Source organism: Haliotis rubra, unplaced genomic scaffold (genome assembly GCF_003918875.1).
Source record: "Haliotis rubra isolate DU_JTF1 unplaced genomic scaffold, ASM391887v1 Scf12, whole genome shotgun sequence".
Taxonomy (NCBI): domain Eukaryota; kingdom Metazoa; phylum Mollusca; class Gastropoda; order Lepetellida; family Haliotidae; genus Haliotis; species Haliotis rubra.
Window position 1 is genome coordinate 701222 of NW_025765114.1, and position 144179 is coordinate 845400.

The following is a 144179-nucleotide window of genomic DNA, read 5'->3' on the forward strand; positions in this document are numbered from 1 at the left end:
GTTGTCACTTTGGGTACTCACATTCAATCTGCTCATTTCCACCTTTCACGGTCCCCTTTGATGTCGGCAATGTAAACAAATAAAACAATGGCGACCGGATCACGTCCACGCGAGACTACCTAAATCATTATAAAAACACACAGCTGACATTTTATGTGTATAGTGTATGTTTATTTTGTTGTATAACGCGGAAAGATATTGTCAAACTGTAATGTTAGATTTAGATTAAAAAACAACAACAAAGTGTTTTCCCGTGAGTCTTTGCGAGACGCCATTTTCATAGCCGCCCCAGTTTCCCTCAAAGCACTGGAAGAGAGAATTCGTTACCTGGAAAAGAAAGATGGAAATGGCTGCGAAAACTGGCAGTACCACGACCCTGTCAGGTAAGACCAATTTATTTTGTTGTCAAATAACGTTTAATGAATTATTATTTACTTTACGTACAGAAATCCGGATTGGTAAACAGCTAATCTGTCGAATTACAGCCACTGTCCATAGGTATTCGTCACTATGCATGATTCGACTTACATGTTAATTTGGTGCAGCTAGACATATGTCTTGAATTTATTTAATATCCGTTTGATATTGTTCGTATCTCAGCTACAAAGACATAATTTCCGCTTTATTTTCAATTCAGTGCGTGTCATGGTTATGGCAATTTTTAACATGGCGGTCTATGGGGAAAGAATACGCAATGTTGTATATATGTCGCTCATGTAACTACAATGCGGAAAATTATGTATCTGTGACCAAGATGATTTCCTAACAACCTGCAAAATTTGACAACCAAATATGGAAAACTGAATTAATGAAAATTACACAGCTACACTAAAATAGCATGCAAGTCTAATGAGAATTTTGCCGTCTGACGTATATTTAAGTCCCATGACTGTATAAACAGTTTTGCTCGAACTATTTTCAAATGTAAAATAAATATTTTCAAAAGTAAAATAAGTCTATCTAAAAATATACTACAATTTTGAAAAATATAGCAAATAGATTATATATTAATGGATTTGTTATATTCATTTAGGCTGTTGTGAGGAAACATGTGTCACGACTACTCCTGGAGGAAGAGATCACTCTTTCTTACTGAAGGTATGTGTTTATGGTACTACGAAACATAGACATAATTTCACTTTGAACATTTTATTATTATGCTTCCCTAGATACATTTTCACAAAATGAACCATACTAAAGTTACATTTGCAAATGGATTTGAATAACCGGTAACTTAATCATGATTTCAAATTGGACCAAATAAATCTTAACTTCACACCTGTGTGAAATGGCAGTCAAAACATCTTATTTGTCATTATTTGTCATTAGATAATCTGAATACAGAATTTTGGAAGCCGTCTACTCTGCCGACAGTGATTGGAAAGTTTGTGTTAGCTGATAATCGGATTCCAGTATGTTGAGATAATGAATGAGTCTGACTGATAATCGGCTTGTAGAATGTTTCGATAGTCAAAACATCTACTGTGCCGAGAGTGATTGGAAAAGCCTGTAAATTTAGCGTGAAAACATCACAACCGTTGATGTTTTAAGTACATTTACTCAACTCAGACTTATACAGGAAGGAAGGCTGAAGGCATACATCCGAAAATCCTCAACAGCTAGGCAGGAGGAGGTTTTCGAATTGTGGAGTTAATTCAAGGATGGAGACCTGTCTCTGTCGCAGCTACTGTCAAGATGTGCGATGATCCATGGACCAATCGTTCAAGCATCCGGCCAAATATGGACGTGTGAACATGTGTTATGTTGACGGTTTGTTATCGTCTTTATTATAATCTTGTTATTTTAATGTAATGGTTGATTGAGTGAGTTATGATTTTACGCCGCTTTTAGCAATATTCCAGCTATATCGCGTGTTATAATCTTGCTGAAATAAAAACCATAAGTCAACGTCATACTGTGTTTTTTATATGTTGATTCTAATGTTATAATTAAACGAACTACAACATAAAAGTCAACATCATACTGTGTTTTGTATATGGTGCCGTTTTAGCTCAGAAATCAGTAGCCGTTTTCGCCAATACGGTGCCGTTTTCGCCGCACGATTTTGGTGCCGTTCTGCTGTGGTTCCGTTTTAGCTATAACCCAACTGACCCCTTGATTTTACAATACCGTAATTACTCCAAGGTTATGTCACATGAGATAACTAAACTCCATTCATCAGGATGTTTATGTCAGGCCAGTCACTTACTGATTGCATAACTTAAAGCGATAAATCTGTAGTTTGCTTGTTGGTATAAATGTCGCTGCAGTTTTTTTTTGTTTTTTTTAAAACTCGAATGAATGAATGGGAAAATGCAAAGAAAAGTAACGTGTTATTGTTTATATTTTTTCAGCAAAGCTGATGATGAGTCTGGAGACTGTATAATGAATGACCAAGGATGGTCAGCAGGGACATGTGAAGTTAATTTTGACCTATCTGTAGTGACTTTCATTATAAATATACAGTATAGTAAATAATTTCAAATTAATAGTGTAGAGACAAGGTTTATGGATGTCAACTCCTTTATTATGTGAAAACATGTTTCAGAGTGAATGATTACCCCTTCGTCAGGTGTAAGCATTCACTCCGAAACATTGTGTTTTCACACAATAAAGACGTTGACATCCGTAAACATTCATGTCTTGTATTATTCACTTCTAAATACACCTCAAAGACTTAATGGTGTAAACATACAGTCACTACTGGGTGAATATACTTGTGCCTTCAATACGACTGACTGGCTGAGTTTGGTTTTACGCCGCTTTTAGCAATATTCCAGCAACATCACGGCGGGGGACACCAGAAATGGGCTCAATACGAACTGTAAGAGATTAAATATAGCAATTTGATGAAAATCCATTACTAGTACCATTATTACTATATCGAAAATGCAATAAATGTTCAGATATATATAACGTATTACTACTTCTGGTCTGGGAAGCATGTAACTCAATAGCAAATTTTTTATAGATTGTGTGTCCTCTTTAGAAAATAAGATATTTCATTCGGTCAATGAAGTGTGATGAATTTGCATAATTTGAGTTTTGAGAAAACTAGTGCAAAATCGTGATTGTTCAATTTAGTTCTCTTTTATTCAAACTTCCTTTTGGATTACTCATTTTAAATCATCCTTGGCATTTTCAGTTTCTTGTTGATTGATGTTTGTGTAATTTATCAAAATAACCTAGTAATTCGTTATTACCTGCCATTTTCAGAAACTTGCACAACGCCTAAACAGACTTGCATCTATCGATTGGCCAGATAGACGAAAGAAAAGGCAGCGACAACACTCACCATAGACATGACATCACCAGTCGTGAGTGACGAAGATGACGTCAATTAGTTGCATTCCGTCTCCTTTGTCTGGGAGTCCAGCAAGCTTAGGGCATACACGACGACACTGAACTTGGAAAAATCTACACCTCCACTGCTCTCGTCATGGCCAACGTGAGGACGAGGATGAGGCATCCAACCAACCGGAGGGATCTCCGCCCAGGGATGCCCCTTATTGGGCTAACTGACCAACTCTTGCAATATAATTGAATTTATTTTCAATTTCATAATGTAATTTTTATTTTATTTTATTTTTGTATTGTAAGCTGTATGTTGTGTTATTGTATGATGTATATCATAGTGGATGTTTGGCGATAGTTGTGACATAGAGTGTGTGGCTGAATGCCAAGGCGTGCAAATAAATGTCCGATGCAGCTATGTTATATTACTGTGTTAAGTTGTATGTTATTGTTATTTTTCACCATTAGCATGATTTTTGAAATAAATTTCATATCTAACATGCTATTTCAACATGAGTGAATGAAGTTTAACTGATGAAAAATTACTACTTTGTTAAATATGAAATATGATTTCTTAAACTGGATTGAGTTATGCCAAAATGTTTTGCTCTGTATTTTAGTGCCATATTACTAGTTATATGTATGATCTGTATTTGCCTTAAATGCTAATTCATATTCATAATGTTGAGAAAATAAAACAATGAATCTTATTATATATTCTGTTTTTCTTTAAGTAAATGTCATGATAATAACAAATTGCTTATATTGTTTTTTAACAAGAGTTTATGATATGAATAAAGAAGAATGGTTAAATTTGGCTCTTTGAAGCGCATATGAAAACCTGTGAACCTGAAATTGAAACCGGTTACTGAAACTATGCGGAAACTGTGTCGGATTGTTGGTAACTGAAACCATGCGGAAACTATGTCGGATTGTTGGTAACTGAAACTCTGCGGAAACCTGGTGGAGTCTTACTAATAACTGAAACCTTGCGGAAACCTGATTGATTCAAAGTTAACTGAAACTCAACGGAAACTTGTCGGAGTGTGGGTAACGGATACCTTGTGGAAACCTGTTGGAGTGTCGGTAACGGAAACCTTGCGGAAACCCTTAGAAAGTGGGTAATTGTAAGTTTCCGTTATTGCGGAAACTCAATGTAAAAGAACGGAAACTCACTGGATTCTATAGTTTGGCATGAAATGCATGTGGACCCGGTTTTTTGTAAATATCTCTTCATCCAATGACCTAATCGATCTCAAACTGTGCAAGTGGATGTTTTGTCAGACAACCTAATCACATTGTAAATCACCGATTTTATGCATTTTTATTAAAGAATCTGTCTATGTAACTGTCAACAAAATAAACAGCAGAACGCAGAAGGCTTGCAGAGGGAGGGAGCCAATGACCTGTAACAGCGGTAGTGTTGGGTCATAAAGGTCAACGTTCGTCAATGTAGGTCAGCTATGCTGATGACCCTGATGTAGCCCGCGGATTCGAACGCATATACAGACGCAGTCCGCTGACATGGCCCACAGAGCTTTAAGTCGACCCCGGGCGGGAGTTCATGGGTGCCGTGTCACAACTGCTAGCCAAACACGACACCAAGGTCAGGCATGGCGTGGCCAGAGCCCATCGCAGCCAAACCATAGTCGAGAGATTCAATCGGACTTTGGCTGAGCGGTTATTTGGGCACCAGTATATATGCGAGAGAGATGGTCAACCCAGAAAAACGATCGACGGAATGGGTACCACGGCTACCTCATGTGGTGTCGGCTATCAACCACGAAACCACCCGTCTCACCGGCAAGAAACCAGCCGACGCTATCAAACTGAAATCAGTGGTGGCTGTGTCGGCTGCACCATCACGTGGGAAGGAGAAACAGATACCCGATAGGGCCCTCGTGAGGTACCTCTACCAGCCGGGGGAATACAAAGGGGACACTCGGAAACGAGCCACCGATCCGATATGGTCAGTCAAAACTTACAACATAGATAAAGTGGACATCAAAGCCGACGAGTCAAACTTGTAATACTTGAAAGATTGGCCAGGGAGAGGTTTCGTCAGAGAGGAATTATTGGTCATACCATACGGCACAATATTGCCACCCGAGCAAAATATTTAACACTTACCTTGTCGAGTAATCTTAATGGTATCCTGTCAACACGACATAGAGCTATCACATGATCAGGAAAGTGCTAGTTCGCGGTCATAGTGACCAGGAAGTTAACTGGGGATTCAAAAGTAGAAAATACAATGGCGGCGAGATCTAAGGGCCTGACAAAAGCTTTATTTATGAAATAAAGTTTTACAGCGACCTTTCTTGAAAGTGATCTCGTACCCCCAGTATATATACTACTGCCTGAAGACAAGAAAGAGAATCGGAAAAGATGATGTATTGTTCATATTTACGGTGTTTATTGATATATTTAAGAGCTGTTAATATGGCGTTAGCTTCTGCTGTGAAAATAGAGCTGTTATTTGGTAGTCGAGAAGATATTGTTCGGGATCCAATGACAGTGGCAAATGCCACCGCACCACCATCCTTGGACCCATCTGTAAATAAGGATTTGTATGTATTATATTTATTTTTTAATTGATTATATTCTTGTTTATATTGTAATTCATTAGTTACAGATTTCTTAAACTTTGTCAGAGTTAGGTCAACTTCAGGCCTCACCAGTTGCCAAGGCGGAGAAGAAAGAAGATGGGAAGGAGCTGTATTTTCCAGCTCAATGCCTGCAGCAGAAATAAAGGGCTTAATTCTGTGCCCAAGAGGCGGAACAAGAGAAGGTTTTTTGTTGTATAAATCCTCATAGAGGGGATTAAAGACACAGTTAAATGCAGGGTTAGACTCGCTAGAATATAGTTTAGTAATGTATTGTAGAGATAATTTTATATGGCGTTGTGTAAGAGAAGGCTCATCTGCTTCAACATAGAGACTATCAATAGGAGAGGTTCTCAAGGACCCAAGACAAAGTCTTAGGCCTTGGTGGTGGACAGAATCAAGTAGTTTTAGGTTGCTTTTGCAGGCTCCACCATATACGATAGAGCCATAATCAAGTTTCGAGCGGACTAATGATCGATATAGGTGGAGGAGGGTAGCTTGATCCCCTCCCCACTTTGAGTTGGAAACGACTTTCAACAAATCGAGTGCCTTCAGGCATTTAGCTTTAAGGGATTTAATATGCGGCAAAAAAGTTAAATGGGAGTCGAAAATTAGACCCAAGAACTTGGCCTCCTTGACAACTTTGATCGGAGTGCCATTTAAAGATAGTTCTGGGTCTTTATGCGGCTTATATTTTCTACAAAAGTGTAGACAATTAGTTTTGGACTTGGAAAATTTAAAGCCGTTTTCAAGACACCATTTATTTATTTTATTTAAACACAACTGCAATTGCCGTTCAATAGTATGCATATTTTTACCACGACAAGAAATATTAAAATCATCCACAAAAAGTGATCCATCAATTGAATCATTTCAAATCTTTGATAAACTGTTGATCTTAATACTAAACAGTGTGACAGACAAAATACTGCCTTGTGGAACACCCTGATCCTGATTGTAATGATCAGACAGGGTAGAACCCACTCGGACTTGAAATTGTCTGTCATTTAAAAAGTTGGATATAAATTGAGGCAAACGGCCTCGTAATCCAAAGTCATGTAAATCTTTTAAAATCCCATGTTTCCATGTCGTGTCGTATGCCTTTTCCAAATCGAAAAAGATAGACACTGCATGTTGTCTATTAATTATGGCATTCTTCACAAAAGATTCTAAACACACTAAATGATTGATTGTACTTCTGTTTTTACGGAAACCACATTGCATATCGGTTATGAGGTTATTGGTTTCCAAGTACCAAACAAGTCGATAATTTATCATGCAAACACAGCTAGTTAGTGAAATTGGTCTATAATTAGAGGGATCAGTATGATCACATCCAGGTTTATGGACGGGCACAATTATGGCATCGCGCCGCGAGGAAGGAAAATTTCCAGATGTCCAAATGTCATCCAAAATATGTAAAAGTGTCTCTAAACATGAATCCGGTAAGTGCTTTAGTAGTTGATAATGTATACCATCAGCTCCTGAAGCAGTATCGTGAGCCTGGTCAAGAGCAGTGTGAAGTTCATGTATCGAAAAGGTTTCGTTATAATCTTCCCCATTATCTGAAGTAAAATTAATAGATTTCTTTTCTTGCTGTTTTTGATATTTTTGGAATGCAGGTACATAATTAGATGAGGGAGAATGTTTGGCCAAAGTCTCAACAAGTTTGTTAGCAATATCTGATTTATTAGTCAATAATTGATTCCCATCTTTCAGATGGTGAATGCTAGATTTAGAACCCTTACCTTTGATTTTCTGGATCATGTTCCATACCTTTGACATTGGCGTATGTGGATTTATTTTTGAAACATAATTTTGCCAAGACTGGCGTTTGTTTTGTTTAAAAGTACGCCTTGCTTTAGCATTTAAAATTTTGAACTTATTTAAATTGTGGACCATAGGATGGCGACGGAAATACTGTTCAGCTTTCTTCAGGGCCTTTCTAGATTGTTTGCAATCAGCGGTAAACCATGGTTTACATATGTGTGGATTGGAAGAGGACTTCTGAACACATTCATCAGCTATTTTAAGAAGTTCGTTAGAGAAGAGTGTTACAGGGTCGGGAACATCAAGAAAAGCACCAGGTGTTAGTTTAGTAGAACAACGAATTTCATACAAATCCCAGTTAGCTTTAGCAAAGTTCCATTGTGATGATGGAGGAACATCAGACGGTGTCACAGATTTCAATATGGTGGGAAAATGGTCACTTCCACAGAGGTCATCGTGAACTGACCATTCAAATTCACTCAGTAAATTAGAGTCAACAATGGATAAATCCAGACAAGAGTAAGTTCCAGTTCCTTGATGTAGATATGTATGAGAACCATCATTAAATATGCATAAATCGTTGTTTGAGAAAAACTCCTCTAAGATTTTACCCTTTGTATTGATGTTATTACTACCCCAAAGCGGGTTATGGCCATTTAAATCTCCCATGATGACACAGGGCTTTGATAGCTGGTCATATAATGCTTGAAGATCAACCTGTCGGAGACAAAACGAAGGTGGAATATATAAAGAACACAGGGTAAAAACGATATTTAGGGTTACTCGTACAGCGACAGCCTGGAGAGGGGTATTTAGAGGAACAGGACTGTGAATGATGCCCTGCCTCACCATAAAGAAGATCCTCCAGAAGCTTTATCACCTGGAGGAGAGAAGTGATGGTATGAGTTATAATATCTCAAGTCAAAATTATCTGTAACTTTAAGGAAAGTTTCCTGTAAGCAAAAGGCTGATGGTTTTAGATCTTGTATAAATAGCTGAAGATCATTAAAGTTATTACGAAGTCCTCTACAATTCCATTGAATTAAATTAGTGAAGGAAGTCATGGTGGTTCAATGGGAGATCGAGCATGGGGAGAAGGTCCTCTTCGCTGATCTGGCAGCGATGGAGTGACCTCCATGTCCAGAGGTTCAAAGGTGGTGTGAACCTCTATAGGGACGGATAAAGGAGGAGCCACTTCTAAGTGTTTAAGTGCCCTAATTTCTTTCTTTTTGAGTTGTTTCCGTTCTTTGTTCGTGAGACGTTTAGGTTTGGTTACCGGTGCTGTCTGGGTTTCAGGGTCTGAAAGAATTTGAGGTGCTGGCAAATTCTTGGAGTCGGATGGAGTGTCAGACAATGCTGGAAGCGGATGGTCTGCTTCAATATCAGTATCTGTCTGAGTGGCAGCACTATTTCTGGTACCAGAAACACTGTACAAAACAGTTTGGTCGTCTGAGACCAAGGTGATTGCAGTTTGACAGCCCTGATCAACCTTCGGGCAAGGAGTAGAAACAGCTGCTGCGTACGCTTTTGTAGAAGACATGCGACTATTAACTGGTAATAATTTCTTTGCTTCATTGAAGGATATATTGTTAGTGTGCTTCAATTTCAAAATTTGTGTTTGCCTTTCATATGCTGGACATAATTTGGAAAATGACATATGGTCACCGTTGCAGTTTGCACATTTGATTTCATTTGTGCAGTTGACGTTTTCATGTGTCCCACCACAACGGGAACAAACTAGGGAGCTGCGACATGACTTAGCTCCGCGTCCAAACTCTTGACATTTGAAACATCGAAGCGGATTTGGGATATACACTTCCACATCGATGTTAAAATATCCAGCTTTTATTGATTTTGGTAGTGACGTGAGACAGAAGGTAAACAGGTAGGTATTGGTCTTAATGATATCATCACCGTTTTTCCTAGTGAATCTCCTTACAGAGGTGACACCTTGGGCCTTCAGTTCAGAAGCAATTTCTTCCTCTGACATGTCAGCGAGACATTTAGCTCGATCACGGATTATGCCTCTGCAGGAATTAAGTGTTTTATGTATTGAGACAGTAATCCCAATATTCGCAAATTGACGAGCTTCGAGCAAATTGATAGATTGCTGTCTCTTTGCACATTCAACTAACAGAGAACCTGTCCTGAGACGTGTGACATTTTTCACTTCACCACATATTCCAGCAATGGCTTTTGATATGGCAAAGGGGTTAAGCTTCAAAGGTTGTCCATCAATTCCCTCCACAACAAGAAAGCGTGGCCAGGAATCAATACTGACTGGTAGAATCATCAGAAGAAGATGATGAAGCATCTGTTTCAACATGTCGCTTTTAGTTTTTGATCGAGAACCAGTTAGAATTTGGGTAGCCATAAGGAAAAACGGATATTCGACAACCCTGCTCCCCACCCACCAAGGAGCATCAACAAGAACGGTGTCGAAGTGGAAACCGACTCCAAAACACCAGGGCTACAGGGTTGTTATACTCGAGCAATACAGACACAGGTAGCTAAAATTGTCAAACAGAATAAAGGTCAGGCTGGTTCCGCCCATGGCTATTATCTGAAGACACTTAGAACCCGGAGGTCCGTAATGCCAGATTGGCCCATGGGCCACCGCCTTCTGGCATAGGACTCCAGGCAGAGTAACAATTTTCCAACATGAGAGTATCACAACATTAGTTCGAGGAAAAGATACAGAGATATACATAATGTGAAGTTGACCATGCACAGGGCATGACATGACCAGCCGATTGGTAGAACTGGGCCCGCGTTTTTGTTGGGCCTGTTGCTTTCCTTGTTCTATGAAAAAAAAATTCTCGTCTTTGCAAATGATGGCATTTTTACGAGACTTGGTCCGAATCTCTTGTTTCATTCTGTGATATTTTGCGATTTCTGATAGCACCAAACGAAACTTTTCCTCAGAGATGTTAGAGTTGGTGAGCGCGGTGGAAATATGATCGTCTATCATGTTTAACTTCGCTTCCGCTAGAATTCTAATTTCATTGTGTTTCAGTGCTTTACGTTGCAGTCTGCGAGACACGTACTTAAGGGTAAAGCCCATCAACCCTACCACTCCGGCTGTTATTTCGATGCCTAGCACCATGGTTGCGTCCATGATGGTGGATAATAACCCGATACCTGCTATGCCTAAACCTTTGCTGACTGAAACCAGAGCGCTGTCAACACCGTCCACGGAATTGACAGCCCTGTGATATTTTTTTCTGTAATGCCGACCGCGTATAGCATTCACGTTCTAGTTGTTTGATCTCGGATATCTATCGCAAACGAAACCCGCCTATGGTTTCCAGTGTTTTTGCTACTTCATCCATGACTGGGTACAGTCCCATCCTGTGTGTGTATATATATATTTTTTTAAGATAATATTTAAATGGTTTTCATTAATATCCGTTCGATGTATTTGAGGCTGATAAGGTTTAGATTATCGTACACGTAAATATTCGAGTAATGAATCGAATTTTTTTCTATAACACGCACTCCATCGATCCTTATTAAGGGTGTTGATCCCGGTCTTATGATGATACGACATGGTTGGTGATTGTGTCTGGTGAACCATCGTATTATCAACCCAGTCAAAAGTGTTGGTTCTGACCCACGAGCGTCAGCGAGATACACATCTACTATGAGCGTGGTTTGTGATTTGATAGGCAAATTTGAATCGAAAAAATCCCATTGGTAATCGGGTACGCCAAACCATAAATATGAAGCCACGTTGTTTGAAGCTAACATGTTGCCCGTGTGACCTGGCATTGGTAAAACTGTGCATCAAACTCTGGAGTGAAAGACGTGAGAAGGATCCCGTTGTTCATAATTTTGGAGACGTAACCATTGTTTTCAAAAGATATGTGGGGTGAGGTTAGGGTCATGTTGATCAACCTGTCTGGCTGTTTGAAGTCTGCTAGTGACACCCACTCGCATACGTTGTCTTTTAAGTGCAGGACGTACAAGGTGTTTTCCTCGCTGGGCAGATCGAATCCCCGCGTGTTCCCGAGATTGGCTAGCGTTACGTTGGGATGATGGTTGTTCATCAGTTGTTTTATACAAAATTACGAAATGGTTTTCAATTGGTTATCGGAGAATTCCTCGGACGTGCACTTCAAACCAATAAGATGTATGTTGTCGAGTAGGACAATTTTGGTGAGCGATATCATGTCTTCCATGGTCACGGTGACTCCCTGCACATTGGTGTAGGTGTTAACGTTCACCCGCATGTAAACAGAGCAAACTTGGTATTGTTGTTGTTTGGCCCAGTGGAGCTTGATCCCTTTCATGATTTCGACGACGTCATGTGCAGACGGCGGTTCGCCGAGGATTTCACTGGCAGATTTTCCAGGAAGTTTATCACGCTGTCCAATTCTGACATCATCTGCAATCCCATGTTTTGCGTCCCGTGTTTGCTCGACAGCATGTGGGCTACTCTTTGCCTCAACGTGCTGACGATCACGCTGCATCTTTGCGTAGGGACGTAAGGCACGAGCAGCGTTACACTGTTCAAGACTTTTGTCGGGTAGTGATTTTTGTTGTCCGTGAAAACTTGGGGAGAGTCGAGCGTGATGTTGAGATTCCAGTCGATTTGGGATGGCACTAAAACCCATTTGCTTTCGTCCTTGAAGATGAGAGTGTACTGCGTGTTTCTGGAAACGCCCGTGGTCTCAACGTCATCCAGGTTGAACAGCCTGCCGTGGAACGCTAGGGTTATTGTCCATTCGTCCTCGTCGTTGTGGATCAGGTTGTACCGAGTGTTGTTGACCGCTCCTTCGGTATCGACGAAATCACCTAAGTCGTTGCCACCACCACCAGCGACAGTAGAGGGCGTCAGTTCGACGCGTTTGTAAATGCCGTTTTTCAGTTTCAAGATGTACAGCTTGCCATCGACTCCGGGTTCGTCGAATCTGTGGGTGTCCCTGAGGTCGGAGATCACTATGTTGGCGCATTTTCTAACGTGTGTTCCTGGACCATGAGACTCCGTCATTGCCACTCGTCGTTTTTTCCGTTGTTGGCTAAAATGACCGTGCCGTTCGAGTCGTTCATTTTGAGTTCGGCTCCCACGGGTTTGAAGATTTCTACACGCTGTAGTAGCCGTCCGTTATTTGGTTGCGGACGTTATTGACGAACAGCCTGTTGTTTTTGCCGTAGATGTTGGTCCTCGTGGGTAGTAGGTGATATCGCAGAGCGCAACTTTGAGCTGACCAGACGTGTTATTGACTACGTGCAGCAAGTGAACGGACTTGCCGCTCGTTATGTACATATTGAAAAGTAGATATGTATACTAAAATGTAACAATTCAAATATGTACAAACCGGGAGTGTTTTATTCTAAAAGTGATAATATAAGTGCTACCTATCTCACGCAACCGAGTATTGTGGTCGATGCATGGTTTACATTCATGGTTCGGTTCATCAACGGGTTTAAAAATAAGGGTTTTCGGTCACAAATGTGAAAACTGTACACCCTTGGTTCCACAACCCGATGCAGTTCTGGCAGAATCAATTCAATATCACTGTGTGGTGCGTGAAGACTGGGTGAGGCGTGACGTTGAACGACATTCGTGTGATGTGCTGAGTCGGTCCGTGTTCTATTTTCACATGTACTACCAGATCAGATATATCCTGAAAGAAATCAGCGCCCTGATTTCGCAGGACAAGGCGTGGAATGCCATAAACAATCCATACGATCGACGTGCGTACGAACACGTTTGCGGTGAATTCGAACTGGATCCGAAGAGGGTCGATTGGCGTTTGCCGGGTCCGAACCACGGTTTGGGCATTCCCATTGTTCACAACAGCAAACAGCTGGTGAAAGATTGGGGTTACAAGTCGTATCATTACATCACAACGAACGAGTGGAACGACGATTACATGGCTTTCGCATTACCGTGTTTCGAGGTTTGAGCACGGACCCGCGGATGATTGGAAAATGTTCATGCTGGACACTTCGAAAAGGTTTACTCCTGCCGGTGTTGTCAGATTGAACGATTCGATTCACACTTACATGTGGGCCATGCTGGGCGCAAACGCGTTCCAGCATCGTGGGTCATTAAGGGACGGCTTACGATGTGCAGAAACAGTTCGTGGCTAACGTCGAGGATGCCATTGCTAGACCGGTCGATCTACCGAGTGCCATCGAACGCTATCAAACGGCGCTAGAGTACGTCCGGTCGAAAGTCGACTACGTGTTCGGCGCGAGACTGTACGTGGCTCCAAGCGGCATGCGACTGAGGGTGAACAGAGTGATACGTCCTACAACAATGAAATTGTCATCGCGACCGCTGATCAAAAGTTGGGTTTGAGTCGAGTCCCGTCACAGTACGAAACGGGCATCATGGCACTGACACCGTAAAAAGAAAAAAAAAAAACACCACGACAACAACATCAGCAGCAGCTGCCCCCGCACGTGCAGGCAAACAATCAGCATCAAGTCGATCGCAAAACGTTGCTGGTGGTCGGCGGGATTGCAGTTGGACTGTGCCTCATTTGGTTAAACATTCCTTAGCCGCGACATACACCAGACCCGCCACGGCGATGACAAAAGCCCACAGGTTTTGACCAAGCCACTTGACCATTTTCGACAAGAAGCCTACAACCAGGAAACGATGCTGCCCAAGATGCCAGGCAGCGCTTTGGCAGCTTTGCTGGCCAGTTTAGCCAAGGCTTTGCCGAGAGATTTCAAATGTGTTTTGATCCAGTCTCTGACGTCGTTGCCTGATAATGATGGGCTTGTTGGTGTTGGTGTTGGTGGTGTACCACCACCGCCCATCAGCAATACGACCAGGGTCGATATGATGAAGCCCACAGCCGTGAGAACGCTGGCGATGGTTATTCCTTGTTCCCGGAACAGAATTCGTATCCTGTCGGCCAACGTGATGTCCTCGTTCAAGACTTCGTCACTGGTTTCACGCACATGGCTGATTTGCGATCGGATGGCTTCCTGGTTGGTCCGTCTCTCGTCTTCCAGGTAGCGCACTCTTTTCTCGATGATGTTTTTCGTGGGTTCGTCGTTGTGCACGACCCTGAGTGAGCGATGTGCATGTCAATTTCGTTCAGTTTACCCATGTTGTTCACGAGTTCTCCGCGTACACATTTTTCAAGGCTTCATCTAGACCCCGATGTTCCCTAAGACGAAATTCAAAACCAGGCAAGGGTTCGTTTGAGTACGTGACCAATATATTTTCGATTTCGTTTGACGCTTCTTTGGCGCACTGGGGCATTTCTCTCGGATCAGCAGCGCTAGCATCACCGAGTTCGGTCCTCACGTCTTGCAGATCTCGGACGACCTTCGGCGGAAATTGTTTGGATGGGTGCGCCGCCGTAATCTTGCAGGTTTAGTTCATCGCGGATCAGTTGACTACCACCACGGCGACTGGCTAGCGTTGACAGGGCGAGCGGTTTCTCGTGTGTTTGTTCAATGAGCTTTCAATCGCAGTGTCGCTTCGCTGTCGATTTTGAACTTCGGATAGTCGTGACCCAATGGTTCAACGTAAGTTTTATCACACTTTAAAGCATCATAATATTCGTCCACGGCCTGCTTTAAAAGCTTGTTGCCCATGGTGTCCCCTATGAACGAGGTGTCCATGGCTGCTTCATCATTGTCGTTCAGCTGGTGTACGTCGAAATCGTCCATGGGAATATCGTCAGCCATTTTATTTTTTTATATTAAACTTATAATATACATAGTTTCAATAAAAAACAATGTCGCATTACGGACGAAAGCTAGATCCTTTCTGAAGATCGAGAGTGCCGCTTGGTGTCAAAGCCGTCGTCAGTTGGTGACGATCACCAACAATCTGAGCACGATCGATCAAAACCAAATGCTGGTGGTTCGATTCCCCAACCTGGGCGCGAACGACGTCATCGTCCAGCCACGACTCGACTGGCTTTTCAGATCACGTTGGAGCGCACGAGGTGGAACGAGCTGCTGAGCATCGACGACAGCGACGTGTTTTACTGTTACACGGACCTCTGGAGCACCTCGAATGAACGAGATGACATTGCATATCAAGGACTACGGCAAAGTCATCTTCACGCAAGACGGCACCGAGGCCAGCTATGTCATCCACAACATCTCGTTGGTGTTTGACATGGTCCCGAGCACAGAACTGGCCCGGCAGATTTGCCATCAGTACTCGGGAAAGCTGTCCATCCTGTACGATCGCATGTTGCAGCCACGGACGATCGTCAAGGACAAGAGCAACACGCTGTGGAACATCAACCTGAACGTGCCGGCTCGATCGACGAAAGGCATCTTGATCATTCCCGTGGCGGAATACGAGCCATTTCGAAGAGATAGCGAACTCACTTGGAATCACAAAAGTCGAAGTGACCGTCAAGGGTGTGCCTAACCAACTGTTCAGCCAAGGCATGCGAGCTCATCAGCAGTGGAACGAGATAAAAAAAAAACTACCGGCCATCAAGCGACCGGTACGTGTCGCTTGGTCACTACCTGGTTAAACATCACGCGCTGTGGCTGGACATGCGATCCACGGACGACGACAGACTACCCTTCAGCGGATGTTGCATCGAAAATGGCAGCGAGGGGATCACCATCCAAATCACAAGAAAAGCTCAAAATCCGGCCGGCAAGTTAAATTTCTATTTGTACGTGATTATGGACGCGCACCTCAATATAGACAATAGAAGATTCGTGCATGCCATTTATTGATTTACCTCGCGATCCCCGATGTGCCATCATGTGCGGTCAGAAGGGGTGCGGCAAGACGACATTCGTGCTTGACATGCTGGAAGGTTACTATCGCGACGTGTTCAACCACATCATCATTCGACTTTACGGGTGAACAAGACGTACATGGAGAGACCTAGGTGATGATGGACCCGGACGTGCACAAAATCGATCCTGGAATTCGTCTGCAGGACTGTTTGCATGCTTGCCACATCAAAACTGAAAGGAGAATCGAACCTGTTTATCCTGGACGACTGCAGCGCCAACAAGGAGATGTTTAAAAAACGAGACGCGCTGTCATACCTGGCCTTCTGGGGCCGACACACGAAGCACAGCGTTTGGTTTTTGACGCCGAAATTCAACTCGGTGCTGAAAGATTTACGGGAACAGACCTGTTTCACTGCAAATACAGAGATTCGTTCGATGACTGCTTGCAAGAAAACGATGTGATTCCAACCAAACAAGAACAAGAACAAGTGAAGCAACAGCTCGCCGAAACGAAACACACCAAACTCTTGTTGAAAAACGACCAACCCGTGGCGTATAAAGTCTGCTAGCTTAAAAGTAAAATTCTAGCAAAATTCAAGCAAATTCTAGCATAACTCAAGCAAAAACCATGTTCAAAACTATCGTTGTGTGCAACTTGACTTTCATTTCACTGTGTTTCATGTGCAGAGACTTAAAAATCGATTGTTACATTATAAGATGGACTGTGATGAACTGCTCAAACAAATGTTGGATGACGATGATAATTATAATAAAACGACAAGCGAGAGACTGGTGGCGCTCGCGGTCAGTGGCAAAGCCAAACAATACTTGGGTGGTGGGGGCGACCACACTCCCGATAAAATTCACAAAATTCCAGCCTAAGAAATCGACAAGCTGTAAGCGAGATACGAAGCCAGACTCGTCGCCGAAATGACGAAAACCATAGGGTCTGTCATAACGCAAGTCTACGCTGACATAGTTTCGTACTTCCTTCCCATTCCACCGGAATGTTGACTTTACCTGTGGGAAGATCTCAAGAAAGATCCATTCCTCGACCACGCTTTGAGTGCCGTCAGCTGCACGCTGTACCACAGATACGGCATGTTTTAGCTCCGATGACCGTGGCGATCATCACGGCTAAGCATTGTCAATTTAAAGAAGAAAAAAATAATAATGATAATAATATACAACATGGATGCGCAACAGGAGGAGGAAACACCGACGGAGGAAGCAACGACGACACCGATATGACTAGTCACCACCACCAAGAATCCTAAAAAAGTCACCGCCGGTAGAAAAGGTGGTTTAGCCAAGTGCAACAAAAATAATAATACTCCGTGAAATGCTGCCGCCATGGCAGCAACTGGATTAAGAGTGGTCGTGGTCGTTATGCTGCTGTATAACAAGCAACCACCACCACCAACACAACACAACATATCGATGCATATCATGATGCTGTAGTCACCGGACTAACCATAGGTTAGAACGAAAATGGTTCTCAAACAGCCTACGATCAAACTCGATTTCAACGATTTCAAGGGCATTCTCGTGAAGCATGGAATTATACCGGAAAATATTTTGAAGTAATATTAAAATATTTTAAAAAAGAAATGGCTACGATCGCCATGATGGTCGGTGGTGAATTAGTCAACGCCCTCGCATTTTCAGGCAGCAATTATCTCTTCTCCAAATTACGAACGTTGAACGGGGCCGAAATGGAAGCGGATCGTAAACATCACGATTTGGCCTTGGAGAAACTGCAAGCCAAGTACGCCAAAAAACGCGTGCAGAGAATACAGTTCATCGACGACCAACTCTCGCTCGAAAACCACGCCATTCAATTGTTCAAGAATGTCAATAACGCCATGCAAGAAGACTACCTGCTCACCGGCAAGCGACTCGAACTTCTCGGCAATGAACCCACCCTCTTACAGTTTTACATACCTTCCATGGAACAGAAAGACTGGGAACTGATTTTCGTGGCGCTGGGTCTAGCGCCGACCATGTTGATTGCCAAGCAATTACACTAAAATATATTTATGTGTATATATATAAAGATGGGAAGACGCACACAGTATAACTGCAAGTACGTGCTGCTAGGAAAAAACGAAAACCGCGGCAAGAAATGCACCACCGAATATTGCGGCATACACATGATGTCCATACGAAAGGGTTTCATGAATTACACGTGTGAAGTGTGCGGCGTGGGTGTGAAATGCTATTATCATCGTTGCAAAGCCCACGGAGCAGACGTGGTACGAGGACATCTCATCTACTTGACAAAAAGAGACTATCTCAACGAACGCAACCGACTCCTCAGAATATAAATCTAACATGCATCACGAAAATCGCTTCTTTCTTTTTAAAGTCGGTTGAAAGTTTTACTATCCAACGTATTGACGGGGTTGCTAACATTTAACAGCAAGACATACTTTGCACACCAACAAACTACTAGAGATTTTGACTCGCAGCCGAACATAGTGATGAGAATCCTATTAGAGATTTTACTTCACACCTGACTATAGCGAACAACCTATTAGAGATTTGACTTCGCATCTGAATATAATTATTTTCATTTAGAAAAAGGTTTTCACACATTGATATAGCAACGATGATTACCGTTCGAGAACTGAAAAGGATTGCCAAAAAATGCGGAGTGATAGGTTACTCACTTTTGAGGAAACCTCTGCTGCTGAGATTGCTCAGCATTGTCAACGAACATCCTCAACCCAAGGGAATAAACCGATCGTGCACAGGATCAACTCCCTCACAACCGAACACCGCAAAACGATCAATATATTCATGTTCAAGCAAGGCGAGAAGTATCACTACACGTGGATAAAATATTTCAACAGACTGTTGCACGATCAATCAAAGCATAAGGAAAAGAAACACTTCCAGAAAGGTGCCTGCACGGCTTCACTCGAGCCGACCTGCTGGAATCCCATCGGTCAGATTGCCGAGGCGTGGGAGAGACAGCCATCTGAATAGACATGCCCGACGAAAAGAAAAACACGCTAAAATTCTTCAACCACAAACATCAAATGCCCGTGCCCTACGTCATCTACGCCGACTTCGAAGCCCTCATCAAAACCGTCGACACTGTCGCGCCGTCGTCCCCGGAAAAAAGTTTCATGCATAAAACACAAGAACACAAAGCCTGCGGGTTCGGTTACGTGGTCGTTTGATCTGATGGGGAAACGAATGCTCCCGTGGTCTACCGAGGTCACGACGTGGCCAAACGATTTCTCACGTGTTTGCAAAACGAAGAGAAAATCATCAGGAAACAGTAGTACACAATCATATGACCCAAAACGACTGGTGAACTTATAAGAAATCTAAGAATTGCCACATGTGTGACGAACCCCTGAACGGGGATGTGGTGAGAGATCACTGCCACGTCACCGGCAAGTACAGAGGTGCCGCTCACAACGCGTGCAACTTGAAGCTCAAAATCGATCCCAAGACCATCAAAATCCCCGTCGTGTTTCACAATCTTCGCGGTTGCTGTTCTCACCTGATCATGCAGGCCATCGTGAAGGTCGACGGCAACATAATGTGCATCCCCAACAACATGGAAAAATACATCTCATTCTCGTTAGAGATTTATCGATAGCGTTCAGTCCCTGCTGTCGTCACTAGACAGTCTGGTGAACGCCAACGACACGGACGACTTCGACATCACCAATCAAGACACCGACGCCGAGACTTGATCCCTGCTGCTGAGGAAGGGCGTCTACCCCTACGAGTACATGGACGATTGGTCTAAGTTCGACAAGACGCGATAACCTCCTATCGACCAATTTTACAGCAACTTGACCGATTCCAAGACGATAACGCGCACGCGATTAACGTGTGGGACAAACTGGGCTGCAAGAATTTGGGCGATTACCACGACCTGTACTTGAAAACGGATGTGCTGCTGCTGGCCGACGTGTTCGAGATACTCAGAAAAACGTGCTCGAAACAGTACGGCCTGGACCCCGCATGGTATTTCTCATCCCCCGGTCTCTCTTGGGATGCCTTGTTAAAAAAACCGGCGTGGAGCTGAAACTACTGACGGATTACCAAATGTACCTGTTCGTGGAAAAAGGCTTGCGAGGTGGGATTTCCATGACCTCCAAACTATACGCCAAAGCCAACAACAAGTACGTTCCAGGTGACAACCCCGGCAAACCGACCAATCACATATTCTATCTTGACACCAACAACCTGTATGGCTGGGCCATGAGTCAGTATCTCCCCACCGGGGGATTCGAATGGGTCACCCGAGATGATTGCCGTGAATAGCATTGCGCCAGATTCGAACAAAGGCTACATGCTCGAATTGGACTTGGACTAGCCCGCAGAACTACACGAATCACACAACAGCTATCCACTAGCTTCCGAACGATTGAAGGTGAACACTGACTGGATGTCAGAATATCAACGAAATTTGCTGGGAAACAACAAGCTGGCTATCGTCAAAAAAACTTGTGCCGAACTTGATGAACAAGTCAAAATACGTCGTTCACTATCACAATCTGCAGCTGTACTTGTTGCTGGGAATGAAACTCACGAAAATACACAGGGCGCTCCACTTCGATCAAAATCCATGGATGGAACCTTACATTCGGTTGAACACGAATATGCGAAAACAAGGCACGAGCGACTTCAAAAAAAACTTGTACAAGCTCATGAACAACTTGGTGTTCGGCAAGACGATGGAGAATTTGAAAAAACGCATTAACGTGAAATTAGTCAGATCCAGCGAGGAACAAAAACTCAGGACACTCATAGCCAGCCCAGTGTTCAACCGAAGCAAGATATTCGACGATGACTTGGCAGCGCTGCAAATGAACAAAAGCCACATCAAATTGAACCGGGATGAGCATCCTAGACTTATCCAAACATTTGACGTATGATTTCTACTATAACAAGCTGAAAATGCAGTACGGTGACAGGTGCGCAGTGCTGTACACGGACACAGATTTCCTGCTGATGGAACTTCACACTGAGAACGTGTATGAGGACATGGAGAAACACATGCACCTATACGACACCAGGGACTACCCCAAAGATCACCCTAGGCACAGCCAAGTCAACAAAAATGTGCTCGGCAAGATGAAGGACGAATGCGTGGGCAAGTCGATCGCCGAGTACGTTGGCTTGAGACCCAAGATGTATTCCATCAAGAAAGCCGACAACAATGAAATCCGAAAGGTGAAAGGCGTGAAAAGACACGTGGTGAAAAAACACATCAAGCACGCCAGATTCAAGGAAGCCCTGTTCAAGAATAAAACGTTCAAACACCAGATGAACATGCTGAGAAGCGATGGACTGAGAATCAACAAGACCTCGCTGTCTCCTATGGACACGAATTGATGGATCGCCATCGACAGAGTCACCACTTACGCGTACGGGCACAAACGCGTATGGAATAAGTGAATGCTTACGCACACATGCATTCATACATCATGGAGAAAATTTATTACAGCCCGCGAGGGTACTGGAAAGGCGCGGACACCATCCCGAAACTCGCCAAAGCCGCTCGAGTCTCGGAAGAGAAAGCTAAAGCCTGGTTTAAAAAACAAGCCATCTGGCAAGTCTACCTGCCGGCGCCTCGATACATCCTGAGAATAAAATTCGACATTTCAATGCCGAATCGCGGCCACCAAGATGACCTCCTGTTTCTCCCTCACGACAGCGTGAGGCACAAAACCTACAAGTACGCCCTGACCATCATCGACATCGCCAGTTGCTACAAGGAAGCCGAACCGTTGACAACGAAAGATTCGAACGAAGTCGCCAAAGCCTTTGAACGCATATACAAATGCAGTCGCTTGACATGGCCTACCGTATTGCAAATCGATCCCGAACGCGAGTTCATGGGAGCCGTGTCACAGCTGCTGGCCAAGCACAATGTCTTAGTGAGACGAGGTATAGCTGGAGCTCACCGTAGCCAAGCCATCTTTGAGAGATTCAATCGCACCCTAGCCGAACGCCTGTTCTCGTACCAATATTTGCATGATTTAATGGTTCCCGGAAACAGAAACACGGAATGGGTCGTACGCTTACCGAAAGTGGTGGATGTCATCAACAACGAAGTCACCAGGCTCATGGGCAAGAGACCCGTCGAAGCCATCAAAATGAAATCTGTTGAGTTGTCGTCGGCAGCAGCACGTCGTGATAAAACAGAGAAAACATTACCGGACCGGAGCAGCGTTAGGTACTTGTACCAGCCGGGAGAATACGGGGGAGACATCAGAAAATGCGCCACCAATCCGATATGGTCCATGAAAACGTACAACGTAGACCTTGTCGACATCAAAGACGGTGAACCGAACTTGAATGACGGACCGCCAAGAGCATTCGTCAGTGAGGAGATGATGATCGTACCTCACGACACAGTCCTTTACACATCACCCACCGTGTGATGATAGTTTCTCGTCATGATTTTTTATCAGTCTTGCATGCCTATTTTTCTGCTTAATGTAGACAGCCACCCGTACACAAAGCCGAGAGAGACACACGCACACGCACTGCGACTCGTCCGCTCACAGCGCTCGGAGGAGCAACCACCCCCGAGGCGATCCGAGCCTTATTCCCAACCGACCCCATGCTCACTTAAAAGTCAATATTTCAGAAATTATTCGACCGATTTTCATCAAATTTTGCATGCACCTCAGTAGTAGTATACACAATTGGGCTACGTGGTTAGGGACTCCTCAAGGGCACATTTTTTTAAATTGAGCCCTTGAGGGGGACCTGGCCCCGTATCCCCATTTTGTGTATACTACTAGATCACGTCAACACAGTGGACAGACTATTTTACAAGTGTATGTTATATAACTGATATAGCTGTCGACGATGAGATGATTGATGATGCTAAAACATTGTTTGACATTATTGATGGATTGGATTCCGTCGACTGTGATATCGATATTGACATCGATAATGATGTTGACTGTATTTTAAACGGTGATATCTCTCCAGAGAAGATTGAAGCAGCAGTAAAAGATTTGAAGTGTGGGAAAGCTGCTGGGCCAGATGGCATTAAGACTGAAATGATCATTTGCTGTATCCATTTGTTATCGCCTTATTTGGTGTTGATTTATAATCATGTTCTCAGCTCCGGTGTATATCCACAGGGATGGGCGAAAAGAATTATAATGCCCCTACATAAGAAGGGTAATGTAAATATAGTTGATAATTTTTGTGGTATTTCGCTCATGGATGTTGGGTAAATTATTTTGCGCTGTCATTAATAATCGTCTTCACATTTTTGCAGACTGTTATGATAAGATTCCAGAGGCCAAAGCTGGATTTCGTAAAGGTTATAGTACGACAGATAATATTTTTACCTTACAGTGTCTTGTTCAGAAATATCTTTCGAAACCTGGAGGTAATTTTTATTGCTTATTTGTTGATTTTCGAAAGGCCTTCGATTCAGTCAATAGAACGTTATTGTGGTATTCGCTTTTTAAACAAGGTATTCGGGGTAGATTATTTTCAGTTTAAGAAATATGTATTCTAAGATTTTGGTTTCTGTTCATCTCAGTCATTCGTCGATTGGTGATTACTTCGAATCAGTGAGTGTTGTACGGCAAGGTTGTGTCCATTTCTTTTTGCGATGTTTATAACGGAATTTCAAGGTATGTTACAAAATTCAGGTCTAAGGGGTATCTTTATTGGTTCAGATTATATGGATTTGTTGTTATTGTTGTATGCAGATGATCTAAGTTTATTTGATGACACTGTTATAGGTTTGCAGGGGAAGATTGATATATTACATACGTATTGCAGCTCTTGGGTTTTAGGGGTAAATATGGATAAGACGGAGGTGGTAGTATTTCGTAATAGTGGTTTTCTTCGTTCATATGAGAATTGGTTTTATAACGGTATTCCAGTTAAGACGTCAACATATTACAGTTATCTTGGCGTTCTATTTTCTACTAGATTGTCTTGGACAAAGTGTACTCATACCCTTGTTAGTAAAGCTAGTAAGGCCCCCTTTTGCTTTGAAGTCTTTGTTTATACAATATCCAAGTATACCTGTAAGGATAATGTTCAAGTTGTTTGATAGTAAGGTTAAACCTGTGTTATTATATGGGTCTGAAATCTGGGGGTTCGAGGAGAGGAAATCGGTTGAAATCTTTCACACTAACTTTTGCAAATATGTTCTTGGTGTAGGTAAGCAGGTTTCTAGTAATGGAGTTTTAGCAGATTGCGGTAGGTTAAATATGTATGTTAATTATCATGTCAAATGTATAAGGTATCGGTGTAAATTATTGAGGGTGTGAGAGGATCGTTATCGAAAACAGTCTCATTTACTCATGAGGAAATTAGATTTAGCTGGTAGAGTAAGGTGGACTACTTCTGTTAAATATTTTTAAGTTCCTATGGGTTTTGTTTTGTTTGGTACAGTCAGGATGTTGGTAATATTTCCCAGTTTATATATATTTTTTTAAGAACAGCCTAATTGATTGTGATAAACAGCATATTTTTGGTAATATAAATCAATCTTCTCATTTGATGCACTTTTAAATGTTGAATATTATGTAAATTTCATCAACCAAGTAACTGTTAGAAGAAATATTTGCCTTCTCAGATTAAATTCCCTCCCTTTACGGTGTAATATAAGAGGTGCGAATGTCGATACGGATTGTAGAATGTGTGAAGATGGGGTGAATGAAAATGTTATTCATTTTTTGTTTGAGTGTACTGCTTACAATGCAATTAGAGATAGATATATTCCTGTAAATAGTCAGTCAATTTCGTCGTCAATTATCATAATATATTAACTAGTAATTGTAGATTTACCCTTGTAAATTGTTCTTATACATGTAACATCAAATAAGCTCTTGCTTATAGAAAAGTGTTACAACATTAGCCATTTAATTGAGTTACTTTGTACAGTTGCTCCTATTCCACGAAATTGTACTCTTTTTTTGCATGTATTGTACATGGGCCGATGGCGTACAAACCGAAATAAAAGAACATGAGTCTACAGTCTGTTTTTATATTGTATTCTGTAGTTAAAATATTTTAGATTTGCATTCACGTTTTATATTCACAACTGTAATATTCTAGTAATTTTTACTAGCTTTCGTTCACAGGCGCTTTATAATTTACATGTATTTATGGTGAATTTAAAACTTGTATTAGCCCCTGATGTGATGTGACTGTACATCTTAGCTCACTCACTCACTCTCCGAGTATTGACAAAAACATCTAACTCTTATTCCTGACCGAAATCATCTGTCATATACACGCGAATTTCACCACATTCGCGTTTTTCTTCCTGAACTCTCCGAGTGCAGATTGTTTGTTTGTATCTTACAAACTGATCACGTTGGTCTTGGGGTGCCGTTGTTCCTTATTTCTTTAATATATCTGTTGATTATTTATCTAATACATAACATATGAAAACCACTTTTGCTTTTCTCACTTTCTCTCTCTTTTTTTGTGAGTTTGGGTTAAAGCAGACTTCAGACGTAAAAAGAGTTGCTAACGGCTGACTGTGCTGATGGCGATAAAACCATGAAAAGGACGACGATTTTGGTAAAAATAGATCGGTCGTAATATGATCTTTCATTTGTACCCAATTGAACCAACAACCATCACTGTGGATTTTATGCGTAAGCTACCGCGAGAAGTTTAATCTTTCATAATTATTGTAGAAACATCGCTTCTCCATAATAAAGATCGAAGTCTCATTTCTCATTTGAGATAATAATTCCATGTTTCCGAGCTGGCTGATGCCATAGGCGCAGGTGCGATTCGTTCCTGTCAGAGCTAATGAGGAAGTATCACCAGGATATTCCGTGACGCTTCAGAATGGTGAAACGGATGGTGACAGACTCTTAACCACCTGCCGCATTAATACAACTATTAAGCTAATAATAATCTAAGTGATTGACAAAGTGTTGGATATAGCAGCAGAAATGAGATAGTTTTATTCGCATTCCGACAGGTGGAATAAGTGAGGATTTTTTAACAAACAGATCCTCATAGAATATTTGAAATGAGATTATTAGTTTCTAGAAACCATATTAGTCTATTATTTTAGCCCCGTTTACGTAGTATGGGGGGAATAATGCGGTCATTCCGTCCGTCCCTCCTTCCGTCCTGAAGCTTTGTCCGGAACATATCTCTTAAAGTTTACATGATAGGTTCACCAAACTTCACACACATGTTAATCATTACCCGTAGATGTGCCTTTATTTTGAAGTTTATCAGAATTATATTTTTTCTGTTTCTATGGAAACACGACTTAGTGCAAAATGCATTTGATGGTTATCTTGTCCGGAGGATGTCTCTGAAACTATACATGCTAGGTTCACCAAACTTAATACACGAGGTCATCATGAGAGTAAGTGACGTTCTTCGCCAACGTCCACTTCATTGTGTGCAACATGAGACAGTCAAGTTCAATGGTATGTCAGGTTTCCACAGATAACACACACACACAATAATATTTCCATATATTATTAATGTAATCAGTAAATGACAAAACTATTATCTAACATGTATATAAAGTTTGGTGGAGTCAAGGAGAAAGTCTTGTAAGCTGCTCATTGTTGTCACATCATATATATCAATATATTTCTGAAACTTTAGATTATAATTTGATGAAGAAGAATGTGCAGCTTAAGTTTCACCCAGTTTGTTTGCGATGTCAATTTTATCGATTAACATATCTGACTTGGGCCCATGGACAGCATAAACCGTGTGTGGGTTCAAATTTCTAATCGGTAAACACTTTATGATAAATCCTTTCAAACAACAGCAAGCAATAATATATATTTCATGATCGGTAATTAGTAATTTAATATATCTAAATCATTTTAGCTATATATGACAAGGCAACATAAAGACAGGCTATAGATTGCCAACATCTGAAGGCAGATCACCATCCTATGGACCATGGGGACTTACAGTACTTTTGCAACCTGCATGGACCTTAGCTGGATTTACACAATCCCCAGCTGCTAGCAATTTAGACAAATCTTGCCATGCATTAAAAGGGAATATATTCTACGATTAAAAATGTGCTGGGATTAAAATGGCAAAAATACTCCATTTAAAACATCTGGTAGATTTAAATTTTCTTTGAATGTTTCGGGACTTTTGTACACTCTCAGGACAATAATTTTCCACTACTTTAACCCCCTTTGAGGATACAGCCACTAACAATCTCATTTACGAAATTAATCTACCAATTTTAAATACTGTTATCTATTTACAAAACATATAATCAGAATTTATCTAATAATTCTATTTCTCTAAAAAACAACAATTATTAAATGATAATTTACATTATAAAGAAATATCCTTAATTGTTTTGACACTGACATTTTTGTCCCTTGTGATGGAAAAATAAATACAGTAACGCAGGACATGCTTGACAGTGATTCTCCCATCACAAGGGATGCAAAACGGAGGATCTTCACCTTCAAGCAAATATTCAAGTGCATACCGTGTATGTCCAATGCGACATTCTTCAAATCTGGACAACCCAAGTAGGTGTTACCGATAGTTGCTTTTATTTGATGTAATTTATTGATAGCGGCTCGGATGTCCCACTTCTTCTGCATCAGATAACGGATACAATGAGTATGACCTTAGCAGCAAAATCGGCCATTGTGTTACCAGAAATTCCAACATGACTGTGTAACCAACGGTGGACGATGTCGTATTGGCCAGTAGCAAGATCATTATATAATTCAATTATCATCATCCTTATCATAGGATATTTATATAGCGCACATATCCAGGCAACTAGTGCATGCCTAAGGCGCTGGTATTTGTCCCCTCGATCATTGGATGTCAATCTCAACGTCACATCAATTATGTTTCGATTAAATATATAGATGTTTACAAAATAGGTTTTTAATAGCCTGAAGATTATGTATTGTTTCTATTTAGGGTATTTTTAAATATTTTTAAGAGCCGTTAATATAGTGTTGGCTTCTGCTGTAAACATAGAGCTGTTATCCGGTAATCAAGAAGGTATTGTTCTGGATCCAATGACGGTGGCACTGGCCACTGCGCCACCATCCTTTGACCCATCTGTAAAATTAAGGATTGGTATGTATTATATATACTTTTTAATTGATTACATTCTTGTTTATATTGTGATTCATCAATTTCAGATTTTTAAAATGTGGTTAATGTTAGGTCGACTTGGGGCCTAACTAACTGCCAAGGAGGAGACGAAAGAAGTCGGGAAGGACATATATTTTCCAGCTCAATGCCGGCAGCAGAAATGAATGGTTTAATTCTTAGCCCAAGGGGCGGAACAAGAGAAGATTTCTTGATGTATTAATCCTCATAGGGGATTGAGGACACAGTTATATGCAAGGTTAGATTCGTTAGAATATAGTTTACACTTACTACCATTTTCAATTGAAGCATATTTAAATACATAGATAAATGGCTGAAAATTGCGCACAAGTGCTATCAGCCGAAGGGATGATATAAATCCTGCTGGGGAATGAATGAATGAATGAATATTGCTTTACGCCGCATCCGCAACGTTCCAGCGACGAGGGCCAGTAACAATGAATTCCAACATAAAAACAGTACTAAAAAGGAGAGGGTGAGTGAGTGAGTTTAGTTTGACACCGCACTAAGCAATATTTCAGCTTTATGGCGGAGGTCTGTAAATAATCGAGTCTGGACCAGACAATCCAGTGATCAACAGCATGAGCATCGATCAACGCAATTGGAATACGATGACATGTGTCAACTAAGTCAGCGAGCCTGACCACCCGATCCCGTTAGTCGCCTCTTACGACAAGCCTGGGTTAGTGAAGATCAATATTCTAACCCGGACCTTCACCGGTATCATATTAACAGCTCTTATATATCCAAAACATCCTAAATGTAAACAGTATATCATATTTTCAGACTCACTTTCGTGCCTTCAGGCTATACAAAATCTCTCTTGCAAACATCGATTTTAATCGATATAATTGAATTATAGAATGAACTTGCTACTGACCAATACGACATCGTATTCTGTTGGTAACTCAGCCATATTGGAATCTCTGGTAACACAATGGCCGATTTTGCAGCAAAGGCAGCACTCAACAAATCTGTGACACCACTTCTGATTCCATACTCTGATTACAAAGCTCTGATTAGATCGTACACCCATGATCAGATGCAAAAGAAGTGGGACAACCAAGCAGGTATCAATAAATTACATGCAATTAAACCAACTATAGGTTACACCTACTTGGGTTGTCAGTCCAGATTTGAAGAGGTCATCATGCGACGATGTCGCATTGGCCACAGCAGGTATACTCTGAATATTTGTTGAAAGGCGAAGATCCTCCATTTTGCATCCCTTGTGATGAAGGAATCACGGTCAAGGATGTCCTGCTTTACTGGATTGATTTTTCAATCACAAGGGATAAATATTTCAGTGTCAAAACAATGAAGGATCTTTGTAATACTGTAAATTGCCATTTAATAGAAATAGAATTTTTACATAAATTTTGAAATATGTTTTGTAAATAGATAAATGTGATCTTATCAATGGTAGTATAAATTAGCAACTGCGATTGTTAGTGGCTGTATCCTCAAAGTGTTGTAAAATTATTGTCCTCTTGAGAGCGTACGTAAGTCCCAAAACTTTCAAGGTCAATTCAGCGCTACCAAACTTTAGATCGTAGTATATTCGTTGTTTTAACTAATAGCTAATACTAGTACAATAGCCAGCAGCTGAAGGGATGGTGTAAATCCATCCAGGGTCCATGCAGGTAGCAAAAGCACCGTAGGTCCCCATGGTCATGGTGATCAACGTTCAGTTGCTGGCGATAATCAGCCCGTATTTTATATTGTATTGTCCTGATTGATATGCCATTTCAGAGATCGCGTTGTCAGTGGTGGTTGACTGTGACGTAGACGGCGTCAAAGGATATCCTAGACTCTTTTTATGTGTGACAAATCTGGACAGATTGTTGACCATAGATTTTGTAAGGTGATTGACCAAAGCACCCTTTTGTCAGTGAACTCATTAAATCCAATCAGTTCCAGGACTGTACGTAGGGAGCACAACATCCGGCCCCGACGGCCTGCAATACGTCCACCTTTGCTCCAACGTACCAGGTACATCTTGCCTGCTACAGACAGCAACTACGATACAGGAGACGAGTCGAGTTTTCATCTGATCAGTTCAGATGGAGGGCAAGGGTGTACAGACGGCCAGGTGAACGGTTTGCTGACGCGTGTGTTGTTCAACGTCGAGAGTTTGGTGGAGACAGCGCTATGGTGTGGGGACATCACATCTCATGGTCGGACACAACGTGTCATTGTCAATGGCAATCTGACAGGTCTGCGGTACAGGGATGAGATCATTGAGCCTCAGCTGTGCAGCGGTTCATTTAAGGACAGGGACGTAACTTCACGCGTCATCAACATAATGCCCGTCCACATGTCGCTCGTGTTGTGACAGATTTTCTGAGACAGCAAAACATGGTATTCTCCTGGCCACCTGTTTCTCCGGACCTGCCCCCTATCGAGCAAGCGTGGGGTGAAATGGAAATGACGATTACGTCAAGCCCAGAATTAGACATTGGCATTTGGCGTTAGCTGAATTGGGACGGTGTCCTCTCATTCTGCCTACAGCTAAAAACAACACACGTCATGGTCTGCTGGTCACAACTGTGTAGGCAGAATGAGAAAGCGATAGATAATACTTGACCCTACCTTCCCACAAGAAAAAATGGAAGAGCTTGAGTTTTTTGGTGTCTTGGTTTTGTTTGTGTGCGTTGGTTCAGACATTTCCCAAGCTTTCTTCAATAGCTTGGTGTCGTCTGTGCCTCGTCGTTGCCAAGCCTTCATCAACGCCAAAGGTTGACACACTGGATACAGAATTTGTGAACTGACTTTTAACACCACATCTCTTCAGATGCGTGTCACGATGCCCAGTGTGAAATCATACAGATTTTGAAATTATCCTGTCAACAGTTAAGCAGTAATTAAGGAAAACATCACAACACACATTATGATATTATCTGTTAGCATTTAAAATGGCATATGATCAAATAATGCACATAGGTGCTGGTAGGAGTGAGTGAGTTAAATTTTACGCCGCTTTTAGCAATATTCCAGCAAAATCACGGCAGGGGACCAGAAATGGGCTTAACAAATTGTGCCCATGTGGGGAATCGAACCGGGGTCTTTGGCGTAATGAGCGAACGCCTTACCCAATAGGCTACCCCACCGCCCCACTGGTAAGAGTGTCCAAATTGACTTACCGGCAATGATGAAGAAACGTCGAGCAGTCGACAAGCCAACGAAATACGCAGTAAAGAAAAGCTTGTGATTGGTATTGAAATTATTCTTCCATCTTCAGTGTGGAGAAAATATGAACAGAATTTATTCTATACCGATATTCTTGCTGTTTTGATTTTCCATACTGATCTATACTAAGAGTGAAACTGTTTTCCTTAAGTTAGGTTAGTGGACCCTCTAAGATCAAGTTTCCATACGCAGTGTGCATTTGATGATAAAAGCACCAAAATTCGTCATCATATAAAAGAACATGTCGGAAATAATTTCAGATATGGAGGCACCTAACATTTTGTACTTGTGCGCATGCGCAGTACATAAACTATGACATATGATTATCAGCGTTTCCCCTTAAATATTTAGCATAGTCAATCATTACACACCTATAATTTCCATGTAAAGACAAGAAATACACAATTTTAGAATAACGCAAAACATTTTACTAATGATCACTCCCTATTCCCAAAATGGCGGATGGTAGACTATTGAATTCTCTGACAAAATCTGTGTATGCTTGGGAACTGCAGCACATTGCATAAAAGTCTTGGATATGTTTTAACAATCAAAATCTAAGTAATTATTCTCCAAATTTGTAGCTCAAGAGCAAGCAAGGGAGATACTCAAGATTAGTCTTTAGTCTTTTACAAGGGAGCAATCATTTTGTCCGGTGAAAATCACTTTTCTCAGTAGGTGTTTTTGTTTATCGCTAAAATCTAACTAATTTAGTGCAAAAAAACATGCAATTTTTGCCTTATCCTGACTAAAACTAATTGCTTGTCTCGTCTCATTTTCGAATGGTAGTGGAAACTCCAGTTCTTGTGTTCTCCTCGAACAGCAAAAACCCATCTAATCCCAACACACTCCCAGCTGCGCATGTGCACCTGATGCACGTGACCAAACCTGTGAGTCATCATTCTCTCATACTTTCAGTAACATGGTTAGACTCACATCATGAGGGGCCAACGCCAATGTATGATGATCAAGAACGGCAAACATAGATTGCAGACAGGTTAGTCATAGCTTCCCCATCGAAGGATCGTCCTCCTTCACCTTTCAACCAACACTTCAAAGATCGACAGTCTGACAAAGATCATACGCGTTTGTCCACCATGGCCAACCAGCTGAAGTATCACGAGTCTATCTTCGAGCAGATCAGCTCAGTATCGGCGGGACTCGCCTTACTACGTAGACAAGGAAATATTGGCCAAACTGAGACCTTCTGGAAGACTTATTCATCATAAAAATCTTAAGGAATAGATATATATTCTGATGCGACACCATCGCTCACACTCAACCCTCCGCAGATACACTGCGCAGAAACTCTGCAACCCAAGCTGACTGAAGTGATAGTTTCGCTTCCATTCAAAGAAGCAACAGAGATTATACGTCAAGAGGCAGTCGACCCGGAGGTTTTACTCCCCAATTTTCTTGGTTCCCAAGACAAAAGTATCAAAAAAGATTACTTAACGAAGTTCAGAATGGTCCACCTTCCACAACTGTAGCAGATAAGACAGAACAACTTCTGTGGCCAATATGTATTTAAGGGATGCATATCTGCATATACCAATACACCCAGGGTCCAGGAAGTATCAATGATTCCTATTCAACAATCATCATTACCAGTGGGGGGTGCTACCGTTTGGCATTTCTCCAATGGTTGACCTTCTGAGCGAGCCAAGCTTCAACCTGCATCTATACGTATATGCTTCTCTACAGGGTTGGGGAGCACGCAATGACACAGATGCGGTGGTCTCCAGAGGAGAAGCTACTTCACATCAATCACTGAGGTGAAACGGTCATCCGAGTCATGAACCACTGGGCCCCTCAATGTCCAATCAGTCATTAATGACCAGGGCAGCCAACACGGCAGTAGCCTTTTACGTCAACCTACAAGGCACAACAAAGTCAGCTACCCTATTGAAGCTAGCGTTTCAATTATATCGTCTCACAGACAGCCCAAATCTAAAGATACACATTCCAGAAGCCACAAACGTATTAGCAGACGCCATGTCCGTCAACAACAGAATGGAGGCTTCATCCAGAAGTATTCCAACTAGCGATAAAACAACAAGGTAGCCCACCAGTAGACCTGTTTCTCAACCCAATTTGACAACCAGATAAACATCTTTGCCTCTCCAGTTCCAGACCCATTAGCATGGATAAACGACGCTCTGGTAATGTCACTGGAAGGGCTTCTTTCTCATGTGTTCTTTCGCCAGCAATGCCACCAATAGTCAGTCCTGCAGAAGATCACACAGACCTGTCACCTGTTACTCTTTCTGGTCGTTCCTCATTGGCTGGCAAGGACGTGGTTTCCAGACCTCATCTTGCTAGCAGGCAATCCGGTTCTAAAGGTCAAACCTTCTCACTTATCCTTACATGAAGCAGAATCACCGAAACCCGAGGGTCTTCCATCTGCACGTATGGAGGACATCAAGAGGAACTTGACCAGAGGCTATTCCAGCAGTGCAGCAGCCTCCCTAGCTCAAGACAGATCTACCAGAAGCCTGTATGATGATAAGTGGAAAAGTCTTGACCAATTTGCAAGAAGAAAGGGGTTTCCATCAGACGAATTTCAAAAGCCCCGGTCCGTCCAGATTCACGAATTAAAGTTTTTCTGGAAGCCTATTTAAATGGAGAACTCTCTACCATTAAAAAACAAGGTCATCTATACCAAAGAAAGATAAATCCCGAGAACACATTAAAAACTATCGACCTATCTCCCTTTTGAACACATTTTGCAAAATAGCATCAGCAGCAATCGCCTCTCGAATTAAAAAAAGTTCTTCAAAGAATTATAAGCGAAGATCAAAAAGAATTTATGAAGGGTAGATATATTGGTGGTTGTACCAGACTTGTATCCGATATAATGGACTACACTGAACCTATGAATATACCTGGCATTTTTATACTCATTGACTTTGAAAAAGCTTTCGACCCTGTTGAATGGAAATTTATCGATGCATGTTTAGAATGTTTTAACTTTGGACCCACAATTACAAAATGGATAAAGACTTTCTATAAGGACATTAAATCAAGAGTTCTTGTTACTAGTTTCTGCGCAGACATCTTTAACTTAACAAGTGGATGTATACAGGGTGACCCACTTTCGCCTTACATATTTCTTATAGATGCAGATATTCTAGCTCACATGTTGAGAGAAAATAAAAATATCGAGGTATATGGAATTTGCAGATGATACAATAATAATACTTGATGGATCAGAAAAAGGTTATCAGGCAACAATTGATATACTTATAGAATATGCTTCCTTTTCTGGACTCAAAATAAACATAGCAAAAACAAAAACAATATGAACCTTTGGCATTACTCGTAAACACAACCACATTGACTTATTGAAATTGACTTTGAAAGTGTTGGGTCTTACTCACCCTCTCAGGAGGACAATCATTTTACAGTACTTTAACCCCCTTCGATGATACAGCCACTAACTATCTTAGTTGCTAATTTATTCTACCAATTATAATATTTACAAAACATATTGTTCAAAATTTATCAATCAACTCCATTTCTTTTAAAAATTCAATGATTAAATCATAATTAATTGTACTAAAAAGATCCTTTGCAGATTTGACATATAAAATATCCCTACATACATCAAAATTTATGAATCAAATCAATTTCTTTGAAAAAACAAATAATTAATGAGAACTGATATTATTAAAAAGATCCTTCATAGTAAGTGATTTCAAATAGCTGTCCCTTGTGATGGAAAATTCAATACAGTCAAGCGAGACATGCTTGACCGTGATTCTTTCATCACAAGGGATGCAAAACGGAGGATCTTCACCTTTTAACAGGTATTCATGAGTATATCGCGTATGGCCAATGCGACATCGTCGCATAATGACCTCTTCAAATCTGGACTGACAACCCAAGTAGGTGTAACCAATACAGGGTTTTATTTCATGTAATTTATTGATACCTATTTGGGTGTCCCTCTTCTTCTGCATTAGATCTCGGATATATGATCTAATTACGGCTTTACAATCAGAGTATGGAATAAGAAGTGGTGTCACAGATTTGTTGAGTGCTGCCGTAGCAGCAAGATCGGCCATTGTATTACCAGAAATGCCAGCGTGACTGGGTAACCAACAAAAGACGATGCCGCATTGGCCAGTAGCAAGATCATTATATAATTCCAAGATTTCTACTTAAAAAAGGATGTTTACAACAACAAAATTTAATAGCCTGAAGGCACGAACGAGAGACAGAAAATATGATATACTGTGTGTATTTCGGGTGTTATTTTATTATAGTTTAAGGCTGTTCATATGACATTTGCTTCTGCTGTAAAGATAGAGCTGTTATGTGGCAATCGATAAGATATTGTTCTGGTTCCAATGACAGTGGCACAAGCCACTGCGCCACCATCCTTGGGTCCATCAGTAAATAAGGATTTGTATGTATTATATTTACTTTTTAATTGATTAAATTCTTGTTTACATTGTAATTCATTAGTTTCTGTGCTTTTTTAAATGTGGTTAACGTTAGGTCAACTCGTGGTCTCACTAACTGCCAAGGTGGAGAAGAAAGAAGACGGGAAGGAGATATATTTTCAAGCTCATTGCCGGCATTAGAAATGAATGGTTTAATTCTGAGTCCAAGAGGTGGAACAAGTGAAAATGTGTTATTATACAGATCCTCATAAAGAGAATTAAACACACAGCTATAAGCAGAGTTGGATGCATTAGAATAAAGTTTAGTGACATACTGCAAAGATAATTTGATACGGCGATATTTCAGGGATGGTTCATCGGCTTCGACATAAAGACTGTCAATTGGAGAAAGGATCCAAGACATAGTCGCAGACCTTGATGGTTGGGTGAAATATTTACCAAATGAATGTGTCTGTTTACATCCGAGCCATTTGGGTGACGTCACAAGTAGCTCACCTTTGATCAGCGGAGCATACCGAGGCAGTGTTCACATTGAGAATGCAACTGATGTCTTCTATGTGACCAGCAGTTTTGTGCGGGATAAACTTACGACATTGACATTGAAAGCAACGCAGGCCCTCTTACCATGAAGGATTTAAATGATGTAAAGTCAGCAATACTGGATGAATTAAAAGACTTCAGAAGTTCCATGAAAACTGAAGTAGATTCAATTAAAATTCAGCTAACTGAGGTGCACACAAAATTTGATCAGTTGGACAGTGCTGTGAAAATTATTGGTGATGATGTGAACAGAATTGAGCACTAGCAGGAAATTGTTTACAGTGACATTGATGCAATCACATCCATACTGGAATCAGTATCATGCAAGTTAGAAAAGCAGGCCGAGGACCTAGACAAGCTTGAGGCACACAGCCGTAGAGATAATGTGGTGTTTTATAATATAAAGGAAAGTGAGCATGAATCTTATGATTCTTGTAAAGATCTTGTTATAGATACGTTAAACAAGCACACTCAAGACCGCACTTGGCGTCGAACAGACATTATGAAGGCGCATCGCATAGGAAGACACGATAGCACTCGTCGGCCACGGCCACTGATCGCGAGGTTCACGTTGACAGAGGACAAAGTGTCAGTGCTAAATCAGATGTCTAGATTCCAGAGTTCACAGATAGGACTATCAAATGACATGACTAAACGTCAACGTAATATTCTGACTGAGCAAAGGGATAAGGGGCTTATTGCATACTTTAAGAACGGGCGTCTCATCACTAAACCCAGAGTACCACACTCTGAAGTAGCCAGTGCGGAATCAGATAATGCTGTTCAGCTGAACAGGACTGTTACTACGGGCTCTTCGGCACCCAACGCAAACGTACGATCACGTAAGGGACGTAATTCATCGCAATAGGAATGCGGCCGGGCTTCATCGCGAATTTCGAGCTGTGAGAATGTGAATGTTCCATTTGACTCTGATTTAGCCAGTCAACTTTCTTCTCATCAATCCGCGACGTTCTCGATTCTTACTTGGAATATTGACGGCCTGTTAAATAAACTTGTTGACAGTGACTTTATGCATTATCTACTCCAGTTTGATTTTATATGCCTGCACGCGACATTTGCTGATAAGTGTATTGACATACCTGAACTCTGTGACTTTGAAGTTTATTTTTGTACTGCCATAAAACTAGCTAAATATGGCAGACTTTCGGGAGGTATTTATGTATCTATATGAAAAACATTTCTGAAATTATGTTCGAGGGTTCCTATAGATATTGATAACGCAGTTTGTATCCGATTAGATAAGCGACTTATAGACACAGATCGTGATGTTTTACTTCTTGTAGCATACGCTCCCCCAGAGGGATCTTCTTACTATAAAGTCACAGAAAACGTTCGAGAAGTTAGAACAGTGGTTGTTAGATAATTCAAATTATCTTACGGATTGCTATATACTTCTTTGTGGAGATTTAAATGCTCGGGTTGGGACTGGAAATCAGCCTCCAGATATCCAGAGTGAAAACTTTGATGACTACTGTCCCGAGGATGAAGCGGTCCCTGTAAATGCTAGATTTACAAATGACACTTGTGTAAATAGATTTGGGAAATTTCTGTTAAATTTGTGTTAAGTTTTTAACTTGTATATCTTAAACGGCCGGTCGGAAGGGGATACTGGAGGAATGTTTACTTATATTTCCGAACAGGGTTGTAGTCTAATTGATTACGTTATATCATCTCCTGGACTATTTAAGTATTTCTCGAACTTCGATGTAGGAGATAGAATAGAGAGTAAACACATGCCTTTGATCCTTAGATTCACTGGTCCAGGTGAAACACTGGTAACTAAAGACGTGAGTGCAAGTACATTCAAGTATAGATGGTATAATGATCACGCTAGCACTTTCATTGAATATGTATCAGATATAGATTTCCATTTCGACAATTTCATAAATGTCTTAGAGAAGGATGTAGATTTAGCCATTGACTCACTTGTAAGAATTTTACTTGATGCTGCAGACTGTATCATACTCTCATGCAGACACTCATCATACGTCGTAAACAGTAAAATGTTACAAGCTCTTATGAGCATATATAACATAGTGAAATCGTGTGTCAGAGTACAATCCGAGCTAACGGAACATTTTAATTCTCCATTTGGTTTGCGGCAGGGCTGTATGTTGAGTCCAATGTTATTCTCATTGTTTATAAATGAAATTTCTGTAGAAATCACAAATTATGGTAAGCATGGGATCAAATTGTTTCCAGATGTACTTGAAATTCTAATGTTGTTGTTTGCGGATGATGTAATTCTTGTGTCAGATACTATTGGTGGTCTTCAATGCCAGCTAGACACTTTATAATCGTATGCAGATAAGTGGGGATTAGCTGTAAATTTTTGATAAATCTAAAGTTCTTGTTTTTAGGAGAGGTGGGAAATTAGCGGTTAAGGAAAACTGGCTTTATAATGGGAGAAACATTGAAACGGTAAACAGCTACAAATATCTAGGTTTTGTGTTCACGTGTAATTGTAGTCTCAGGCAAGCTGTCTCAGAACTTGCAGCTCGTAGTAAGAAGGCTTTAATGGAATTAACTATAAATTTAAGGAAATTAGGATCAATACCTTTGGAAGTATTTTTAAAAACATTTGACAGCCAAATTCAGCCAATATACTTGTATGGGTCAGAAGTTTGGGGGGTTAAAAGACAGGATAGCATTGAAAAAGTTCACTTACAAGCATGTAAGATATTTTTAAATGTCGGTCCACAGACACCAAATGCAATAGTATATGGAGAGTGTGGACGGTTTCCAGTTTATATTAATTCCTACGTTCGAACGATGAAATATTGGCTTAAGTTAATGACAATGCATGATGGACGAATTCCGAAAAAGGCATATAATATGTTATACTACCTAGATACTGCTAGGTAGCACACATGGGCGTCTGAGATCCGCCATATACTTTGCTCACACGGCTTTGGATTTGTCTGGTTTTCACAAGCTGTCGGTGATCCGTGCGCTTTTATTCACATTTTTAAAGAACGCTTGATCAATATGTTTTACCAAAATTGGACATCTACTCTTGAAAACAGTTCACGTTATACGTTATATGCAAAATATAAGAGTCTTCTTGAGCCTGAGGGGTATCTGTCTTCAAATTTGGAATATAAATTCCGTAAAGTATTGGTCAAATTCAGAGCTGGTGTCTTACGTTTAAAGAATAACGTAGGTAGGTGGCAGAATATTGATGTATCTCAAACAAATTGTCCTGCATGTAAAGTAGATTTAGTATTTGAATATCACTTTTTGTTGAAATGTCCAGCTTATAAAGATCTTCGGGATAGATGTTTGCCTAAGAATTTGCAAGTACATATGATATCGTTTAGAAATATCTTTAAACAAAACAAAACTGAAGACATAAATAATCCAGCTCGTTTTATCTAGTATGCATACAAAATAAGAGAAAAGTTAGAAAAATAGAAATAGGTATTAAAATTATTAAACAAAATCCATTACAGCTATACATGTATATATACTCTCCAAAAAAGAAACGCATCATGAAAATAGCAATTTCATGTAGCAATGAATTAAAACGTGATTCATTTTACAAAAGGTGTTGCTCAGTTTATGAGTCATATGGTGTTTATGTTTTGAAACATCACAACAAAACGCACCATCCGTAAAATACCCGTATCTAACAGCATGATTTTCAATTCCGGCGTGTAGTGTCACAGAATACACAATTCACATGCAATGCACGTGAAAGTTGGGGATCAGATAGTCTCAATGATGGGTATAAAAGGTTGATCGCTGTCTGTCGATTATTCACTGTATTCAGAATATTGTTGACGAACGCAAAATGCAACAACTAAGTGAAGCCAACCGTCATATCGCCATTGGTTTGCTTGAAGCTGGCCAGTCTCAACGTGCAGTTGCCCGACGCATGAATGTTCACCAAAGCACCATTTCACGGCTCTGGGAGAGATTTCGCCGACAGAATCCCGTAGCAGATGCCCCTCGTAGTGGGCGACCTCGAGCGACCACTGCGACCCAGGATCGCTACATCCGGGTACATCACCTGCGTCATCGAACAGCTACGGTGACCAGTACCGCTCGACAAATACCCGGATTGAGGAGGCTTTCTTCACAGACCGTCAGGAACAGGTTAAGAGAGGCTGGTTTACGTGCCAGAAGACCTTATTTTGGTCCTGTGCTTCGACAACAACATCGTCGACATCGAGTTCAATGGTGCACCAACGTTCAGGCCTGGAACCTACCGAATTGGCGTAGAATCTGGTTCAGTGATGAATCACGATTTCTATTGGAACGACGCGATGGAAGAATGCGGGTGTACAGACGCTTGCGTTCGCCAGGTGGACAGATTCGGTCGAGGAAGTGTTTCGATGTGGGGAGCGATCACCTGCCGTAGGAGAAGTGATTTGGTGATTATCCAGGGCAACCTGACAGCTCAACGGTACTGTGACAAAATCCTACGCCCACACCTGAGACTTATTCGTTCGATGTCGAGACGATGTCGTGCAGTTCTGGATGCCCACGGTGGTCACACGAGGCATTGACTTCAGCGCCACAATACGTCTCCATGTGACACTCAAACTGACTTTCCTCTAGTTGGTGCCAAAGACGGATAAGTCTGCATTCCCAGTGTGCAATTTCGCTATATTCCATTGACTCATAAAGCCTACAAGATGCTTCAAAATAAACATAAAAATACAGTTGAAATTCCTATATGCGTTTCTTTATTGGGAGAGTATATATATGTTACTGATATTTTTCACTGGGGGTGTAAGACCGGTAAATGCTAAATCTTTTAAGAAATTCTTTCCTGTTTTCAACCTGTTTAGAATATGTATATTAATATGTATACGGGCCTGTGGCCTTCATACGTAATAAAGATTTTGATGATGATAATGATGATGGTGGACAGAATCGAGAAGTTTAAAGTTGCTTTTACAGGCTCCTCTGTAGACGATGGAGCCATAATCCAGTTTTGAACGCATACATGCTCGGTACAGTTGGAGGAGGGTTTTCTGATCCCCTCCCCACTTAGTATTAGAGACAACTTTCAGCAAATCAAGGGCCTTCAGACATTTATGTTTTAAATATTTAATATGAAGTCGAAAGGTCAAGTGCTCATCAAAAATTAAACCCAGGAATTTGGCTTCTTTTACAGCTTTAATAGGTGTGTTATCTAAGAATAAGTCAGGATCTTTATGAGGTTTATATTTGCGACAAAAATAGATACAATTAGTTTTTGATTTTGAAAATTTAAATCCATTTTCCAAACACTATCTATTAATCTTGTTTAAACAAAGCTGGAGTTGCCGTTCAATAGTATGCATATTCTTCCCACGACAAGAAATATTAAAATCATCCACGAAAAGTGATCCATCTATTTAATCATTCAAAACCTTTAATAAACTGTTAATCTTGATGCTAAACAATGTGACAGACAAAATACTTCCTTGTGGTACACCCTGATCCTGACTATAATGATCAGACAGGGTTGAACCTTCGCGGCCTTGAAATTACCTGTCATTTAAAAAGTTTGATATAAATTGAGGCAAACGGCCTCGCAATCCAAAATCATGTAAATCTTTTAAAATACCATATTTCCATGTTGTGTCATATGCTTTTTCTAGATCGAAAAAGATAGACACTGCATGTTGTTTATTAATTAAGGCATTTTTTACAAAAGATTCCAAACGCACTAAATGATCAGTGGTACTACTGTTTTTACGGAAACCGCATTGTATGTCAGTAAGTAAATTATTGGTTTCCAAGTACCAGACTAATCGATTATTGATCAAGCTTTCCATGCTTTTGCAAACACAGCTTGTAAGTGAAATGGGTCTATAATTTGAAGGATCAGTATGATCACGTCCAGATTTAGGAATTGGAACAATTATAGCATCACGCCATAAAGAGGGAAATTCTCCAGATGTCCAAATATTATCAAATATATTTCAAAGGGTTTCTAAACACGATTCCGGTAAGTGCTTCAGAAGTTGAATGTTATCAGCTCCTGTAGCAGTATCATGAGCTTGGTCTGAAGCAGTATGGAGCTCATGAATAGAAAATATTTCGTTATAATCTTCCCTGTTATCTGAATTGAAAGTAATATTGTTCTTTTCCTGTTGACTTTGGTATTTTTGAAATTTAGGATCATAGTTATTTGAGGAAGAATGTTTTGCAAGTGTTTCACCTAGTTTATTTGCAATATCCAGTTTTTCAGTTACTAATTGATCACCAAATTTGAGATGGTGTATGTTTGATTTAGAACCCTTCCCTTTAACTTTCTTGATCATGTTCCATACCTTTGACATCGGCGTTCGAGAACTTATTTTGGAAACATAATTCTGCCAAGACTGGCGTTTGGTTTGTTTAAAAGTACGTCGGGCTTTAAACTTATTTAAATTATGGACCATTGGATGGCGACGGAAATACCGTTCAGCTTTCTTCCGTGCCTTCCTAGCTTGTTTGCAGTCTGCAGTAAACCATGGTTTACGTATGTGTGGATTTGAAGAGGACTTTGGAACACATTCATAAGCTATTTTGTGAAGTTCGTCAGAAAAAAAGTTTTATAGGGTCAGGAACATCAAGAAAAACATCAGGTGTTAGTTTATTAGAACAAAGAATTTCATACAAAACCCAGTTAGCTTTAGCAAAGTTCCATCGTGATGACGGAGGAACATCAGACGGTGTCAACAGATTTTAATAAGGTGGGAAAATGGTCACTTCCACAGAGGTTATCGTGAGCTGACCATTCAAACTCACTCAGCAAATTAGAATCAACAATGGATAAATCCAGACAAGAATAAGTTCCAGTTCCTGGATGCAGATATGTATGAGAACCATCATTAAATACTAGTATACATAAATCATTGTTTAAGAGAAAATCCTCCAGAACTTTACCTTTTGTATTGCTGTCAGTGCTACCCCAAAGTGGGCTATGAACATTTAAATCTCCCATGCCTGAAGATCAGACTTTTGAAGACAATACGACGGTGGAATGTATAAAGAACATAAAGTGAAAAGAACAGTTAATGTCACACGAACTGCAACAGCCTGGAGAGGGGTGTTGAGAGGACTATGAATGACGCTGTTCCTCACCAAAACAGACGGTCCTCCAGTTGCTTTATCACCTGGGGGAGAAAAGTGGTGGTATGAGTCATACTGTCTTAAATCAAATTTATCTGTGGTTTTGAGGAATGTTTCTTGTAAACAAATAGCTGATGGTTTTAAATCTTGAATTAATAGCTGAAGATCAGTAAAATTATTCCGAAGACCTCTACAATTTCATTGTATTATATTTGGCAAGAAGCTCATGGAGCTTCAATCGGATATCGTGAACGAGAAGAAGTTCCTTTACGCTATATGGCAGCGATGGAGTGACCTCCATATCCAGAGGTTCAAAGACATTATGAACCTCCAGGGGAACAGTCAATGGTAAAGGCACCTCAACATGTTTGAGGCCCTTTGATTCTTTTTTCTTTAGTTTTTGTTTTTCCTTTTTTGAAAATGATGTATTTCTTTTCACATCAATAATGGGTTCAGATTCATTTTCAAGCTCAGGCATAGATGTTTCGGGTATTGCTTCAGAAGATGTGGAAGAAGAAGGAGAAGACGTGACTCCAGCCTCAATATCGTATAGAATATTCTACACATCAGTGACCCAGTTAATTGCTGTTTGGCATCCCTGATCAACCTTTGCAGGTAAAGAGGAAACAGCAGCAGAGTATGACAGTGCAGAAGTGGAAGTGGACACCTTCTCTACCGATTTCTTAGCTTCTATAAACGAAATGTCTTTAGAGTACTTGATTGTTAGGATTTGGTTTTGTTTCACATAACACGGGCATGATTTTTAAAATGACACGTTGTCGCCGCTGCCGCTGCAGTTGGCACATTTGATGATATCTGTGCAGTCTGTGCTGTCATGTTTCTTACTGCAGTTGGAGCAGTTGGATTTTGCTCCATGTCCAAACTGTTGACATTTGAAACACCTGAGTGGATTTGGTATGTACACATCCACTCCGATGTTGAAATACCCGGCTTTGACAGAAGAAGGGATTTTTGAAAGTGCAAATGTGAAAAGGTAGGTGTTTGTTTTTTATAATTCTGTCACCATCTTTCCTTGTGAACCTTTTCACTGATGTTACACCTTGATTCTTCAACTCTGCTGAAATCTCCTCCTCAGACATGTCTGAGAGACACTTCGCTCGGTCACGCACAATGCCTCTACATGAATTTAAGGTTTAGTGCACTGAGACAACAATCTCAGTATTTCCAAAATGATGTGCTATGAGCAGATTTAGAGACTGTTGTATCCGTGCACATTCCACTAGCAAGGAACCAGAGCGGAGACGGGTAACATTCTTAACGTTGCCACAAATGCCTTCAATTGATTTTGAGATTACATAAGGGTTGATTTTGAGGGATTCACAATCAACACCTTCTACAACTAGAAAACGGGGCCAAATCAGAACTGTGTACGGATTCATCATCCGAGGAATTAGCAGTATCACTATCGACATGCCTTCTCTTAGTTTTGGATCTAGAACCAGTTAATAGTGCGGTAGCCATGATGAGGGAAAATATTCGACATCCCTGCTCCCCACCCACCATGGAGTGTCAACAAGAACGGTGTCGTAGTGGCAGCCAATTACAAACACTAGGGTTACAGGGTTGTTATACCCCAGCAAAATGGACACAGGTAGCTATTTTTGCCAAACAGGGTTTAAGTCAGGCTGGTTCTGCCCTAGACAGATCCCTGACGACATACAGAACCCGGAGGTCAAAATCGCCAGATTGGCCCACGAGCCACCGCCCTCCGGCAAAAGACTTTATGCAACATATAATATCATAAATAACCGGAAAAAAAGCCAAGACCAAACAACATATCAAACATGTGCAATGCTACTCACCATGCACAGGGCCTAAGTTGACCAGCCGACTGATAGAACCGGGCCCACTCCACCAACCGTCTAGGTGAAGTAAGGGTCGAAGTGGTGTGTTGGGCAAAGGAACACTGTTCCTGGAACCAGCGCCCTCAACCACCAGACTCCCGTCCTCCACCGACACAGAGGCGCAACCCACGGCAAACAGGTTGGTGGACCAAACATACCCCCGGGTCCACACGGGGGTTGAAGAGCGCTTAGCGTTACCCAGCACCCACCACGAGGAGGTGGCTCTTCACGGGTGTCCTCTTGGTTAAGAAGAACATATACAAGCGATACAAAAATAAAAGCACTGATAGATATTAACACTCCGACAGAAAAAACTATCTGCGCAATTATTTTGTTCCCAAAATGCCTGATCTTTTTGGCGTGATGTCTGTGACGTATGGGCAAAATTACAATAACTACGAGACCGCGATATGACAGATACACCAAAACAATTTATATGGGCAAATGACAGTATATCTATTGTTAAACTCTATCTAAAAGCAAATGTTAAATTCATCAATGCTTTACTCAAGAGTGACGGTACGTTTTTAAAGTTTGACGAATTTACAACTGAATACAACGTTAAGTCAAACTTTTTAGAATATGCAGGACTTATCAATGCAATTAAATAGTTCACCCATTGCAAATAAAATTAAATAAGGTAGAACAATCATTTATTCCATGTAATTTGTATATCTCGTAGAAGGAAAACAAGGAATGTAAAGTATTCTATACCACACAGTCTAAACTTGATACTTCTGAAGGAAAACTACGCAATCAAGTAAAAGGGGAACGAGACATACACGAAATTATACCAGAAGACCAGTGGAAAATTACATATCCATGAGAGCAACACTTAATATGCAACTTTGAAAGCTTCAGTTAAACCTATCCAGAGAATTCTGATAACAAATAAAGTTCTATCAAACTATAATATCATATCACATTCCTTGTATTCTTTTTGCGATAAGGAATATGACACCATTATTCATATTTTTTGACTGCAAACATATTTAAACGTTGTGCATGCAATTAACAAACTGGATAGACACTGTAACTGGCACAAGATTAGAATTGAATGTAAAACACATTCTTTTTGGATATAAAGTGAGTGAGTTAATATTTAGCGTCACATCGGCAATAATGCAGCCATATCGTGACGAGAACAATTTAATTTACATGTATATCAATAGTAAAATCAATAAATTTAGAACGTAAAAAACCTGTCATCGAAGGACTAAAAATACTAGATTATCACAGCTCTTAATTTAAAACTAGTACGCTATCATAAAAATAAATCACTAGAGACAACAGTACAATATAAAAAACGGGCTACAGATCACCAGCAACTGAAGGCTGGGGCCCTTGCAGTACTTTGGCTACCTTCATGGTCTCTAGCTGGAATTATATTAACTCTTCAGCAGCTGGCGATTGTAGTCAAATTTAGACAAAATTAAAATGACAAAAATACTACATTTAAAACAGCTGGAAATATACTTTTCCTTTGAATGTTTCGGGACTTACGTACCCTCTCAGGAGGACAATAAATTTACAATACTTTAACCCCCCTCGAGGATACAGCCACTAACAATCTAAGTTGCTAATGTTAGACATAAAGAAAGACAAAATCACGTGATCAATCTAATTTTAACCTCCAAAAACAATTCATCTATGGAAACAGATGTTTAAAATCTATCCCTACCATAAACGGATTAAAGCGCCATAAAATATCTCATATCAGGTATATAAAATGGGCAGCATACTCAAGAGAAAATAGACGAGGTTTTGGTCTTTTTGGCCTTCATGTCATAACCTCTTCATGTGATATTTAGTTTTTCTTATTCTTCGTCGCCATGCAAAAACTTCTTCACATAAAAAGGAAATTAACCAAGTGTTTTTTCATTCGATGTTCGCTCAATGTAGAACTGAAAGTATGATATATATAATATACAATATTGTCAAATATACATGTACATGCAACTCAAATTATTCACATGATTGCGTCTATAATCATGTAATACCCGTGAAAGTCCGGGCTAGAATATTGATCTTCAGTAACCCATGCTTGTCGTAAGAGGCGACTAACGGGATCGGATGGTCAGGCTCGCTGACTTGGTTGACACACGTCATCGGTTCCCAATTGCGCAGATGGATGCTCATGCTTTTGATCACTGGATGGCCTGCTCATTTGAGCAAACAAACCGAACTTGAAATACAAAATGTCGTAGATAACTCAGGATGTTCACGGAAACATAAATGGAACAAAATAGTTGTAACAACTATGTAACTAATATTTGGCAAATTGTCACAAGAATGATTATCATGATTTTGATAAATGTTCAGAATTGTATTTAACGTCTTTACGAATTCAATATTGTTTTCATCATTTTAACAGTACGTTTGACACTGGTAAATCCTTGTGAGTGTAATTCTGACACGATGTCATATCTGAAAGGAAGGCAACGTCCCATTTCAGGAAAATGCCTTTGCTGCTATTCAATGACGGATAAAACCTCAACAGGACGATATGCTGATGATTTGGTTGAGTTTAGAGTGAATCTGTTTCCTACATTTCATCAATAGAGAACGAGATCGCAGCGTTTACCTTTCTTTACTTCACCGGTAAAACCTCAATTTAAAAGGGCCACAAACCAATTATCAGGGTTGGTGAAAAATAATCATCAGATTCGTGGGAGAGTGGGTTATTTTAAGTAGGAGTGACATGGTAGAAACGAATAGGATTCAACCTCCTAGCCCCCCATCTAGCATAGGGCGTTTACAAGGACACTAAGGAAAATATACTCAATCAGGAAAATATATTCAGACACCACCTTCTGGCATATGACGTTTGACAAATCAGTAGTTTGTGCTTTCCGCAAACATTAATGGCTGAGACAAAACAATAGATTTCTGAAATACAAAATATGTGCAAAGTATATGGTTTGTCAATACCATAAAATCAGCCATGAGCTCAATGACGACAGATGTTTTTCTTTGTGGATTTACATGTGCCTATTTCATAATCCCAGTGCACAAAGCATATAGAAAATTTATGAGGATTTATTGCTTGACCAAAACGTTTAAGGTGCCTTTTGCATAATTACTCAAGCAAAGTCACACTATATCGGGATATATTGATGATCGTCCAAGGTGACACCAAATCTCTGTGTATCTCCAGTGTAAAAGCTACGACTAAGCGTATCGAAACAGCTGAGAAAATCAAACGTCATTGTTTAGATATTTGGAAAAAATAACAGTTGTAACTGTTAGCTTCTCTTATTGGCATTTTAGTTGCTTCTGAACCAGGTATGAAATTTGCAGAGTTGCTTTTTAAGCATCTTGAAAGTGAAAACAACAGACTGTTGGCTATGTGTAAGGGCATTTTGGTGCCAGTGTGGAATTTTCTATTTATTATTTATAACCTGTATACACCCACGAGCCAGATATTCAGTTGACTTCTGATGCGTCTCTCACAGGTTGAGAGGAAAATCTTTGGATTTCAGCAGCTTATCTGCCGGGTGCCGATCACAGGACGTGGACTGGCAATATAAAGAATAGGCTCTAGCTGACATTATGATAACAAGAGACAATTTACAGCGTGATTTGTGTACCTCAAGCTTAAATTATATACTAGATAATACACATAGAGGGCAGATACTGTAACATCTGCAGTTGATTGTCTTACTGTTAACTGGTCAACTCACAACAATTATCGTTCTCAAACTTTCAGCATCATCCTGTTAGTACAGTTGAAGTTTGGTTTGTGAGTGAGCGAGTTAAAGTTATAGTCATACCGGCAAATTTCAGGTGAGGTGAAATTGGGTTTAACGTCGTACTTGAGAATATTTCGCTCATATGACGACGTGCATGCGTGTGTATGTATATGTGCGGCTGCTTGTACAAGCCCAGACTGAAGCTGGTTTTATAGTGCTAACCCGATAAGATACCATGCCGCAGTGAAGCATGAATACCCCACTCAGACACAATATACTGACTCCGAGCCGATCAGTCCTTGTTGTACCCATTAATGCCGAGCGCCAGACAGGGACCAGCAAGTACCATATTTTAATGGCTTTTGGTATGACGCGGTAGATCGATACAGCATGTTGTTTAGGTATTATAGCATTTTTAACAAAGGATTCTAAACGTACCAAATGATCAATGGTACTTTGATTTTTTCTGAAACCACATTGAATATGTGTAAGAAGGTGATTGGTTTCAAGATACCAAGTTAATCTATTATTTACCATTCGTTCCATGGTTTTACAGACACAACTCGTTAAAGAGATTGGTCTGTAATTAGACAGATCAGTATGATCCCGGCCAGGTTTTGGAATCGGGACTACAATGGCATTACGGCAAGAAGTTGGAAAATTCCCTGAAGTCCATATTGTATCAAAAATATTTATAAGCGATTCCAAACATGATTCCGGTAAATGCTTCAAAAGCTGATAGTGTAGATTATCAGCCCCTGTTGCTGTATCATGAGCTTTCTCAAGGGCGGTATGGAGCTCATGTAACGAAAATAATTCGTTATAGTCTTCACCATTGTCTTAGTTAAAATATATTGTTTTCTTCACCTGTTGTTTCTGGTATTTCTGAAACTCAGGGACGTAATTTGATGAAGACGAATGCTTGGCGAGAGTTTCATAAAGGTTATTGGCAATGTCAGCCTTATCGGTCAATAAATTGTCACCATCCTGCAGATGCTGGACAGTAGATTTGGAACCTTTGCCCTTTATTCTTTGGATGATGATTCACACCTTTGACATCGTAGTGCGGGAATGTATCTTGGAAACATAATTTCGCTAAGACTGACGCTTATTTTGCTTAAGTGCACGTCGAGCATTGGCATTTAAAAGTTTTACTTTATCCAAATTATGTACTGTAGGACGTCGTCGAAAATACTTTTCAGCTTTCTTCCTACTCTTCCTGGCCTGTTTACATTTGTTATTGAACCATGGTTTACGAATATGTGGAATTGCAGAGGACTTTGGAATTGTTGTGTCAGCAATGTCATTAAGGATATTAGAAAACAACTGGATAGGATCTGGGACATCAATCAATAAATAGATCAGATTTCAATTTGTCAGTACAAAGTGACTGAAATAATGGCCAGTTAGCCTCTGTAAAATTCCAGCTCGTTGCCGGTGGTTATCAGTCGGATTTATAGCGGAGAGAATTGTGAGGAAATGGTCACTACCACAAAGTCCATCATGGACCGACCATTCAAACTCATTATAAATAGTTGGATCTGACAGTGACAAATCAAGTTCAGAATACGTTCCTGTACCAGGATGTAAATATATGGCTGATCCATCATTAAATATACATAAATTATTATCTGCAACAAAGTCTGCCAGGATTTTCCCCCTAGCATTGACATTATTACTTCCCCATAGAAGTTTATGCTCATTTAGATCACCCATGATGATACAGGGTCTAGGGAGCTGGTCAAACAGATTCTGAAGATTGGACTGTTGCAAGGGAGAAGATGGAGAGATGTGTAAAGAGCAAAGGGTGAAAGTTATGTGTAAGGAAAGACGAACTGCCACAGCTTGAAGGTTGCATTTTAGAGGCACAGGGCTACGGATGACACCCTGTCTTACCAAAATAGAAGCACCACCTGTAGCTCTATTGCCCGGAGGTGAAAACGAGTGATATGAGTTGTACTGACGTACATCCAATTTATCCTCATCTTTTAGATATGTCTCTTGTAAAGAAAAAGCTGATGGTTTGAAATCTTGTGATAGTAATTGAAGTTCATTAAAATTGTTCCTAAGACCTCTGCAATTCCATTGTAATAAGTTCATACAATTGTTTTTGGAGTTTGAACAGGGGAAAGTGAGCGCGTGGAAGCGCCATTACTACACCCTGTGTGTGAAGGAGTGATCTCCACGGTTCAAATGCAATTTGAACCACCACTGGTTTTGCCAAAGAAGAAGGCTTTCCAAATGTTGAAGAGACCTGGTCTTTTTCTTCGACTTTTTCTTTTCTTTACTCGTTAATTGAGCAACACTCTAAGTAGCTTGAATTGACTCAGTGTCAGGTATTTTATCTGACTGTGTCCCCTCAGTCTGGGATGCTGACGAGCGCTGACAAGTTTGTAATGTCTGAGTTGTGTCATCGAACGTTATCTGAGCTTCACTGACCCAAAATATCACAGTCTGTGAAGAAACAGATTGAAGAAGTTTGTACAACAGAAGTTGGCGCAGGACAAGAAACTATGGCCGAATACGCTAGACTGGTAGTTGGTCTTGTTTGAGCAGGAGCTAATTCTTTTTGCTTCGAAGTATGAAATATTATGTGTACATTTCAGTTTGAGGAGTTTGCTTTCATACTCGAATTTTGGGCAGGACTTAGAGGACGTCAGATGCTCACCACTGCAATTGGCAGACTTTATGACATTGGTACATTCAATACTCTCATGAATACTACTACAGCGCGAGCACAGTGACTTGCCAGTGCAGAACCTCGCACCATGTCCAAACTTCTGGCATCTGTACCGGATTTGGTACATATACCTCCACTCTGATATTACAGTAACCGGCTTTAATGAAGTTTGGAAGAGTTGTCAGACCAAAAGTGAAAAGATAGATGTTAGTTTTTATAACGTTTGATTCCTGTTTCCTGATAAAACGTTTTACGGAAGTAACTCCTTGTTCTTTCAATTCAGCCACAATTTCTTCTTCAGCCATATCTGAGAGACAGCGGGCCCTGTCTCTAACAATACCTCTGCAAGAGTTCAGGGTTTTATGTACCGAGACAACAAGCTGATTGTTTACAAACTGCTGTAGTCCCAGCAGACTACACATTCTATCAAGAGAGAACCATTCTGGAGACGTGTGATATTTGTAACCTCCCCGCAGACACCTTGGATGCCCTTGGAGACGGCAAAAGGGTTGATGTTTAAAGGACTCCCATCAGCACTTTCTATCACCAAAAACCTTGGCCAGGAATGTTTGGTGAAAGGAGATAACTATTCATCGGACGAAAAAGATAGATGTCGACGTTTGCTTGTTTTGACGGAACCAGATTGAGTGTTTGTAGCCACGGTAGATAAATGTTATTCAGCAACCCTGCCACCCACCCGCCATCGTGTGTCAACAAGGACGGTAATGCGGTGGAAACCAGACTGCAGTACCAGAGCTACAGGGTTGTTATACTCCAGAAAATACAGACTTGAAAAGCCATGAGGTCTTAAAGATGTGCCAAGCTGGTTCTGCCTGTGACACTTTTCTAAAGAACACGGAATTCAGAGGTCTATATAAGCAGATTGACCCGTGACTCACCGCCTTCTGGCATAGGACTCTAGGCAAGTAATTTATCAACAATTTGTATACTAGACATCAAAATTACCAATACCCAATAATAGAAGTGTGCAAAAAAATAGGAGCTAGGAGGGTGTATCATATATATTTCTACCTTGGCACCCTAACTAATAAAACGTTCTCACGAGTCTGATGATTCGTTCTCGTCGGAGGATAAGGCTCCCGTAGCTCTCATCAACAATGAACATTGGCCACGTTTCGTTGTCATGACAGCACCTGATGGTGGTCCTCTAAGACTAAACCCCTTTGCTGTAGCTAAGGACATTGAAGGTTTGGCCGGTGAGGTAAAAGAAATTAAGTTACTGCGATCTGGCTCTCTGCTTATTGAGTGTAGGAAACAGATCCAATCACAAATCCTGCTCTCAACAAAATCAACTAAGCAAGTAAATGTATCAACAATTTGTATACTAAACATCAAAATTACCAATACCCAATAATAGAAGTGTGCAAAAAATAATTTCTATGCACAGGGCATGGCGTGACCAGCCGATTGATTGAATCGGACCCATTCAACCACCCGTCTAGGTGAAGTAAGGGGCAAAGTGGTATGTTGGGCAAAGGAACACTGTTCCTGGAACCAGTGCCTTCAACCACCAGACTCCCGTCCTCCACCGACACAGGGGCGCAACCCACGGCAAACAGGTTGCCCAATTCGGTCTAACGACCAGCAATGGGGTGCTGTGGAGCAAATATACCCCCGGGTCCACACGGTGTGTGTGTGTGTGTGTGTGTGTGTGTGTGTGTGTGTGTGTGTGTGTGTGTGTGTGTGTGTGTGTGTGTGTGTGTGAAGAGCTCTTAGCGTTACCCAGCACCCACCACGAGGAGGTTGCTCTTCACGGGTGCCAGATCGCCCATGATGAGACATGACTTCTGACTGACGAAAAATAGAAGAGAGAGGGATATACAAGCTGTACAGTGTTATTGCAATGCGCCATACAGTCAGACATACAGCAACAGTTTGACGATCCGTGTTTAGAGAGACAGGGCTAGGAATGATGATCTAATGTACCAGAATAGAAGCACCTCCAATTGCTTTTTCTCGTGGAGGAGAGAAAGAGTGATAATCACTGTACTGTCGAAAATTAAAGGCATGTGTAGTTTTTAGATATGTCTCTTTGAGCCATAATGCTGACGGTTGAAATCCAGTATCAGTGATTATATGCCATTGAAGTCCTCGGCGTTATATGGGACAACTGGCTGTCAACACAACGATGGCATATCACATAGTTATGACAAGAGTTGGACCTATGACCGAACTTCTGACATTTATAACATCGAAGAGGCCAAGGGACACACGCGTCCATTCCGATATTAAAATATCCTGAGAGACAAAAGATTGAGAGATTGCTATCTCAACGCACATTCAACCAAAAGCGAAGTACTATGACGTTGTTTACTTCACCACAAATCCCCGAGGCAGCGTTAGAAATGGCAAAAGGATTAAATATAATGGGGAGATGGTCAATTGCCTCAATGACTAAGAAACGAGCGCATGCACCAGCACTGGAAGAAATGTTCGTTGTTGGGTGCTCGACATTTTCAAAATGTCTCTTTGTTTTCGTTACGCAATGCAGATCGTTGTGCATTCATAATGGTAGGGAAACGATTCAGCACCCCTGCTCCCTACCCACCGTGGAGGGTCAACAAGGACAGTATGAAAGAGCACCGGAAATCCAAGATGCCGACACCAGGGATACAGGGGTGTTATACTCATACTACAATGTATATTTATCTACCAGTTCAATGCCAGTTCGGCCCATGACAAAATTTGGAGAAATATATCATTCGGAGATCAACATCACCAGATTGGCCCATGAACCACTGCCTTCTGGCATACGACGTTAGGGTGAATTTAATAGATCAGAGTAATTCGTGTTTCAATCTCAAACTGAAAATAAAAAGAAATCACCAAGAACCCAATAATTAAGTTAATAGATCGATAATTTGTAATCTTGAAAATAAAAAAACACCAAGACCCAATAATAAGTTACATGTGCAAAAATAGTCACCAGGCACAGGGTTTGGCGTGACCACCCGATTGATAGAACCGGGCCAATTCTACCACCCGTTTAGGTAAAGTAAGGGTCCAAGTATGTTTGGCACGGTTCCTGGCTCATTTGCCCTCAACCACCACAATTCCGTCCTCCACCCACACGGGTTCGCAACCCACGGCAAACATTTGCCCAATTTGGTTGCCTATTACGACCAGCACTGAGGTGATGAGGGCCTTATTCTACCCCGGGTCCACACGGGGAAGAGCTATTAGCGTTACCCAGCACTCACCACGAGGAGGTTGCTCTTCAACAGTGCCTGTGGTTCATAGAATTAGACGATCTCTTACATCTACCAACATAGCCTACTATATTGCACCCTCTGAGGACAAATATTTAGTTTATCAGGAAATCCTTTGAGACACTGTCAGAGAGAGTGATGTGAAGAAACGGAGTTTTGCATCAGGGGGCAGATGTGTTTGAATGTCTTGGAGAGCTCTATCACAGTTGATTTGATTTGTTTAAGACAGATTTCTGCTATTATTATTGTAGATATTAGGCCACTGGGATTACATAGTTTAGTTAAAATATTCATGAAAGGGGTCTTTCATTTCAAGGAAGTACTTCAGTCACTTAAAGGCACCCGTGAAGAGCCACCTCCTCCCGGTGGGTGCTAGGTAACGCTAAGAGCTCTTCACCCCCCCCCCCCCCCCCGCGTGGGCCCGGGGGCATATTTGGTCCACAGCATCCCATTGCTGGTCGTTAGACCGAATTGTTGGTAGAGGACGAGAGTCTGGTGGTTGAGGGCACTGGTTCCAGGAATAGCGTTTCTTTGCCCAACACACCACTTCGGCCCTTACTTCACCTAGACGGGTGGCTGCCCCTGTGTCGGTAGAGGACGGGAGTCTGGTGGTTGAGGGCACTGGTTCCAGGAATAGTGTTTTTTGGCCCAACACACCGCTTCGGCCCTTACTGCACCTAGACGGGTGGTTGCCCCTGTGTCGGTAGAGGACGGGAGTCTGGTGGTTGAGGGCACTGGTTCCAGGAATAGCGTTTCTTTGCCCAACACACAACTTCGGCCCTTACTTCACCTAGACGGGTGGTTGAATGGGACCGGTTCAATCAATCGGCTGCTCACGCCAAGCCCTGTGCATGTTAAGCATTTTGTATGACCGTTCCGATGAAGAAAACTCCACAATGCAGAATGGAATCGTCCACGGGTACGTTTCTGTATTCTGATTTTGGCTAGGGTACATTTCTGTATACAGAAACGTACCTAGGGTACACATCTGTAGTACCCGTGCCGACAACGACCACTTCAGCCTAAGCAAGTCTAGCTATGTATGGCGTTAAGTCACTGCTTGAAGAAAGACTCCTTTAGAATTTTATTTGGTAAATACATGTATTAGTATTTCCATCATATTGGAAAATACATAGACTAACGCTTAGTGTCTGAATATATATAATTTTGATAGTAACAAACAAACCTATTTAAAATGAAAAGGAGCCCCAGGGAGACGCGAGATTCAGTCCGGCCAGCCATGGCAGTTAGATATGTTTACTTTGTAACCCGACCCCCAAATTGAGTTAGGTTTCTTGCAGATGTTAACAGACCCTGGACCTGAGGAGATCTAGACTTGCTTCATTTAAGGCTTTAGCATTACAGACTAAGCAGTAAGGAAAATAATGTGGTTCAGGGACTGTGAGACAGACTAGAAAATGCATGGCAACCCACACTTCATTGTGACTATAATTAAGGCATCATTTTAAAACACAAGGGTTATTTCCTTTGCGTTAACTGACAGGCTTTCTGTGTCATATTATTTGGAACTCCGGCCAAAGGTGATGTTATGCTGTCTTGAAATATGGCCTTTTTGTAATGCTTTGGTTGCACATAATGATAAGTGATTGTTGTACATATGATATTTTTGAAGGATAATCTCAGCTGACTAATACTTCGCACGTGTTTCCCCCCACTCTTTCCATACCCGTAAAAGGTTAATTTTCCATATATATGTCTGTAAGAAAATACTTTAAAGTAATGGGATGTCTGTTTTGGCCACCTGAGGTAGTGACCACAGCACTCTGGTTATACTGCATTGAGAGAGGACAGAGCTTAGCAAGATACCAATAAATATGCTTGTCATTTAAACCTTTATCTGATGTTTGTGGAATGTGATTTTATAATTGAAGATGCGTCCTGCACCTGTAGCCCCAATATAGATGTTGTTGGTCTGTGAATCTTCCAAATTACTTCGTCTCTTTTATTCAATTGAAATTAAGATCTTTGCCTTTTATCAAAATAATATATTTTGAGTCTTAATGTGCCTATTTCGGGAATCAAACACCGGTTTATGACCTGACAGGCGAACGCTTTAACCACGAGCGTACCCCATCATTCCTGGATATTGTTAAAGAATATACATTGGTACATTTATTATACATTCAAGATTGAACCCAGTTTTGTCACCATATATCCTTCAGTTTTTATGTTAGTGACATGATCTGCACACTGATAATTTAAAAAGAGGAATATAAATAATGATTGTTTGCGATCTTTATCCAATTTAGTTTTCTATTTATCTAGTAATTTTCAGTTTCTATTTCCTGGAAATTCTGTACGAAGGTACTTTTAACAGTTTCACCCAATAACAGTAAAGCATACAGATAATACGTTTCGGTACTTTGAAAGATTAATAAGTACACATTATATTCCATGATATTGAGATACCAAAATGATTAACATAATTATATAATGTATAACAAATTAGACAGCGAAAAGCAAAAGCAAAAACGAAAACGCATGAGCAACATAAATGCTGTCAGGTTGTAAGCTTTCAATAATTATCGAAACTGCTTAGTCATGAGCTAATTGCAATCACTACAATTTTCTATAGTCTACCCAAGAGATGGAAACAAAATAGTTCTATTATGAAAATTATGAGCTAATTGCAATAAATACAATTTGCTATAGTCTACCCAAGAGATGGAAACAAAATATGTCTACAGTATATTCCGTCGGGTAACTGAAATTTGAGAAAACGTCCATATGGGATAATACCTGTATTCCAAATCAAAAAGAAGTCATACCAAGTATGTGCATGTTCACACATTTACAACAGTAATTTACACCGGGAATCATTAATACATTGTAATCATCTTTTATGAAAGTATAGATAAGGAAATTTGTTCAGTTATGATCAGTCGGATAACTCATACAAGTGAGCACTAAAATTAGGGACCTACCGGTTCATGTCTGTGTGAACACATCTGTCTGTGTTTTATTGTAAGTAGCAGTGTCTCCTTGTATAGCATATATAAGAAGTGTACCGAAGGTCAGTTATTTAAACTGTTATGTAATTTCCATTACAAAAAGTATAAACGATATTACCTACTGGTCAGAAAGACTTATCAGTACCCCAACACCGACCCACCGTCACCACCCCACCCTAGGCCTACCCCATGCCACACCCTCTCCGTCGCACACACACACACACTCCCTAACATACATATCGCTCTGGCCCATAGACCCGATATTTGAACCTTTTAAACAGACACCATGTGTATGTCAAGAAAGACACGCACGTTATTAGTGGTGCTCAGTTATGGGTATCACTTCACCTTGTGTTTCTAATTATCTCAGTACATTATGGCGTGGTCGGACGCGCTAACGAACCCTATGTGACAGTTACATTACAGAACCATTGAAATACATGTTAAAGTAGTGCTAATCGTGTAACACTATATTTACCCATTTCCAACCATTTACGCATGTACTAAATATATGACAAACTTAACCCTGGTCATACGAGATTTCAAGGGTATTGAAATGCATGTCCTACAATCACAGCATTTACATATGTTACACATGTTAGGAAACACATGAAAACAATGGCCAGATTTACACACCTGTGAAATACATGTAAATGCAGAGTTGAATGTTGGTTTATTTTAAAACCCCTTTAAACGTGTGTAAATCTGACGGCCAGATGATACGTAGATTTCAAACGTTGTTTATATGGCCGCCGGATGAAACGAGTATTTCCTGACGTTAGTAAATTTTGGTAATACAGTCATTTCGTGTGGTGTAAATGTCCATTAGAGATCTTATCGTGAATTATTTCACTTCTGTGTATTTACGGAAGGCTATAAAGTTAGTAAGGTAGACTCGCTCAGGGTCTGAAATGCCATTGGCATATCTAGGTAACAATTTAAAAATATCTTCTCTTGCGTTAGATTTGTTATAGCATGCCTCATTATGAAGGATAGACCATATTTTATCGTTGTAAAAGGACTTATCCATAATGACAATTGCGCCTCCTTTATCCTCCACCTTAATAACTATATCACTATCACTTCTTAAGTCATAAAAAGCTTTGGTAACACCTGTCCTTAAGTAGAGTTTAGGTTGTTTTACACGTATGGGCACATTTTCAATCAAGTCACAATATTACTCTCATTTTATATTGAATAGTGTAATCACAGAAAAAGAGTTACTTGACAGTATTCGGGACTTAAAACCAGGTAAAGACCCTGGTGATGACGGTATAGCACCTGAATTTCTAAAGCTTAGTAGTTCATACTTCTTACCTTTTCTTGTTTTATTGTTTAATAAAATCTTGGATAGTGGCGTATTTCCCGATAGCTGGAACGTTGGTATGATATTCCCGTTATTTAAATCAGGGTCAAGAAATAACCCAAACAACTACAGAGGCATATCTCTCTTGAACTGCTGTGGTAAGATTTTTACATCAATTATAGAAAAACGTTTAAGAATCTGGTTAGATATTAATGAACTAATTGCTGAATCTCAAGCTGGGTTTCGCCCAGGGTATTCCACTGTAGACCAAGTATTTACTTTACAGGCCTTATGTACAAAATATCTGAGTAAGCACAAAGGTAGATTTTACTGTGCATTTATAGATTTTAAAAAGGCCTTTGACCTCGTTGACAGAAGAAAATTGTTATATCTCCTTGTAAAAAATGGATGTCATGGTAAAATCTATAATCTCTTAAAAACATGTATTCCTCCGTAAAAGCAACTGTTAAAGTTTGTAATCATAAGACAACTTCTTTCAGTACATCAGCTGGAGTTAAACAAGGGTGTATTTTAAGCCCTGTACTATTTATATTCTTTATCAATGAACTTGTACAGGAAATTTATAAAGCCTGCAATTACGGTATATTTGTTAGCCAGAGTATTGACGACTTAACGTTGTTGTTATTTGCAGATGATGTGGGTTTTTTTTCGTTTACCATTATTGGCCTACAAAGGCAATTAGATGTCTTATCAGAGTATTGTTCGAAATGGGGACTGGGTGTAAACATAGACAAATAAAAAATCATTGTTTTCAGAAATGGAGGTATACTTTCCAAACATGAAAAATGGACTTATAATAACATAAATCTTGAAACTGTAACTTATTACAAGTACTTGGGTATTGTGTTTTCCTCAAGATTGATATGGACAAAGGCCTGTGAAACTTTGGCTATGCAAGCACGTAAAGCAATGGAACCAGTGTTGATTTTATTGAATAACAATAGACATATTGATTTTCAAACTGCCTGTAAAATATTTGATTCCAAAATATCTCCTATTCTCACATATGGGTCAGAAATCTGGGGGATAAAATACCACGAAGTTATAGAAAAAGTACAAACAAGCTTCCTCAAAAGATTTCTGGGGGTGGGTAAATATGCTGCAAACTAAAGCTATTCTTGGAGAAACCGGACGATACTGTTTATTCATAAAAACGCAGACAAAAGTTATAGAATATTGGATTAAGTTACTAAGAATGAATGTTTCACGTCATCCGTTACATTGTTATGAAATGCTTAAATTACATGACGAACATGGTAAAATTAACTGGGTTTCTCACGTTCGTGAGATGTTATTTACAAGCGGTTTTAGCTATGTATGGATTATGCAAGATGTTGGTGATGCCACTATTTTTATATCTACTTTCAGATATGTACATTCAATCCTGGCAGCAAAGTATTGAATCATCATCATATTTGTCACACTATTCTAGTATAAAGAACAGATTCCAATGCGAAACATATATCCATAAACTTGAAAATAGAAACTTAGTTAGATCGATGTGTAAATTTCGTATATCTCTTCATGATTTCAGGGTAAATCAACAACGTAAAAAGAAAGTCAATGATAATTCTGATATAGAATCTATTTGTTTGCACTGTGATATGAATGTTGTAGAAAATGAATACCATGTTTTCTTTTTCTGTAATAGATATTTTTTACTCCGTAATGAATACTTTTTGTCAATCAAAAAATATTGTAAAATTAGATTAACTTTGCAAAAATATTAAACACATATGATGTAAATATATTACGTTTAACATCTATATATCTGCTAAAAATATTTAGCTTAAGATCTTCTTAATGTAATTTTGGTCATGTGACAACGATTGGATATCTTACAACACAATTGTACTATGGGCCATGTGGCCTAAAATACGGAATAAATGAAATTCTGATGTATCTAATTTTATAAATAAACTAGCGGGCAAAAGAAAGTATAAGTGCTCTTTCAGTATCGCTAAAAGACAAACGAAAGACGATATCCTGGCGAAGTGAATTTTATTTTATCCAGTCATCAAAAGACAATAATCAAAACAAAGAAACACCATTGGATTGTTTCAACATCAGTCATAACTTTGAATGAAACATACCGGGGATAGAATTTGATTATAAACTCTATAGTCACTGTTGGTAACACTGCATACGACCATGAAGTTCTACCATTGTCAGTAACGCGTGTGACCTCCTGCCACGTCAATACAGGCCCGGACACGTGACCTCATCGACGTGGTCAAACGTCGAATGACGTCAGCAGGTATGCGGTTGCATTCCTCTCTGAGGGCGCGTCCCAGTTCTTGACGGTCATGTGGAATGGGTATACGGCGCCTGATTTGCCTGCTCAATTGATCCCATAAGTGCTCAATGGGATTCATGCCCGGAGAACAGGCAGGCCACGGAAGAACATGAACGTTGTTGCTATGTGAGGCCTCGCGTTATGATGCTGGAATATGACACCCTGTGGCTTAGTTTGCAAGAAAGGCAAGAGAATTTGCTGCAGAACTTGCTGAATGTACTGATGTCTATCTATCAGCACCAATGGAGTTTTTTACGTCACCACAAATACCGCCCCATACCATCACACCACCGTAAGGTTGAACTTCCTGGATGCATGGACGCGCTAAACGTTCACCACGATGTCGGTACACACGCTGTCTGCCATTTACGGTACAGGCTGAAGCAACTTTCGTCTATCAATAGAACTCGTCGCCAGTTCCGCACTTGCAACCTGTAAACTTGTCGTGCCCACTGCAGTCGATTACCCCCTTGTTGAGGGGTCAAGGCCATGCCACGGAAGGGCGGGTAGGCCCGAATTCATGCTGCACACAATCTTCTCGACACTGTACATCGACTGAAACCATGACCCAGTGCCGTTTCCGCTGTTGCTGTTGCTGTCACAAAACGGTTGCGCAGACGAATCGTCCGGATTTAGCGGTCTTCTTGCGGCGCTGTGACACGTGGTTTTCCACTCCGGGGTCTGTACTCGGTCGAACCAGTCTGCCTGTTTCGTCGTAAAAGCCTGGACACTGTCAATGGTGTGCAGCGGAACGTTCGGGCAATATGAGCTTGCAGGCCTAACAAAGAAAACTTTCCCTCTGTGCAGAAAAACGCAGAAAAGCCCACATTAATCATGGAAATAGCAACATGAACATAATAGCTCGCTACTGAAACAGTAAAAACGGCAACTTTAAATCGCTAAAACTGCACAAAAAACGAAGAGCCTGCAACTTCGATTTTGCGCATGTGCACATGGAACAGGAAGTCTCGACCAACATGTTGGCATTTTCCAGCTTGGACAAAAGTTACATTCCCTTTTTAAAGATCACATATACTCTAGGGGATACAAATACATAAAGCACTAATTGGCTTAAAATATATTAAAAAACACCCTAAATATCAACAATATATCATCTTTTCTGACTCACTTTCTTGCCTTCAGGCTATTAAAAATCTTTCTTGCAAACATCCACTTTTATTAGAAATTATTGAATTGCACAATGAACTTGCTACTGGCCAATGCGACATCATCTTTTGTTGGTTACCCAGCCACGTTGGCATTTCTGGGAACACCATGGCTGATCTTGCTGCTATGGCATCACTCAACAAGTCTGTGACACCACTTCTTATCCCATATTCTGATTACAAGGCTAGCATTAGAACTTACATCCGTGATCTGATGCAGAAGAAGTGGGACACCCAAGTAGGTATTGATAAATTACATGCAATAAAACCCTACATTGGTTACAACCTACTTGGGTTGTCAGTCCAGATTTGAAGAGGTCATTATGCGGCGATGTCGCATTGGCCATACTAGATATACTCATGAATATTTATTGAAAGGCGAAGATCCTCCGTTTTGCATCCCTTGTGATGAAAGAATCACAGTCACCCATGTCTTGCTTGACTGCATTAAATATTCAATCAAAAGGGCTAACTATTTCAAAGTAAACACTATGAAGGATCTTTTTTAATAATGTCAGTTCTCATTTAATTATTGCATTTTTAAAAGAATTAGATTTGTTAAGTGATTTGTAAATAGATATATATTTTATTATTGGTAGTTTAAATTATTAACTGAGATTGTTAGTGGCTGTACCCTGTAGGGGGGTTGAAGTAGCGTAGAATTATTGTCCTCCTGAGAGGGTACGTAAGTCCCAAAACATTTCAAGTCAGTTTAAGTGTACCAGGCTTTTAATCGTAGTATTTTTGTCATTTTAATGTATGACTAAATCTCAGCATCAACGCCAATGGCTGAAGGGATGGTGTAAATCCAGCTAGGGTCCATGCAGGTAGCAAAAAGTAATGTAAGTCCCCATGGGCCTTAGTATGGTGATCTACCTTCTGTTGTTGGCGATCTATAGCCCGTATTTTATATTGTATTGTCTTCTTTAATTGGAATATGTTAACTTTGCTCTAGTTTTATATTTATAACTGTGATTCTCTAGTCTTTTTACTGTCCATCGTCGACAGGTTTTAATCTTCAAAATGTTTCTACTTTTTATTGAATGGCTTGTTTTCGTCACGATACGGCTGCAATATTGCCGATGTGACGTTAACTATTAACTCACTCACTCACTCACTAATTGGCATCATTATAAATTAAACTCGGTCATTAAAACTACTCATTTCGATCTTTAGTTAACTTAAATCGACCTTTTTGACAACAGTGCACAATTCTCATCCGCGAACGAAATTTCAACCAGTCAGAAGGGCGCGTCTCCGTGAGGTAATGTGAGGAATAGATATGAGGGCCAATGTAGAACTCATGTACATTTTCGGGGGTAAATTATCTTGTTTACAGGTTTGTATAAACCTGAAATCCTGACAATTGTTGTGAACAATGAAAGCTATATGTTCTCACAATCTACTGTCATTTAATTTTGTCACCTGCTTTGCCTAGCTTCCGAGTTACAACCTGTTCTCTGTCTTAATCGCTTGGTGTCGCTAGGCCATATTTGTTCGAGCCAGACGCTAGTGATAGTAAAAACAATGATCAGCCTTGCTCATCACGGTTACGGTTAATTTCTTCAACCTAAACAGCACGACATTAGGAAGGGTGGATGTCCATTAGATGCACTTATTTGAAAATATCCCCGGTAGTTCTTGTCCGATTGTAATAACGTATCAAAGCAGTGTGGGCTTTTTCAGGTTTTCTAATGCCTGGATGGTATAATGACTAATCCAAATTGATCCCATTTCTGTGGGTTTTTTACCTCGATATTCAACCATGTCCTGTAAAAATATGACGTCTATTACGTATGATATTAAAAATTGACATTTTATTTATTTGAATCCGTAAACTAAACAACCCCACTTTGCCATTGCTAGAAGAATCTGAAAATTTACTTAGGTAAATAGGTGCATGCAGTTTTAGAACACAAATGCGTATATGTATTTCTTATGCAACAATGAAGTTCTGTTCGTATTCTAAAAATAGTGCCGGACCATAAGTTTTCACATGCAATTAAATTTGCATGCAAAACAGCAATTAATACTCCCTTGTTGTAACCCGTGTTAGGTGGTATAAACCTACACATGTTATTTGTCATCATTCACTTTGATAATTAGTGGTAACACCACTTAGATTACTCGACAAAGGTTCCCATTTAGCATTTCTTGTGTCTGGAGTAAATACTCAACATTATAAATAAAGGTCTGAATTGGAAAATGTATACATGTTATGTAATATGCGCATGGAAGAGCAGCAAGAAGAATTATCAGCCGAGTTACAAAAACAAACATCTGTCAAAGGATTAACCTATAACACGCTGATTGATTAATTACTTTTATCTTGCACAGCGGATTTGTCAAAAGGTAGTGTTTATGTATGTAGATTTACTAATCTATACTAAATACACTCTGTTGTAAAGTGTCTGTGTAAAAACAACGTCCTTCTTTCAAAGGATTAACCGCCAATTCATTGATTGATTGCTCATTATTGGCTAACTAAATTACTTTTTTTAAAGAATGGCGGACATGATGCAATTAGTTGCCAGGTGTGCCAGGTGGCACCCTGTCGCGAACGTCCGCCAGTCTGAGATTAAATGCTATTTAGGTTGGTTTTCACCGAGTTACAAAATCAAAACTAATTTCTACTGGTAGTAAATTATGTATTTGATTGATGGCCAATAGGATTTTGCATGACATAGCTTATAACAATTTCTCTCGTGGAAGCGAGGTGGGTGTCAATATAACACTACTTACAATATCATTGTCACTTCAACCACAACCTCGCTTCTGAGGAAGAAATCGTTATGTTACAAGTTGTGTCATGGAAAATCCTTTGGTCATCAATCATATACATATTTTGCTACAACTAGTAAGTAGTTTTGATTCTTTAACTTCCGAGAAGCGATCTGAACACAAGTATGATATCGTTTCAGGCTTCCACAACGCTCGCTTTGCACTCACAAACATAACCCATTTAGCACGAACTACGGGTCCGGTGGCAATCACAGCATGGTGACAATATCACCCGACCCCCAGGAGCAATTGACGGCAACGCAACGATTCAGCATGTCTTCATTGACGTCAAGAAATCAGCAAAATGACGAGCTTGTTACACACTTTATATACAACTAACTGAAAATCCTTCCATGACGTCACTTCCGGGTCGCCAGTGCTCTGGCGACAGAGTTACGTAACCTGTCAGTGGTTTCGTTGGCGGGCGATAGTGAAGCATGCGACTTTTTGTCGCTCGGTATTAATTAACCACAAGATTTTTAAGAACCAATTTGGTGTTCCGCTTAAGACTAACCACACGTCTTTCATATGTAATGGTTAAAAGAGTACAAAAAACAAAAGTTTATTTGTTCTTTATGTATTTCTGTTGTGTTATTTGGCATTTAGCATCATGATACTTGTGTGCACACTTGTTTAGTTTACTTTCCAGTCGTATGAAATGATGGACAGCAATTATTACGACATATTTAATACTTTTTCTACGCGAGGCGATTCACAGTTGCTCGGAAATTGGAAAGAAGCGCGGATCGTAATGCGGATGCGCAGTAGAGGTCAAAGTTCGCTGTTATAAACATGTTGCAGTTTCATAGTCTTTCGTTGCCGTTTTTACTGTTTCAGTAGCGAGGTATTATGTTTATGTTGCTATTTCCACAATTCATGTGGGCTTTTCTGCGTTTTTCTGCACAATGGGGGAGTTTTCTTTGGTAGGCCTGAACTTGGGTAGCTCCAATTTCGGCCATTTCAATGGCCCTCTCTCCTTCTTCCTGGGTCAATCGTGGCATTCCTGTTGTGTGTTTTCAAATATAATATTTCCGGTACATGTTTCCTCGTCATACGTAACATGTACAAATGTATTAAGTCATGCGTTTCATACAATGGTAATACCAGTGATTAGTTCTATTGTTGTTCTGGTGTTAGACAAGACGAAAATATCTCCTCATTTCTCTTTGCATTGTACCTAAATGATCTGGAAGAGTATTTATTAACCAATAATTTTAATGGCCTTGAACATTTGAATAGTAACATTCATCATGATCTCGGTATCTTTTAAAACTTCTCTTATTACCCTATGCAGATGACATAGTTTCATTCGCAGAAAACCCTATTATATATGTTTAAGATATCTCCATACCTTGAAAGTTATCTATTACACCTTCCATCAAATGTACGCATTTGGCTTACCTATATTAAAACTTTTAACCGTAAACTCTCAGTAGAACCAGGTATATGGTACAATAAAGATTATGTACACTGTGTAAGAACACAATAGGAGATGAACTTCACTTCATGTTATATTGTCCATATTTAATTATGTAAGAAACTCATTTCTACCAAACTATTATTGTAATTATCCATCATTTATATCCCTCATGTCTTGTGCGCATAAAGCACTATTGTTAAAATTAAGCAACTATGTGAAAACCGGACTACGTATGCTCCCATGAACAAATCTGTACATTCGTATTTTTCTGTATGTCACGATTGTGTGATCTTCATGAGAATAAACCATTCATTCATTTATTCACTTGCTATGATACTGCAGCATTCGGCAACCCCATTTAAACCACATTTCTGCACGTGCATTTCATGAAATTGAACTTAACCACAATTCACACTTTTTCTGCGTTTTAGACCTCCAGCACCACAAGATGCGTTTCTGAGATTTGCACAATACTTTTGGAACGTATGCAACCATGTCTATAATCACTCACATTTGGTTTTCTCAAAAACGTTCACTTCATAACAATTTGAAAAAAACTTTCTTTTGCCCGCTAGTTTATTTGTCCCAACCACGAGGTGGCACAAAAGTTTGAGATATATTTAGATTGGGGGTCCCTTGCATGTAATGGATGGTTCACTGTGAACCATCTAATTTAACGCATGCGCATTATGAAATCCTAACGTCGAACTGTGACGTCATGCAAATTTCATTCAAATCGGAGTTTTAATACCGTAACGACGTGTTGCCAGTTCGCAGCTGAAATGGAAGCCACTTAAGACGATCTGAGCAAAATAATCACCTATGATCTTGATCCCGCAGATATTTTGGATATCTCTACTCAATCTCTGGTGTTCAAGAAACAAGATCTACTCTATGACCAAGATAATAGTGAGTGCGTGAGTGAGTTTAGTTTTACGCCGCCCTCGGCAATATTCCAGCTATATGGCGGCGGTCTGTAAATATCGAGTCTGGACCAGACAATCCAGTGATCAAAAGCATGAGCATCGATCTGCGCAATTGGGAACCAATGACGTGTCAACCAAGTCAGACCTTCACGGGTATAGTGATCGTTTTGGGTGAAGCAATTTTTAGCGACGAATTGATAGAACGCATGAAAGATCGGATACCTGAGAAAACGCGCGCCAACAACAAATATTCAACGAACACTTTTGGCGAGTGGCAAGCTCCCGGAATCAAAAGACGCAAATCTTTTTCGAGGATTATTATCCTTGATTTGGCGAAAACTGAGGAAAACGAAATTTCCTACTGGCTGACACGTTTTGTTATATGGAAGTTCGTCGCAAGGATGGGAGTGATTACCCGCCTCAAACATTGTACACAAACATTGTGATGGGTATTCAGCGCTATCTACGTGGAGAATGTGGGCGTGTCCTGAACTTTCTGTCGAAAGACGATCATTCGTTTCAATCCTTGAAACAAACTTTGGACGCGTGTCTGTGACTTCCTCTTCCTTCGGTTCAAACCTTCGTGTTATAAATAAATCAAGCTCCACCTACTTTGTTATGTGACAGGTATGAAAACATAACATGTTGTACATGATCTCAAACATTCCGCGCTTAAAATGGTAACTACAACAAATATTAACTCTGATTACGACCAAAACAAAATTGTAATTGCAAACAATTTACTTGAGATCTTAGAAGAATAGCAGAAACGTGAATATATATTTGGCGGAAAGTACGCCAACAAGCCGATTGTCACACATTTCGCAAATAATGATTGTTGAGATTGTATGAACCACGAACACATCAGTGCCTGGTGTGACCACTCCTTGCACGGACAACATCTGTCAGTTTCCTCCTCAAAATCGAACTTCGAATTCTATGTTCTTCGAATTATATTTGGGGTTACACTTTCTCAGTAAACTATAGATTCTAGTACCCTCAGAGTCAGGCACCTAATCGCCAGCACAGGAACCTAAGCATCGGAATCCTTTGCCATTCCACATGGATTACCTGATTCAATAGGCGATCGTTTTGTGCTTTGTTCAGAAGGGCGATAACTCTCCTTTTGAAATGGTGTTAGCGACGGCCAACTTCTCGCTGTCAGCCTGGTTACCGACTTAATGTACATCGCGACATATGAGACCAGCTCACGCGTTACAATTATGTGCCTTTATAAAACGATGGTCGTTTACAACAAACTATCTTTAACTGACATGTTTTGCGGTAATTGTTAGTTTAGAACAGAACCATTCGTTTAATCTTCAAGTGCAAAACGATAAGTAAGCGCCGTCTGTCCTGTGAGTACAGGGTAACATCCATGTCTAGAGGTCCAAAAGTGTTCTCTTGAGGAACCTCGGAAGGTAAAGAAAGGGACGACAGTTGTTTATTTCCGATTTAATTTTTGTCCTTTCTTCTTTTTTAATGGATCAGTGGCTGGCTGTGACGTGGCTAGTTGTGAATCAGTCGATTGTGATGTCTCAGGCTGAATTTCTGTCTGAGACCCAGACGACGACAGAGTGATTGGAGCAGTAGGGTTTTTGGTGGGGAAGTTGTTGTGTTAGATGAGAAGACTGGATTTCTCACTTGACCCATGTCAAGTCAGTCTGGCACGATATAGATGCTGTGGCCACAGATCGAGATACTGCAGCAGAGTAGGATATCGTCGATGGTGGTGTTGTTTGTGTATTTAAAAGCTTCTTTGCCTCTAGGTAGGAAATGTTATTTTGGCATTTCAATTTCCTTTTCCCATACCTTTCACGACTTTGATGATGCAGCATGTGTGCCATCACAATTACAGCATCGCAGTTCTTTCTAACAGTCTGAACCCTCGTGGTTGTCACCACAACGATGACAAACCACAGAGTTACGACATGAGGTGGAAGCATGGCCGAATCGTTGACATTTGTAGCATCCCTTGTAGCTTGAAATAGCCCGCTATAATTGTTTCAGGAAGAGATGAACGCGCAAATGGCATTAGATAGGTGTTGGTATTCAGAATGACACCTTCATTCCTGATGGTGAAACGTTTTACTGCAGTTACTGCTTGTTCCTTCAACTCCGCAGCAATTTCTTCTTCCGACATGTCGGACAGGCAACGAGCCCTGTCTTGAACAATGCCTGGACATGAATTTAATGTCCTGTGCAAAGACACAGCAACCTCAATGGTAGCAAATGTTTTTGTAGATAACAGATTAAGAGATTGCTGTTCTTAACTTCACAACAAATACCAGCAACAGCCTTAGAAATGGCAATAGGGTTTAATTTTATTGGAAGAAACTCCGTTGCCTCAGTCACGAGGAAACGAGACCAGGATTCAGCGATTGAGGAAAGGTTCCTTGAATAATCATCAACATTATCTGAACGTCTTTTCGTTTCGTTTCTAGAGGAACCAGATGGTTTGGGATCCATAATGAAAGGAAATAGGTTTTACACCCCTTTTCCCCATCCACCACAGAATGTCAACAAGGGCAGTGTCATATAGCACCGGATCTCCGAGATGCTGACACCAGGGATAAAGACATGAGAAGCTAAGTGAAGAAATGCCAGGCTGGTTCGGCCTATGACATCATTCCCAGGTATCACAGATTTCTGAGGTCTATTATCACCAGATTGGCCCTTGAGCCATCGCCTTCTGGCACAGGACTCTAGGCAATTCGTACATGACAATTTCCATTGCTGACAGTCATAATTAAACAAATGTATTCAAAATAACTGCAGCAGAAATATTTTCCATGCGCGGGCATGGCTTGAACAGCCGATTGATAGAATTGGGCCAATTCTACCACCCGTCTAGGTGAAGTGGTGTGTTGGGCAAAAGGAACACGCTTCCAGGCTCCCAGTGCCCTCAGCCACCAGACTCCCGTCCTCCACCGACACAGGAGCGCAACCCACGGCAAACAGGTTGCCCAATTCGGTCTTACGACCAGCAATGGGGTGCTGTGGACTAATATGCCCCCGGGTCCACACGGGGGTTGAAGAGCTCTTAGAGTTACCCAGCACCCACCACGAGGAGGTGGCTCTTCACGGGTGCCTATTCCATATGAAGTAACTTTCACAGCTGACGAATATTCTTCACAACATTATTCCTTCTTTAGAGGTCGATATACAATACGTTTGGGAAACGAACATATTAATTCAAACGATGTCTGTTGATTTATTGATATATACCTTTGTATATATAGAACTCTTTTATGCAACTTACATCCTTGATTGTGCCTCACATAACTAAAACCATGTTTATTACACATTTGTTTTACATTATGGGCTCAACATTGTCTACCAGCTTCTGCTAATTTATATTGATAACAGTATGTGTGGGATCCTTTTGGTATAATAACCATGTCCAGTATTTTACAATTGTTATATATTGTCTAGTTTTGAAAGACAAACATCCATTTCTACCATGAAAAAGAATTTGCTTCAAGAAATTATTTTATACTCTGTCTGCGTCCAGTGATGGATAAAATCCCCATATTTCTGAGCCGCAAGCTAAAGTTGGGAATACTTTGTGGTTAAAGATGTTGAGAAGGACAGATAATGTTAATTTTCTGAAATATGATAGCTGGGAACGTAAAATATTTAACACTTTCTGGATATGACCAAGTTTTTTTGTCTTATATGCCATGACCCACTGCATGAGAAATGAACACTCAAATATTTGTAAGAAGACACAATTTGTAGTTGGGTATCATTAAAATAATGTTTTTCGTATTTCTTTAATCTACCACCTTTCCTCGAAAACCATACATTTAGTTTTCTAATATTGATGGTTAAAGACCACTTTGTACAATATATTGATAGATTATTCAATCTTTTTTGTAAACCTCGGACAGTGCTATCAAACACTCACATATCATCTGCCATCGGCGGAGAGTAACATGGAAAGTCGACAGACACCAAAGTCAATGCATCTATCTTCATCAACACCAAGAAATTCAGTAATATCATTAACATACAATGAAAATAGCAGTGGTGATAGTTGGCAACCCTGTTTTATTCCGCTCACACAGCCAAACAGGCACCTTGCAATGATATACATGACTGAACATTTGTGTACATATTTTTAATCAATCTAAAAAATTACCTTTGACATTGCCAGTCCAAAGTTTACACATCAAACTTTTTCTATTGATGGAATCCAATGTAGCTTTAAGATCAACGAAACAACAGTATAGTTTGCCCTTGTATAAAGACAAATAACAGAGACCAGTGTATCTAACACAAACATATTGTGCTTGTATGAGTTTATAGAGTTCATAAATATTTAAAGATTATCAAATTAGGATGACACTACTTCCACTTAAAAGGGATATGAAGGTGATGCTTTAAAGAGAGAGAGAGAGAGAGACATCATGGTCGGTTTGTTGTCAAGGGTCATAACTCTGATTTTTTTTAGGTGTGGTAACATTTTATATGACGAGTCGGTACGTTCTACGTTCGAGTCGGCGGTGTTGGAATAAAAAAAGTGTTTTTTTATATTTTTGGTCGGGAATAAATTAGGGTCGGTCGGGCGATGACAAACACAAAAAATAAAAATTCTGCCCTTATTTGTATATATCTCAGGGTTGGCAGCTCATATATCTCATTGTAAATAGGGTACACATAACAACAAGGAGGTACTAAATCACAGATATATGATAAATAACTTACTTGGGCATGTCGAAGTCCTGTGTGGTTAGAATTTCCCTCGTTAGTGTCATCGTTGACATTCTGAAACGCAATCGTATATTTCACCGACACCAGGATCATACATACATTGTCTTTACAGTATGTAAGTACGCAACTTTGAATAATAACAAGAGGACAAAGTCATCAATATCCCCACAATGGTAAAATACGCTTCATGAACATTTCAACTAGTTATGGCAAATATTGTCATCATGTACTCATAAACCAGATCTGAAAGACAATATATGCATTGTTATTCACGTTGATCTTACGAAAACATATAGATGTACACTATTCATATACTACATTTGTAGCATGCTTGTATCAACAACAGACTGACTGAGAACTTCCACGGTTTTGAGGTACTTCAGTAATGTTGATACTGGAAAAGAGTGCTGTTGATTTATGTCATTAGGTTCATAAATAAAAATGAAGGAGAGTATTGAAGGTTTTAACGTTCTGCACCACAAAAGAGCACCAACACCAATTTCAGTCCAAATCAAACTTGTTGCAATGCACATGGAACCACTATCTGCCCCTGAAATTATACCAACTGGTGTCTTGAGACACTTTTGAATTTTTTATCATGAACAACGAGGAGAGTTCTATGGATATACAACTTCTTTAATATAATATGAGCGACGTTCAAACAAGTTATTTTTTATCATATTTGGACAACAGAGCACTTTCCTCCATCGTGACGTCTTGCCATTGTTGTACCAATACCTAAGCCTGACCGGGATCATAGAGATCCGTCAAACTACAGACCTACACTAGCTGCGTTTGCAAAACCATGGAACGCATGGTCCATAATAGATTAATAGTATCGATAATAGTATGGTTTCTAGAAACCAAACATCTATTTACAAATATTCAATGCGGTTTTCGCAAAAATAGAAGTACGATTGACCGTTTAGGTCGGTTGGAATTCCATTGCAAATAACCAGCATGCTGTATTTATCTTTTTCGACGTAGAAAGAGCTTACGAGGGGCTATCAAATAGTGGTGAACCTCACCAAACAAATAACAGAAATGCCGCTGTTTTTATGTTTTATTTTAACACATATTATCTGTCAACATAAAGCAAATTGGTTTTGCCATGATTCAGCCTTACGATCCCCATTTTGTTTGACTTTTTATCTTGGTACCCCAAAAGAAGCAAAATCTCCAATCAGTGCCTCACAAACTTCAGCAAACAAAACATGCAAGATGTCACATACTGGAGTAAACACAAGACCCAAATTAAAAGCTAATATAATTTAGGACAATAGGCCCACAAGGACATAACACCCTCAGACAAAACACCCCTAGGCTAAATGCCCCCATGACAAAAAGCCCTCAATGGGTAGGACAAAAGGTCCTCAATGAAGAGATGTAATAGAATACCAACAAATCTTTTTTTCATTCCCACATGAATACAATATAATATAACATTAAATAGCATATGTAATAGCACATACTTCACAAATGTAAATCACCAAGCACATAATGCAGTTGTGCAGTTCATACTTGCACTACAGTTCTTACCAGTCTTATATTGTGTCCTACACCAGTCAAAAGCGAATGCTGTTAACACCGTCACCAATAGCCGGCCGCTGGATTCCAAACTTTAAAGAAGGTAACAGGAAATCAGCAATTTATTTAAATAATAATAGCGCTGACCATCTTAATAGACCATCTTAATAAACACCATGTTCATTGACATACCACAATGAGTACCTGCCCAACGGGCACCCATGAAGAGCCACCTCCTCATGGTGGGTGCTGGGTAACGCTAAGCGCTCTTCGATATTCGCTCTTCGATATTTGGTCCACCAACCCGTTTGCCGTGGGTTGCGGCCCTGTGTCGGTGGAGGAAGGTAGTCTGGTGGTTGAGGGCACTGGTTCCAGGAACAGTGTTCCTTTGCCCAACACACCACTTCGGCCCTAACTTCACCTAGACGGGTGGTTGAACTGGCCCGGTTCAATCAATCGGCTGGTCACGCCAAGCCCTGTGCATGGCGAATATTTTTGCACATTTAAATTATAAATTGGTAATGGATATTTTGATCTATTGTATATAAATTATTGCTTACTTTAAACTGCCTAAAGTCCTATGCCAGAAGGCGGTGGCTCATGGGCCAATCTGGCAATGTTGACCTCCACATTCAATATGTGTCCAGTTACTTGTCATGGGCAGAACCACAATGGCATTTGATTTGGTACACAAATATTGCTATATGTGTCATATTTGCTGGCGTATAACATCCCTGTATCCCTGGTGTCGGCATCTTGGAGAACCGGTGCTATTTGACATCGTCCTTGTTGACACTCCATGGTGGGTGGGGAGCAGGGATGCTGAATTATTTCGTTCTCATTATGGCATCCCCACAAGCTTGTTCATCTCGTTATGAAAAAAAGAGGCGTCTGGTTGAAACAGATCGTCCAGCTGAAACTGTTTCTGTAACCTTGGATTCCTGGGCTCGATTTCTTGTGATCGAGTCTAAGGACTTTCTACCGATCAAACTTAATCCCTTCGCAATTTCGAAAGCTATCTCTGGAATCTGTGGAGAGGTAAAGAATGTTACCCGTCTCCGTAGTGGCTCGCTTCTGGTGGAGTGTGCACGGAGACAGCAATCTCTCAATCTGCTGTCTGTCACGACATTTGCCAATATCGAGGTTGCTGTGTCTGTGCACAGAACGTTGAACTCTTGCCGCGGTATCATACGGGACCGAGCTCGTTGTCTCTGTGATATGTCAGAGGAGGATATAGCTCTAGAACTTGAGGAACAAGGAGTTACAGCGGTGAAACGTTTCACCTTCAAGAAAGATGGTAATATCACTCAAACTAACACCTATCTCTTGACTTTTTCGCGATCTTCCCTTCCACGGTCAATAAAAGCGGGTTATGTTAACATCGGGGTGGATGTGTATGTCCCCAATCCACTCCGGTGTTACAAGTGTCAGCATTTCGGTCAAGGGTCTCACTCGTGTCGAAACTCTGTGGTGTGTCACCGCTGTGGTGACAATCATGAGAGTACAGATTGCGTGAATGATTATAAATGCGCAAACTGTGAAGGCCCACATGCTGCTTCATCCAGGTCGTGCCCTCTTTATCAAAGGGAATTAAAAATAATGAAAATCAAATGCGAAAAAAACCTTTCCTACCTTGAAGCCAAAAAACTGTTTACAAGTCAGAATTCAACTCCATTGAATATCTCTTATTCTGCTGCAGTCACCCGCACTGTAGCAACATCCTCTACTGCTTGTCAGACTGACTTGACTTGGGTCAAGTCAGAAAGACCTGTCTATTCAGCAAACCCACCTACTTCACCAGTCACTCAGTCTACTTCTGGGTCTCAGACTGGAATTCAGCCTGCGACATCAAAGACGTCTGCTTCACAGCCATCTACTTTTCAACCAGCTACTGACCAAATCAAAAAGAAAAAAGGAAAAAAGTTAAACAGAAAACAACCACCTATTGTCTCTTCACCTTCCGAGGTTCCTCTTCAAAACCCGTTTGAACCTCTAGACATGGAGGTTGCTCTGTCCTCACAGGACAGGCGGAGGGATAGCTCCTCCTCACATACCCGTGAACGATCGCCAATTGAGCCACCATGACTCAGTTGGCCAATATAATTCAGTGGAACTGCAGAGGACTTAAAAATAACTTTAACGAAATACAGTTACTAATTCTTCAAGATTTTCGCCCGTCAGCATTATGTCTCCAAGAGACATATCTAAAAAACACAGATAATTTTGATTTACGACAGTACAGTGATTATCACTCATTCTCTCCTCCAGGAGATAGAGCAACAGGAGGTGCTTCAATTTTGGTGCGGCAGGGTGTCATACATAGCCCTGTCCCACTTAATACAAATCTTCAAACAGTTGCTGTTCGTTTAACCCTGCACATTGCATTGACCCTGTGCAGCTTGTATATTCCTCCTTCATCAAATATTCGACAATCGGATCTTCAAAATCTCTATGATCAGCTTCCAAAGCCATGTGTTATCATGGGCGACCTGAACGGACACAACCCGCTTTGGGGAAGTGTCAACACTAATAATAAAGGCAAAATCCTTGAGGAATTCATTTCCGATAATAATTTATGCATTTTCAATGACGACTCTGCCACTTATTTACATCCAGCTACGGGAACATATTCTTCCCTGGATTTATCTCTAGCTGATTCCAACTTATATAATGAATTTGAATGGATGGTCTGTGATGACCTATGTGGGAGTGATCACTTGCCCACCATTCTCAAAAACATCAACCCTGGTGATGATCCACCTGTATCAAGAAGGAACTTCGCCAGGGCTGATTGGTCATTATATAAGACTCTGTGTGTTGAACACTTGAAGCATGATCTTTTTAGGAACAGTGAAGATCCTATACAGTCGTTTTCGGATATACTAAATCACATTGCTGACAAAACAATTCCAAAGTCCTCTACAGTTCCACATATTCGTAGACCATGGTTCAATAATCAATGTAAACAGGCCAGAAAATGTAGTCAGAAAGCCGAAAAATATTTTTGCAAACACCCTACTGTCCATAATCTAGACAAAGTCAAAATTACTAATGCTAAGGCTAGACGTTCTTTTAAACAAAATAAGCGTCAGTCTTGGCGAAATTATGTTTCTAAAATAAATTCACGTACACCTGTGTCAAAGGTGTGGAACATGATCCAGAGAATAAAGGGCAAAGGTTCCAAATCTACTGTTCATCATTTGAAGGACGGTGATAATTTCCTGACATTGCAAATAAACTAGGTGAAACTCTTGCCAAGCATTCATCTTCATCTAATTATGTCCCTGAGTTTCAAAAGTATCAGAAACAACAGGAGAAGAAAAGAATAAATTTTAACTCAGACAATGGTGAAGATTATAACGAACTCTTTTAGTTACATGAGCTCCATACCGCCCTTGAGCAAGCTCATGATACAGCAACAGGAGCTGATAACATTCACTATCAGCTCTTGAAACATTTGCCGGAATCATGTTTAGAAATCCTTTTAGACATTTTTGATCAAATATGGACTTCAGGGAATTTCCCAACTTCGTGGCGTAAAGCCACAGTAGTCCCTATACCAAAGCCTGGCCGGGATCATACTGATCCGTCTAATTACAGACCAATCTCTTTAACGAGTTGCGTCTGTAAAACCATGGAACGAATAGTAAATAAAAGATTAACATGGTATCTTGAAACCAATAATCTCATAACAAATATTCAATGTGGTTTAAGGAAAAATCGTAGTACCATTGATCATTTGGTACGTTTAGAATCCTTTGTTAAAAATGCAATAATAAATAAACAACATGCTGTATCAATTTTCTTTGATCTCGAGAAAGCGTACGATACCACCTGGAAGCATGGCATTTTAAAGGATTTACATGATTTTGGTTTAAGGGGTCGTTTACCTCTTTTTATATCACAGTTTTTAAAAGACAGGCAATTTCAAGTCCGAGTGGGTTCAACCCTGTCTGACCATTATAATCAGGATCAGGGTGTCCCACAAGGCAGTATTTTGTCTGTAACATTGTTTAGTATTAAGATCAACAGTTTATCTAAGGTTTTAAATGATTCAATTGATGGATCACTTTTTGTGAATGATTTTAACATTTCTTGTCGCGGTAAGAATATGCATACCATTGAACGGCAACTACAGTTGTGTTTAAACAAAATAAATAAATGGTGTCTTGAGAACGGCTTTAAATTTTCTAAATCAAAAACTAATTCCATACATTTCTGCCGTAAATATAAACCACATAAAGACCCAGAACTGTTTTTAAATGGCATTCCCATCAAGGTTGTCAAAGAGGCCAAGTTCTTAGGTCTCATTTTCAACTCCCATATAACTTTTCTTCCGCATATCAAATCTCTAAAAACTAAATGCCTGAAGGCACTCGATTTATTGAAAGTCGTGTCTAATTCAAGGTGGGGAGGGGATCAAGCTACGCTCCTACACCTTTACAGATCATTTGTCCGCTCGAAGCTTGATAATGGCTCCATCGTATATGGTGGAGCCTGTAAAAGCAACCTAAAACCCTTAGATTCAGTACACCATCAAGGTCTGAGACTTTGTCTTTGGTCCTTCAGAACTTCTCCTGTTGACAGTCTTTACGTCGAGGCAGATGAACCTTCTCTTAACTAACGCCGTATAAAAGTATCATTACAATATATTACAAAATTATATTCTCACGAGTCTAATCCTGCATTTCACTGTGTCTTTAATCCTCTTTATGAGGATTTGTATAACAAAAAATCTTCTCTTGTTCCGCCTCTTGGGCTCAGAATTAAGCCATTTATTGCTGCTGCCGGCATTGAGCTGGAAAATATATCTCCTTCCCGTCTTCTTTCTTCTCCTCCTTGGCAATTGGTTAGGCCACAAGTCGACCTAACACTCACTAAATTTAAAAAATCAGAAACTAATGACTTATTATATAAACAAGAATATAATCAATTAAAAAGTAAATATAATACATATAAATCCTTATTTACAGATGGGTCCAAGGATGGTGGCGCGGTTGCTTGTGCCACTGTCATTGGGTCCAAAACAATATCTTCCAGATTACCCAATGACAGTTCAATTTTCACAGCAGAAGCAAACGCAATACTAACAGCTCTTAAATATATTAATAGACACCGTAAATATAAACAATATATCATCTTTTCAGATTCTCTTCCGTGTCTTCAGGCTATTAAAAATCTTTCTTGCAAACATCCACTTTTATTAGAAATTATTGAATTGTACAATGAACTTGCTACTGGCCAATGCGACATCGTCTTTTGTTGGTTACCCAGCCACGTTGGCATTTCTGGGAACACCATGGCTGATATTGCTGCTAAGGCAGCACTCAACAAATCTGTGACACCACTTCTGATCCCATACTCTGATTACAAAGCTGCTATACGATCTTATATCCGTGATCTGATGCAAAAGAAGTGGGACACCCAAGTAGGTATCAATAAATTACATGAAATAAAACCCTATATCGGTTACACTTACTTGGGTTGTCAGTCCAGATTTGAAGAGGTCATCATACGACGATGTCGTATTGGCCACACAAGATATACGCATGAGTACCTATTAAAAGGTGAGGATCCTCCGTTTTGTATCCCTTGTGATGAACGAATCACGGTCAAGCATGTCTTGCTTGACTGTGTTGAGTACTCCATCACAAGGGATATCTATTTCAAATCCCGATCTATGAAGGATCGTTTTACTAATATAAGTCCTCATTTAATTATTGCTTTTTTAAAAGAATTAAATTTGTTAACAGATTTGTAAATAGCTAAATATTTTATGATTGGATGTTTGAATTAGTAACACAGATTGTTAGTGGCTGTATCCTCGAAGGGGGTTAAAGTACTGTAAAATTATTGTCCTCCTGAGAGGGTATGTAAGTCCCAAAACATTCGAAGTAAATTAAAACGTTCCACTTTTTAATCGTAGAATACCTGTTCTTTTAATGTATGGCTAGATTTGCTAAATTGCTAACGGCCGAAGGGATGGTGTAAATCCAGCTAGGGTCCATGCAGGAAGCAAATGTACTGTAAGTCCCCATGGTCCCTAGTATGGTGATCTACCTTCAGTTGTTGGCGATCAATAGCCTGTTTTTTATATTGTATCGTCTTGTATAGTTCAAATGTTTTAGATTTTGTTACTAGTTTTATATCTCTATCTGTGATAATCTAGTTATTTTACTGTCCTCCGTTGGCAGAATTTTATAATTTCACTTAAATTGTTGATATATTTATAACTTGCTTTAGTCACGATATGGCTGAAATATTGCCGATGTGACTTAAAATGTTAACTCACTCACTCACTCACTCACCTGCCCAACGAAATCAAACATAAGAGGAAGTGACCAATTTAAGCCAGTTCTCTGAAACATTTAGCAGACTTCATTCCATTGTTAAAATAACAACATCGTCACTGAGCAGCCTGTAACAACTATCAGCAGTGGGAGGAATTGCTCAGAAAACATCATGTTATCACCTGTCAACTCAAAATATACACCGAGGGTGTTTTATCCTATGGGTTGAAATTTGCAAGGGCTTTTTGTCCTGGGGGCATTTAGCCTAGGTTTTTTTTGTCCGAGGGCTTTTTATCCCAGTGGGCTTATTGTGTGCCCTGATTAGGTTGAACAAATTCAGCCAAGGCGGACAGTAGCCCAGTCTCCGCGTCCGTCACGATCGAGGGAGCAGGGGCTGACCAGTTTGCAGCTAGGTTTCGTAATTAGACTGTTGGCGAGAAACATTAATCGCTCTGGATCAGTGGCCCTTTAATGCTTTTCATAAACTAGAATCTCATAAACTATTTGTCTCTGGAATCATCCGTGATATGAACTTGTGTACTGATTTCTCTAGAAATTATTCAACGTGATGTAAAGTGAATAATGTATTAAACATTTAGTCACCTTTTATTGTAAATGACCAAATTAATTAGTTACACTATAATATAATAAAGAAGGAATTCATTTGGATTGTTTTTGCGGGGTGTTCCGCTTTTGCCAGTCGGGCAAGTTGTTTATTTAGGGATTAAGAGGATGACCAGACCATGATAATTAGCAAGACAATGATGGTGGATGACCGAGGAGATGACCAAGCCAAGAAAGACACAAGTGGACTACCATCTGTATTTTTATGTTCAGCATTCATAAATGACCCAGAAAACGAAAATACAGATAACTTAACGATAGACTACAGAGAGAAAAAGACCATCTTCAAGCAGGAAGGAAGACCATGATAGAATATGGAGCTGCTGTTTCTCATCTTGTTGGACTTTAAAGTCAATTGTGTATGAACCATCATTGTGAACATTGATGATGTATGATTGTGATTAGTACCTTATAAGTTTCTTATATTTACACAGTTACATAATGCTAAACATTGTGTACAGTTATGTGTGTTATGTGTTATGTATGATTGTGATTAGTAATTTATCAATTTATGTATGCGAACATAAAAATACAAATTATAGTCCACTTGTGTCACTTGTGTAAATGGCCTGTGGTCTGTACTCACTGTATCCTTGAGGGCGACAAGGAAATGTTCTCTGTAGCTTGTGATCAAGTCGTCCCTGGTGTTAATCGTTGCTCAACAAGAAGGATAGCAACGTCTCCAATGTGTTGTATCACGCTTGCTAGTCATAATTCGAAACTTATATCCCTGATACACTAAACTTCTAACACCTCGACCATTTGGAACAAACTGAACATTCACCAAAGCATTTGCCATCATTGGATAAAGTGAAGACTTGCTATAACATGGCACGTGGTGATGTAGTGGGAACAAGGAGATGTATGGAAAACAGCCATGTAATAACTGAACCAAAATCATTCCCTCTACTAGTGAAGGTCGTGTGGTATTAGTTAAACAAACAAACCCAGTCGACCATGCCTCATAATCCTCTTACTCTTTAAATAACCAACTTGCCCGACTGGCAAAAGAGGATACCACCGTTTTTGCCTCAGTCCGCCCGTGTGTGGACAACATAAGCAATTATCTATTAACAAGTTCATGATATTTCGTGAATACATCAATTGCATAACACCATCTCTGACCATAAACCCAAACGGCCCATCCCTTGTGACAGGTGTTAATTAGACGGTACCAATTAGAGAATGTATTCTACAACGATATGTCTATTACTCCCTGGCAAGTGTTCACTTTTATGACATGTAATAAACCATGCCCAGTCAGTCAGTGAGTCCGGTAAACTTTTATTTAATCCATGATGTACGTAGGTCTATGTAATTTGTGTTTATACAAACAGTGACAAGGGGAACATCATTTGCACCTCTGTGGATAACAGTAAAACATACACTTAAAACAGTATTTTAGAAAATGCTAGCCATACTAGGGGGCAAATATGACAGTCAATATCAATTTTTGACCTTTAGAACAAGAAGGCTGCAGATGAGTGAAGTTATACTATTCTATAGAATTGGTTCCCAGTTGATCGCATAGGACGGCGAATAGAAAACACTTACTTTAAACATGATCCCAACTTTCAAAATGTATCTCTTCATGCGTCAGATGCAATTACGTTACTATAAAGCACAAATGGATAATATCAAAACACGGCCTATTCCTGCAGTTCTTATGAATAAAGATGTATTATGTATATCAAGAATAAGAACTCGAACAGAACATAACAAAAGATGCGTGAAATAGTCTATACACTCATGGGGATCCTTGGGTTGAGGAGAAATTGAAAGAAGTGGTAGTAAAATCCTTCCTAAATTTCCAAAAATGTCCAAGCCTGGGAAATATGATATTTCCAATGTTGGAAATTTTTGGAAACATGATGTTTCCAATTTTGGAATTTTTTGGAAATATGATATTTCCAAATGGGAAATTTTGGGAAATCACCATTTTTTTTCTGGTGTTAAGACAGAAGAAATATTACGACAAACATACAAAATCTTCAGCAAATAAAGTAGGGAATCAAGTTTGGGTTTACTTCCCCCATAGGAAAGTAGGTGTTTGCCCAAAACTGCAATGTTTTTTGAAAGGACCCTTTCAAATAACAGCAAAACTCAGTGAAGTCAATTATCGTGTCAATTGTGGATTGAGAGGTAAACCTCAAATAATACATGTTGACCGTATGAAGCCAGCTATTTCCCGTGAGGAAACAATTAAGGTTAATACCATACCAGCACCAAATCTCCCCGTGGAAAACAACAACAAAGTTTTTGCGGAGGACTTAATAGAAGACCACTCTCCGGCAGAAGAGGTTTGTGGTTATGGGAAAAGTATCAAATGTACGAGGTGTGAAAGAGTATTCGCCACAATCAGCGGATTTGGTGAATCATGTTTCCATAGCTCATGGGAATAGGGAAACAAGTTGCAACGAGTGCAACTTCAAGGCCGACCGGGTATCTGAACTGAACCTCCACAAGAGAGAAGTCCATAGCAATCTAACTGTTAGGAGGCCCCGGTCAGCCAAGAAGTTCCCGTCGAAGGAATTTGTTTCCTCTTCCGAGAGTGAGGACGAGGGAAAGAAAACCAAAAGCTGCTCCTCCTCGTTTTCATCCTCAACATCTTCCTCATCATCATCAACGTCGTCGTCATCATCAGGAAACTTTGAAAGGCAGAAGAAGGAGAACAAAGAAGAGCGCGAGAAGGGAACAAAGAAGAGTAGAGTGGAAGAAGAGGGGGAGAAGGAAGACAGAGAGGGGGAAGACACAGAGAAGGAGAAGGTGAGCGGAGAGGGGAGAAAAAGGAATACAGAGAGAAAGAGGAGTGGAGAAGGAGAAAGAGCAGAGAGAGAAGGAGAAATCAGATGTAGAGGATAAAGAGGAGAAGAAGGAGAAAGAGGAGAGGGAGAAGGAGAAAAAGAAGAAAGAGGAGCAGGAAAAGCAGAGAGAAAGGATAAAGAAGAGGGAGAGAAGGAGATGAAGGAGAAAGAAAAGAGGGGGAAGGAGAAGGTGGATAGATTAAGACGGGAAAGGGAAAGAGAAGAGAGAGAAAGGAGGGAGAGATAAGAAAGGGAAAGAAGAAGGAAGGGAGACCCTAACAACCTATTTAACTGGCCACCCGGGGTCAGAAGACACAGGCAGGAGCAGAGAAAAGAAGAGATCCCTGGTGGCCATTGCGTCCGCCACATCAGCATCTCTGTTGTGGAATGGTGGACACCAGCAGAAGAGTAGGAGACTACACTCATAATTTGTAAATATGTAGGAACACTCATAATTTGTAAATATGTAGGAACGCTCATAAGTTGTAAATATGTAGGACTGCTCAGAATTTGTAAATATGTAAGAACGCTCAGAATTTGTAACTATGTATGATGTAAAAATGTTCACAATTGTAAATATAATGTAAGAATCTTCTCATTTTTTTAAACACAAATATAAATGACAATAAATGTGAGTTCATAATATATAGATATATATTAATGTTATGGCTAAGTAAATAGGTGGTGCCGGTACAACCTAAGACAGATCCACACCACTTGACGTACAACCAAAGACAGATCGTCCTCTAGGGTTAGATAAATGGGTGGTCACGTGGCTATATATACTATGCGTAGGCGCATTTGTTTTTCTTAAGGGTGTGTGTGTGTGTGTGTGTGTGTGTGTGTGTGTGTGTGTGTGTGTGTGTGTGTGTGTGTGTGTGTGTGTGTGTGTGTGTGTGTGTGCGCAATTGTGTATCATTAGCTTATTCAAAAACGTACTGGTTATTACGTCATTCTGCACGTAACTGTCAAATCGAATGGTCCATCATACTTCCGGTGGAGTACTAGGTTAGATTATGACATTAGAAAGCGATTTCCGGGTATATAGAGAATACGTTTATTACCTTACCGTCATCTTTGTTTACGAATCTCTCGCATGGGCACGTGGTCACTGCAGCGGGTGCATTCGATTGTGACGTCATTGTAATTAAGGATAAAAGGGAGACGCTACTGCAAATCTGCCTGCATTTCTTGGAAGCCTTAAGCATCTAAGCATCTCGCCACCAGAACAAAGCAAAGTTAAGAGGTGAGGATAACAGAACATTCAACAGGACTTAGTATATTTTATACAAGTAATTTGTAAATATTAACCAGACTTATAAGAATTATTAATAATGAATTTGGGGAATTTCTAATTAGGGTTATCAGTCAGCTGGCACTGTACTTGAGGACGTCACGATCGGCATGTACCGATGTAGAGTACTTTTCTAAGTGTCTTTTTAAGTGTATATTTGTAGATATGTTACTGTATTAATAAATTATTATTGTTGTTGAAATGAATTTTGTACGTTTTTCCACAAAGTTTCATGTTGCTGTTTCAAAAGTTTCAGAGATATGGAAAAAGGAGGTTTCGCGGGTTCAGAAACCAATGCCAAGTCTGGCCATTAGTAAGCGTCAGCTAGCTAATTATATATGCAAGGAATGTCGGGTCAGAGATTAAAGGGCGGTCCTCCTAGGAACTGACCAATCAGGAACAAGTACATTGTATTGTCAACATGGCTGACGTTTTCTATGATCTAGACGCGAAGTACAGAAGTCTTATATACAAGCGAATTAAACTGAACACAATAGTTTACATATCACAAGTTTAATTATCTTAACACGTATTCCCTACATTTATCACTTATCAGCAATATATGTTCTTGGAGTAACAAGCGAACTCGGTAATGTAATGCAAATTAGGGGGCGGAATTTAGACAAGTTTGTAAACAAACTCGCGCTACCAGATTATCAATTAGGATATCAAATTCTACACTTATACGTTCGCATGCACAAGACTACATATTTTAGTGACTCTGAGCATCAAATAGTATACCCTCCCCTGTTTGGCGTTACAGTATCAAGGAGAGTCTATCAAACCTCGCCCCATCATTGCAAAATTTCTTATCACAAAATAGAGAGATAGTGTTAAGAAATGTGGGAAAATGTTGAAAGGAAAACCATTCCATATTGTAGAACAATTCCCGGAGGAGATCAGTGACAATAGAAAGAATGTTCTGGGGCCTTTGTTGAGAGAGGCTAGGAAAAGCGGGAAGAAGGCAGTGATTGTAGTAGATAAGCTGTATGTTGAGAATACCCTCCAGTCCCCAGTCCCTCCCCCTACAGAGTGCCCCAGAGACCCCGCCACCCATGTATGGAGACGTCGGTGGGCAGGATCTTGAGTCAGCCAGTACTACATGGCCTGCATCTCCCTCTGTATGTTCTCCACCAGAACAATATGACACTTACTCATGTGAACTCCAAACCTCAAAAAGTGACTTACAAAGACCCCAGTTTTCATTAAAAACAGAATTACAAGATACTAAGACCTCATATAATCAATACCTAGTCAGTATTGCCACATATGCCAAAGCCAATACATCAATGATTCTCATTTGCAATGGCCCTCATGTCTACCCTGAACATAGTGATGTCAATATTGCAGGCCAAAATAATGTGGTTTGTCTTGATGCTGTTGACATTTGACAAAATGGAACATATCAACATAAGTGTAAATAATGATGTTTCTGAAATTGATGACAAAATGAATCATATTAACATAAGTGTAAACAATGATGTTTCTGAAATTGATGACAAAATGGAACATATCAACAGAAATGTAAATAATGATGTTTCTGGAATCGAGGATGTTGATACAAATGCTGTAGACGCTCATATTGACATAGCTGATGAAGATGATAATATTGTAGATGTTGATAAATATGTTGTAGGTAATGTTGTTGTTGACATTTATTATACTAACGATGATGATTATGGTGGTGGTGGTCGTGGTGGTGGTGATGATGATGATGATGATGATGATGATGATGATGACTGTATTTTAAACTATTCCGCTCTTAATTTTTAAGTGTTAATGTATGTGGACTAAGAAAAAGATTAGAGTATTCGGAATTTGTCAACCTCATAGAAAATAAACATATCAATGGACTGCAAGAAACTAAAACAAATGAATTAGATGACATACAACTTGATGGGTACACACTATTGCTAAGGAATAGAGTAAAAGCTAACAGAAAATCAGAAGAAGTTGGAATAGCTGTTAAGAATGAGTATTAAGATTTCATTACATTAGTAGAGAAGGATAATGATTATGTAATGTGGATAAATATGTCAAAAACTTTATTTGATATTGAGCAATATCACTATTTAGGAATAGTGTATATCCCCCCTGATGGATCCAGATATGTTACAAATGACACTTTTCTTGACCTAGAACATTCAATTATGCATAAGCTTTCGAAAAGTGAATATGTTACTCTAATGGGTGACTTCAACTCCAGAACAAATACCATATGCGATTATTCTGTATACGATGACTTTCTTACTAAAAGCGGCATAAAACCAAACGGGCACCGTGAAGAGCCACCTCCTCGTGGTGAGGTGGGTAACGCCAAGAGCTCTTCGATCCCCGTTGTGGACCCGGGGGGATATTTGGTCCACCAACCCGTTTGCCGTGGGTTGCGCCCTGTGTCGGTTGAGGACGGGAGGCTGGTGGTTGAGGGCACTGGTTCCAGGAACAGTGTTCCTTTGCCCAACACACCACTTTGCCCCTTACTTCACCTAGACGGGTGGTAGAACTGGCCCGGTTCTATCAATCGGCTGGTCACGCCAAGCCCTGTGCATTGATTATATGTAATTGCACAAAATTTGATTTGGAATTGTTGAAATTTTGGTCTTGGCACCCTTTGTTTATTGACACTAATTGATTTTGTATTATGTTTATCATGAACTTTGCCTAGAGTCTTAATGCCCAGAAGGCGGTGGCTCATGGGCCAATCTGGTGGGATTTATCTTTTCAAGATATTTTCTGCTTGAGTATACCCTCCTAGTATCCTTGGTGCCGTCTGCTGGATATCCACAGACATGAGGCATCGTCCTTGTTGACACTCCATGGTGGGTGGGGAGCTAGGAGGGTGAATCATATATATTTCTACCATGGCACCCCCACTAAAAAAACGTTCCCACGAGTCTGATGATTCGTTCTCGTCGGAGGATGAGGCTCCTGTAGCTTTCACCAACACTGAAAATTGGCCACGTTTCGTTGTCATGTCAGCACCTGATGGTGGTCCTCTAAGGTTAAATCCATTTGCCGTAGCAAAGGGTATAGAAGGTCTAGCTGGCGAGGTAAAGGAAATCAAAAAGCTGCGATCTGGTTCTCTGTTAATTGAGTGCAAGAAACAGATCCAATCGCAGATCCTACTCTCAACCAAATCTTTGGCAAATGTCCCTGTTGAGGTTTCTCCTCATAGATCACTTAATACTAGTAAAGGCATCGTCCGTGACATTGGACGATGCCTTTCTGATATGACAGATGATGACATCGTGACAGAATTATGCTCACAAGGAGTTACCAGTGTAAAACGTTTCACTGTAAAAAAGAATGATTAAGCCACAAAAACTAACACTTATCTGTTTACTTTCTGCCTTTCCATACATCCAACATCTTTGAAGGCTGGGTATTACAACTTGAGGGTGGATACTTTTATCCCTAATCCCTTGAGATGCTATACCTGCCAAAAATATGGTCACGGTTCCAAATCGTGCCGTAATCAAGCAGCTTGTCATCGATGTGCAGGATCATGTGAGAATTCAAACGTTTGTGACAAACCTCCCGTATGTGTTAATTGTTCTGGTTGTCATCCCTCCTCTTCCAAGGAATGCCCTACTTGGAAACTTCAGTCTAAGATGTCACGCGTGAAGCACGAAAGCAACATTTCGTTTGTAGAAGCAAAGAAGATTGTAATTGCACAGGAACCATCGGGCCCTACTTACTCTGCTACTGTCTCTTCATCTCTTCCGGTCACCAAACCTAAACGTGTTTCTTGCAACTAAGTAGGATGTCAGACCGACTACACATGGGCGATGACATCCGATATCTTCTGAGAAGGATTCATCTAAATCTCAGAAACAATCATCTCAACCAGAAACACGTATCAAACCACCAGCAAGGAACAAATCCAAAACAAACAGTGAAACGTACAAAAAGACTCAAAGTAACAGAACCCCTAAAGGGACGAATAACCAGGTCCAGCTTTTTAATAAGTTTGGATCTCTCGAGGAGATGGATGTGTCAGATCATAGCCATGGTAGGGCACATAGCTTGTCACCCTCAAGGAAGGTGAGGGGTAGATCTCCCGTTCATCCTCCGAAGAAATGATACCTTCACCTATAATACAATGGAATTGCAGAGGACTTCGGTCTAATATAACCGATGTACAGTTATTAGTCCAAGATTTTAACCCGTCAGCGTTTAGCATACAAGAAACTTATCTGAAACAAACAGATAATTTTGATCTACGTCAGTTTAATGCGTATCATTATTTTTCTCCTCCTGGTGATAGAGCTTCTGGTGGAGCATCAATTCTGGTGATGATCAATGTTTTCCATAGCCCTGTTCCACTTAAAACAAATCTTCAAGTCGTTGCAGTTCGACTTACATTACAGGTTGCTTTTACCTTGTGTTCTTTGTACATCCCGCCTTCATCAACTGTTAAACCTTACAGATCTGCAAGCTCTCTATGATCAACTACCTAAACCCTGTTTAATCATGGGTGATTTAAATGGCCACAACCCACTCTGGGGTGGATCTACTACAAACGCCAAGGGTAAATTACTGGAGGATTTCATTTCAAATAATGACTTATGCATTTATAATGACGGCGACAATACTTATTTACATCCTGGCACAGGAACATATTCAGCTCTTGATTTATCTATTACTGACTCCAACCTATTGAGTGAATTCGAATGGTCAGTCCACGACGACCTTTGTGGAAGTGACCATTTCCCAACAATACTAAAACCTGTGAATCCATCTGACGTTCCTCCATCATCAAGATGGAATTTTAAAAAGGCTAACTGGCCTTTATATGAAATTCTCTGTGCTGATAGCCTCAAGCCTGAACTTTTTATTGATATTCCTGATGCCATACAATGTTTTTCAGATGAACTAAATACCATAGCTGACGAGTGTATCCCAAAGTCCTCTGCAATTCCACAGGTACGAAAACCATGGTTTAACGACGAATGCAAACAGGCAAAGAAGGCAAGGAAGAAAGCTGAGCATTATTTCCGTCGCCATCCTATGGTCCACAATTTAGACAACTTTAGAATTTTAAACGCTAAAGCACGACATACTTTCAAGCAAAATAAACGCCACTCTTGGCGAAACTATGTCTCAAAAATCAATTCGCGCACACCTATATCAAAGGTGTGGAATATGATCCAGAAAATCAAGGGTAAGGGCTCTAAATCTAGCATTCACCATCTCAAAGATGGGAATCAGTTATTGACTGATAAATCAGATATTGCAAATAAACTTGGTGAGACGTTGGCCAAACATTCTTCCTCATCTAATTATGTACCTGAATTCCAAAAATATCAAAAACAGCAGGAAAAGAAATCTCTTAATTTCATATCAGATAATGGGGAAGACTACAATGAAACCTTTTCGATACATGAGCTTCATACTGCTCTTGATCAGGCTCATGATACTGCTTCAGGGGCTGATAACATACATTATCAACTCCTGGAGCATTTACCTGAATCATGTTTAGAGACGCTCTTACATATTTTTGATGACATTTGGACATCTGGAAATTTTCCTTCGTCGTGGCGGGATGCTATTATTGTTCCCATACCTAAACCTGGACGTGATCATACTGATCCCTCTAATTATAGACCAATTTCACTGACTAGCTGCGTTTGCAAAACCATGGAACGTATGATCAACAATCGACTTGTTTGGTACTTGGAAACCAATAACCTTATAACTAATATACAATGTGGTTTCCGTAAAAACCGTAGTACCATCGATCATTTAGTACGTTTAGAGTCTTTTGTGAAAAATGCCATAATTAATAGACAACATGCAGTGTCGATCTTTTTCGATTTAGAAAAAGCATACGACACGACATGGAAACATGGGATTTTAAAAGATTTACATGATTTTGGATTACGAGGCCGTTTGCCTCAATTTATATCCAACTTTTTAAATGACAGGCAATTTCAAGTCCGAGTGGGTTCAACCCTGTCTGACCATTACAATCAGGATCAGGGTGTCCCGCAAGGCAGTATTTTGTCTGTCACATTGTTTAGTATCAAGATAAACAGTTTATCAAAGGTTTTAAACGATTCAATTGATGGATCACTTTTTGTGGATGATTTTAATATTTCTTGTCGTGGTAAAAATATGCATACTATTGAACGGCAATTGCAGTTGTGTTTAAATAAAATAAATAAATGGTGTCTTGAAAACGGCTTTAAATTTTCCAAGTCCAAAACTAATTGTCTACACTTTTGTAGAAAATATAAGCCGCATAAAGATCCAGAACTATCTTTAAATGGCACACCCATCAAAGTTGTTAAGGAGGCCAAATTCTTGGGTCTAATTTTCGACTCCCATTTAACTTTTTTTGCCGCATATTAAATCACTTAAAGCCAATTGCCTGAAGGCCCTTGATTTGTTGAAAGTTGTTTCCAACTCAAAGTGGGGAGTGGATCAAGCTACCCTCCTCCACCTATATCGATCATTGGTCCGCTCGAAACTTGATTATGGCTCCATCGTATATGGTGGAGCCTGTAAAAGCAACCTAAAACTCTTAGATTCAGTCCACCATCAAGGTCTGAGACTTTGTCTTGGGTCATTCAGAACTTCTCCTGTTGACAGTCTTTACGTCGAGGCAGATGAACCTTCTCTTAACCAACGCCGTATAAAATTATCATTACAATATATTACAAAATTATATTCTAACGAGTCTAATCCTGCATTTCACTGTGTCTTTAATCCTCTTTATGAGGATTTGTATAACAAAAAATCTTCTCTTGTTCCGCCTCTTGGGCTCAGCATTAACCCATTTATTGCTGCTGCCGGCATTGAGCTGGAAAATATAGCTCCTTCCCGTCTTCTTTCTTCTCCTCCTTGGCAATTGGTTAGGCCACAAGTCGACCTAACACTCACTAAATTTAAAAAATCAGAAACTAATGACTTATTATATAAACAAGAATATAATCAATTAAAAAGTAAATATAATACATATAAATCCTTATTTACAGATGGGTCCAAGGATGGTGGCGCGGTTGCTTGTGCCACTGTCATTGGGTCCAAAACAATATCTTCCAGATTACCCAATGACAGTTCAATTTTCACAGCAGAAGCAAACGCAATACTAACAGCTCTTAAATATATTAATAAACACCGTAAATATAAACAATATATCATCTTTTCAGATTCTCTTTCGTGTCTTCAGGCTATTAAAAATCTTTCTTGCAAACATCCACTTTTATTAGAAATTATTGAATTGTACAATGAACTTGCTACTGGCCAATGCGACATCTTCTTCTGTTGGTTACCCAGCCACGTTGGCATTTCTGGGAACACAATGGCTGATATTGCTGCTAAGGCAGCACTCAACAAATCTGTGACACCACTTCTGATCCCATACTCTGATTACAAAGCTGCTATACGATCTTATATCCGTGATCTGATGCAAAAGAAGTGGGACACCCAAGTAGGTATCAATAAATTACATGAAATTAAACCCTATATCGGTTACACTTACTTGGGTTGTCAGTCCAGATTTGAAGAGGTCATCAAACGACGATGTCGTATTGGCCATACGAGATATACGCATGAGTACCTATTAAAAGGTGAAGATCCTCCGGTTTGTATCCCTTGTGATGAACGAATCACGGTCAAGCATGTCTTGCTTGACTGTGTTGAGTACTCCATCACAAGGGATATCTATTTCAAATCCCGATCTATGAAGGATCTTTTTACTAATATAAGTCCTCATTTAATTATTGCTTTTTTAAAAGAATTAAATTTGTTAACAGATTTGTAAATAGCTAAATATTTTATGATTGGAAGTTTGAATTAGTAACACAGATTGTTAGTGGCTGTATCCTCGAGGGGGGTTAAAGTACTGTAAAAGTATTGTCCTCCTGAGAGGGTACGTAAGTCCCAAAACATTCAAAGTAAATTTCAACTTTCCGTGTTTTAATCGTAGAATATGTGTAATGTTAATGTATGGCTAGATATATCTCAATTGCTAACAGCTGAGGGGATGATGTAAATCCAGCTAGGGCCCATGCAGGAAGCAAATGTACTGTAAGTCCCCATGGTCCTTAGTATGGTGATCTACCTTCAGTTGTTGGCGATCTATAGCCCATTTTTATATTGTGTTGTCCCTTATGGTTAAAATGTTTTAGATTCAATTACTAGTTTTACATATATATCTGTGATACTCTAGTTGCTTTACTGTCCTTTGTCGGCAGGTTTTATAATCTCTATATATATTCTATTTCAATGTCAAGTGTTCTCGTCACGATATGGCTGAAATATTGCCGATGTGACGTTAAATAATAACTCACTCATTCACTCAATAAAACCAAACTCAGTCTTACTTGTCTTAGATGAAACTGGAGATATATCCCCTGAGAATTATTTACATGATTTGAATCTTCCTCTAGAAAGATCATCCCAAGATGTCGGTAAAGTAAACAATTTTGGTTATGCACTTATAGATATTTGTAAGAATTTTAATTTATTCATTGTAAACGGAAGGGTGGGAAATGATAAACATATTGGGAAGTTAACTTGTAATGACAAAAGTTTAATCGATTATGTTACTACTTCCCCAAAAAGTTTAAAACTTTTTCCCGATTTTGATGTTTTAGACTTTTCTCCCTTCACGTTAGATGTTCACTGCCCATTATCGTTCACATTGAAAAGCAAGTCTATTCCCAATGAAGTAAAGCAACCTAAACTTATTCATCATGTAGATAACAGTAAAACGGCTAAACCTAAACGTTATAATCTCGACAAAAAAGCAACTTTTCGCCAAAATGTAGACATGGATAAAGTAAATAAACTTACAAATCTTGTCCGTACAGTGGTATCCACATGGAGATTTATCGATTATCAACACGCTCTCCGATCGCTTCGCGCACGTGCTTGTTAATGCAGCACGTGAAACATTTGGGACACGGAAACACATCAAATACACACCCCGTTATCGTAAGAACAAGCCGTGGTTCAATACAGAATGTAGAAAGTTCAGAAAAAGATTCCATAAAGCAAAACGAAAAGTTAAGAAAACTAAATCACAGTCTGATCTTTAAAACCTACGCACCGAATCGAGAGCGTACAAGACATGCTTACAAGAACATATTAGAAAACATAGGATATCTCTTGAAAATATGTTTAGAGAAAAAATGAAAAAGTCACCGAAAGAATACTGGGAATATCTCAAAGATAGAAATTCGAAAGATAACAATCCGATGCCTGATACTAAAACATTTTTTGAATACTTTAGAGATCTAAATGAAGAAAACTACAGCGAACATGAATTGAATTTCAAAGAAAGTACCCATCCCGATTTGGAATATGACTGCAGTATTCTTAATAAGACATTAGCATTGAAGAAATTATGTCAACCACCAAAACACTCAAACGAAATAAAGCAGCTGGTTTGGACAACATTGAAAATGATTACGTAATCGATACTATTGACATCATTGCCCCTTTCAATGTTCTATTTTTCAACCTTGTTTTTTCAACAGGTAAAATTCCCGATTCTTGGCTGATTGGAGTTATAAAACCGATATACAAAAAAAGGGTGACCAACTTGACCCAAGTTCATACAAACCCATAGCTGTTTTAAGCTGTGTTGGAAAATTCTTTACCTCTATACTAAACTCGCGTTTAACATCTTTCCTTGAACAAAATAATACCATTACTCCCGCTCAAGCAGGTTTTAGAAAACATTTCACAACATCCGATAACATATTTACTTTGCGGACAATTAATAGTATATTGACATCACAAAGGCAAAAGTTCTACTGTGCCTTCATCGACTTCACAAAAGCATTTGATACTGTCTGGCGCATCGGTCTAAGGACGAAGATGCAAAAGTCCGGTATACATGGAAGATTTCTTGAGCTCGTTATAAATATGTATCGTAACATTAAGTCAACAGTAAGTACACAAATTAGTACATCCGATTACTTCCCATGTCAAAAAGGGGTACGGCAAGGAGAGAACTTATCGCGACTTTTATTTCCAATCTTTCTTAACGATCTAGAGAATAATCTGTATGAAAATGGCTGCGATGGAGTTAACTTGGAATTATCCATAAAAAAATGAAATATAAATCTGCTTGCAACTTTTATTGTTACTTTACGCTGATGACACTGTTTTATTTGCCCTTACTCCTAAAGCCCTGCAAAAGTCTCTTGATTCCTTTTATGAATATTGCACTACTTGGCAACTCAACGTAAATGTACCAAAACAAAACTTTTAGTATTCGGTTCAGGCCCAGCGGCTAAATCGAAAATGATATTTAAATTTGGGGAGAAAAATCTTAGTTTAGTCGACAGTTGGTATAAAACTACACAGAAACAAAAGAATGATAACTAGCATAAAAACTATAACTGAAAACGCTACAAAGGCTATGTATAGCCTACTGAAAAAAAGCAAGAAATTTGAATTTACCCTTAGATTGTTTATTATCGGCATTTGATGTGATGATAACACCTATTTTAACCTATGGATCAGAAGTGTGGGGATTTGAAAAACTTGACCTAATAGAGAATATACATCTAAAATTTCTGAAACTTGCATCTGGGCTAAGAAAATATACGCCTCATTTCATGGTTTACGACGAACTTGGCAGAACTCCAATATATATAACAATATACCAACGTATGTTATCCTTTTGGCACAAACTAACATATACTGTTACCCTTAAACTAGCCCATGTGTTATATAATTACAGTTTAAATAAATACAATAAAAACTTTAAATCGGATCCTTGGATTCACTTTATCAAAGGTTTATTAGATAGAATTGGATTATCCGATATATTTGTAAATCCCTCGGTATATACCACGTCTTTTCTAGTTTTGAAAGCTGGACAAGTTTTAACAGACCAGTTTATTCTTCAGTGGAGGGAAAGTATCAAATCTAGCCCGAAAGGAATGTATTATCAACATTACAAACAATTACTTACTTTTGAAAAATACCTACTTTTACCGAAATATGTTTCTGTTCCTATTTTAAAATTTACAACCTTAAATGTAAACCTGCCAATTGAAACTGGAAGATGGCAAAGCATACCGAGGGATGAAAGATACTGTACACTTTGTAACTTAAATGCAATCGGTGATGAATTACACTATATTCATACATGTCCAGCACTAAATTCATATCGTGAACAATATATACCCACCACAAACTGTCTTAACAACACATCTAAATAAGTCTTTGTTTTTCGCCGACTACTACTAGATATCAATTTTATCATACAGTTGCAAAAAATGCTAGCCAATCTTTGATTAGCGTTTGTATTTATATACCTGTTAATATATGCACTTATTTATGTATAGGGAACTGTACATATGTATAAGGAATTATTTATTGTAGTCAGTTGTCTATCTATGACGCATGCATATGAATTGTACATGAATTGTGTAATATATGCTCTTGTACCACCGGGCGGTGGGGTAGCCTAGTGGTTAAAGCGTTGAGTCGTCACGCCGAAGGCCGGGGTTCGAATCTCACATGGGTACATTGGGTGAAGCCCATTTCTGGTGTCCCCGCCGTGATGTAGCTGGAATATTGCTAAAAGCGGCGTAAAACAGCAGTCAGTCAGTCAGTCTTATACCACCGAAGGTCTTTTTTATAAAACCGTAAGGTGAGGTGATGAAATTTTTAACGTCGTGCTTGATAAATTTCGCTCATATGTCAACGTGCATGTAAACTTAATCGGCTGCTTGTAGCCCAGACTGAAGCTGGTTTTATAGTGCTAGCCCACTGAGATACCATGCCGCATCAGCAGAATACCCCACTCAGACTTATACTGACTCCGAGCCGACCAGTCGTTTTAAATCAAGTACCAATATCTTTTGGTATGAGCGGTCGGGGAGATAACCCGCGACCTAATCTCCGGGCGGACGCTATCTACAATCACTAACAGCTGAATCACCTCTTCAGGATGGTATAACCCATCCAGCCAGTCATAGCTACCGTCGTTTTAAATCAGTAGCATATTTGCAGTTATTGATGAATGTCTTATCCAATCACGCTGTCCGTAGTATGGTGACACCGTGCAGGAACTATTGTAAGTCCCCACGGTCCGTAGTATGGTGACCTAACTTCCGTTGCTATCGATCTCTTGCCACTTTTTATCTCGAATCGTTAATTGTTAGTATATGATTTTAATTTTCGTTGATCTAGTTTTAACACATCTGTGATAACCTAATAACTTTACTGTCCTTCGTTGAGAGGGTTTAATAAATTATATGTATTTATCATGAATTCAGAACTAGTTTTAGTCACAATATGGCTGAAATATTGCCGATGTGACTTATTATCTTAACTCACTCACTAACTCAAATATCTGAAGACCAAATGCCTGAAGACCTTAGATCTATTACAAGTCGTCTCCAATTCAAAGTGAAGAGCGGATCAAACAACCGTCCTTCATTTATACAGATCACTCACCGTGATAACGGCTCCGTCGTATATAGTGTAGCCTGTAAAAACAAACTCAAACTATTAGATTCTGATCACCAAGGTATAAGATTTTGTCTTGGATGCTTTAGAACTTCTCCTATTGACAGTCTCTACGCTGAAGCAGGCGAACCTTCTCTAAACCAACGCAATGTTAAACTAGCTTTGCAGTATGCTACAAAACTTCATTCTAATGAGTCCTACCATGCCTACAGGATTTGTATACCAGTAGGTTAAAACATCTTCACTTATTCCACCACTCGGAATACGTATAAAACCATTTACTTCTGCTGCTAACATCGGGCTGGAAATTACACCTTCTTTCCGTCTGCTTTTTTCTGCTCCTTGGCAATTAGTAAGGCCACAAATCGACCTCACATTGGCAGCATTTTAAAAATCCGTAACAAACGAATTACATTGTAGGCAATAATTCAATCAGTTCAGAAATAAATATTATACATACCAATCTTTATTCTAGCACGACATTGACCGCCTCCGTGGTGTAGTGGTTAGAGCATCCGCCCGGAGAGCGGAAGGTCGCGGGTTCGATCCCCGACCGCGTCATAAAAAGACGTTAAAATATGGTACTTGTTGGTCCCTGCCTGGCGCTAATGGGTGCAACAAGGACTGGTCGGCTCGGAGTCAGTATACTGTGTCTGTGTGGGGTATTCATGCTTCACTGCGGCATGGTATCTCAGTGGGTTACCACTATAAAACCAGCTTAAGTCTGGGCTAGTACAAGCAGACGCACATACATATACACACGCATGCACGTCGTCATATGAGCGAAATATTCTCAAGCACGACGTTTAACCCAATTTCACCTCACCTCACCTCTAGCACGACATTGTGAGATACTGGATTCTGATTGGCTGAGAGGTCATCAAAACCGTACTTAAAAGTCAGTTAAGGACCGCTAATTAAAGTTACGATTCACCGCGTATGAATGCAATGAACCCGTTGACCCTTTTGTTTGTAAACAAACATATCGGACATCGGACATTTCTACCTCGGCAGCATCTTTGATGTTTTTGAAGTAAAAAGCGAACGGTTTGAAGAAGAATTTCTTCACCCTAATTCCAGTGAAGAAACTTCGAAGCTGGAAAAAAGCGGCAGTATTCCGCCATACTTCAAACCGGGTCAAGATCTAGCGGGCATGACGTCGACACGCCGGCCCATACGTCCTAACCTGACCGCTTCCGTCCCGGCCGTAATGCCCAGTCCTTCCACTGCCCATGTTTCCCACATAAAAGCTGACATGTCAGGTCTTTTCCAAATTAGGAATAGAAGAGTGGTTATCAACAATTATTTCCGCGATCAAAGTTAGCGGCGACAACTTCACGGCTTGAGTTGGGGCGAGTCGATTGTCATACAGGAGGGGAGATCAATAATTCGCTTGAGAAAAATCAAATAACTCTACTTGCTCACAGTATAAACTGTATTTTCTTATCCATGTATGCTAGTTGTAACAAATACAAGCATATTGGTTCCTGAAATAAAGCATTTAAGTTGTTGAAAATGTCTTATTGTGTTCATTACACAACCTGTCCCTCTAACGCATTCGGTTTTTAAATAACATTTAGCGGTCTTAAATCAACGCTAAAGGACCGCAAAATTGAAAACAGAGTAGCTTTATCTTCTAATTTACAGATGGATCCAAGGATAGTGGCACAGTTGCTTGTGCCAAGCTGTCATTGAGTCCAAAACAATATCTTCTAGATTACCAGATGGCAGCGTATTTTTTACAGCTGAAGTGCGGAATTCCCTACCCATTAATGATGCTACTTGTAAATTCTGGTTCTGTGACATTCTTGTTATTTTTACTGTCCTTTGTCGACAGGTTTATATAATTTGATTGTATTTACCAAGTATTTAGAACTTGTTTCAGTGATGATATGGCTGAAATACTGCCGATGTTACTTTACATTTTAACTCACTCAAACTCAGATTACTTTGCCAATAGAGTAACTCAGATCTCCTTTCGTTCAAGTTTGTTTCTGGTCTTTGTGCAGGAAGAGTTCCTCCAGATTGGTGTACGTACTACCAAATGAGTCGTTCACCTAAAATTCGATAAAGGACTACCATACTAGTATGAACATGTATACTACTAAGAGTGAAAGACTGAGATTTCTGAGTTTGAGAAAAGTGATATGTTTACTGCAGTGACAGAAATGTAATATGTTCACTGCTTAAATTATTACTTTGCCGGAACTACTCTGTCACGAGAGCTTTACCTACATCCTTATTTGAAACATTTTGTGTGGAAAAATTAATACCGGGCAATTTAAAAAAAAGTCTCATATCCCATACAGAAGAAGAAGAAAAATATTTCATTATTGTGCCACATGCTAATAAGCAGTACATAATGACACGATTAAAACGTTTACACAGCATCCGGCCATTTGGCTTATGAGACACATATCACAGTAAAACATTTAAGATCTATCCTGACACCCACCCACACTCACAACCACCACCCAGACCCACACCCACCCCAACCAAGTACTAAGAGATATATAGTCTCCTCCTGTACATGCGGTTGACAAGAGCGGCAAGAAGTTTAACAAATGCTGTGTGTTTCAGCATAAACACAGTCTGCTGAACGGCAGTCAGCAGCGAGAAAGCAGAATCTAGCTGATTCAACTCCATGAGAAAACTGTAACGCAAATATAAATAGAATGGGCAACTGATCAATAAATGAATCTCATCCTCCGCTGAGTAGGAGCCACAGAACTTACATAACTGATGTTCCAGAGGTGTCTTAGGTAGAGTGAACCTGCCACGTTCAACTTCAAAGGGGAGAGAACTACAGCGCAGCTTAGCCAGAGCACTGCGATGGGATCTGGGAATTAAGTGAGTAACGTACGGTTCAGCCGCCAGAGAACTTTTGGAAAGTCTATACGTTCGTAGTTTGTTTCCATTCAACTGTCCACGAAACAGTTGTTTTTACCGCTCAGCTGAATGAGTGAGTGAGTGAGTTAGAATTTAACGTCACCTCGGCAATATTTCAGCCATATAGTGACGAGAAATATTTTACATAAACAATAAATTAAAGTTGCTAAATAATCAGTCATCGAAGGACTGTAAAATAACTAGAGTATCACAGAGAATAATTTAAAACTAGTAATTAAATCTAAAACAGTTTAACTATAGTTAACAATACAATATAAAACCGGGCTATAGATTGCCAACAACTGAAGGTAGATCACCATACTAGGGACCATGGGGACTTACAGTACTTTTGCTTCCTGCATGGACCCTAGCTGGATTTACACCATCCCTCAGCTATTAGCAATTTTGGATATTCAAGCCACAAATTAAAAGAACATAGATTCTACGATTAAAATAAGAGTAGATTTAAATTTACATTGAATGCTTTGGGACTTACGTACCCTCTCAGGAGGACAATAATTTTACGCTACTTCAACCCCCTTTGAGGGTACAGCCACTAACAATCTCAGTTACTAATCTAAACTACCAACAATAAAATATTTAGCTATTTACAGATCAGTCAACAAATCTAATTCTTTTAAAAATGCAATAATTAAATGAGAACTGATACTATTTAAAAGATCCTTCATAGTTCGTGATTTAAAATATTTATCCCTTGTGATGGAATACTCAACACAGTCAAGCAAGACATGCTTGACCGTGATTCTTTCATCACAAGGGATACAAAATGGAGGATCCTCACCTTTCAATAGGTATTCATGAGTATATCTTGTGTGGCCAATACGACATCGTCGTATGATGACCTCTTCAAATCTGGACTGACAACCCAAGTAAGTGTAACCGATATAGGGTTTTATTTCATGTAATTTATTGATACCTACTTGGGTGTCCCACTTCTTCTGCATCAGATCACGGATGTAAGTTCTAATGCAAGCTTTGTAATCAGAGTAAGGAATAAGAAGTGGTGTCACAGATTTGTTGAGTGCTGCCTTAGCAGCAATATCAGCCATTGTGTTCCCAGAAATGCCAACGTGGCTGGGTAACCAACAAAAGACGATGTCGCATTGGCCAGTAGCAAGTTCATTGTACAATTCAATAATTTCTAATAAAAGTGGATGTTTGCAAGAAAGATTTTTAATAGCCTGAAGACACGAAAGAGAATCGGAAAAGATGATATATTGTTTATATTTACGGTGTTTATTAATATATTTAAGAGCTGTTAGTATTGCGTTTGCTTCTGCTGTGAAAATTGAACTGTCATTGGGTAATCTGGAAGATATTGTTTTGGACCCAATGACAGTGGCACAAGCAACCGCGCCACCATCCTTGGACCCATCTGTAAATAAGGATTTATATGTATTATATTTACTTTTTAATTGATTATATTCTTGTTTATATTGTAATTCATTTGTTTCCGATTTTTTAAATGTTGTAAGTGTTAAGTCAACTTCTGGTCTAACTAACTGCCAAGGAGGAGAAGAAAGAAGACGGGAAGGAGCTATATTTTCCAGCTCAATGCCGGCAGCAGCAATAAATGGCTTAATTCTGAGCCCAAGAGGCGGAACAAGAGAAGGTTTTTTGTTATACAAATCCTCATAAAGAGGATTAAAGACACAGTGAAATGCAGGATTAGACTCGTTAGAATATAATTTTGTAATATATTGTAAAGATAATTTTATACGGCGTTGGTTAAGAGAAGGTTCATCTGCCTCGACGTAAAGACTGTCAACAGGACAAGTTCTGAAGGACCCAAGACAAAGTCTCAGACCTTGATGGTGGACTGAATCTAAGAGTTTTAGGTTGCTTTTACAGGCTCCACCATATACGATGGAGCCATAATCAAGCTTCGAGCGGACAAGTGATCTGTAAAGGTGTAGGAGCGTAGCTTGATCCCTTCCCCACCTTGAATTAGACACGACTTTCAATAAATCGAGTGCCTTCAGGCATTTAGTTTTTAGAGATTTGATATGCGGAAGAAAAGTTAAATGGGAGTCGAAAATGAGACCTAAGAACTTGGCCTCTTTTACAACCTTGATGGGAATGCCATTTAAAAACAGTTCTGGGTTTTTTATGTGGTTTATATTTACGGCAGAAATGTATGCAATTAGTTTTTGATTTAGAAAATTTAAAGCCGTTTTCAAGACACCATTTATTTATTTTATTTAAACACAACTGCAGTTGCCGTTCAATAGTATGCATATTTTTACCGCGACAAGAAATATTAAAATCATCCACAAAAAGTGATCCATCAATTGAATCGTTTAAAACCTTGGATAAACTGTTAATCTTAATGCTAAATAAAGTGACAGACAAAATACTTCCTTGTGGAACACCCTGATCCTGATTATAATGGTCAGACAGGGTAGAACCCACTCGGACTTGAAATTGCCTGACTTCTAATAAACTGTGATATAAAAAGAGGCAAACGGCCTCTTCAAACCAAAATCATGTAAATCCTTTAAAATGCCATGCTTCCAGGTTGTATCGTATGCTTTCTCGAGATCAAAGAAAATTGATACAGCATGTTGTTTATTTACTATAGCATTTTTAACAAAGGATTCTAAACGTACCAAATGATCAATGGTACTACGGTTTTTCCTGAAACCACATTGAATATTTGTTATAAGGTTATTGGTTTCAAGATACCAAGTTAATCTATTATTCACCATACGTTCCATGGTTTTACAAACACAGCTAGTTAGAGAGATCGGCCTGTAATTCGACGGATCTGTATGATCCTTGCCAGGTTTTGGTATTGGGACTACAATGGCATTACGCCATGAAGGAGGAAATTCGCCAGACGTCCATATTTGGTCAAATATATCTAAAAGTGTCATCAGACATGGTTCCGGTAAGTGTTTCAGTAGCTGGTAATGTATATTGTCATCACCCGCTGCAGTGTCATGAGCTTGCTCAAGAGCAGTATATAGCTCATGTAATGAAAACACTTCATTATAATCTTCACCGTTATGTGAGTCGAAATTAAGTTTTGTCTTTTCCTGTTGCTTCTGATATCTCTGAAACTCAGGGACATAATTTGCCGATGATGAATTTTTGGCAAGAGTTTCGCCAATTTTATCTGCAATTTTAGATTTGTCAGTTATTAAATTATCGCCATCTTTAAGATGGTGAACAGCAGATTTTGAACCTTTGCCTTTAATTCTTTGAACCATGTTCCATACTCTGGACATTGGCGTACGTGAATTAATTTTGGAGACATAATTTCTCCAAGATTGTCGTTTGTTTTGTTTAAAGGTACGACGCGCCTTTGCATTGAGTATTTTAAATTTATTTAAGTTATGGACAGTTGGATGATGGCGGAAATAACGCTCTGCCTTTTTCCTCGCTTTTCTGGCTTGTCTACAATCTGTATTAAACCATGGTTTTCGTACATGTGGAGACGTAGAGGACTTTGGTATACACTCATCAGCTATTTCATTTAAAACGTCAGCAAAAGTTTGAATGGGATCAGTTATATCACTGAAACATTCAGGTCGCAGTTTCGATTTACATATAGTTTGATATAAAGACCAGTTAGCCTTCGAAAAGTTCCATCTTGTATACGATGGAGAATCAGATGGAGTTATTTCTGAAAGGATAGTTGGGAAGTGGTCACTTCCACAAAGGTCATTATGAACAGACCAATCAAATTCATTCAGGAGGTTAGAATCTGCAAGAGACAAATCTAGAGAAGAATAAGTGCCAGTTGCAGGATGCAGATAGGTGCTTGAATCATCATTAAATATGCACAGGTCATTATTGGAAATGAAATCTTCAATTATTTTGCCTTTAGTATTAGTGTTAGTACTGCCCCAGAGTGGGTTGTGACCGTTTAGGTCACCCATAATAACACATGGCTTTGGGAGTTGATCATAGAGTGATTGAAGATCAGTCAGCTGAAGGTTCGATGAAGGCGGAATATACAGAGAGCATAACGTAAATGCTACTGCAACAGCTTGGAGATTAGTGTTAAGAGTAACAGGGCTGTGAATAACATTCTGTCGTATAAGGATAGTAGAACCTCCAGTGGCTCTATCACCTGGAGGGGAAAAATAATTATATGCTTCAAACTGACGTAAGTTAAAATTATCTGTCTGTTTCAGATACGTCTCTTGCAGACAGAACGCTGATGGTGTTAAATCCTGGATTAATAGCTGTATTTCACTAAAATTTGTCCGTAGTCCTCTACAGTTCCACTGCACGATATTGGTAGATAGACCTATCTTTTAGGCGGATTAATTGGGGATCTACCCCGCACCGTTTTCGAGGGCGACAAGCTATGTGCCCTAGAATGGACGTTTTCGGACACGTCCATGTCCTCAAGTGATCCGTATTTGTTAAATAACTTGATTTTATCATCTGACCCCTTGGGGGCTCTGCCACTTTGTTTCTTTGAGTCTGGCTTCGGTTTGCCTTTGTTTTTAACAATTGGTTGAACGTTTGGCGTTGATTGAGATCTGTGAGTTGACTGAGAAGTGTCACGGTCATAAGATGGTTCTGATTGGATTTGGGGCGTACCAGGAAGTGGTTCTGCAGTTTGTGTAGATATTGCAGGTGAGAATATCAGAGGAGATTCAGATTTAACCCAGGTCAAGGTTGTCTGACAGCATGCAGATGATTTTGTTATTCTAGTTGTCGCTTCTGACGGTGTTCTGGTGATAGAAGCATAGCTCTCTTTATGCTCTGAGCTTTGAACTAGTTTTTTTGCATCTGCAAAACTAATGTTTTGGGTGAATTTGATTTTATTTATCTCCATTTGACGTTTCCAAACAGGACAGCTTTTAGAGTAAGAGGAATGATCCCCTGCACAGTTTGTACATTTTTTGACAGTACTGTCACAATCTTCTGTTGTATGTGTCTTCTCACCACAGTGAGCACATACAACAGACAATGTGCAAGTATTTACGCCATGACCGAACTTTTGACATTTGAAGCACCTTAGAGGGTTCGGAATGTACGTGTCAACATTGATGTTACAATATCCTGCCTTTAGAGATTTTGGAGCATTTGGTGTAGAAAATGAAAACAGGTAGGTATTTGTTTTTCCTGGTTGTGAATCGTTTGACATAGAGTACGCCTTGATCTTTCATCTCAGAGACGATGTCAAGTTCCGACATATCTGCAAACAATCGATCACGGTCTCTGATGATTCCCTTGCTCGTGTTTAATGTTTTATGAGCTGTGACGGTGACCGGAACGCTGACAAACGATTCTGTACTCATAAGGTTGATTGACTGTTGCTTTTTTCCGCACTCAACTAGCAGCGCACCCGAACGTAAGCGTTTAATGTTCTTGACATCCCCAGCAATACCTTGAATACCCTTAGATACTGCGAAAGGGTTCAACTTTAACGGCGTCTTGTCAAGAGTCTCAATCACAAGGAAACGTGGCCAATATTCAATCGATAGGGACGGTCTGTGGTCAGTATCAACAGGATCAGTGTCGAGTGGACGTTTTGTTTTTTTAATGGGGGTTTCGTATGCCATGGTTAGTTTTTAATGGTTCATCAACCGAGCTCCCCACCCACCATGGAGTATCACAAGGACAATGCTAAACACAAGTGGGTCTCCAACTTGTAGCACCAAGGATACTCGGATTATATACTCAAGCAGAAAAACTAAAAGATTAATTTTTCCACCAGATTGGCCCATGAGCCATCGCCTTCTGGCACCAGCATCTAGGCAAATTTCTACTTTTCAAACGTTTCAAAAAGCAGTGTAGAGATAATAAACATACAAGAACAATAAGTTTAAAAATGTGTATACAAAACCAAGCCAACAAGTGATAGAGCAATGAAAATAGAGTGCTCAGGGCTCGGCATGACCAGCCGATTGGTTGAACCGGGCCCATTCAACCACCCGTCTAGGTGAAGTAAGGGCCGAAGTGGTGTGTTGGGCAAAGGAACACTGTTCCTGGAACCAGTGCCCTCAACCACCAGAATCCCTTCCTCCACCGACACAGGGGCGCAACCCACGGCAAACGGGTTGGTGGACCAAATATACCCCCGGGTCCACAACGGGCGGTCGAAGAGCTCTTAGCGTTACCCAGCACCCACCACGAGGAGGTGGCTCTTCACGGGTGCCAAAATTACAAGTGCCAAACAAGGCACGACGGGCATATAATCAAAACAAGCGCCGATCTTGGAGGACCTATGTCTTCAAAATCAATTCGAGTACACCCATGTCTAATAAAAGGCAAAGGTTCAAACTCAACTGTTCATCATGTTAAAGATGGTGACAACTTAATAACAGACAGATGTAACATTGCAAATAATATTGGCAAAACTCTTGCCAAAAATTCATCATCGGCAAATTGTATCTCTGAGCTTCAGAGATATCAGAAGGAACAGGAAAAGGCAAAAAATAATTTCGATTCACATAACGGTGAAGATTACAAAAAAAGTGTTTCCATTATATGAGCTTCACACAGTGCTGCAGCGAGCTATTGACACTGCAGCAGGTGATGATAATATCCTTTATCAGTTACTGAAACATTTGCCTGAATCATGTCTTTTGACACTTTTAGATATATTTGATCAATATGGACGTCAGGAAAGTTTCCTCCTTCATGGCGTAATTGTTGTCCCCATTCCCTAAAACCTGGATCATACAGATCCATCGAATTACCGACCCATATCTTTAACCAGCTGTGTCTGTACAGCCATGGTGGGAATGGTAAACAATAGAGTGAGTGAGTATGGCTTTACGCTGCTTTTAGCAATATTCCAGCAATATCACGGCGGGGGACACCAGAAATGGGCTTCACACATTGTACCCATGTGGGGAATCGAGCCTGGGTCTTCAGCGTGACGAGCCAACGCTTTAACCACTAGGCTACCCCACCGCCCCAAACAATAGATAAACTTGTTATCTTGAAACCAATAACCTTATAACAAATATTCAATGTGGTTTCAGGAAAATTCGTACCATTGATCATTTGTTAAAAATGCTAAAGTAATAAACAGTATCGATATTCTTTGATCTCGAGAAAGCATACAATACCACCTGGATATGGTGGCTGATTAGGGCCATCGCTTTGTCGCCTTAAAATTCGAAGGCGAGAAAGCGATATCACGAGACGAGAAAGCGATAACACGAGACGAGAAAGCGATAGCACGAGTCGAGAAAGCGATATCATTGCGCGAGAAAGCGATAGAGCAAGAAAGCGATATAACAAGGCGAGAAAGTGATAGAGCGAGAAAGTGATATAACAAGGCGAGAAAGTGAGAAAGCGATAGAGCGAGAAAGCGATATTTCACATAATTCTGTCCTGTCTGCACAATTCAATTCAATTCAATTCAAAGTTTATTCTCATGAGTCATATACATGACATAGAGTAAAACAAATACATGTGCAAAACAATGAAACACATAGATATTACATTAACGGAGCGTACGCAAGCCACATTTCACGAGAGCGAGAAAGCGATAGAGTGAGAAAGCGATATTTCACATAATTCTGTCCTGTCTGCACATGACGTTTTGCCTGCATATGATTTAATCCAACAGGAGGCTTTATTGTCATTTGGTTTAGTCGTATAGAAACAAAATGAACATGCTTTCAAATTCTGTGGCATTTTTGTAATTAATCCTTTAACTTGTCCAAACAATAATCCAACAATAACTCCAGAAACCGAGTGTGTTTTCGTTGAAATAAATGAGTGCTCTTAAAAAGTCTGTAAAAAGGATAACAATCATTTAATTTATTGTTACATGACTAATTAGGCCTGGATTAATATCTGGCTTACATTTCTTTATTGTCATTTCCCTTGTTAAATTCCACCATTGTTATCTCATTATTCATGCCGGGATTAACAATCCCTGGCTTCCATTTGTCCATCCACCCTACCAATTTAGCGCTAATTAAGTACTGGCTTCCCTTGTTATCTTATCACTGTTCTTATCACTGTTTGTTTATCACTGTTCGCCTTTCGCCTAGTCTCTTCATTCACCCGATGAAGGATAAGAATATACTCCGTAACATCGTGTTCCACAAATACAGAAGTTGACATCCATAAATTCTCTTAAATACCTTTAGGTATTTTATGAGTCCTGTTTTATGAGCCCTGTTTTTCACTGGGCTAAGCTACACTTTTGCCTACTCCCCATGTTACCAGTGAAGATCTGGGTTAGATTGATCTTCAGCAACTCATGCTTGTCGAAAAAAGTGACTAACGGGATCGGGTGGTCAGGCTCGCTGACTTGGTTGACACATGTCATCGTAACCCAACTGCGTAGATTTGTTTGCTCATGATGTTGATCACTGGCTTGTCTGGTCCAGACTCAATTATTTACAGACCACCGTCATATAGTTGTAATATTGCCTAGTGCGGTGTTAAACAACAGACCAACCAAACCAACTCCCCGTCGGGCTTTATTGTATCAGTGATGGAATTTTATACACCCATGCCTTTCATCTGGTCTTTTTATGTGTGCATATTTCACACACATATATTTCTACTATTTTATGAAAAAGGTATTGTTCTTAATGTATGTGCCATCGTCTCCCATACTTCTACAAGAATGGCTTGTCTACATACTTATATGTCTGTCTGTCCCCATATCCCAACTATCGACTTGAGACAGTGCCACAAATCATCGACCGACGTGATAGGTGTGTTTAACAAAACGTAATAAAATTATTACTTGGGGAATAAAGCACTATATCATAAAACACCTGTATAAATTTAGTTTAGATGGGGAGTTGAGACGTTCGACGTAAGAGGGTTGGGAAGTTGATTGCGTATAAGTAAGTAGCGTAAAGTATTTTGTGACTTATTGTGCAGAACAGTTAAACTGTTTCTGATAAGCTAATAAGGAGTCTACTAAATAGATGAAAAGGGGTTAAATGTTAAAAAGTAGGGCTGGGGAGGCAGGGTACGGTGTTTATGTTTTGGTTGTGAAACGTGCGGTGTGTGCCCTTGACATTGTGAGTTAGTCGAGCATACACTGTAATGTGTGGCTGGATAGAGATGTTTTAAAGGGTTTATTCTGAATTTAAGGGTGCCTTTTTGTTTGGTGTTTTGATATTTTGTGTTTCAGACCCAGTTTGGTAGTTTAGAGTAATTTGGTTTCTTCTAGTAACTACTAGGTAGTAGGTACTAGTCTTTGCACTCATGACTTTTTCTTTCTTTCCTTCTTTTTTGGGGGGGTTCGGGGGTGGGTGTGTGTTATTATATTGTAAGGAGTTTAGTTTATCATAATTGGTAGGGGATAGAGAAGGACGGGAGCGACTCACTCCAGTATGAACATGATAGATGTTTTGTAGATGTGTAGGAGGGTTTATTTGTCTGCATCCCAGTGAGTGTCACCTATTGCTCTCATTCGATTTGCTGGAATAATGCCGATGTGACGTAAAGCCCAACTCAACTCAACTCATTCGATTTGAATCGTTTTGACATGAGTTGACCAAATTATAAACAAGATAATACAGGTAGATAAATCCATATATTGAACGAGTTTCAAGTCCTAATCTGGAAACGAAAATGTTACGAAGGTTTAATTGGATACACGTGTCACCAGTCAGCTTATCAAAACCTATGCGACCACGTCCAGCTGTAGCCTTTACTTTACTTTTATTCTCAATAGACCAGCAATAATGGTATAAGAGTACATATCACACACATCAATTATTACATGCAGTCAAAATGGCGGCGGAGTATAACAATATATTGTAGAAAATCAGTTGTTGGTATAAAATGTCTATTATCTAACTTTTGTAAGAAGAAAACTTGTCGGAAAAGATGGATTTTGGTAGATATTTTGATGGGCAGAACGGGTTTGAAACTGGCGGACCAAAACGTCGCTTACATTATAATAAAGAGGTTGTACATCCATATAACTTTCCCCGTTGTTCAGCACACCAACTTCTAAATGCCACTCAAAGAAGTTCACTATATATGGCTAGACCAGCGTTTAACTGCGTACTATTTTCAGCTTAGATTACACGAACGTTTGACTGCATCCTTTTATTTGCTTAGATTACACCATTGACTGTGGAATGGTTCTGTTACTACATTGAGGTACCAAGGTGCTTTACTGTCACGTGCGTCTAGATCTCCTCTATCTTTGGGTAGGAGCGATTTGGGTTCATGTAGTTGAAGATCTTCAGTTAATAAATATAATCGTCTTTATTAATTCAAAGAAACGACAGCTGTATTTTGATCACCCTGAAAAACAATAAAGTGAGATAACATAAATGGTTTAGTTCCCATAAAAAAATTCTAATTACTCCAACTATAACCAGAGAGCGAGACTGATAATTATTATAGAATTGTCTACATACGGCTCATTTATTGTGTCACATACTTCAAAACTCTCTGAATGAGATGTATATGTAATAAACTGAGCTGCAAAAGAAACTCAAGTTTCAATTTGTTTGAAATGTAAGTGCAACTCACCATTCCATTAAGTAGGAATTGAATTGATGGCGTACAGTATGGCGTCACAAAACCATCAACAATCAACCTAAAACATGAATAAGTGCTCTTAGGCGACATAGATCGCAATTCACATACTCACTCCTTAATGTGGTAGGGTATTGCAGTGATTTTATTTTAGGATGATGGTTTGAATGTGGTTGATTGTAGGGTGTTAGGTTCTCTTAGTGCTGGCCACTCATGGTGGAAATCACCATGAAAAGATACTCGTCACAATGCCTTATTTGTCATAGATCCCTCCCTTTCATCTGGCACTTCCGACACATTTGTCACACAATATCATAATTCAAATGGTTGGTGTGATTACGTTGGTTAAGACAATTCGAATCCAGTCATGTCATAAAATTATCTAATTCCCTTAGTCACATCACAAAATGAACGTTTCCGTTATTTCACGATATGATTATTGCATACGTACAAATAGCATGCCAAAGGAAAGTCTACATCTGTATTAGATATTCTCTAAACGTCAAGTCATACAACGCCATTCATGGACAAGAACATTACTGAAAACCATTTACTAATATTCAGAAATTGCGAATGGTGACTGAGATCCGGTTTGTAGTCGATCATGCACAGACAGCACTGAATTGTGGTTAATATCGCTTTCTCGCGCAATGATATCGCTTTCTCGTCTCGTGCTATCGCTTTCTCGTGCTATCGCTTTCTCGTCTCGTGCTATTGCTTTCTCATCTCGCGTTATCGCTTTCTCGTCTCGTGTTATCGCTTTCTCGTCTCGTGTTTAATATTGTATTATCTTTCATCGTTTCATGTTTCAGATTTTCATTGTAGTTTTGCATTAATAACTGTGATATTCAAGGTATTTTACTGTCCTTTGCAGACAGGTAAGTATATTATCTAAATTTGTTTTTATTCATTTATAAATTTACAACATTCTCAGTCACGATATGACTGAAATACTGCCGATGTGACTTTAAATTTTAACTCATTCACTCAAAACAAACATTTTATGCACAAGTAACTATATTGCATTCGATTGGCAACGGACTTAACTTGTATTTGTACTCAGTAACACAGTAAATAGTTGATTGTTTTCTCAATCGCGCTCTTTTTTTTCTCGGACCCCATGTTGTGTTTATTCAGTAAAGAGGACATAGGCCCATAATACAGACAATGTTTGGTTGCATGCCAGTGATATAATTGACTTTACATAAATATAGACATGTGTCCTATACAGCATCAAAGTATTCAGATGAAAGAATTTCAATAAAAGATGTTACAGGGTGGGACTTCATGTATATTATATTTTATGCTTAAAATCTACTAAAATATTAATAAATATTCCAAAATACTTAGGCAGACATTTTCCTGGACTTGTGTGTGGGACTTGATATATGTTTTATTTGACATATGTTTATTTAAATCTACTAAAATATAAATGAATATTCCAAAATACTTACGCAGACATTTTCCTGGACTTGTCATTATAATAATTACCGTGTATCATTATTGGCTCTACCTTTGCGTATAGTAATTATTCTTTTCAATGTAGATTATAAACTGTCAAAACTGACAAGGTATAAATTAGCTATATCATACACTGGCAAACTATGAATAAGCTAACTGTAAATTGATAAATAATAACAAGTAAATATTTCCATATTTTCCATAAATACTTTATTTTAAATCCGTTTTTATCTATGTATCTCTTCTCAACTGACGGTTGGGATGGGACATGAAACATCGTGACGACCACGGTCCCAACCCCAACCCGTACCCGTTACAGAATGCAATATGATTTAAAAAAAAGCAAAGGTATGGGCTCTTAACCTAGCATTCATTAACTTAAAGAGAGGACAAATCATTAACCAACACAAAATTATTGTATTTGGCCAAATTTGGCCTTGGACAAGCTCACGATACTGCTGCAGGAACTGATAACAAACATTATCAACTCCTTCAACACTTGCCAATGTCATGTTTAGTATGGTGGCTGATAAGGGCCATCGCTTTCTCGCCTTAAAATTCGGAGGCGAGAAAGCGAGAAAGCGATATCACGAGACGAGAAAGCGATAACACGAGACGAGAAAGCGATAACGCGAGACGAGAAAGCGATAACGCGAGACGAGAAAGCAATAGCACGAGACGAGAAAGCGATATCATTGCACGAGAAAGCGATAGAGCGAGAAAGCGATATTACCCAAAATTCAGTGCTGTCTGCGCATGATCGCAAAATGAACGTTTCCGTTATTTCACGATATGACTATTGCATACGTGCAAATTGCATGTCAAAGGAAAGTCTACATCTCTATTAGATCTTCTCTAAACGTCAAGTCATACACCGCCATTCATGGGCAAGAACATTACTGAAAACCATTTAATACTATCCAGAAATTACGATGGCGACTGAGCTCCCGTTTGTAGTCGATCATGCACAGACAGCACTGAATTGTGGGTAATATCGCTTTCTCGCTCTATCGCTTTCTCGTGCAATGATATCGCTTTCTCGTCTCGTGCTATTGCTTTCTCATCTCGCGTTATCGCTTTCTCGTCTCGCGTTATCGCTTTCTCGTCTCGCATTATCGCTTTCTCGTCTCGTGCTATCGCTTTCTCGTCTCGTGTTATCGCTTTCTCGTCTCGTGATATCGCTTTCTCGCTTTCTCGCTTTCTCGCCTCCGAATTTTAAGGCGAGAAAGCGATGGCCCTAATCAGCCACCATAGTTTAGAGATTCGTTGAAATATTTTTTTATGAAACCTGGACGTCGAAATTTCGTTCTGCATGGCGTGATTTTATAACCTAAACCTGGACGTGGTCATGTCGCTCCTATCCGTGAAGGTCCGAGTTAGAACTCTCTCACTCACTCTTATCGATCCTTCCCATTATTGGCAAATTCAATTAACAAGTTGCGTTGGTGAGTGAGTGAATGAGTTTAGTTTTACGCCACACTTAGCAATATTCCAGCTATATGGCGGCGGTCTGTAAATAATCGAGTCTGGGCCAGACAATCCAGTTATCAACATGAGCATCGACCGATGACATGTGTCAACCAAGCCAGCGAGCCTGACCACCCGATCGCGTTAGTCGCCTCTTACGACAAACATGGGTTACTGAAGGTTCATTCTAACCCGGGCCTTCACACGGGTAGTTGTGTTGGTAAAACCATGGAACGTATAGCTAGTATAACTGGTACTGAAACCAATAAACTAATAACATACATAATGCGTACCATCAATATTTCGTCGATTATGTCCTTTGTGGTAACAGCATCAGTCAAACTGTGTTAACTGTGTTGCTTTTATCCATCACATGGCATAAATAAGGGATTTAAAATGTTAAGTCTCATTTATCAACCTCTTATAAAAAGAAAAAAAGTTATGTATTTCAAATTGTTAGCGGCTGTGCTCTCGACGGGGATTGAAAGGATGTTGCGAGTCCATATCATTCAACGAATGTTATATCTACCACTGTTCTAAACGAATAAACTTTTGTCGCTTTGACAAACATTTTGAAAAAATTGCTTACTTTCACTAGCGACTAAAGGAATGGAGTAAATCCAGCTGGGGTCCATGTAGGTGGCAAAAAAAGTTCCCATGGTCCGTAGTATGGCGATTTATTTTCAGTCGCTGGGGATCTATAGCCCGTTTTGACATTGTATTGTCTGGAAAAATGAAATACTTTTCATTATATATCCTATTTGTTTCGCGGTCCTTTGCCGACAGATTTCATAATCCAACTTTATGAACGTATAACTTGTTTTAGTCACTATATAGCTGACAAACTGGCAATGGGACTATAAATCTTATCTCACCCACTTACCCCAAAGGTTTCTCGCTAAGTCTTTTATGTAACAGTTTTAAACACTACAAACACAGTGTTAGTGCAGATAAAATAATTGTACTTGCTGCCTGCTCGGGACTTCAATAATATTGACGTGAATATTCTGGCAATTGTAGTATTGTGTGAAAGGAGTCCAGTGCCTTAACAAAAATCATTTCATAAAGCATTTCTGAAGTCTGCAGCCAGTGGGGGATATCAGGACAAGGATCCTGCACTGGAGTCTTAAATAATAATAAAGTAATAAACATGAAAACTAATGCTTGTCTTTAAGATACAAAAAGGTAATTGGACATACATGCCAACCGAGTATATTCTTTATATAATAAAACGGTTTTGTCGATCTATCATTTAATCATCAAAACTATTTAACCTCTACTTAGATAACAATTATTAATATTGGTTTTTCGATATCACCTCAGAAATCAATCATGTGAAGCTGAAACCGTACTTAAAGGATTCGAACAAACGAGGAATCTTTTGACTATAGCACAATACTTGCTGAACAAAAATTGGTCTTTGTCACCATAAGGTTACAACGTAATGAAATCAAATATCAACAAGAAGTCGTCACTAAGGTAGCATAATCCCCCGCCGCAAATTATCAAATCAAACTTAAAAAGTAATGAAAGTGAAGGTCGTAGTTTAAGATGAAGTTAAATGTCAACAAAAACATGACCAGTCAAACTATCTTGATATTTTGTTCTGTAGCTGTTCAAACACACAAATATTATCAAAACTCACTTTGACCTTCACATGGTGTATGAAATATGCAAAAAAAAAGTAATAAAAAAATGCTTATCAAAAAACATTCAAGAGAAATCTTGTACGTCTATGAAGAAAATTCAGTGAACCGCTCTTGAGATATCTTGCTGACAATCTTTACATACTGAAATCTTCAAAGTGTCGATGTGAAGGTCACCAAAATCCACTGTGCCCCGCGCATGCCCTAAATGTAGCTTGGTGTCAAATATGATGAAAATACAGCAAATGGTTCGTGAGGTATCTCGCTGACAAGCTTAACATGCAGGTTAACATGCTGAAATCTTCAAAGTGTTGCCGTGACCTTGAAAATTATGTGAAGGTCACACAAATCAACTGGACCCTGTGCATTCCCCAAATAAAGATGGTGTGAAAGATAAAGCAAATCTAATGAACGGTTCTTGAGATATCTCGCTGATAAGCTAAACATGAAGGTTAACATGCTGAAACTTTCAAAGTGTTGCTGTGACCTTGACAATTACGTGATTGGGCCATGCGCATTCCCTAAATGAAGCTTGGTGTCAAATATGAAGAAAGTCCAGTGAACGGTTCTTGAAATATTTCGCTGATGGACGGACGGAGCCTGATACTATACTCCCCCCAAAAAAAAAAAACGCGTCATGAAAATAGCAATTTCATGTAGCAATGAATTAAAACATGATTCATTTTACAAAAGGTTTTGCTCTGTTTATGAGTCCTATGGTGTTTATGTTTTGAAACATCACAACAAAACGCACCATCCGTAAAATACCCGTATTTAACAGCATGATTTTCAATTTCGGCGTGTAGTGTCACAGAATACACAATTAACATGCAATGCATGTGGAAGTTGGGGATCAGATAGTCTCAATGATGGGTATAAAAGGTTGATCACTGTCTATCGATTATTCACTGTATTTGGAATATTGTTGACGAACGCAACATGCCACGTCTAAGTGAAGCCAACCGTCATATCGCCATTGGTTTGCTTGAAGCTGGCCAGTCTCAACGTGCAGTTGCCCGACGCATGAATGTTCACCAAAGCACCATTTCACGGCTCTAGGAGAGATATCGCCGGCAGAATGCGGTAGCAGATACTCCTCGTAGTGGGCGACCTCGAGCGACCACTGCGGCGCAGGATCGCTACATCCGGGTACATCACCTGCGTCATCCAACAGCTACGGTGACCAGTACCGCTCGACAAATACCCGGATTGAGGAGGCTTTCTGCACAGACCGTCAGGAACAGGTTGAGAGAGGCTGGTTTACGTGCCAGAAGACCTTATTTTGGCCCTGTGCTTCGACAACAACATCGTCGACATCGAGTTCAATGGTGCACCAACGTTCAGGCCTGGAACCTACCGAATTGGCGTAGAATCTGGCTCAGTGATGAATCACGATTTCTATTGGAACGACGCGATGGAAGAATGCGGGTGTACAGACGTCGACGTGAGCGTTTCGCTCCCCTGGCCCTCAAGATCACCGGACTTAAACCCGATCGAACATCTGTGCGATGCCCTAGACAGATGGGTGAGACGCCGTAACCCTCAGCCCCAGACACATCAGCAACTCGCACAGGCACTACAGGCAGAGTGGGCTGCGATTGGGCAACACGAGATTCTGAGACTTATTCGTTCGATGCCGAGGCGATGCCGTGCAGTTCTGGATGCCCACGGTGGTCACACGAGGTATTGACTTCAGCGCCACCACACGTCTCCATGTGACACTCAAACTGACTTTCCTCGAGTTGGTGCCAAAGACGGATAAGTCTGCATTCCCAGTGTGCAAATTCGATATATTTCATTGACTCATAAAGCCTACAAGATGTTTCAAAATAAACATAAAAATACAGTTGAATTTTTTATATACGTTTCTTTTTTGGGAGAGTATATATCCCCCGCTTACAATAAGTCAGTTGCACCACAGAGGCTTGTGAGTGTGATGAAAGCTATGATACGATTCATTCAACAGAAACAGAAGATCTAAGTTGCTGAAACTTAATATGTTAATGATTTCGACCAAACAAGCACGTATTTGACAAAAATAATAAAAGTGTTGCATATACATTAAGCAGTTTTCAGTGATTTTGGTTTAATGCTGCTATGAGTATTCAAGTTATAGCACCGCTTGTCAGCTTGATTTGTCCGAACTACATGTGTATGACAATTTAATAAATAGTGGATACAGAGGCTATTTCAAGCCCACAACAGAAATCAAATATATAAACCGCCGAGACAAAGCACAAAGAAAACATTCCCGCCGTTAATTGAAGAACATTGGAGGGTAAAGATTATTTTAAAAAGCCACAATGATTCGCCATCAATATTCCTTTGAATAGGTGTTGACTAAACGAGAATTCAAACCTTTTCCAAAATACTACTCTGCCGAACGTTTGCTAATTCTCACAAAAGAAGATCATATCAATGGGCATCGTACAAAAATTGACACAGGACAGAGTTTTACCCACGCATTTGTTGTTTTCCTCAAGGTCTGCAGTGAAACATCTATCGATGAAAGGATGGCAATTAAAATGCTCACGTTGGTAGTATTGAGTGTGACGGCTCTGTGTTGTTTCTGACAACACGGGGTCGGACAGGAGCCATCGACCAGGTTTTTACAAATACCTGTCCTATTAGATGAAGTCACGCTGGGAACCTCTATAGTGCTTCATTACAATACTTTACGACTTTCCTAATGTCAAGATGTAGAACATTAACAACCGTCAGTCATTACATGATTGGAGAATGTATCATGTTGTCGATGGCAGTGTTTTGGTCTCTCTGTTCTTGACGCATTGTGCATTTGTTATTCTGTTTTGCAGGCTGATTAGTTTGGATGTATTCTATGTCAATAATATTTGGACACAGCCGGGGAATCAAATAGTATAAACGTCTCTGTGAGGCGGTATCCACTCAGGTGTTACATATCTTCATGAATGATTACACCTCGAAGTGAAAGTTTCAAGGTCGACTTCATAACGTGCTGCTTGTTAATCAGATGATAACACGATCTATTTGTCCCTTCACTCCTCACAAGAATCCCTTATGAAACGTTCTGATTACTACTCTAAAGTACAAATACATCGGAAAAACAAATATACTATTTTTAAAAAGTGGGGGTTATTGATATCATTTATATATTTAATGAACATCGCGCCCTGTTCTTGATATCACGTTTTGTTATTGGGTCACCGGTGGCCATGACGCCAGCCCTCACCAGAAATGATGTCCTGAAAGATGCGCCCTATTTAGAAAATATCTGCACCTGTTCTTAGCCATTGTCCTGGCTGCTCTCCAAGATGCACCTCCAGATGTTCTATTCTTGTTGGGTCAACACGGGTAATTATTGATGTTGAATAAGTGCTGAAATATTTGAGCATTTTTCGACCTGACATTGGCCGTGATGTGTGTTTCGCTGGATTTGACGTGCCCAGGCCAAGTCTAAGTAAACTTAGGCTCAGTATTATCCGTTACACTGCTATACTGAGTCAAACAAACCCTAGAAGAAGGTCGCGTCAGCTAACCTTTGAGCGACCTATGACCGTCCAATCAAACACGAGATGGCCGAACGGATTTAACCAATCAGACAAGCCTACTTGTTAGGGTTCGGCGGACTTAACTTAAGCTTATGCTAAGTTGTATCTTGGAATGAATCCTTGCATATTTTTTAGATACTGCAAATGTTACATTTGTCCAAATTGACATTTTTTATAGGTGTTCCCTATGTGTTTCAAATGATATTGGAGATGAATACCACTACTTGTTTAACTGTGATTATTTCAACGATCTGATAAAGAAACTACTAGATTGTCACATTATTTAGCATAAAGATTAAAGTTTATCAAAGGTTTGTGAGAATTGATGAATCGCTGTTTGTGGAAGATTTTAACATTTCCTGTTTTGACAAAAGCATACATACTATTGTATTGAAATAAATGTATTGAATGATTTTAGGTTATATATTCAATTTTTTAAAAAAGCTTACAATAATTGTGTCCACATTTGTCGAAAATATAACACTTAGAAGGACCCTGATGAATTTTAGAGGGTACTCCTATAAATATTGAAGACGAAGTGAAGTTTCAGGGTATTAATTTTCCAACATTTGACATTTCGACCGCATACAAATATTTAATTAAGGAATAAATGCCTGAAGGCACTTGATATATTAAAAGTTGTTTCAGGCTCGGAGTGGGGACGTGACCTTCTCCATTTGCATGGAACACTTTTCCACTCTAAATTCGATTATGGTTCCAAAGTCTAGGATGGAGCCTGCAAAAGGAACCTTAAACCTTTCGATTCTATCCATCATCAATTTCCCAGACTCTGCCTTTGGTCTTTTAGAACTTTTTCTATCTTCTATCGTCTTTACGTTGAGGCCGATGAGCCATCTTTTAAACATCGACATATAAGATTATCTTTACAATCCTTCATAAAACTACGTTCAAATCCTGCATACAACCAGGCGCGTGGCAAGCTACTTTTTTCGGGTAAGCCCGATAGGTTGCAAAGCTATTTAGATAGTATTGTGGGCTTGCCCAACCCTTTTAGCAACAGTCATCTGTACGCCTGGGCTTTTTTATAATGGTAGCTACGCCCCTTACAACTGTTGTTTTAATCCTCTTTTTACAGATCTGTACGTTAAGAAGTCTTCTCTTATTCCGCCACTAGGGATGAGAACTAAACCATTCATTTCTGCTGCTAACATTGAGCTAGAGATGTATCTCCTTTGCTTTCTCCTCCTCCTTGACAATTTTTGAGACCAAGTAATCTGCAAACATGAACACTATCAATTAAGAAACACTTATGATACTTACAAATCTATCTTCACAGATTGATAGTGCCACTATCATTGAATCCAGAACGATTTCTTCGAGATTACCTGACAATAACACAGCCAACTATAGGTTACACCTACTTGGGCTGCCAATCCAGATTTGAGTGAATGGGTGAGTTTAGTGTTATGCGGCACTCAGCAATGTTCCAGCTATATGGCGGCGGTTTGTAAACAATCGAGTATGGACCAGACAATTCAGTGATCAACAGCATGAGCATCGACCTGCGCAATTGGGAACCAATGACATGACTGAGTCAACCAAGTCATCGAGTCTGACCACCCGATCCAGTTAGTCGCCTCTTACGAAAAGCATGGGTTACTGAATGTTCATTCTTCACGGGTGTCCAGATTTGAAGAGGTCATTTTAAGATGATGCCGTATGGGCCATAACAGATTCACCCATGACTATTTACTTAAAGGTGAGGCTATTCCATTTTGTATCCCTTGTGATGAGACAAACACGTTCAAGCATGTCCTCCTTGACTGTATCAAATGTTCCATTATAAGGTGAGTGAGTGAGTGAGTTTAGTTTTACGCCGCACTCAGCAATATTCCAGCTATATTGCGGTCCATTATAAGGAATAACTACTAGTTTATCCATAGCCCGTTTATACGATATTGAATTATCCTGAACAGTGCAAATATTTTAAACTAACAACATAAATTATCTTAAAACAGTAAGTACATTCCTCTCCGCTGTATTAAAACTAAGAAGTAATCCCACCATTACAATCAATTGACCTTGTATTTCAATTGTTATCCTACATCCAGCATACATGTATTATTTATATTTACAGTATGTTGTATTATAGGCCAATGACCTACGCTACTAGAATAAAATGTCTGTCTGTATTGCTAAACTATTGCCGATGTGACTATAAATCTGAACTCACTCACTCACAATAGCTTTCATAAAAGTGTTAAGAGTATATGTCCCTTATTGATTATCCAGACACAATAACCGTTATTAATAGAATTATTATTCATTTAGAGCCATCGTGCATAAATTTGTACCGATTCAAAGTTACTTACTCCAACACATTCCTAATTTATTTGGTAATTCAACAAAATATCGCCAATGAGACTGGCGTCTTTGTTTCCTGTGCAGCTTTTATATCCCTCCCTGAAATGAGGGAAATAAAAAAGAAGTTTAATCCATAAAAATATCTTGGACATCTATGTACAACTTCTAAATGCCACTGAAAGACAAATCCGACATTGCCAGTAAATTCGGTGAAACTCTCGCCAAGCATTCGTGTTCATCCAATTATGCCTCAATATCAGAAACAGCAGGAGCAGAAAGGAATGAATTTAAATTCAGACCAGGGACAAGACTACAATAAATTATTTTCATTACATGAGCTATATACAGCCCTTGGACAAGTTCATGATAGAGCACCTGGGGCTGATAATAATCACTATCAGCTCTTGAAGCATTTACTTGAATCATGTTTGGAAACATTTTACATTTTTTGATAAGATATGGACTTCTGGGAATTTCCTACCTTCGAAATTCGTTACACAATGCCAATTCAAAAGCCTGGTCGGAATCATACTGATCCATCTAATTACAGACCAATCTCTCTAACAAGTTGTTTCTCTAAAGCCATGGAACGAATGGTAAATAACAGACTAATTTGATACCTTGAAAACCAATAACACAATTTGACAATATACAATGTGGTTTCCGGAGAAATCATAGTACTATCGACCGCTTAGTACGACTCGAATCCTTTGTTAAAAATGACACAGTATCTAAACAACACGTAGTCTCAATTTTCTTTGATCTTTAGTCGACTTGTTAAAAGTCGTTTCCAATTCAAAGTGGGGAGGGGACCAAATTACCCTTCTTCACTTATATCGATCACTGGTCCGTTAGAAACTTGACTATGACTCCATCGTATATGTGGAGCCTGCAAAAGCAACCTTAAATTACTTGATTCTGTCAACCACCAAAGTCTAAGACTTTGTCTTGGATCAGTTAGAACTTCTCCAGTTGATAGCCTCTACGTCGAGGCAGATGAACCTTCTCTTACCCAACGCCGTATAAAATTATCTTTACAATATATTACCAAACTATATTCTAACGAGTCTAACCCTGCATTTAACTGTGTCTTCAATCCCCTTTATGAGGATTTGTACAACAAAAAGTCTTCTCTTGTTCCGCCTCTTGGACACAGAATTAAACCATTCATTTCTGCTGCCGAGATTGAGCTGGAGAATATATCTCCTTCTCGTCTTCTTTCTTCTCCTCCTTGGCAACTGGTGAGGCCTGAAGTTAACCTCACACTGACAAAGTTTAAGAAAGCAGAAACTAATGAATTACAATATAAACAAGAATATAATCAATTAAAAAATAAATAATACATACAAATCCTTATTTACAGATGGATCCAAGGATGGTGGCGCAGTTGCTTGTGCCACTGTAATTGGATCCAGAACAATATCTTCTCGACTACCAAATAACAGCTCTATTTTCACAGCAGAAGCTAACGCCATATTAACAGCTCATAACAATATTAATAAACGCCGTACATATAAACAATACATAATCTTTTCCGATTCTCTTTCGTGTCTTCAGGCTATTAAAAATCTTTCTTGCAAACATCCACTTTTATTAGAAATTATTGAATTGTATAATGAGCTTGCTACTGGCCAATGCGACATCGTCTTTTGTTTCCAGTCATGTTGGCATTTCTGGGAACATAATGGCCGATCTTGCCGCCAAGGCAGCTCTCAACAAATCTGTGACACCACTTCTGATCCCAAACTCTGATTACAAAGCTGCTATAAGATCTTATATCTGTGATCTGATGCAAAAGAAGTGGGACACCAAAGTAGGTATTAATAAATTACATGCAATAAAACCAACTATCGGTTACACCTACTTGGGTTGTCAGTCCAGATTTGAAGAGGTCATCATACGACGATGTCATATTGGCCACACAAGATATACTCATGAGTACCTATTAAAAGGTGAGGATCCTCCGTTTTGTATCCCTTGTGATGAAAGAATCACAGTCAAGCATGTCTTCCTTGACTGTGTTGAATATTCCATCACAAGGGATAACTATTTCAAATCACGAACCATGAAGGATCTTTATACTAATATAAATTCTCATTTAATTACTGCATTTTTAAAAGAATTAGACTTGTTAACTGATTTGTAAATAGATACATATTTTATTATTGGTAGTTTAGATTAGTAACTGAGATTGTTAGTGGCTGTACCCTCAAAGGGGGTTGAAGTAGCGTAAAATTATTGTCCTCCTGAGAGGGTATGTAAGTCCCGAAACATTCAAAGGAAATTTAAATTTACCAGCTGTTTTAAATGTAGTATTCTTGTCATTTTGATTTGGGCTAAATTTGACTTCAATCGACAGCGGCTGAAGGGATGATATAAATCCAGCTAGGGTCCATGCAGGTAGCAAAAGTAATGTAATCCCCATGGTCCCTAATTTGCTGGTCTACCTTCAGTTTTTGGCGATCTATAGCCAGTTTTTATATTGTATTGTCCAAATAGTGCTATTAGTTTGAATTTTCCACATTAGTTTTAGTTGTAATTGTGATATTCTAGTTGTTTTACTGTCCTTCGTCGACAGGTTTTTATCATATACATATATTCCATTTCAATGTCAAATATGTTCTCGTCACGATATGGCTGCAATATTGCCGATGTGACTTTAATAATAACTCACTCACTCACTCACTTTGATCTTGAGATCAAAGCATACGATACTACTTGGAAACACGGCATTTTGAAGGATTTACATGACTTCGGTTTGAGAGGCCATTTGCCTCATTTTATCTCCCGTGTTTTAACAGACAGGCAAGTTTTAGTCCGTGTGGGTTATGCCCTGTCTGATCATTACAATCAGGATCAAGGTGTTTCACAAGGCAGTATTTTGTCTGTCAAATTGTATAGTATTAAGATCAACAGTGTATCGAAGGTTTTAAATGATTCAATCGATGGATCACGTTTTGTAGATGATTTGAATGTTTCTTGACGAGGTAAAAATATGCATGCAATATGCAGTTCCAACTATGTCTCAATAAAATTCATAAATGGCCAATTGGGAACGGCTCAAAAACTATTTGTATACATTTCTGTCGTAAATTTAAACCGCATAAAGACCAAGAACTAATTTTAAATGGCACTCCCATAAAAGTTGTCAAGGTGGCCAAGTTCTTGGGTCTCATTTTCGACTCCCATTTAACTTTTCTTCCGCATATGAAATACCTAAAACATAAATGACTGAAGGCACTTGACTTGTTGAAAGTCATTTCAATTCAAAGTGGGGAGGGGACCAAACTACTCTCCACTTATACAGTTCCGTTTGAAACTAGATTACGGCTCCATCGTATATGGTGGAGTCTGCAAAAGCAACCAAAAGTATTACATTCTGTCCATCACCAAAGTCTAAATCTTTGTCTTGGGTCTTTCAAAATTTATCCTGTTGACAGTCTCTACGTTGAGGCCGATGAACCTTCCCTTAACCAACATCCTATAAATTTATCCTTACAGTATATAGCAAAACTATATTCTAACAAGTCTTACCCTGCATTTAACTATGTTTTAATCTTCTTTATGAGGATTTGTACAACAATAAGTCACCTCTTATTTCGCCTCTTGGAATAAGAATAAAACCTTTCCTTTCTGCTGCTGGCATTGAGCTAAACAGGAATTTAATCAATTAAAAATTAAATATAATGCATACGAATCCTTATTTACAGATGAGTCCAATGATGATGGTGCAGTGGATAACAGCTCCATTTTACAGAGGAAACAAACGCCATATTAACGGCTATTAACTATATTAAAAACACCCGAAATATCAATAATATATAATTTTTCAGACTCTCTTTCGTGCCTTCGGCATTTAAAATATTTTTTGTAAACATCCACTTTTAATTGAAATTATTGTATTATATAATGATCTTGCTAGTGACCAATACGACACCACTTCTTATTCCATATTCTGATACGAATCCGTTATTAGATCTAATGCAAAAGAAGTTGGACACTCAAGTAGGTACCAATAAATGACATCAAATAAAGCCAAATATCAGTTACACGTACTTGGGGTGTCAGTCCTGATTTGAAGATATCATTATGCGACGATGTTGCATTGGCCATACCAGATACACTCATGAATATTTGCTTAAAAGTGAAGATCCACTGTTTTGTATCCCTTGTGATGAGAGAATCACGATCAAGCATGTCCTGCTTGACTTTATTGACTTTTCCCATCATAAGGGATAAATATTTCAATGTCAAAACAATCAAGGATCTTTTTCAATGTAAATTATCATTAAATAATTGGGTTTTTAAAGGAAATAGAATTATTAGATGAATTTTGAACGCTATGTGTTTTAAATAGATAAATGGTATATTATAAATAGTAGTATAAATTAGCAATTACGATTGTTAGTGGTTGTATGTTCAAAGAGGGTTAAAGTAAAGTGGCTGTACCCTCAATTGTCCTCCTGAGATGGTACGTAAGTCCCCAAAATTTCAAAGAAAATTTAAACTTCCCAATTTTTTAAACGTAGTATTTTTGTTATTTTAAAGTATGGCTACATTTTCCTTCAATCGCCAGCGGCTGAAGGGATGGTGTAAATCCAACTAGGGTCCATGCAGGTAGCAAAGGCACTGCAAGTCCCTATGGTCCTTGGTATGGTGATATACCTTCAGTTGGTGGCGACTTATAGCCTCTTTTCTATATTGTATGGTCTTCGCAAATAAAATAGTTTTAGATTTACATGCTAGTTTTAAACACCATCTGTGATCCTCTAGTTATTTTACAGTCCTTCGAAGATTGGCTATTCAACAACTTCTATTTATATGTGTAACTAACTCACTCACTACCTGTGGTTTATTGTGGAACTGATCTTCACTGTATTATATTTCAACTGTGTAAATGTCATGAAATGAAACAGACAGATTGTATCACGGTGTTTGTTTATAGAAGTCCAGCTTTCTCGTGCTGAACGCAATTACGCCACACATTCTTCCTGCTTTTGACAAGGAAGTGGTTATTGATTTTGCTTCTTGAGCAGTTGTCGTTATTTGATTTCATTGAATGGGAATTCACAAGATTGAATATATACAGAAGCGTTGTTTCAGATCATTTGGACCCGTTAACCTTGGAGTTAACGCTTTAGCATAAATTGGGTTATGTCAAATGGTTTGATTGCATGTCCGTTCAAGAATATCTTCACTTTGTCCGATACTGAACGAAACGCGGAATTGTATTGCCAAACTCGATCAGTGTTTTTATCGACACTAGACAGGCTACAGCAGTGTATACATCTACCTCAGTATCAGTTTGACATATTTTATATCCACGTTTCAATGGTCAGCTAACTGATCAATGATAACTAAAACCACAGGTTCATTGCCAATCTCGGACATTTCTCCCGTCACGTCTATCATGTCGACCATGTTTACGGCCTGTATTTAATGGATTGCGAAGCGCTGTCACTGTGATTCACTAACCGGGGTAGTTCGTAGGAAACATTGTCATTTAATGATGGTATTATGTTAATGGATTTGCTGAAATCCAACAACAAAACATGTTCATATAGAGCAAGTATACAAGCGCTCGTGTAACCTTTCCTTTTTAGGAACTATTCTAATCCGCGTCGCAGTTAGATGTTGACTGTCAGTGTAAACACAAAGACACGCGTATTAAATGACATTTAAAATACCCACATCAATGTATACAACAGTGGTAAAAGATCATAAGAATTGACTTTCACGTTGTGCGAGTTCATCGCAGTATGAACCATCATTGACTGAGGGCTAACCATTGAATAAACGACATCGGAAACTACGTCGCCCTTACAGTTTGGGGCCACTCTTAGAAGGTTCATATTCCCAAAACTCACACAAAGTGAAAGTCAATCCTTAACTGTTCTTTTAGCTCTTCATTTGAGTTCGTGTAACATTTCAGTGTATCTTCATGTTTCTCCGACTGATCGAACACAACGGTATACATGTCGGCCACGCTCGTCAGTCCCGACGTCAACAAGGTCATATTACGGAAAGCTGTGAACCGTAACTGACAACAAATCATCATGTCTTTTCCATCATCGAATGGGATATGACCAATACTTTGCAAACGGACTGGTTGTTGATGAACACAGTTACATTAGCTATCAACAGCTCTTTCTTCCTCCGTATTGAGGCAAAAAGACGCTCATAACTGTTGTACGCTGTGGTCTAGCCGCCGAACAACCAGTTTATTAAACGTATGTCTTGGGCAACAGCTCGTTTGCTGGCGAGACATTAGTTGCAATACAATAATAAAGGTGAAGTTGGGTTTAACGTCGTGCTTGAGAATATTTCGCTCATATGACGACGTGCATGCGTGTGTATGTTTATATGCGGCTGTTTGTACTAGCCCAGACTTAAAGGGCCACTGATCAAGAGCGATTAATGTTTCCATCCAACAGTCTAATTACGAAACCTTGCTGCAAACTGGTCAGCCCCTGCTCCCTCGACCGTAACGGACACGGGGACTGGGCTACTGTCCACCCTGGCAGAATTTCTTCAACCTAATCAGTGTGACATTAGGAAGGGTGGATGCCCATCAGATGCCGTTATTTGAAAATATCCCCTACAGTTCTTGTCTGATTGTAATAAAGTATCCCAGCAGTGTAGGCTTTTTCAGATTTTCAAATGTTTGGATGGTATAGTGACTGATCCAATTTGATCCTATTTCAGTGTTTTGTACATCGATATTTAATCATGTAAAAATATGATGTCTATTACGTATGCAATGATATAAAAACACACATATTTATCAATATATTGGAATCCATAAACTAAACAACCCCACTTTGCCACTGCTAAAAAATCTGAAATCTTTCTTAGGTACTTAGGTATATACAGTTTTTAACTAAGTACACAGCAGATGCTTATATATATTTCTTATGGAAATATATGGACATTGAGGATCAATCCTCATGGTAAAGTAAACAAACTTTAATTAAAAGTATTTATTTGTGCTAAAATTGCTAAAGGATTCAGTCACTATTGTCTTACAACATGCAGATAACAAATGTGTGACATGTATGTGAATACAATGCCATTGGATAGATGGACTGAATGGAGACATCTAATTTCAGCAAATACCTCATGAAGTAACTGTGAACATTCAATATAACGACAATTTGACAAACGTTCATTGTCAACTCATTTCAGAAACTTTGTTGTTGAATTATCATGTAAATGTAGCTGCTAACCTTATTCGATAATCCTGATGCATAGTTTCCCATTTCATGGATGACATTTCATTATACCTGCTTATCTTTATGTCATTCAAAGTGTGTAATACTAGTATAATATGATATTTGTCAATTTTTGCCGTATCTACCCTGGCGAAATGAATCTGTTGCATTATTGCTGCAATTTAATTTGTTTTGATTTGTCTGATACTTTTGGAGGGTATTTGTCCGCTCATTTCTTTTTCTCTTAACTTGGCCTAAAACTTCTTTAATTATGTCTATTATAGTAGTCTTTAATTTCTCAATTACTTCAGTGATTCATTTTCAATTGGGAATTCCAAATGGTGTATTACTTATCTACAATATTGTTGTTTGTTAACCATTTACCGGTTCTCATATTTGTATTTTGGTTGTTGTAAATACAAGTTTCCAATCAAGGGAATTTCCTTTGCCTATCATTAATATACATTGCAAAATCCTATTATGCAAAATATCTTGTTATATTAAGAATTAAAATAATTATAAGGATTACTATTGTAATACACTATTACAAAACACCTGTGATGGTAGCCTTTCTCTTCGATTTGTATATATAAATAATGTCAGACAGACATATTTATTTGTATATGTGGCCCTGAGGCCAATAGTACATGTGTACAATAATAACAGCTCATTTATGCGCAACCTGTAAGTACGCGAGTTATAGGAACATCAATAAATCCATAAACACCCATTCACAATTTACATTTTTTCTCTCAACATAGGTATGTGGTACAACACAAGGGCTACCTTTAACAACAAGTCAATATTTTCTGTGCGAAGTAGCATACAGAATTTTTGTCTCGACGGTTGGTTATAGAAAAAATAAGGCAAATATGATTCTCTTATTTCTAAATATTTCGGGCATATAAGTAATACATGGTACTCATCTTCTTGCGATAAATTGCAGAATGGACATTGGATATCTATTGCATTTGAAGTTTTGGCAAATCGCGCCGCTTGGACTTTGAATTTGTAAGCGTTACATCTAAATTTAGTAAGCGTACGCTTAAGTTGTGGTGATTTAATCTTTGAAAGGTAAATTTCTGTATTAATACAATATTTATATTCTGAATAAAAGTTGACACAGGTTGATGACGTTATTTCATTATACCAGTCCTGTTGATAAATGTCTTTGCATCTCTGCTTGAATACTTCGATGAAATATTGTGTATTACTTACATTTTGAGCGAGCCATACATTTCCAAAACCATGACTAAAAAGAATAGTTCTAACGAAGGAAACCCAATTGGTATCTCCGGTATCATCTAGTGTTTTTAAGCATTTCATAACTAGTGAGTGTGTGAGTATGGTTTTTCACAGCTTTTTAGCAATATTCCAGCAATGTCACGGCGGGGGACACCAGAAATGGGCTTGACACATTGTACCCATGTGGGGAATCGAAACCGGTTCTTCGGCGTGACGAGCGAACGCTTTAACCACTAGGCTACCCCACCGCCCCATATTTCATAACTACATCTTGAATATCGTGAAATTGGTTGTCTCATCAATCTTAGCCAATGTGAAATAACCCGACATCGGGCGTTAATAAACAGTGAAAATCGTCCACATTCAGCTAAAATAACCTTGTTCGCAGTTCTGTAGCCAACACGCAACAAAAACTTACAGAACTTTGAATGTACCTTTTCAATATTCTTGTTTATGTTAATGCCCCATATTTCAGAGCCGTACAACAAAATTGGTTGAATTTTTCCATCAAACAGTTTAAATGATGCATTGATCGGTAATTCTTTATATTTACATATGAATTTCTTTATGACATGCAGGGCTCGTTCAACTTGCATAGCTAATGTTTCACAGACTCTGGAGAATATATTTCTACACGAAAATATAATACCTAAATATTTGTAATATGATACCACCTCCAATTTTTTGGCCATTAAGGAACCATTTTTCACTTTTAGAGATTTTACCCCCATTTTTAAAAGCCATTACTTTAGTTTTACAAATATTTATCTGAAGACCCCATGTTCGTTAATAAATTGACCTCTCGTATCATTTGATAACATTTCCTTAACAAGTTCTTCAACATATAACAGGAAAAGTACAGGTGATAGAATGCAACCTTGCCTCACTCCGGCATATGTATCAAATATATCACTCATTTGAAATTTACTGGTTCTAACATAAATAAATATAAATAATGAAATAATGTCTATCTCTTTCAAATTCATATCTATTTTTTGTTCTCTTAAATATAATAATGATAACTATATCAGTTATAATAAAGATTACTTACAGCATTTTCTCACCACAAGTAGAGGTATCCAGCTATCCACCGCTCCCGCAGTGGGATATGAAATGTACAACACGTGAACAGTATGCACGTGCTGCGTTTGTCTCATGGATCTCGTGCATCACCACAGTAACTGGCGGGTCCTAGTGTTGTTTACACCTGTTGGGACAGATTTGTTTATATCTACCTCTACTGTTTCGTCTTCATATACAAATGTATCTTAATGAAGTTGGTTAGATTTTATAATGAGTGTCTTGCTTTTAACAACATTTCTCTCTTTTCTTCCAATTTTGAAAACTCTTTCTGTGATTACTATTCAACTTCAGACAAATGTTCTCACAGTTCTCAATTAACATGTGTATGTGTGTTTGATGATTGTTTGCTCACAAAATTTAATCCCACTGCCAGTCAAAGTGTGTATTATAATATGATATTTGGCAATTTTTGCCACAACTACCCAGACGAAATGAATCTGTTGCATTAATGCTGCAATTAGTTTGTTTTGATTTGTTTGATGGTATGTTTAGAGTGTATTTGTCTGATTTATTCATTTTTGGGTTAACTTAGTCTAAAGTTTCTTTAATTATCGTTATTTATTATTATCCTTAATTTCTCAATCATTACAGTGAATTCGTTTTCAATTGGGAATTTCAAATGGTGTATTATGTATCTAAAATATTGTTGCCTGTTAACCATTCACCTGTTCTCACTTCTATTTTTGTTTTGCTTTTTGTTTTGTTTTTTGTTTGGGGTTTTGTTTTGTTGTTGTTGTTTTGTTATTGTTGTTGTAAATACAAGTTCTCAAATTGGAGTGTTTCCTTTGGTTCATCATCAATATACATTGCAAAATCCTATCATGCAAAATGTCTTGTTATATTAAGAATTCAAATAATTATAAGGATTACTATTGTAATACACTATAACAATAACACCTGTCATGGTAGTCTTCCTCTTCGATTTGTGTATATAAATAATGTCTATCTCTTTCAAATTCATATCTATTTTTTGTTCTCTTAAATATAATAATGATAACTATATCTGTTATAATAAAGATTACTTACAGCATTTTCTCACCACAAGTAGAGGTATCCAGCTATCCACCGCTCCCGCAGTGGGATATGAAATGTACAACACGTGAACGGTATGCACGTGCTGCATTTGTCTCATGACTCTCGTGCATCACCACAGTAACTGGCGGGTCCTAGTGTTGTTTACACCTGTTGGGACAGATTTGTTTATATCTACCTCTACTGTCTCCTCTTCATATACAAATGTATCTTAATGAAGATGGTTCGATTTTAAACCCGTGGCTTTTCTCCATATTTCTGTTTGTTTTAAAACTCAATGAGTGTTTTGCTCTTAATAATCTTTCTCTCTTTTTCTTCCAATTTTGAAATTCCTTCTGTGATTACTATTCAACTTCAGACAAATGTTTTCACAGTTCTCAATTTACATGTGTATATGTGTTTGATGATTGTTTGCTTACACAATGTTCTCCCACTGCCAGTCTTTTGAACTTTTTTAATACATGTATCTATCATGTCTGTTGACATAATGCAGTACAGGCAGGCAGTTGGATGCTTTGCAGTTACGCTTCATGCAAAAAGCGGAAATAATTTCATGATATAATATTTCGCTCCATATTTCGGTATTATAAATACTCTTCGTCAATTTTCATATTTCTTAGTCTCCTCTTACTTTGTTGCGGTAATATCCATCCAAACCCGGGAACGAAACACCATAAGAATCTGAAGATAATACATCTCAATGTCCGAAGTCTGAAAGACAAAATCGATATCATTTATGCAGAATTTGTAGATTACGATGTAATTTGCCTTACAGAGACATGGCTCAATGATACCGTTCATACAGACGATTTACCAATTCCAGGTTTTCATAAACCATTTAGAAAAGACCGTTTAACACGAGGCGACGGCGTGGCCATTTATGTTAAGCAACACTTATGTGTGGAGAGTATGGAAGCATTAGACATTGCTGGTCTAGAAGCGTTATGGGTAAAAATATAATGTAAAACCAGAAATTATCTCATCGGTACGTTTTATCGCGCTGACAAAAGCGAACAGTACTGGGATCTGATTGACCATTCAGTTGGAATGGCAATCGATTTAAATCTGTTTACCGTTATCACCGGCGATTTTAACATAGATATTCTAAATGAAAACAACATTAAGATTGAAACACTGAAGCGTCCTTCCGACTGGGTAAATTTCCGATCAAATAGAAACAAAGTGATCAGTTTGATACGCGACTCCAAAAGAAAATGTGATTTGAGAATAGATGATAGAATAAATACATCCGTAGGTACTAAGACTTGGTGGCGTATGGTCAAACAATATGTTCAAAGAAAATCGGAATGCAACTACATTCCGCCAATCATATCAAATGATGTTATCTACGACGACCCCGAAGTCATTGTTAACGTTTCAAACAATTTCTTTGTAAATCTAGCTACAGTAGACTATGCGGATTTACAACTTCCAGACATCCAATTTGCATCTACTGCAGATACACTTAGTTCTATTAATCTTACACTTGAAGAGGTTCAAGACAGTCTTCTTTCCCTTGATCCATCAAAAGCAACAGGGCCAGATGGTATAGGGAATCGATTTCTCAGAGCAACAGCAAAGAGTTTATGTCCTTTGCTAACGACATTATTTAACTTGTCTCTTCAAAATCTAAATTTCCATCCATCTGGAAAGAAGCGTCAGTCATACCTCTTCATAAAAAGAATAGTGTTAATGAATGTTCCAACTACCGACCGGTCGCGCATACGAGTTGTCTGACTAAAGCTTTTGAAAAATGTGTATTTAAATATGTTTTTAATTACTTCAGAGATAATGATATCCTTACCAATTTACAATCGGGTTTTATGCCGGGCGACTCTACCGCAAATCAATTAACCTACTTGTATGATTTTATTGCGAAAGGCCTTGATAATGGTAAAGAGGTCAGAGCCGGTTTTTGTGATATCAGTAAGGCTTTTGATAAAGTTTGGCATAAAGGCATAATATCAAAATTTAAGAGCTATGGTATCGATGGATCTCTTTTTAATTGGTTTGAAAGTTACCTAGAAAATAGATCACAAAAAGTTGTCATTAATGGATATTGCTCTGATCATAAAACTGTATTTGCTGGCGTCCCCCAGGGTTCCGTCTTGGGACCACTTCTCTTTAATTGTGTACATCAACGATGTAGTAGATGGAATAGAAAGTCACATTCGTCTCTTTGCGGATGACACCTCAATATATGTAATTGTAGATGATCACAATGTTGCCGCAGCTTGATTCAATGATGATCTAAACCGAATCTCAAACTGGGCAGAAAAGTGGCAGGTTAACTTTAACCCTAATAAAACAGAAACAGTAAATTTTTCTCGCAAGCATAAAACTGATAGGATTCCGACTTTAAACATGCATCAAACCCCGATACAAGAAGTTCAAAATCATAAACATCTAGGCATAATTCTTCAGAGTGATTGTGCATGGAAAAGCCATATTGAAGATATTGTTGACATAGTCAGTCCCATGATAAACTGCCTTCGAGGTTTCAAATATCGCCTTTCTAGGAAGGAAAACGCTTGAAACCATGTACAAGTCATTCGTGATGCCGATATTTGATTACTGTTGTCATGTTTGGGATAACTGTACGACTGATCAATCACTTCTCCTTGAACGGTTACACTTAGATGCACTCCGCACCATATGCGGCGCGGTTCGTGGAACTAGTCATGGACATTTTTTATCTTGAAACTAATTTTAAACCATTAAAAGAAAGAAGGCGTGACATCAAATTGGTAAACTTTTACAAAATGAATAACAATTTCGCCCCAGGCTACTTGTGTGGCCTTGTACCTAAAACTGTTTCTGACAATAGTCAATACAATCTCAGAAACAATCCCAAGTTACAAACAATAAACTGTAGGACAAAAACATATGAACAATCATTCCTACCAGACACAATTAAAATTTGGAACTCGTTGCCTGAACTATGTCGCGAATGCTAATACAATATGCGAATTTAAAACTCTGTTAATAAATTATGAATCCAATAATTATCTTGACCTGAATTATGGTAGATGACTTTGTTAAATTGTACACAGTCGTCTCAAGCTCGGCTGCAGTGATCTAAATGCGGATAAAATCAACAGATATATATCACTTAATGCTGAATGGGCTTGTGGATACCACAATGAATATGTTATTCATTATCTCTTTACATGTAAATTATATACTGTCATCAAAAATAGTGCATACTTTTATGTAAGTGGTCGCAGACTCCAAACTGTGTTATACGGAACACCGCCAACTACCAACAAAGAAAATAAGAAGATTATAGAGTCTCTCCACCAATTCATTTGCAAGACTAAACGTTTCGATCAAACGGTCTAAACGAAATAATAAGTAACAATTATCTTAACAAAAAGTAATGAAACGTAACTGCGAGCGCGTTGTTAATTACAATTCTCAATGCACATACGATGTTCCGATTTAGATTTTAATTTTGTCTATTTCATTCTGTCTTTTGTCTAGTTCTTGTGTGTTCTGTTTGTGTTATATTTGTACTGGTGAGGTATTCACAAAAGCAAAGCTTTGCTTGTTTACCAAACCAGATTCTTTCAAGAATAAAAATATGTTTAAACCATATATTTCTTATGTAACAATGAAGTTCGATCCGTTCGTATTCTCAAAACAGTGTCAGCCAATAAGTTTTTTTTCAGACAATCAAACTTGCATGCAATACAGCAATTACTACTCTCTTGCTGTAACCCGTGTTTGGTGGTAAACCTACGTGTAGCAGTGCTTTTAGTTTAGTGCTAAATCACATCTTAATTCATTTCATCATGTTTCATAAATATCATCAAATGTTAAATGTTCATTTGTTCCATGTTGTCCGAGTCTTGCCGTTGAATGCCGCCTCTGTACATCTTCACCTTTTCCTTCTGTTTCATGTACCCTTGTCAACAAGGATTTCCCTTCACTTCTTCTCTATTCTTAGCCAGGTAACCCATTCTTTGGGATTTTCCCTTTTCTATTAACAGGTCACATCAAAAACTTCCTTCTATGTGCTACCTACTTTCTAATTGGCTATTGTGTCCTCTGACCTTACATCCTTTGGCCACCTGTTTTCCACCTCACTCCACTTGCTGTTGCTGAGCTGGAAACATTCTTTCCCTTCTCAGGTATGGCCATTTTTCTAATCTGTTTCCATCTGCCTCTTTACTTTATAAATTCCTATAAAAAAGGTGTAAAATGTTATTGCAATAATAATATTATAACATTAAAAGTAATATTTAATTGATAATTATATAAATTTAGTTAAATATATTACTTTACAATTAATGTAAATTATAAACATGGCTGAAACCATGTGCTTTCATTTTTGTTCAAAAGTGCAATAACCTTGTCCTGGTAGTTGAATTGATAATATATTTACTTTGATATTTAAAACTATTTAATATTTATTGTTAAAATTTGTTAAAATTATTTTTACTTGAGTTTAATTTTTATGACTCCACTTGCTGCTGCTGAGCTGGAAACATTCTTTCCCTTCTCAGGTTTGACCTCAGCAACAGCTTCATTCTTCATATAATAAAATTCATTTCATCACCATTGCCTTGTGTCGTCTTGAGCAGCAGCCCAGAGCCGAACCGCACAAACACGGCTACATACGCATGTTATGATAACATGTTATTTGTCATCATTCACTTGATGGTCAGTTAATGAATTTATCGGTCATTCTCACTTACCCACCACCCTAAAGTTATGATAAGGGATTCAAGAGGATTAGTGTACACGGGTTAGTGATTACACTGCTCACCGTGAAATTTGGTCCTGGTGGGTGACACTAATTAGTCTCATCCAGGTGAACGGTGTTCACCGTTCATGAACTGAGGTTATTGACTTGTTGTTGTTGCTGATTTTTAAATAAATTTAGTGAACACTCTTTACCATCACCCTCACTATATAATGATACATATGATCGGTTATGAAGTCCATTCATTCGGACATTTTCTGCGCTTGGAGCTGGTCACGTTCAACGCCCCGCACCGATCGCTGTCTAAAATCAAAACCACAAAGCTGGCTTCGCCCCCTCTAACCTCCTCCTCTCTACTGATCACAGCTGACTGAGAAGAAAACACCACATCCTATCGGTCGCCGCACCGTGGCCCCCCAGGGCCAGGAAACACGCAAGTGTTACCTGTGTAACTTTGGCTGTCATAGACATTTGAACTGTAGCTTGCTACCAAATCAAACCTTTTTCTTTCTTCTCATTTGTATATATGCTTTCTTCTGTAAATTTGTTTGTATTTTCATTTGTATATTGTGTACTCTTCCCCAGCCCACACCCCTGGCCCCACCAAATCGCACCCCCCTCCCCAACCCTCTACACTACACTATGGCCTCCCCACCCCTCCCGGCCTCACTATTCTCCACTCCAACAAAAGAGTTCCCACCCCTTACCTCCCCACTTCAAATAGACCCCATCCCCATAAACTTCGGAATCGACATTGATTCCCTACTCCCATCTCTACAAACATCAAAACCACCACCCCCAGCGTCACAACCCCCATGCAACACAACTAAATCCACTAAACGCCCGCACATCTCTCCCTCTGAAAGCTCACAATCAAACCAAAAACAATGCGACAAAGCCACCCCACCCAAAGCCCAAGAAAATTAGCTCATACTACTAGCCTTTGCCACCAACACACACACTCCGCTCAATCACACATACTCCATCAACAAATTCGCCCTTTGCCTAAAAAAACACAACATACAATACAGATACATAAACAATTGTGGCCGAGGCTTTAAAATCACATTCACGGACAAACAAGCACTAAACAACACACTAAAACACACACTTATAGACGGAAAGCAAATAAACTGGCAATACCCACGCTGGCAAACATCAATACATGGAGTCATCTACAAAGACACAAGGGAAACTGAAAGAGACATCAAACACTACATTGACTTCGCAAACACCATCCCAAACCAACCAAAAATCACCAACTTCAGAGCAATCAACAACAGACAACCCACCACCTATAATCCTAACACACAAACAACCTTCCTTACATTCGACACCACTACTCTCCCCACTCACATTACATTCGGCGCCCTCACCTACAAAGTACACCCAACCCGCAAAAACCCACAACAATGCAAATACTGTTTCTCATTCTCACATATATCGGATTCATGCAAACTCCCAATGCTTTGCCCAAAATGCGGGTCGGACACACACACACTTGATGAATGTCTACAACAAAAATACTGCATTCACTGCAACACACCCGGCCACACTGCTACACAAAACACATACTCAGGCTCAACAAACACATTAAAAACACCGACCTGCCCAAACCAGCACGCCCAATACTCTCATACAACTCCATCCTCTCAGCCTCATCATCCTCCCCCTACACCTCCTCCTCTCCTAACTCGTCATTCTATTCACCCTCCCCCAACCCAAACCCCCACACCCTCCCCCCACTCGCAAATCCAACCCTATCAACACTAAACTAAACAACAAAGAAATCACAATTATTAATGTTTACAGAAGTCCTAATATCAAAATCACTCCCCAAGATTTGGCAATGCTCTCTACATTCATAGCCCCCAATACCATTTTACTCTGAGACTTTAACGCACATCACCCACTGTCGGGCACAAGACCCTACACATACATTAATGGAACCCGCCTCGCCGACTGGCTAGGCCAACACAATCTCACTTCACTAAATGACAACCAACCCACCCGTTACCCCCTCTCCCACCTCCACTCACCCACAGCCATAGACATCACATTCACCACCCCCAAACTAACACAAGCTTGTATCTGGGAGGTACACAACGACACCTGGGGCAGCGACCACTGCCCCATCAAAATCACTATAACTTCGCACATCCCCACCTCACCAACCGCCACTCCCCCACCCACACCCACAGAAACCAGATACAACATTAATAAAGCAGACTGGAAAAAATTCACAGCACTATGCAAGCAAGTAAACACCTCATCCATCTACAGCCCCGACATAAACACATTTAACATTAATATTACAAACACAATCCTAAATATCACAGACAAATGCATTCCCACTTTTCGGTTTAACCCCGCACAAAAAACAGTCCCGTGGTGGAGCCATGAAATTATAAATGCCAGAAAGGCTAGAAAAAAGGCCCTAAATCAATCAAAAAGGGACCGTTCAAAATTACATTTAGCTAAACAACTACGTAACAAAACTAAACAAATTACCAAGGCAGCAAAAATCACCCATTGGAGGAAATTCTGTTCTACCCTCAGGCAATCTCATCGAAATCCCAGGACTATGTGGAATAAATTTAAAGCCATAAAGGGCATTTCTAAAAAAAACATTTCACCCAACTTTCCAGACCTAACCACAAACAAAGATAAAGCAAATGCATTTGCTGCCCACTTCTCGGCTACAAGCAGCTCCACCAACTACCCATCCACCTTCCAAAACACTATTAAAAACCACCACCCCTACACCCCACAACCTCCTCACACAGACCAACCCATAAATAAAATTATCAACATACATGAACTCAAATCTGCACTCAAAAACAAACAATCAGCCTCAGCCCCAGGTCCAGATACCATTACATACACAATACTAAATAAACTACCTCCCAACATGCATAACCTCACACTTACCCTCTTTAACCATATTTGGACCACAGGAACTATCCCCATCACTTGGAAAACAGCCAGAGTGGTACCAATCCTCAAACCAGGGAAACCCAATAACGAGCCTGATTCATACCGTCCCATCTCTCTTACCTCCCACCTCTGTAAAACCCTAGAAACAATTGTAAACAACAGGCTCAAACACCTTATTCTAACCAACAACCTACTTAAGGAGGACCAGAGCGGCTTTACTCCAAATCGACAAACTTTGGAAAACATTTTACATTTAGAACAAGATATCAAAGTAGCACAAGCACAGAAACAATACACTATGGCCATTTTTATTGATTTCAGTAAGGCATTCGACATGGTTTGGCACAACGGCCTACTACAAAAACTTCAAAAACATGCCATTCACGGTCGAATTCTAAATTTCAATCACTCTTTCCTAAACGACAGACAAATAACAATCAAATCTCACAACACCATCTCGGACCCATACCCTTAGAAAATGGAACCCCCCAGGGGAGCATATTATCCCCAACTTTATTCAACTTCATGATTAATGACATTTTTCCAGATAAATGGCCAGAAATCACAACTGCCAAATTTGCAGATGATATTTCATTTTGGACCTCCTCCACCTCAGTTAAACAGGCATCACTCAAAATTTAAAAAATGCTAAATTCCATTCAAAACTGGGCCCAAAATGGGGTTTCACATCAACGTTAAAAAAACAGTGGGCATATTATTCAAAACACAGCATATGCAAAATTATACCCCCAAACTACACCTAAATAACCAAGAAATTGAACTAAAAAAAGAAGCCAAATTTCTAGGACAAACTTTCGACCGCGATCTGACATGGACACCCCACATTAATAACTTGGTCAATTCATGTCAAAAAGATCTAAACTTAATGCGAGCCATCAGCGGCACAAACTGGGGTGCCGACAAACATACCCTCATTAACATATATAAAACTCTCATATTATCGAGATTGGACTACGCCGCCCCGATTCTCCACAACCTCTCCTCCCATAATCTTCTAAAACTTAATTCCATTCAATTTAAAGCGCTTAAATTAGCTCTCGGCACGAGGAGTGGTACCTCTCTTAACACATTACTTCTACTCACAGGCACCTCTTCAATCACACAAAGAATAAACCAAACCACACTCACTTACTGGGCTGGGGCCCAACACAATCCCATATTTAAATTAATCACAAACAAATATAAAAACATTAAGAAATCTACACTTAAAAAGTTCAAATCAAACCCATTTAAAGCATCATGCCTTACTCACTTATACAGTCTGCTACATGCACAACAGCTAAACACCATACAACACACACCTCCCATTACAAGCTACATTCACGACAAACCCCCACCCATCACAGACATGTCCCTTGACACAATCCTCAAACAACTACCTAAAGACACCAATCAAACCACCATAACTAATATCACAAACAACTACATAAATACAAACTACCCCACCCACACTAGATGCATCAATCAACACAAACAAAACCACAGGCCTAGGCATACATGTTCAACAAACCCCTCCCATCACAACTAATTTCCACTATACCAACTACACCACAATAAACACTGCTGAACTCACTGCTATTCTCACTGCACTACACCTAATACCCTCCCTTCCCCAAACAAACTTCCTCATCCTAACTGATTCACTCAATTCTATCAAACAACTTCACAACATGCACTCTAAATCGCGCCCAGACCTCATACACAATATAGTAATCCAAACAGACTCACTCACACGCTCAAACAAAAATATCACATTCACATGGATACCCTGCCACTAAAACATCACAGGAAACGACACCGCAGACACCGCAGCCAAACTCGCCACATCCCATATATCACCAAATCTCAACTTCCACACATCCAAATCAGAAATAAAAAACTCATTAAAACAAACATATCAAATACAAGCTTTCAACACAACATCAACACAAACAAATCAACCTGGGTCACCTCCATTATAAAATCCCCAATAAGAAAAATCCCCACATAGTCAAATATCAAAAACATAGACACAGCAATAACCAGACTCATCACAGGCATCACAAACTTAAATTACACACTCTATTAACAAAACAGACACCCAGATGGACTATGCACACATTGCAACCCCCCACGAAGACATAAACCACATATTCACATATTGCCAGCTGCAACAAACAAACATTAAGCAATTACACAGCAACATTCCCACGAAATACCACAATAACATACACCTCCTTCTCAACCCTCTCAATCCGCCCAATATCTTCCATGCCCTAGCCACTTTCCTACAAAACTCTAACCTACTCCATAAAATTTAGAACCTCCCAAACAAATCCTCTCATTACCACTCACTTCTAGCTTACACATTTAGATCAGGCGTCAAAATTTCACTTATCCATACTATCATTCTATCACCAGCACATGCCTATACATTTAGACCTGGGAGTCAATTTCATTCATCCATAGTGCTCTAAATCTCCTACGAAGTCTGCGCCCACTCCCAACCAATCACGCTCCACTAAAATTGTAAACAAAGCAGTCCAACCTCTCTAACACAAGGTCAAGGCCACCCACCCCCGCCAGCTTACCTGCAATCTTCAACAAACAGCCACGGCCCCTTACCCACAGCCTTCTTCGCTCCCTCCTCACCCCCCTTTCCCACCCCCCACCAACTTAACCCATTTTTCTTTCTTTATTAAATCCCCTTATACTAATTATGCAGCTTACCTGCATTCACCTACATGCCCTACTATGCTATACTTCCTTATAAACTCCTTCCCCCACCCCCAACCCCAACTTTTTCATCATTACTATTTAGTTATAACTCTATTTCTTATCACTAATAAACTCAAGTGTAATGGTTTTTCTTTTCTTTCCCTTTCCCTTCATAATATCGGCTTTTTATTTATTTTCCTCTCATGTTTTTAAAGTTTTTACTTCAAAATTCCACATAGGTTAATGCCCCAGCATTTACATTTTTGGGGTATGGTGGTTTATTCCTTATTTTAAACCTATTGATTATTATCTTATCTCCCACCTACCCCGTCGGCAACATTGGCTACAGCTTAAAGCCGACGTTAAACCCTAAATCATCATCATCGTTATGAAGTCAGTCACGATGGCTAACCAACAAGTGAATGTCAAGTTCATTCCCAATGGTAGGGGCGGTCAGCACAAAATACCACGTCTCATATTCAACTGATGGATGCAGGAATAATTCGGACATTCAAGGCATACTACAATAGATCGCTTTGTTAGACATTACCTCACCTGTGCTGAGGAAGGACGTGATCAGACACGTCGGATCAACATGCGGATGTCACTCGGTAAAATTATTCATGTGATGAATTCAATGAGGAAGGTTAAACGAACACAAACAACAATGAAAGACTTTTTGCTATGACTATAGATTATTGTTGTGCTTGCTATTCATTGTTCTATAAGCTTTACATTAAATGCTTATTTGTCTTATCCAGATTCGTGTCGTTTTTGTAATAGTAAGGGAAGCAACTCTTGCTTGAACTTGATTCAGTAGTCCGGACTATTCGCAATCCGGACGAATTTGCTTGGAAACGCAACCGTCCGGATTAACGAGGCTTCACTGTATTTGATTTTCCAGAATTATAGGTTCACAATTAAGAGAAGAAGAGGTACGTCCATCCATTGGAACTGTGCCCAGAAATCCTGCCATGCCACGGTTAACACCAAAGATAACTTTGTGACGTCCTTCAGAGACCAGCATAACCATCCAACGGTGGAGAACAAGATTGCAGTAGACGCCTTCCTAGTCAACCTCAAAGATCTTGTCCGCCAAGACTCCAAACCAATTCCATCGCTTTATCAGTAAGAGTTGGCAGGTAAATCTATGAACTAAGTACAAATTATTAATGATATCACGTAAATGGAATATGGCAATTAGAATAACGATTAATATTTTAATTACAGTCGTGTTTTTGCTTGGCATTTAACATATGTTACTCTTTTATAGGTCTCAGAGTGACGAATCCAGACATCGTCCCAGAAGTACCTGTCTTTGACAGTTTACGCCCTGCCCTCTACCGTTCCCGTGCCAAAGACATCCCCCATCTGCCAGCCACAAGATCAGCTATAGATCTACCCGATGTCTAAACCAAGACCCAGGCCGACGACAACGACAAGATCCTCGCCTTTGCAACAGACGACAACCTACGACTACTGCAACAGACGACAACCTACGACTACTCTCCGAAGCAGATGTCCTGTACTGTGATGGGTCATTCGACAAATGCCCTGGCATTTTTACCCAGCTCTACACCATCCATGCATTTGTGCAAAATAAGATGTGTCCATTAGTGTATGGGCTGCTGCCGGATAAGAAGCAAACAGCATACGAACGTTTCTTTAGCCACGTGAAGAGTGTTGCAGCCTCTAAGAACATTGTTCTAAATCCAACATCTGTGTTTACTGATTTTG

The 144179-nt window shown here is 39.4% G+C and overlaps 1 protein-coding gene and 1 long non-coding RNA gene across 2 annotated transcripts; one reads left to right on the plus strand and one right to left on the minus strand.

Moving 5' to 3' along the window:
* The first annotated feature begins 21458 nt into the window (after positions 1–21458).
* On the plus strand, positions 21459–84152 carry LOC124261916 (protein PXR1-like). Its single transcript, XM_046696286.1, has 3 exons — positions 21459–21557; positions 83483–83953; positions 84006–84152. The coding sequence occupies exons 1-3, from the start codon at positions 21459–21461 to the stop codon at positions 84150–84152; spliced, it is 717 nt and encodes a 238-aa protein (XP_046552242.1).
* A 51687-nt stretch (positions 84153–135839) lies between these two features.
* On the minus strand, positions 135840–136694 carry LOC124262984. Its single transcript, XR_006894743.1, has 2 exons — positions 136524–136694; positions 135840–136264 (listed from the first exon to the last, which is right to left on the minus strand). It is a non-coding gene; the product is annotated as an uncharacterized LOC124262984 (long non-coding RNA).
* Positions 136695–144179: the final 7485 nt, after the last annotated feature.

Coding starts and splice junctions, on each gene's coding strand:
- LOC124261916 (XM_046696286.1), top strand. CDS start 21,459: ATGAAGGACGAATGCGTGGGCAAGTCGATCGCCGAGTACGTTGGCTTG. Junction 21,558..83,482: donor ACAACAATGAAATCCGAAAG/GTGAAAGGCGTG, acceptor ACTCTCCGGCAG/AAGAGGTTTGTGGTTATGGG. Junction 83,954..84,005: donor AAGACACAGAGAAGGAGAAG/GTGAGCGGAGAG, acceptor GGAGTGGAGAAG/GAGAAAGAGCAGAGAGAGAA.